At 41.2% G+C, this 138,420-nt stretch overlaps 4 protein-coding genes across 14 annotated transcripts; all 4 read right to left on the bottom strand.

Moving 5' to 3' along the window:
* Positions 1–20,741: 20,741 nt before the first annotated feature.
* On the bottom strand, positions 20,742–23,548 carry LOC109692475 (N-acetyllactosaminide alpha-1,3-galactosyltransferase-like 1). Its single transcript, XM_074052155.1, has 3 exons — positions 23,538–23,548; positions 22,077–22,214; positions 20,742–21,417 (listed from the first exon to the last, which is right to left on the bottom strand). Exons 1-3 carry the CDS (start codon positions 23,546–23,548, stop codon positions 20,742–20,744), a joined length of 825 nt encoding a protein of 274 aa, XP_073908256.1.
* Positions 23,549–45,355: 21,807 nt separating this feature from the next.
* Positions 45,356–68,382, bottom strand: LOC109692476 (N-acetyllactosaminide alpha-1,3-galactosyltransferase-like). Its single transcript, XM_020173096.2, has 5 exons — positions 66,774–68,382; positions 56,945–56,977; positions 56,481–56,528; positions 53,140–53,292; positions 45,356–46,187 (listed from the first exon to the last, which is right to left on the bottom strand). The coding sequence occupies exons 2-5, from the start codon at positions 56,956–56,958 to the stop codon at positions 45,494–45,496; spliced, it is 909 nt and encodes a 302-aa protein (XP_020028685.1). The 5' UTR covers positions 56,959–56,977; positions 66,774–68,382; the 3' UTR covers positions 45,356–45,493.
* A 143-nt stretch (positions 68,383–68,525) lies between these two features.
* Positions 68,526–137,274, bottom strand: Ggta1 (glycoprotein alpha-galactosyltransferase 1 (inactive)). 11 transcript variants are annotated; one of them, XM_074051099.1, is made up of 9 exons: positions 136,485–136,674; positions 111,734–111,884; positions 95,814–95,929; positions 86,772–86,860; positions 82,722–82,757; positions 80,857–80,922; positions 80,200–80,313; positions 75,111–75,248; positions 68,526–71,120 (listed from the first exon to the last, which is right to left on the bottom strand). In XM_074051099.1, the coding sequence occupies exons 4-9, from the start codon at positions 86,849–86,851 to the stop codon at positions 70,427–70,429; spliced, it is 1,128 nt and encodes a 375-aa protein (XP_073907200.1). In that variant the 5' UTR covers positions 86,852–86,860; positions 95,814–95,929; positions 111,734–111,884; positions 136,485–136,674; the 3' UTR covers positions 68,526–70,426. The 11 variants fall into 11 exon arrangements, with proteins under 11 accessions (XP_073907200.1, XP_073907199.1, XP_020028695.1 ...); XM_074051098.1 differs by lacking the exons at positions 111,734–111,884; positions 136,485–136,674 and adding exons at positions 99,895–100,030; positions 110,737–110,919; XM_020173106.2 differs by lacking the exons at positions 111,734–111,884; positions 136,485–136,674 and adding an exon at positions 137,141–137,274.
* Positions 71,154–75,104, bottom strand: LOC109692480 (histone H3-like). The gene has a single exon (XM_074051105.1). It carries the CDS (start codon positions 72,128–72,130, stop codon positions 71,669–71,671), a length of 462 nt encoding a protein of 153 aa, XP_073907206.1. The 5' UTR covers positions 72,131–75,104; the 3' UTR covers positions 71,154–71,668.
* Positions 137,275–138,420: the final 1,146 nt, after the last annotated feature.

Here is a 138,420-nt window from a genome sequence, read left to right as displayed (position 1 = left end):
TCTGTTTCTCCATGCTTTTCAGCTCACCTCCAACTCTTTCATTATTCCTGATGCTTGTCCTCTCTTTCTCTCTTCAGAATACACTTTGTTCTTTATAACCTGACTCTTCTTGTTCATGAAGTCAAAATGGAGGATTCTTGTAAGCCACCATTATACCTGTAAACCTAAAACCTTATTGTGAAATAATTTTAGATTCACAAGAGTCTCAAAAATGGAGCAGAGTTTCTGTATTCTCTTCAGCAAGCCTCTCCTCATGTTAATATCTCACACCATCATGGTACATTTATTAAGAAAGTAATATAAGTACTATACTATTAACTGAACCACAGACTTCATTTGGATCTCACCAAATTTTCCACTGATGTCCTTTTTCTGTTTTAGAAAGTCTTATTTCATTTGGTCATCACATTTCCTTAGTCTGTAATCTTTCCTTGTTTTTATTGACCTCATAATTTTAAGGAGTATTGGTCAGGCATTTTGAATTATCTTTTATTTGAATTTGTTATCATTAAATTGGGAATATGGGTTTGGAAAAAATACCACACAGGAACTGCCCTTTCCATAGCAGGGGAATAACGCCTACATTGTTATGATTGGTGCTGTTAACCTTGGTACTTGATTAAGGTAGTGTCTCTAAGGTTTTCCTAGCTATGAGTTGTTTTTTTTTTAATAATCTATTCTTTAAAAGCAAGTTGCTAAGTTCAGCCCACACCCAAAGAGTGGGGAATATGTTTGAAATCTGTGTTCCATCAATTGTTATTTAGTACCTCTCTTCACCCCTTCTACTTCTAAAAGTCTAGTTGGTTCCTGATATACCAAGATTCTGTGGTATATGCCAGTTTAGTTCTTGGCTTTCTCCACTGATCCCAATTCATTTTTCTGTAGTCCATATTCCAAAATTTTGTGGTTATTATTTCCTCTTCCCTCTGTATTTATAGGTTTATGGGTTTTAAGAAATCCCTTTATTACAGTTTTAGTGGGCTTTCAGAGGGAGTGAAATTATATTATCATGTTCAATCTGCCATCTTTATCTGGAAGCTTAGGGGAAAACATTTTTTAATCACCAAAATTGATTTTTTAATCTGTTTGGATTTGTCATAATTCTGCCATGGACATAATCCACAAATGCTGAATGTTTTTTGTCTTGTACCATTGTTATATTCTATAAAACATTGTGATCAATCAGAAACCCGGTTTGCAGCTAAGAGACTACATCCTGGAGTGTTGTTCAGTGGGATGGCCCCTGATTTTCAAAGGTGAATTATAGTTACTGTTAGGAAGCAGGGCTAGTGAGGAGTCTGGGGTGCTCATATATTACCACAATCAGTTATTAAGGGTAACAAAATGAAGGCAGGCTTGGACACCTCAAGAATCAAAGGCAAGGAACCTTAACCAGCTTACACTGGCCAAAGCCACCAAAAGCCACTGGCAAAAGCCACCTATTAGAGGGAGTAAAATATCCATTATAGCTTCTTAACTAGTTGCGTCAATGAGGATTGTAACCCTCTGTATATTTGCTCTCTCTTTCTACTCCTTTCTCTTTCATCTTTGATTTTCCTATAATTTTACAGAGTGTTTTGATTTTTGCTATTTCATTTAGTGACTAGGTTGCTAGGTTTTTGTTCTTTTTAATCTATTTATATATTTTTTCAATAGCTAATATGCCTGTGTGGCTCTAAAACCAAAATAATATAAGAGCAAATATTAAGAATTTTCACTTCTGTCCCTGTTTGCCTCCTTTCCTTTTGCTCTGACCCCTATTAGTAACAACGTTTATTGGTTTCTTATGTGTCTTTTTGGTATTTCTTTATGCAGATATAAGCCTATATTCTTATTTCCCCCTTTCTTACACAACTTAACATACTATTTCTGCTTTCCTCATTAAATAATATGTATTAGTACATATTTTCCTTGTTCTTTTTTTTTTACAGTCCTATGATGTATCAATATTTATTTAGTCCCCTACAGAAAATAGCTTGGGTTTGTTTCTCATTGTTTTGCTGCAGTGAATACCCTTGTAAAAACCTCATTTTATAGATATGTAGATATATGTAAATATATCTACATATCTATATATCCGGAAGTGGGAGAGTTGTGGAATATTAGCTTAGTATTATATTATTTCTAGAGCGAAATCAGCTAGCATCTGTTTTAACAATCAGGGACAACCAGGAAAGCAGTAACATTTCTAGTACTTACAATGAGAAAAAAAAATCTTGTGCCAGTACCATTCTGATTTTATTGCTATGATTCTAGTACAGTTTGAAGTTGAATATTGTGATACCTCTAGCAGTGCTCTTTTTGCTCAGATTGCCTTGGCTATTCATGGTGGTTTTTGACTTTTTAAAAAAAAATTTTGTTTATTTCTTTAATTTTTAATTTTCTTACTTTTTATTTTTTCATTTTTTTGAAGAAATGTACAATTGCACTTTATTATGTATCCTCACTTTACAAATTGAATATACTTAGATAACCTCAAGAGATTTCATGATAGTAAAAAGTTACATAAAGAAAGATAGAAAAAGAAAGAAAGTGATGTGTTGGGAGAATTTATTAACTTTGTTCTTAACATCATTTATTTAATTGTAGACTTATGAGATTAAAATTTAATGATAACTATATTTCTCAACAAGTCTACAACATTTCTGAAAATTTAGCTGTCTGCTCTCATGACCTATATTGCTATACAGCCGGATGTTGTCTGGATCCAACATCTTTTTGAGGTTTATTGGATGAGATATGTGCATAGCTTTCTTCCTGAGTTGAGGCTAGCAGTACAAAGTAAGAAAGATAACCTGGAAAAAGCTACAAAAGAGAGACATCTGAAAAATGTGTTGCTTCACACAACCACGAGAAGGTATAAACATATCAAGCTTAAGATTTATCAATAGAACTTCTTTGAAGAAAGTTATAGCTGAGGGATTTCTCTTTAATGGTAGAATTTAGAATTTCTTCCTCTGTTACCCCAGGTAGATAAGAGGGATAGACAAAAGATTCATGGAGAATGTAACATTAGTGTTGTGAAACACATAAAAACTCATCAGACAAAAAGAATCAAACAAAAACAGGAGAGAGAGAGAGTTTATTTTTATTTTTTAACTTTTTTGTGCTTCTAGGGATAGAACCTAGGGCCTTGTGAATATTAGGCAAGCACTGTACTACTAAGCTATACCCTGAGTCCTTATTTTTATTTTTTAAAGACAGAAAATTTAGTGCGGGGCGTGGGGGGGTTAGTAGGTGATAAAGGAACTAACTACCTAACTGAGAAAATAAAGCAACCTAGAGATGAATAGCAACAGAAAAGCTACTTCTTGTAATATGAAAAGACAAAAATCATAAGACTGAGTCAATGAATCACAGAGCCAGGGCCACTGAGGTGATGCAGCCACTGCTAGAGAAGTGCCTAAGGTGAAAGAGTAAGTGGATGGGGGAGGGGGAATAACCTTCCCTATTCTTTCCTTCCTTTTCCCTCCAGTCTTTCAGACAAAAACTGATAAATGAGCCTGGGAATCGTGGTCAACAGTAGTCAGCAATACAGAGCAGAGCAAGGGAAGGGCAAGGAATGAATTTGAGAACAAATGGACTCAGAATCCAGATGGTGCTCCCCTTTGCTACTCAGCCTTCATCTTTCTACCCATGTTTAGTACCTTCATACTTCTGCCTGTCATGCAAATAAGAAGGGAAATCCAAAGTCTCATTAATCATTATAACCATCTCCAATTCAGATCTGAACTGATGGTTCTCATTTCTCTCCACTAGACCAGATGTGACTTTTTGGCTGGTGACCTGTGAAGTTAAGTAATCATTAGCACTCTTCATACAAAACTGTAGGGGAAGGGCTGGAGGCATGGTTCAAGTGGGGCCCTGAATTCAAGCCCCAATACTGGAAAAACATAAACAAAAAAAACAACCCTGCTGGGGAAGAGGAGAATGACAAAATAGAAATAATTGGTTAATATATACATAAAAAGATATGCATGTGTACTTGTTTCTGTAAAAAGTCACAAGGCCATGGATGAATATGGACTTAAAGGAGGCTCATATTTACTTTGTTCCTGTGGTCACTGGGGCCACAAGGCATTAGGTTTCTTTTCTTGGTAGAATGGCAATATCCTTTAGAAGATAATCAGAGTAATGGAAATCACCCTTGGTATTTCAACGAAGAGAATTTATGGAATTGACTAACTAGCTTAGGGGAATTAGAAAAGAAATAAAGGGAATATTGAACTAACACAAAGATAGTAACCATAGGAAGAACTACCACTCCTAGTTCTGGGCAGGCAAAAGAAAGCTTGTGGAAAAAGAGACTTGTAGAAGCATCTTAGACCTTTGAAGAGGGTCCATTGCAGACTGTTGCTGCATGTTTGTTTAGACATGATGAGGATGGTTTTAGAGTACCCCCAAAAGCTGGATATTATGACTGATAGCTACTTCTCAGGAAAGTTTCTCTTTCCTTCTCCCTTGAAGAATGGGGGCCAATTGACAAAGTAGAAATACAGTTCTCATAGCTCCAGCCCTGGTAAATAATAGTAATAACAGTGATAATAATTTCAAAGTGCATAATAAAAATGTGGGTTTGGATGTAAATACATGGGCATAATATTGGGACTGCTCATTACTTCACCTACTTGATATCCATATACAACTTTCTACATACGTCTTAACTTCCCATATAATAGTAATAGCAAATTTCTTCAACAAGATACCATTATTTATTAAAATAGACACTCCCATCCTTTCCTGCAAAAGATGAAATTGCAACCTAAAGATTAATTAACCATTAATTCTTAAAATTACAATGGGGAAGGAGGAGAAAATTTAGTTAATATATACAAAAACACACATTTACACATATATATTAAAAAGGATGAAAATGCTCAGCTGTTAGTTCTTTTTTCTGCCTGATCACAAGATAGTAGTTGATATTTGTAACTTCCTTCTTCCCTACTCATTTCATGTTCCCCTTGCTCTGAGACAGTAGTATCTGCCAGGTGAGATGATTCAACCCATCATTCCTGAAGGATATGATCATCAATTGTCCTGTCTTTTCTTGTTTATCGTAGTTTCTATTAACTTTTATTATCATCAGTGGGAATACTAAGAAGTGGTCCCTAGACATAGTCTTCCCTGACCTCACTGCATAACAGCAACCCAATTTTTCTTTAGCAATCAGGATCAAATCACCCCAGCTAGTACCAGGAACTCCCTTTTTTTGTCTATTGGTTCAGTTGGATAAGAAGTCCAAATTGGCCCCTTGGGCTCTTGGAAATTCATTGGAAGCATTTTTTCCTTGGGAGCTAAGACCTCCAAGCCAATAGAGTTTAAGTTATAGGAAGCAGAAATTCTGTAAGTATAATAATGAAAGAAGCTACTTTCTCTTTCACCCCTTGATAGTGGACCTGTGTATTCTGGTTAGGGAAGAAAGAGTGCCATATAACTGTGTCTTTAGTAGGTCATCTTATTGTTATATCAGGCCATTTGCCTTTGGATGATAGAGTACGTGGTAAGATTAGTAATATACATAGTTTGCAAATGTTAGTCACATTTCTCTTGTGAAATATGTTCCTTGGTCAGAAGCCATGTTGAGTAGAATACCATGATGGTAAACAAGGTGTGCTGGCAGAAACACAATTGACAGGAAAGGTATGTCCATATTCAGAATATATGTCTATTCCAGGACAAACAAATGGCTTTCCCTTCCAGTACAAAGAAAATTGGCTTTCCCTTCCATGATGGAAGTGGTACAAAATAGTCAACCTACCAACAGATGGCTGGCTGGTTCCCTTAGGGATTGTGAATTTAGATTCTGCTCTTGGTAATCCGGTCATTCAACAGTGCCAGTAGACAGGTTAGCTTAATGAGGGGAAGGCCAGATTGTTGGGTCTGTGCTTCTATCCCTGCCACTATGGTCACTTTGTACACAGGTCTAGTACAAATGAGGGTGAGGAAAGATGCTGACAGATAGCCACTGACAAGTTACCTTGTTCACTCCTATTGTTGAGGTCTCCTCTGTGTAACTGTCCTTTGCTAAGAATTAATACTAACTGCTTCCTACTTTGTGCTCGTTTCTGAAAGATCCATTCTTGTATCTCTTCTTCAGTCTTCCTTGTAATCAGTCTTTCAGGCTTGTTATTTTCAAGTTCTCGGCCAGCTGATAAAATTATATTTACTGTCCATGAATGAGTGTAGACCTGTATCACAGAGCACCTCTTCTTCTTGGCCAAGGGGAAAGCAAGATGTACTGCCAAAAGTTTCTCTCTCTCCCTTCCTTTTTCCCTCCCGTCTTCTGTCCATGCCTCCTTCCTCCCATGTTTCCCTCCTTTCTCCCAACTTATTCTCCTTTTCTTTCTTTCTTTCCTCCTTCCTTCCTTCCTTTCTTTCATCTACATGTCTGCTTGTGCTCTAAGGGGGAACTTTAATGACCATTTTAGTAGTTTTGATAAGTAGAAGCTACCATCCAGAGTGAAAGCAGAAGCAAAGGTCTATAGGCATGATGGGTTCTAGGAGAAGCAATTAATATGAGTAGAAAATAGCATTTTGGGTGAAGAGTACAGAGGGTGGAGGGGTGAAAGAAAAAATTGGAAAGATTAGGTAACACTATACTAGCGATTTACTAAGAATGCGCAGAGCATCTTATGGGCCTAGAGAAATGTAATGATGATTTTCTGAAGGTTATGCTATGATCCAGTTGGTGTGATAGATATTCTATAACAATGAGAGCAGAGAATTGGAGATGGGCAATACTGGGGTGCAATTATTATTTAAGATTACTTAGTAAAAACCTAAGGTAAAATGGTAAAGACTATGAGAATATAGAGGAGAAAATGAATTTAGGTGATACCCAAGAGATGGAATGAAGATTTGGTGGATGGCTACATGTGAAGTGAGAAGAGATGATAAGAATTTACATTTTTGTGACAAAATTTACACTTATGTGGCATAATCCAGGGTTGAGTTTGAATGGAGTTCTGATATATCTGGGCCTGATATAGAGCCACTGGCTATTTCAGTTTGCTGGGGGGTTTCCTGAAATTTGAAACTTCCAACACTAAATCTGGGACAAGCTGGTCACACTATCCTAATATGAATTGGTGGACAGATTAGTGACAAGAGCTTACTGCCATACATACTGAGACACCTGAAAGATAACTATGAACTAGCAAGAGAGTGTTTAGTGTGTACAGGAAATAGTAGTTCTTTTTCTTCCTCTCCTTCCTTCCTTCCTCTCTCTGCCCCACCCTGCCCCCAAAGAATTCACTTTGCTAAGCAAGCACTCTGCCATTGAGCCATGTTCCCATCCCTATTTGCTTCAGCCCAGCTGGCCTCAAACCTCAATCCTCCTCTCTCCTCTCTCCACCTCCTGAGTAGGAAATACTAGTTATTAATGATACATGGTAGCTATCATTCTGACTACCCCCACTGCCCCCTACCCCAGTAGATCCACTCTGAGGTTCTAGGGAAAGGAGATCAGTAGTAAAATACAAAAGAATTGTCCTGCTAACCAGTGGCACCCTCCACACACACACCAGAGTGTAATTGAAAGAGAATAGATTCTTTCTCAGTATTGTCTTTGGAAACTCAAAGGTTTTTGGTGCATTGGTGACATCAGTTGATGATAGGTTTGGGGAGTTGCAAGGGATAGAGAGAAAAGGGAATACAGAGGAGGAAGAAATTGGTAACTTATACTGGCACACAGGAGGGCTGAAATACTTAGAAGAACAGAATTACATCCATGCAGGCAGGAGCATTAGTCAATGAAATCTGAATTATCACCACAAAGATGACATCAATGGCTTTCCTTGAAGCATCTCCTCAGGAGGAAAGAATGTATTGATTAGGGTTGCTTTCTTTAATTATGTTGCGCCATCTAGTGTTAATTCTTAATGCACGTCTTGTGTCCTTGTTAGGATCAAAAGAAAACAGGTAAATTAAGAATCTGAGAACTTTTTCTAAAGTTGTCATTCGTTTGTTTATTCATTCTTTCATTTGCTTGTTTGACAAATTCTGGCTGAATATGAGTACCTTCTATATGCCAGTTACTTTCCTGGGTACTGGAATATAGCAGGGAACAAAATAAATAAAACCTCTGAAATCATGGAAGCTTATATTGATGAGAGAAAATACATTTTCATTTTTTCCATATAAATATTCTATCTTCCTAGAACCAGTTACTAGAGATTATCTTTTTTCTTTAGGAACCTACAATGCCATTGCTGTCATATATGAAGTGCCCATTTGTGTGTGGTCCCATTGCATATCTTGGTTATGTTCCATTTAGTTTCGTTCAATTTCTGTGATACCATATTATCTTAATTATTATTTTACTTTATAATAGGTCTTAATATTTGGTAGAATAAGATCATCTGCATTATTTTTAAGATTGTTTTGAAAATTCTTGGTCTTTAACATTTCCATAAAATTTAAAAACTATTTGTAAAAATCTATTAAACAACCTTTCAAAGAATTTAACTGGGATAAAACTGAATCTGTAAATCATTTTGGAGTGAATTGACATTTCTATCTTTTTAAATTTAAGTTAAACATTTACTTCAGTCTTCTTTAGTGTGTTTCAGTAGACAAAGAGGTTTTTTATATCTTTATGCTAGATTCATTGGCAAATACTTGATTTTTATAATGTTGTAAAAGTCATCTTTAAAATTTATTTGCCAACAATTTATGCCATTGTTTGGAAATGCAATTGATTTTCACATACTGAGTCTTCATTTAGCAATTTTGCTAAATGCTAAATTAATTCTAATGATTTATCTTTTTTCTATGATTATAATCTATCACCTATAGATAATTATATCTTTTATTAATTTTTCTTAACCTTCATAAATTGGTTACAATCTCTAATAAAGTATAGAAGTAGTTATATTAGGAACCCTATCATTGTTCCTGGCTTTACAGGAAAAGCTTTTGATATAAACCCTGGGTTTTCTATAGCTGCTCTTTATCAGATTAAGGAAATTCCATAGTATTCCTTTTTCCAAAGTGTATAACAAATCATGAATGCATGTTAAATTTTATTAAGTGCTTTTAAAAACTTTTCATTTATATAGAAATATCTTTTATTGTGGAAAATTTTACTATTTGGGCTTTTTTTTTTTTTTTTTTGCGGTACTGGGGCTTGAACTCAGGGCCGACACATTGAGCCATTCCACAAGCCCTTTTTTGTGAAGGGTTTTTTTGAGATAAGATCTCATGGAACTATTTGTCTGGGCTGGCTTTGAACCGCTATCCTCCTGATCTCTGCCTCCCGAGTAGCTAGGATTACAGGTGTGAGCCACCGGCGCTCAGTTTTTACTGTTTGATTTTCTGTTGTTGAACCGCGTTAGGTTTCTAGAATACATATATCTTGTCATAATGAGTTATCTTTGTAATATATTTCTTAATTTGGATTCTTACTATTTTCATAGTATATTTTATACTCATGTTTGTAAATGAGATTGTCTTGAAATGTTCCTTGTCTTTGTCAGCTTTTGGTACCAGAGTTTGCTAGCCTTCTGAAACAAGCTGACAATCATCTATCTTTTTTATTATCTTATAGTTTTATATAAATTTGGCATTCCTTATCCTTGAATTTAGAATTTGCTGGAGAAAAAATGGATGGAACTGGAGATCATCATATTAAGTGATATAAGCCAGACTCAGAAAGAGAGTTATCTTATGTTTTCTCTCATATGTACAATCTAGATTTTTTTTTAAAGAAAAGACATGAAAGTAGAAGGAAATTACGTGGGAAGAGGGAGGGGATCAGCAGGAGGAAAGGGGTACAAGAGAAGGTAATGGGGTGAATATAATCAAAGTACATTATATATATTATGAAACTGACATAATGAAACCCATTGTTTTGTATAATTAATATAGACTAATAAAAATGAATCTTCTAAAAAAAGAATTTGCTGGAGAACCCATCAAGGCTTGGGATTATTTTCTCCGGAGTGGGATTTTTAAAAATTAATTAATTTTAGATTTCATTCAGATATAATTCACATGTTTTTTAGTTTGCACATTTAAAATATACAACTCACAGGTTTTTTAGTGTAGTTGCAAAAGTATATAACCATCATCTCAGTAAAATTTCAATTCCACAAAGAGAAATCATGAACCCTTGAGCTATTTCTGTGATACACCCTTACCCCCCCAGCCTTAAGCTACCACCAATTTATTTCTTGTCTGTGTTCTAATACTGGGGATTGCATCTAGAGCTTTGTGCATGCTAGACATTTGAGCCACACTCCCAGCCCCTTTTTATTTGTTTGTTTGTTTTATTTGTTTTTTTAGTACTAGGGATTGAGCTCAGGGCCTAGCTCTTGCTAGGCAAGCTCTCTACCACTTGATCTATGCCTCCAGTTCTGGATTTGCCTATTCTGGACATATTGTATAAATGAAATCATATATTAGGCAGTTTTTTTGTGACTGGTTTCTCTCACCTGGCATCACGTTTTTTGTTGTTGTTGTTTGTTTTTGTTTCAAATGGAAAACAATTTTATTTCAGTTTTGTTATACATTAACATATAAAAAGTCCCATTTTATGAGATGTCTAAAAGAATCACTCAGGAGGGAGAGGTCAGGAGTATGGAGGTTCAAAGCCAGCCTGGGCAAATAATTTGTGAGAACCTATCTCAAAAAAAAATCACAAAAAAGCACTGGTGGAGTGGCTCAAGGTGTAGGTCCTGAGTTCAATTCCCCCTAGTACTGCAAAAAAAAAAAAAATCAAAAGCACCTTGACAGCTATATTTTAAACTACAAATCTGAAAACAACTTATTATATTTTGGACTTATAATATTCTATATTAAAACAAAGAAAAGCTGAAATATATACTTTTTATGAGAGTAATATTTTAGATAGTGTTTTCCCTAAAAAAAGGAAAACAAAAAGCAGGACAACCAAAACAAAACCCTTCTTCTCCATTTCACAACCCTTTGAAATGTATTGAAAATGTTTCTTATAAAATATTTTTACCTTACAAATTGTCCCAGAAATCTGGCTTAAACATTATCCAAATAAACAAAAATATGAAAATAATGGGTTATCAGTCTTAAATAAATCTTATAATAATAGCATTTTTTACCCTGTATTGATGGGAAAGGCACACTAAACCCACCTGCTGAAATTTAGCATTTTTAATAAACTTTCCTGATCCTTCATTTTCTTTCAACAGACAAACAACAAAGGTTTATTTTTTATAAATTATGATAAATTATTTAGTATTATAAACTGATCTGTAGAGCCATGTGACACTGCAAATTTATACTACATGTACTTACAGTCATATTTCTCATTGTATCCTAGTGCTTCCTTAAAACCAGGATAGCTCATACCTCATGTTGTTATCTTTTGAAGATTGAGATGGTCATAAATTAAATGCACAAAAAATAAACTAAATGCACTTGAGTGGCAATTTTTCAGATGGAACTTTCATATTGCCACAGTTATGCACCAAAAGACCATGTTTCTTCAAGTTCCCTACTGCAATTGTCTGAATGTGTTGGTCTGAATATATACACATTTAAAAAAATGGACATATGCTTCCATGAAATCCTATGTTCAGACATTTTCAGTTTAAAAATACTTGCTAATAAACTTAGTAGGTAAGATAAGCAATACTACTGCATCTGAATAAAAAAAGAAACATAAATATATGCTACTCAGCAGTACTGGCTTAAGAAGCAGTATGGTGTATTAAGATGCCTTATCTGGAGATTTACGCTATCCTTATTTTCTCAGAGTAAGGTATTTGGCATTGGAAGCATATATAAAGGAAAAGAATTTCTAAAACCAATGCCTCATGCAGCCGGGATGCTAAATCTCCTGCTTAGTCTCTATTGGTGGCATTGGTGGCAAAGTTATGTAAAGTTTCCCATTTGATTCAAGCCACTCTGAATGTGTGCAATATGGACTTCTTAATTCTGAAAATAACTGTTATTAGAAGCATCTGTTATACTCTTGATATCACATAATGAATCTGTAAGTGACTTAATTGAAAGGAACTCAGGTTTCCTCCCTTTGCTAGACATAATTTGTCATAAGAGAGCTGTAAACCCAGAGATTAAATCTGTCAGATTTTCATTTCCAACACAGCTGTCTTCTTGAGTAATTTGCATGCCGAACAGTTTCCTGTGCTTCTTCCTCACACTTCATCTCATATAGGTTGGCCTGGAATCCCTGGTCTGGTACAAACTCATAGCGGTGTTGTTGAACTTTATGCAAAAAGTTCAGCTGTTCAGGCTCTAGAACAATTGTTGCATATCTCTGCTAAAATTCGATGCCAATGAACATGGAATAGGATATTTTTTCAGTTTTTCTGATTCCGTGTTTGCTTCCCTTAATTTCTTGATCATGAGAATTTTTAATAATCTAGTCACTTGGATAAGGAATTCTACTTGAAAACCTCCCAATGTTTCAGTGTCAGAAACTTCACTTATCCAAGATGATTGTTTAATAAAGTACCATCATTCGTAATTGGTGATTGGATGAATATAATGTAATTCTGGTGGGGTCATAAAACAAACCAAGAAGGCTACTGTATTTGTCCAAAGGCAACAATTGGCATTGTCCCATGAGGCGGTTACCAGGAACTTTGCAGTTAGGTATGGCATGAGTCCTAAGCCCTGTCCTATCAAAAGTTACTCCACCTGGATTTCTGAGGCTCATGCCTATAATCCTAGTTACTCAGAAAGCAGATATTAGGAGGAGCACAGTCCAGGCCAGCCCGTACAAAAGTGAGACCCTATCTCTAAAATAACCAGAGCAAACAATAGAGTGCCTGACTAGCAAGCACAAAGCTCTGAGTTCAAATCCTAGTACTGCCAAAAAAAAAAAGTTACTCTGTAAGTAGCATTAATAGTCTCCACAGCATCGATCTGTTCAGTGAACAGACAGTCATGAATGCCACGTAACTGTGCTGTAACTTTGGTTCCAGTAACCGGGGCAAAGAAATTTCATCTGGGAGATCTTTGAATTGTGAAACTTCTGCAACTTTCCTTTTTTTTTTTTTTTTGTGGTGCTGAGGTTTGAACTCAGGGCCTACACCTTGAGCCACTCCACCAGCCCTGTTTTATAATGAGTTTTTTCAAAATAAGTTCTTGTGAGCTATTGGTCCAGGCTGGTTTTAACCACATTGCTCCTGATCTCTGCCTCCTGTGTAGCTAGGATTATAGGCGTGAGCAACTCGGCCCAGCTAGCTTCCTTTTTTTTTTTTTTTGGAAGAGCATTATTTTCTACTATTTCTGTTTTAATATCTTGGTAGTTTTCTCATTAACCACCTGATTTTTCCCCATTCCACTCTTGTTAATTTTCTTGTTTTTGAATTAGCAAATGATTCCTTTAGAAATACACCGAAGTCATTATCACCTTCAAAAAAGTGGTTTATCTGTGTTTAAGTAGAACTGCTCACATATGCTCCATTTTGTGTGCTTTGGAAAGCTTGAGTATGTCCCATAATTTAGACCAGTTTTCTGTGAAGCTTTCTTATCTGTTGTTGACAGTGTTGCTGTAAATTTCAGTGTTAGGTATACCCACCTTTTTTTTTTTTGACCAATACACAGTACTACAGAGTGGGTGAGTTATGAAGAAGTTTATTTTGGCTCACAGTTGTGGAGGTACAATGCTAAGTCAAGGGCCCACATCTGGCCATGGCACTCTTGTGGCATAGTCCTGAGGCAGTGCAGGGCATCATATAGCTTGGCTAGCATCTTGTTTGCAAGGTTTATCCATGTTATAGCATGTATCGATTCTTCATTCCTTTTTATGGCCAAATAATATTCCATTGATACGTATATGTGTGTACAGCACAATTTATTAATTCATCCACTGATGGACATTTTGATTGTTTCGTAGTTTATTGTGAATAGTGCTGCTACAAACATTAATGTTCCAGTTTTGCTTCAGAACTTATTTTTTCTTGTTTGGGGTATATTCCTTGAAGTGGAATTGCTGAGTCATTTGATATTTCTATGTTTAACTTTTTGAAGAAGTGCTAAAATGTTTTCCACAGACAGATGTACCATTTTACACTCTTCCCAGCAATGCACAAAGGTTTTCAGTTTCTCTCCAACTTCACCAACAATTACTATTTTGTTCTTTAAAAAAATTATTATTATGTCCATCCTAGTCAGTATCAAGTTGTATCTCATTTTGTTTTGATTTTCATTTCTCTAGTAACTAGTGATGTTGAATATCTTTCCATGAGCTATTGGCCAATTGTATGTGTTCTGTAGAAAAAATGTCTATTCACATTCTTTGCCCATTTAAAAAATGGATTCTATGTATATTCTTTTATTTACTTATTTATCTGCATCAACTGAACTTTGTAAGGCACATGCAGGGAATTAAAATTTTTTTTTGAAATTCCTTTTGATTTTTTGACCATATGATAAATCTGTGAATAAGTCAAGCTTGCTGTACTGCAGATAATCCACAGTCAGGATACAGAGCTATTTCATCATCAAAGACATGTCTTGTAGTACATAATAACACAAGGATATCTTTAAAATCATCTTACTCCTCTTACCTCTGTCACTCCTAACCTCTGGCAACCGTTAATTTGTTCTCTCTCTCTCTAATTTTGTCATCTCAGAGTGTTATATAGATGCAGTCATACAGTATGTAGTCTTTTGAAATTGTTTTTTCCCACTCAGAATAATGCTTTTATGGTCCACTAAGCTGTTGAATTTATCGATAATTTGTTCCTTTTTATTGGTGAGTGGTATTCCTTGTGTGGGTGTACCATTTTATTTAACCATTCACCCACTGAAGGACATTTCAGTTGTTGCCAATTTCTACCTATTACAAATAAGCCTTGAACATTGTTGTATAGTTTTTTCTGTGGAAAAAATTTCTCTAGGTTCAATACCTAGGAGTCCAAATGCTGGGCTGTATGATATTGTGTGTTTGGGGTTTTCTTCAGTACTGGGTTTTGAACTCAGGGCCTTTTACTTGCTCGGCGGGTGCTACTTGAGCCATATACCCCAGCCCTTTTTCTTCAGTTATGTTTTGAATAGGGGCTCACGTTTATGCCTTGGCCGACCTTTGCAACAATACTCCTATTTACATTTCTCATGTAACAGGGATACCAGCTCTTGTCACCATGCCTAGCTTTTACTAGTTGAGATGGAGTCTTGCAAACTTTTTGCCTCAAACCACAATTCTCCCAATCTCTACTTCCTAAGGAGCTAGGATTACAGATGGGAGTCAACACATGCAGTTATATATTTAGTTTTTTTTAAAGAGACTGCAAAATATTTTTCAGAGTGTTTGTATCATTGAAATATTAAAAATGTAGCTTATCTATATCATCCTAGCACATGATATTATTGCAAGGTTTTATTTTTTCTAATACAATTTTTCAGAAATGAAAGATTAAAATTTGAATTGAAAACCAATCAATATAATTCACCTCATTAACAACTAATGGAGAAAAATATTTGATCATCTCCATAGGCACAAAAAATTTGATGAAATTTACCAAATATCGATGATAAGAATTGTGCTTAGAATGCTTGAGACTGTTGATTCAATACCTAGAAATAAAAAAAGAAATACAAAAAAGAAATGTTCCTAGTATAATAAAGGGTACATATAATATAATATGTAGAATAAACCATCTTAAAACCTGTGCAAAGAGATGTACTCAAAAACACCAACTTTAAATCAAATCAGATTCTAAAAATATGTTCAAGTAATCCACAGGAAGACAAAAAAAAAAAAAAAAAAACAAAAGGAATGAAAGAAAAAAGCAGAGGGAACAAAGAGAAAGCAAGAACTAAAATATCAGAGCAACCCCTAACATATATATATATATATATTAATAATTAATGAGCTCAGGCCCCTATTCCTTGTCCCCTTAACTCTTGCTCAAGGTTTTCTCAAATACCACTCATACCCTTAGTAAACTTTTCTAGAATAGAAAATGTCCCAAAGGGAAAGTCACATCAAATGCCTGGCTCACCTTCCTGAGCCTCTGTCTTTTTGAACCCTCCTGATTAAGGAATTAATATATCTCTGATGTCATCAAACAAATCTTTTAAAAAATACTTTTTCCCAACTCTGTAGTTGTCCCCAGCCTTAGGTCATATTGCCTAGTGCAATATTTCTTTATTTTATTTTATTTTATTATTCATATTTGCACACAATGCTTGGGTCATTTCTCCCCCCTGCCCCCACCCCCTCCCTTACCACCCACTCTGCCCCCTCCCTGTCCCCACGACCCACTCAACACCCAGCAGAAACTATTTTGCTAGTGCAATATTTCAAACAATTTGGTGACCTCTTACATCTAATGTTTTCACTGTTCTTATGCTTTTCCTTTTTCCTTTTCATTTTAATGAGATTTTGAGAAGGACCACAGATAAGGATGTAAAGATGCTGCAGACTCATCTTTAAGCTTCCTTCCTCTTTGATCCTGGGTTGAAAATTAATTCTGCATTATTTTGTTCACTCTGTTATATCCCCAATTGGATAATAAGAGTTGGCTCTTATTTGCACCACCTAGAGATTGACAGATTGTCATTTTTTTTTTTTTGGCACGACCCCTGTCTAGATGTCATGTTACATTTAGTATCTTTAGGCTCCTCTTGGTTGCAACAGTTTCTTATAGTTTGCTCACTTATAATGACTTGGACAGTTTTGATTTTCTGCATATGTTCCCCAATTGGTATATCTCTAATGTGTTCATCATGATTAAACCAAGGTTATTCATGGGTTTTGGAAGGAACACAGAAACAAGTTGCCTGTATTGGATCCTAACAGTGTCATGACAAAGTACCACAAGTTGTGTGGCTTGAAACAAGAGAAGCATTTTTTCTCACAGTTCTGGAGGCCAGAAGTCTAAAATCAAGGTGAGATAGGGTTGGTGCCTTTGGAAGACTAAGAAGAAGAATCTTTTCCAGGCCTCTGTCTTAGCTTCTGGTAATCCTTGGCATTCTGGCGATCCTTGGCATTCCTTAGTTTGTCGACATATCACTCTGATCTCTGCCTCTATCTTCATATGACATCCTTTCTGTGTGTTGATGTCAGAGTATGCCTTTTCTTTGAGAAAAGAAAAGCTATTTTGGATTAAGGTTCACCCAAATGATCTCATCTTAATTAATAATATCTGCAAAGATCCTGTTTCGAGTTAAGGTCACATTCAGAGGACTGGGGTTTAGGATTTGAATAGTTTGCAGAGGACATAATTCAACTTATAACAGTGAGTTTTCATCACACCATATGAAGGATATATGTTACCAACATGGCATATCACTGTTGACATGAACCTTGATCATTTAACTAGGATAGTTTTTATTAAGTTTCTCTACTGTAAAGTTATTTCTTTTCTTCTCACTTCTATATTGTTATATTTGGAAGGAAGTCACTATGTGTAGCCTTCTGTTAACGAGTGGAGACTTATTTTCCACTACCTCAGAGATAGAACATATACAAAAAATATTTGGAATTCTTTTGTAGTTATTCAGTTTTTTGGATCTGTATAGATTCATGGATATTTATTTTATAACTGGGGCTTAAATTCATTTATGTTTATTTTGTTGTTCAAGTTGTTCCAAGCTCTTTTGGTTGGCTCTGTGTCCCTTGGGTGTATTCTCATCATTGTGGGGTTTCTTTTCTTTTTTTGGTACTGGGGATTGAACCCAGGGATTTGCACATGCTCAGCAAGTGCTTTAACACTCACAGCCCCTATCATTGTGTTCTTTTTGAGTATGTTCTTACCTTCTAGCAGTAGGAGACATTCCAGGATCATCTTGTGTATTCCATACCCATGTTCTGGAGTCAGTCATTTCTCCAAAGAGCTCTGGTTCTTTTCTATTAGAAACCATGATCTAGGTAGTAGGTCTGCCTGCTGCTATTGGGGTGTCATTGTTTCTAAGCTCATCTCAGCAGACAGAACAAGGAAATAATGTGTTTATTCTGACCTGTGTATGTGTACATATCTATAACTATTTCTAAGTGCATCATTCATATCTATATTAAGTTAAACATGTCCTCAATTCTCATCCATTACCATAGTGATCATTCTGGCCTCCTCTTCCTTGTCACATTCCAGCAGTAAGGAACCTGGCTCTCACCATTTACCACCCATGTTCCTTAATTGTTCATTTCTATCTTGGCCATGTATGGTTATTTCAGAATTGTTGGACTGTACCTCCATGGGAAACAATTTTACCAACTAGAGTCCAGTTTTTAAGTATAGTTACTTTTATCTTTAGACTTAACAATTTCCACTCATTTCTGGAGTTAGTTTTCAAAGTTCTAAAGTTAGGTTAGCATGATTTCTCCTCCACCTCTTCAGTAAATCATTTTATACATTTGTAATAGTTAGGGCTTTTTTATACTCTACCTTCTATACTGAGATTTCCCCAACCTCCTATGTGATTTTGAAAAAGTGCATTAATTAAGGAAGGTCCAAAGTGCTGTGAAGGTCTATGGATTTAACACATGCATAATGATATGTATCCACCATTGCAGTATCATATGGATAGTTTCCCTACTGTGAAAAGTCTGTGCTTCATTTATTTAAATACCCTTCCTCGAACCTCTGGCAACCAGTCATCTGCTTACTATCTCTATAGGTTCGTGTTTCCCACAATGTCATATAGATGGAAGCATATGAAATATAGTCTCTGATGGTTAATTCTTTGTGCCAACTTGAGTAAGCTAAAGGATTACTCAAGTAATCAAGTCCAGATTGCTGGTAAAACATTATTTCTAGGTGTGTGTGTAAGGTGTTTATGGAAGATGTAAGCATTTGAATCAGTAAAGGGGATCTTCCCTCACCAAGTGTGTGTGTGTGTGTTTGTGTCTATTCTTTTGACTTTGTTTAATTACAGAACACCAATTTAATATGGTACCTAGTTCTTGGCTTATTTTAGAGGGGGTTGGGGTTCCAATGACACTATATGTTTCCGAATCTATGCAGAACTATTTGTTCTGCTTTGTTCACTCGATACCACTGAGATACCTGCCTGATCTTGCTGATCCTAACTGCAGGGATGAGTGCACTTTCTTAGTCTGGTCCTTCTATATGGAGTGTGGAAGGTGCTGGACACACAGCAGTGAGTGTTTCCCTGAGCCTGCCCTCTGGGCTGGTCAGTGCCATTGGGCCTCCTGTTTGATCCCTGCTTGTGTGAATTGAGGTGATGAGAGGTACTTTCCTGGGCTCCCCAGAGCTGCTATGTGGTAAGAGAAGGAGAATGGGCCTATGAGACAGAAGGTGTTTCCTTGGGCCTGCTTACCAGATCACCTGGTGCTTCTTAATCAATACCAGTACTACTGAGGGACAGAAGCATCTACCTGGGCTGCCTTCTGCTGCTGATGGTAGAGGGGGAGAGTCAGGAAACATTGAGCATGGTTCACCATGTAATCTGGAATCTGGGCATGGCTTGGCTGGATTTCTGCTTTTGGGTCTTTCACAAAGCTGCATTCAGGATGTTGCCTGGCTCATTTTGAAGACTGATCAGGGAAAGATTTACTTTCAGGCTCACTCATATGGTTGTTAGTAGTACTCAGTTCCTTGATGGCTGTTAGACTAAGAGCTTCAGTTCTGCTCTGTCTATTGGTTTGAGTAGTTCTTTGCCAAGAAGGCCTCTCCAAAATGGCAACTTGTTATATCAAAGGCAGCAAGAGCAAAAGTCTACTAGTAAGACAGAAGTCACAGTCTTATATAAACTAGTATTGAAAATGACATCTCATATTCTATCAGTTGGAAGAAATTCAGCTCATATTCAAAGTGAGAGGGTAAGAGATCCATTTTATATAAGGACACGAATGGCAGGAGAAGTGCATCATAGTCACTTCATAGTGGGCATCACAGTCACCATTAATAATTAATAATTCTTACAATTTTAGTGTTTAATAGCCACTAATGTTTATCATTTAAAGAATATTTACTAAACTTCAGATTTTTCTCCAAACAAAGGGGATAAAAATAACTTATTGTGGCTTTAGAACCTTTGTATAATATAGTTGAAAGGGCTACACATTCTTACAGAGGTGGTTGCTCCCTTTTTTAAACCAATACAACATTTAAATCACGTCTTCCTTATGATTTTTAGTACTTTTAAAGTTGAAAAAGAAATATTTATGAATTGTCTTATCTCCCTTGCTAGATTGTAGGCTCCTGGAGGACAAACTATGTTTTAACACTTTATATCTGTGACTGTACCCAAAAAAATACCTTCAGCATAAAGTTCAGCAAATGTCTATTTGAAGAATAATACTCTTAGTAGTAAAAGTAAAATACATATTTGGTAGAATAACTTTAGTTCACCTAAGTTCAATCACATACTAGAGAGACTGAATATTGATTGCAGAGATTAATCACAAGCAACCCCAACACTGAAAAGCATAGTAAATATCTGGTGAATAATTTAATAGATATTAATTTTTCTCTTACATACATCCCTTTGACATTGCATGTATATATGTTATTTGTTTTATATATGTGTATATGATTTTCATGAACTATAGCTTATATTTTTTTCATAAAATCATTTTATATCTGCATTATTTATAATACATATATAGTAACATTACATTATAGAAGTAATAACATCACATCAACTTATCATCCAGTTACTCTTTATTTAACCTAGGTAGAATTAAATGGTTCAAAATTGCAAAAAAGAAAATTTATTTTAGAAGATGGTATATTTTTGTAAATTACTAAAAGCTGAAAATTTTCTCAAATTTTATATTTGAGGACTTATTGTGAGTCACTGTTTAATCCATAAATCTAATGCTACAACCATGAAGTAATTTCTGACTGCCATGCTATTTTAACATGTTTAATTTGTGGAGGAGTTTTAAAATTTAGATCCCAGTTGTATTCTGGTGATAATAGCTTGGTAGGTTTGTTGATAAAAAAATATTTGTTTAGGTGGCTTTCAAACATGCTGTCAAGTTTATTTTTGGTATCAGATGTAATTCCGTCTAGATAATGATCAATGAAGGCTAAAACTTCACGGGGTGTGCCACCAAAAATGGCACTATGGTAATAGAAATCTCCCTGTCCCAAGGGGATGAAAGCTGCTGATTTAGGTCTCCTCTCATAAGGGAAATATTTAATGTTTTTAAAATACCACCATGCATGGAGTTGAGCCACAGATGTACCCAGGGTTTCTACTCCAAAGTCATCCTTAAAGATCTGGTTTGCAGCCATAATGAAGAGAAAGTCAACTTCATGCAGGATGCACTCTTTGAGGAAATTACTGAATCTCTTTGTGTTCACAAAATTGAAGTCTTCATACATGTCTTCGTTGGCTAGATAAAATACTTTAAATGTTCGAAGAGGACCCAATTCTATGTAAGGAAGCTTGTTGATGTCATCAATCAAGATGTAAAAAATAACATTGTAGCCAACCATAAAGTGCTTATCAGCGGATTGTATAAATTGTTTCAGGTACTGATCTACAAATCTATGAAACATGAAAAAACAGAAAAAAATACTTTGATGAAATTCATCAGGAAAATACATGCCATTTAACATGCTAATTAACATGTGTCAATGATGGTAAAGAAGGTAAACGTAGCTGGGTTTCCATGGCTCATGCCTATAATTTTTAGCTACTCTGGAGGCTGAGATTCAGAGGATCCTGGTTTGAGGCCAGCTGGATAAATAAGTCTGAGAGACTCTATCTCTAAAATAACCAGACCAAAATGTACTGGAGGTGTGGCTCAAGCAGTAGAACATCTGGTTTGCAAGTATAAAGCCCTGAGTTCAAATGCAGTCTGAGGAGGAGGATGAGGAGGACGTAGATGAGGAGGCGAAGGAGGAGGAGGAGGAGTGTAAAGAGGTTGAATCTATAGTTCAATTGTTTTGGTTAGTGAAAGAGAATGTAGTAAGTTTAAGGACCTGAGAAGAAAGAGAAAGAGAGCTAAATGGATATTAATGAAAAGATTTCCAAGTAGTGTTAAGGACTCAGCTAAAGCTGGAGAAAATAATCATTATACACAATTACATGGGACAGCCAGAAATAATGCTTAGGTTCACTGTGAGTAGTTCTTTGGATGTGTTAAGTCCACAAATGCTCATTTTTAGTTTTCCAAATAAAACTGGACAGTTGGTAACACCTACTTTCCAGAAGCAAATGCAGCCAAGCCTATGGTAATATTCAGCCTCCTGTAATATTTTTCCAGGACCAGTCTATTGTAAGTTCCTTCCCATATGACTGGAGCAAGCCAGTCAGTTGTTGTCATAACATCAGGACGTTTTCTGTTGAACAAAGAAGAAACAAATCAAGCAGATAATAAAAATTATTATGGCAGTAGAAGTTGTCCAAGTGATAATAGCTAGTGATTATAGAGCACTTACTATATGCCAGACCCTTTGTTCAAGTACTTACATAACTATTTAATCCTCTGTTTCATATGAGGAAGCATGGGCACAGATTGGTTGAGTAAATTGCTTAGTATCACACAGCTAATAAATGGCAGTCAGGATTCAAGATCCAGCCAGTCTAGCTTCAGAGTCATTTGGGCATTATACCTTACTGCCTTTTGAGTCCAAGAGTTATTTTCTTTTGAGCTCCAACTACAACTTAAATTTAGGTAGCGCACTGTCAGAACAATTCTGTGATTGTTGCCTAAAGCTGACAGTAGCACTGTCTCCTTATGTATTCATGGTTTTTTTCCTTCTTCTTTCTTTCTTTTTTTTTTTTTTTTTGCAGTACTGGGGTTTAAATTTAGGGCCTTGCACTTGCTAGGCAGGTGCTCTACCACTTGAGCCTCGAGCCACTCCAGCCCCTTCCTCCTCCTGTTTATGTTTCCTTCTTCTTTTTTCCTGGGAGAGCTAGAATATTCCCTTTTCACCTCTTCCCTGATGCTTTAGGCCCATCGATGCAATTTGGAAGAAATGAAAAAGGGAAAAAAAATTAGATTTGCTTCCAATTAACTATAAAATGGCAACAGAAGTGGCGTATTATTAATAATTAATCTGGCTGGAGACAAGGCATTAAACTATAAAAGCAAATTAAGACACATTTTGAAAGGAATTGAAAACAAAAAAGTTATTTTGCTGTTGGTGATAGCAAGTTTTAATTACAAATCTAGAGCTAGACAAGGGTAAGATTTAGCAGTCTTTAATAGTATATTAATAATAACCTGGATGACCATGCCTCACGCCTGTAATCCTAGCTACTCAGGAGGCAGAGATCAGGAGGATCGTGGTTCAAAGGCAGCCCTGGAAGACAGTTTGTGAGACCATATCTTGAAAAACCCTTCCAAAAACAGGGCTGGTGGAGTGGTGCAAGGTGAACGCCCTGAGTTCAAGCCCCAGTACTGCAAAAAAAAGTATATTAATATACTTTTATATAATAATAACAATAATATAGTATAGTAATAGTATAATAATAATAACAATAATAATAAAAAATCCTTCAAAAGTGTTGCCTTTTCCATACTGAGGATTCTTTAACTTATACACTTATTTAAAAATCTCTCTAAGAATTTATAGGCATACCCTTCTTTTTAAATCACAAATCTCAAAATCTACCGTAAAATTATTCAGATATATTCTTGTTGCAGTGATGACACTTACAAATTAAGCATGCTGTGCATGTAAACAAAATCTGTTTGAGATGGTGAAAAGGTTTTAGGACCATCCTTCTTTTCTTATTAAATCAGATTCAAGGTTTACTCCCAGAATGAAAAAAATCTCTAAAAGCAGAAGATAATTAACCTATGTTAAGAAATTGTTTAACAAAAGCTAAAACAAGAGGAAGTAGAAGAATAGACTTATAGTCTTTATATTTATAAACCAATCTACAGGTTTAACACAGTTCCCATCAAAATCTCAATGTCATTCTTCACAGAAATAGAAAAATCAACCCTAAAACTCATATAGAAACATAAAAGACCCCCAAATGGCAAAGGCATTCCTGTGCAAAAAGAGCAATGCTGGAAGTATCACAATAACGGACATCAAACTATACCTCTGAACCACAGTAGCAAAACCAGCATGGTACTGGAGAAAAACAGACATGTGGACCGACCAACAGAGCAAAATAGACAACCCCAAAATAAACCAACACTGCTACAGCCATCTGACTTTTGAAAAAGGCACTAAAATAATATATTGGAGAAAAGACAACTTCCTCAATACTTGGTCTGAGAAAACTACATATCCACATGTAGAAGAGTGCTCTAGATCCTTTTCACCTTGTCCAAAAATATCAATTCAAAATGGATCAAATATTTTAACATAAGTCCTGAAACTTTGAAACTACTACTGTAAAACATAGGAAACAAACTTGAAAATATAGGCAATTTTTTTTGGAATAGTACTCCAGGAAATAAGAGCAAAAGTTTACAAATGGGACTATATCATATTAAAAAGCTTCTGCATAGCAAAGAAAACAATCAGAATGGGAGGATAAAGGATTAATATTCAGAACATATAATGAACTCAAAAACTTAAACAGTAAAAGGACAAATAATCTAATTAATAAATGAACAAACAAATTGAACAGTTCTCAAAAGAAGAAACACAAATGACCAATAAATGATGAAAAACTGTTTACCATTCTTAGCCATAAAGGAAATGCAATTCAAAGTGACACTGAGATTCCACCTCACCAGTCAAAATGGTTATCATCAAGAAAAACAACAAGAACAACAAAAAGAAAACAAACAACAAATGCTGGTGAGGATATGGGCTGCAAGGGCAAGGAACCCCTATATACTGTTGTTGGGAATGTAAATTAGTGCAACTACTATGGAAATCAGTATGAAAGTTCCTCAAAAAACTAAAAATAGAACTACCTTATGACATACTATACCATTCTTGGGCATATATCTGAAGGAATGTTAAGTCAACATGCAATAGAGATACTTGAATAACCATGTTTATTACAGCACTATTCACCATAGCCAAGCTGTGAAATCAGCTCAACCCAGGTTCCCAACACTGATGAATGAATAAAGAAAATGTGATATATAAATTGAGTATTATTCACCCATCTTTCAGAGGAACGAAGTTATGTCACTTGCAGGAAAATGGATTATCATGTTTAGTGAGATAAATCAAGCTCAAAAAGCCAATTACCATGTTTTTGTTCCTATGCAGAATCTGGTCAAAAAATGATTATGTTTATGATTATGATAACGGCACATAAGCATGAAAGGGAGACTGTAGGGCAAGGGAACCAGTGGGAGGGGGAAAGGAGAGGCTGCTAAGGGGTGAACATGATCAAAGTTAATTATACATATTATATTCAAATTATATATAATTATATACACACACATATGTATAAACACTCTGAAAATGGAGTAATGGAACTTGTCTTTGACAAAGGCACTAAAAATATACGAGGGCGAAAAGACAGCCTCTTCAACAAAAACTGCTGGGAAAACTGGTTAGCAGTCTGCAAAAAACTGAAGCTAGATCCATGTATATCACCCTATACCAATATTAACTCAAAATGGATCAAGGATCTTAATATCAGACCCCAAACTCTAAAGTTGATACAGGAAAGAGTAGGAAATACTCTGGAATTAATAGGTATAGGTAAGAACTTTCTCAATGGAACCCCAGCAGCACAGCAACTAAGAGATAGCATAGATAAATGGGACCTCATAAAACTAAAAAGCTTCTGTTCATCAAAAGAAATGGTCTCTAAACTGAAGAGAACACCTACAGAGTGGGAGAAAATATTTGCCAGCTATACATCAGACAAAGGACTGATAACCAGAATATATAGGGAACTTAAAAAACTAAATTCTCCCAAAATTAATGAACCTTATAGGCAAGTGAACTAAACAGAACTTTCTCAAAAGAAGAAATTCAAATGGCCAAAAAACACATGAAAAAATGCTCACCATCTCTAGCAATAAAGGAAATGCAAATTAAAACCACGCTAAGATTCCACCTCACCTCTGTTAGAATAGCCATCATTTAGCAACACCACTAACAACAGGTGTTGGCGAGGATGCGAGGAAAAAGGAACCCTCTTACACTGCTGGTGGGAATGTAAACTAGTACAACCACTCTGGAAAAAAATTTGGAGGCTACTTAAAAAGCTAAACATTGATCTACCATTTGATCCAGCAATACCACTCTTGGGGATATACCCAAAAGACTGCACACCCCTGTTTATTGCAGCACTATTCACAATAGCCAAGTTATGGAAACAGCCAAGATGCCCCACTACTGACGAATGGATTAAGAAAATGTGGTATCTATACACAATGGAATTTTATGCAGCCATGAAGAAGAATGAAATGTTATCATTCGCAGGTAAATGGATGGAATTGGAGAACATCATTCTGAATGAGGTTAGCCTGGCCCAAAAGACCAAAAATCGTTTGTTCTCCCTCATATCAGACATTAGATCAAGGGCAAACACAACAAGGGGATTGGAATTTGATCACGTGATAAAGTGAGAGCACACAAGGGAGGTATGAGGATAGGTAAGACACCTAAAACACTAGATAGCATTTGTTGCCCTCAACGCAGAAAAACTAAAGCAGATACCTTAAAGCAACTGAGGCCAATAGGAGAAGGGGACCAGGAACTAGAGAAAAGGTTAGACCAAGAAGAATTAACCTAGAAGGTAACACACATGCACAGGAAATTAATGTGAGTCAACTCCCTGTATAGCTATCCTTATCTCAACTAGCAAAAACCCTTGTTCCTTCCTATTATTGCTTATACTCTCTCTTCAACAAAATTACAGATAAGGGCAAAATAGTTTCTGCCGGATATCAAGGAAGTGGGGGGAGAAGGGGGCGGGGAAGGGAAGGGGTGGGGGAAGGGGAGAGAAATGACCCAAACATTGTATGCACATATGAATAAAAAAAAATTTTAAAAAAAGAAAATGGGTTAATGGGTTAGAGTATAAAAGAGGAGGTGAATTTGATCAAAGTACATTGTACACATCTATGGAAATATCACAATGAAACCCCTTTGTACAATTAATTTATACTAATAAAAATTACTAAAAATAATAGCTTAGATATGTAGCTCCTCACTTGGGCCTGCCAGAGGATATGTTATACAAAGGAGACTCTCAGTAATCCAGTGGACAAGATGAACTAGTCTCTGAATGTCATCTAGACTCCTTTCCTAGTCACCCTTGTTGCTGGCTTAGTGAGCCCATGTACAAAGGGTAGCCACATCTACAAAAATGGAGATTACATGTGGGCTTGGTAACGTGACCATTCTCTTGCTAAGGTTATAGCCAGCACCAAGTGCCCACCTTGTGTTTCTCTCAGCCTACTACCCCTCCCCTTTGCATTCCCTTTTGCCCACAAGGGCAGGTTAGGAATAAAGAGAGAGGATCCTAACATAGAACCTTTCAGGTCTTGAGTCAGGGACAGCAGATATAAGAAAGAAAGGAAAAGAAAAGAAAAAAGCTTAAGAAGGTATGATTTGCATAAGAATAAAAGCTCTGAGTCCATCTTATTACCCACTAGATAAAATTATAATTAACCTATGACTGAAAGAGGTCTATCTGAGAGTACTCTAAATTAATATAATTTATGTGCTATTTTTTTTTGCATTAGTCTATCCATTAGTTTTTGCATTGGTCAAAAACTTCATTTGCCCCTGGAATTTCAGAAAACAACTGACTAGTTATTGTGGCCAATTACCACAATTTTCATTTTTATGTGCACTTAAATTGACATTTTTAGCATTCTTTATTTAAAATCTATGTGTGTGTGCACACGTGTCTTAAGGATGGTTCTTAAACTGCTATTATAAAGTTAATATGTGAAAACTGTTGTCTTTTCTAATAGAAATCAGTTGTTATATCTTAACCAGGTCTAAGCAAAATGTAGGCATTCAGAAATTAACTCTCAGACTCTGGACTTAAAACTCAAGTAGCTGTGTGGCACATGTTTGTAATACCAGTGTCCTGAGCAAGCTATGTCAGAAACATGGACACACTTTGTCTTTTCTGTGTTAGAGTTTATTAAACAACAATAAATTCATAAGCTACATCAATTTCATAGGCTTTAATTTGCCAACTACTACTGATTTCACTTGATAACCAGGCCATTGGCAATCATAGGTTCTTTCATTCCAATCTTTTTTTTTTTTCATTTTTCTTTTATTATTCATATGTGCATACAAGGCTTGGTTCATTTCTCCCCCCTGCCCCCACCCCCTCCCTTACCACCCACTCCGCCCCCTCCCTCTCCCCCCCCTCAATACCCAGCAGAAACTATTTTGCCCTTATTTCTAATTTTGTTGTAGAGAGAGTATAAGCAATAATAGGAAGGAACAAGGGTTTTTGCTGGTTGAGATAAGAATAGCTATACAGGGCATTGACTCACATTGATTTCCTGTGCGTGGGTGTTACCTTCTAGGTTAATTCTTTTTGATCTAACCTTTTCTCTAGTACCTGTTCCCCTTTTCCTATTGGCCTCAGTTGCTTTAAGGTATCTGCTTTAGTTTCTCTGCGTTAAGGGCAACAAATGCTAGCTAGTTTTTTAGGTGTCTTACCTATCCTCACCCCTCCCTTGTGTGCTCTCGCTTTTATCATGTGCTCATAGTCCAATCCCCTTGTTGTGTTTGCCCTTGATCTAATGTCCGCATATGAGGGAGAACATACGATTTTTGGTGTTTTGGGCCAGGCTAACCTCACTCAGAATGATGTTCTCCAATTTCCAATCTTAATTACTAATATTAACTCTTGGAACACACAGTACAATTCACACAATGATATGTAGGTTACAGAATGGTTAAGAAAAGGTTAAAGCAGCTTTAGGGTTCAAAGAGGGCTTACTGAAGATACAAAGAGAGTCACTGTTAGGTGGCTAGATATTAACATAACAAACACAGTGTCAGAGTTTTTGTGCCATGAGGTTGTCTAAGTGCAGAGGTAGTTGAAGGCACAGAGCTGGGTCTTGGCTTACTGGGTCTGGAGAGCTGGCAGATCTACAATTTGAGTGGGTCACATCAAGTAGGGTGATTATGTTGAGCTGAAGCCCTGGGGACAGTGTTGGGAATTTGTCACCTGTCAATCCATGATGCATGCAGCAGATAGTATGATGATGAATTGATGGGTGCTAACATACCCCAGTGTCAGGCACCCTCCTTTTATATGATCCATATGTGGGGGTTGCATCATTTGTTGGTCTGGAGTGCTCAGTAAGCTCATGGGCCTGATTTTTTGGGCATGGTTTTGATATGCCCATATGTGCAAGTGTTCCTGAGTTAATTAAGTTGATAGGTGGTAATATCTTATTTGCATAAAAAAGCTATTTATTAGTCTGTGCCTTATGTTTTGTACTAGACAGATAGTAGTTGTTTGCTTGCACAAACAAGATGTAGAGTCATCTGCCTCAGCATTTGCACTCAAAATGAAGCAAACTGTTGTTTTATAAAATGGAATCACAAAGGGAAAGGAACAGGATGAAAGCTACCATTCTATACAAAATGGAGTATTTTAGAGCAGGGCACAGCCTGACCTCCACAGTCCACCCTTGATTCCTGAGAACAAGGGCTCAATGGCTCTGTAGTGAGAAGAATCGCACGTTGTTCTTTTCACAAGATGTATTACAAAGGCTAACGGTGCATTTTAAGCAAGTACAATAGAAAATAATTGCTAGGGGAAAAGAGCAATGTTTCTTTTATATGGAATCAAATCGTACTGGTCAGGTTGTACCAGTCAGTGTAATCAGACTATGAGCCTGTACATGGTGTGTGTGCGTATGTGTACATTTTGGCAGTAATGGGGATTGAACTCAGTGCCTCACACTTGCTAGGCAGGTGCTCCACCACTTGAGCTACATCCCTAATCCCAACATGTGTATTTTGAGGGATTTGCCAAACAGGCATAAGAATATGCATTTTGCATATATGCTTTTGATATCTTTTGCCAATGCAATGAAGTTTGCATTTTAGTAGTGTGACTGCATGCTTGGTGAGTTCAATTGAACTCTTTATATTTGCCAGTTGTGGAAGGAATCAGATGCTGTTTTCAGTTTCTCTTGGTTTGTTTCAATAATGGTGTCCATGTGCGTGGTGTCAGTCCATGAGATTTCTTGGATCCTACCATGCCAAGATTCAGGCAGTTCCCTATATGATATTTCCTGATTGCATGATACTAGGTAAGATTTTCCATTCACTTTAACATTGATAACATTTGTCAACTTTGCACATTCTGAGCTTATAACAGTCTGAGCACTGGATCTTGAGGGATGATTATAAAATTGCATCTCATTATTTAACTTATGTCATATTATCTATGCAAAATTTCCTATATTCCATATATTGATATAGTTGCTGTATTTATGGTGTAATAATATGTTGTTGATGTAATATCCTCAAATGTATGATGACCACTTATGTCCCATTTCCTTGTTTATATAGTATCCAGATAGATTTAAATAAACTCTGCATATTATGTATACTCCAATTGATTTTTAAAAGTTATGTGATCATATTTTGTTTGTCATAACCTGTCTGTTAGTCTGGTAAAACATTACATATCAGTAAGAGTTTCTATTACACAAAGAGTCCAGTTAGTGAGTTTTCTACTGTGATGTGTATCTATGCTGCAATTTCTTTATGTCCACATTTAACAGATATTGTTTTGTATATGCTATTACCATGGGATTGGGTAGGGTTTTAGGTGTTCTCTATACTTTGGCTAATCTGAATTTTATAGCTTTTATGTGTTTTATCAGCCATGAATTTTTATAGTACAGCTATCACATCCATGTCCAAAATGTGTTCTACCTCAAGAGCAGTATATGGTTCCTTCTTTTGGTTCATTATTATAGTGTAAAGTTATTGCTATGATTGGGCTGGCTTCAGTTTTCTTACCACCCAATCTTTTTATTTTTGTGGAGTCATTATTTTTATTAGTTTGTTTATTTAATATAGTTATCTGATAACCTGTGCCTACTAAAAATACTTTTCTATAATCTCCTGAATTTCTGTTGCTAATTGTATATATAGTCTATTATCCCTCGTGAAGATATTCCTGAGCTGGGGCCCTTTCAGTTTGTTTGTTTTTTTTAAAGAATCCTTGTGTGTTTCTAATTGTGTTATTTTGCATGTTTCGTTTTTGATTTCTGTGCGGGAAAGGATTTCTTCTCTGGAAATTACCTCTGTTTTGTGGGTTATGTTTCTGGAATGGTCTGGAAGTCCAGTTGTTCCAAGGTCTGTTTTATGTCTTTCTTGCTGTACTATATAATTTTGTCTTGGTAAGTACTTTGATCCAGATATGCTTGGTCTGTTGAATCTTCTAGTGTTAAATGTGAAAAAGTTTCTACCTTGTGTGGAGCCCTGATTTGGACGTAATTTTGTCATGAATGTTATCTTGTGTGATCCAGGCAGTTATGATAGTAACTTGATTTTATTAATTAAATAAGTGAAGTGTATTGTTTTTTAACTTCTTGTGGTGTTAGGCTCAAACTCCAGGCCCTTGTGCATGCTCTACTACAAGTACTCTTCCATTGAGCTTTACCATTTTAATAAAATTAAATGAATTGATTAAAATTATACACATGAAGAATTTATTTTTATATATGGTATAAAGATATAGAAGGATATATGGTCCGCTTTTTTGTTTTTTGTGGTGATGGGGATGGAACCCAGTCCTTGTACATGATAGGCAAGTGTTCTGCAACTAAGCTACAATCCCAGTCTTGGGGTCTACTTTTTTCCCACTTGATAGTCAGTAGTGCCAGTATAAGTTTTAAGTAATTCATTCTTTTCTCACTGACTTTTAAAATACCATCTTTGTTACATGTCAGCTTTCATGTAACAAATTACATGTGATGTAATTCTGGATTCACTGTTCTTCTGGTTTATTTCTTGTTGACTTGATTACAATGGGGTTATGTACACTCTGATTTTAAGTCAAAATCCTCTTAACTTTCTTCTTTTTCATACTTTCCTTGACTATTCTGAGACATTTATTCTTTCATATTTTCTATAAACTTACATTAAAACTAGAAACAGGACACTTATGATACTCACATCTGACAAAGGACTAGTATCAAGAATATATCTATAAATTGATAGACGAAACACAAATAATTAAAAAGAAATGGGAAACTGTATGAACACATTTTACTGAAGAAGAAGCACATGTGACCAACAAACACATGAAATAATGTGACTGAAGAAAAGAAATTCAGCAGACCACAAAGAAAAATAATGTTTATGCCCATTCTATTGGCAATACTGAGTATTAGATGGCACATATCTCATAGGTTGAACAGTCACATACTTTACCACTCAGGTTACATTTCTACCCAAAGAGCCTTGTATAGGAATATTTATAGCAGCACTGTTCATAACAGTAAAAACCTAGAAGTGGCTCAAATTCTCATTAACAAAGCAATGAATAAATAAGCTGTAGAGTATATTTGCACAGCCAATTGTTTTGCAGCCATCAAAATGAATTAAATTAACACATAATTTCTGAATGAATTTTAGTAATCTAAAATTAAGGAAAAAAAAATCCCTGAAGACTATGTGCAGCATGGTATCTTCTTTATGAAGTTATCAACAACTAAAATTTAAAAATGAACTTTTCCCCCAGCATACATAATTTTGAAAAGAAAGCAAGGGGATAATGAATCAAGACTCGGGATGATACCTACTTCTCATGGTCAGGAGAGGAAGGAGCAAAGATACTGGAAAGGACACAGAGCTAAAAGCTGAAGTTATTGAAGATTGTAATTTTGGCTTCCGTAATAATAAACCAGCAAATAGAAAAGTAATATATGAGTTCTGCATGAACCAATGGTGACAGATGTCATGAAGCTATGATTATTATTTATCTAATTCTGCGTCCCTCTAGTTCATTAAAAACATAAATAAGAAAAATTCACAGAAGATTAAATACAAATGACTAATAAATATAAAATGATATTCAAACTCAGTTTTAGAAATGCAAAGAGAATTGAAATATTTGAAGTAACAGTTTTGCAAATAATAAAATATTTGATATTATTAGACTGATATAAAATAAATTAAATAACAAAATAAAATATTGCTAACATTTATCCATTATAGGCTAGAAAATAAAATAGCATAATTATTAAAGGGCAATTTAGCAACCTTAATCAAAATTTAAATTTTTTTCTTTTTAACTGATGACTCCATCTTAGGAATGTATCCTACAGATCCATCTGCACACTGCTGTAAAAATTACACATATACAGGGATATTTGCTGGAATACTACTTATAATATCCCCCAAGCTATAAATGGCACAAAGCCAACAGGGGAATTAGCTAAATAAATTAATATGCAAACATCAAATGAAACATAGCATAGCTATTAAAAAGAATAAGATTCTCCCCCCAGTGTCAGTGTTAGTGGTGGTGGTAGGGAGAGTGGATACTGCCAAAACATGGTACATGCATGGATGGAAATGTCACAGTCAAACCCCTCAATTTGTATAATTAATGTGCAAATTATAGGAAAAATTTAAAAATCAGGAGGAGTTATTGATGGCATCTTCAGGCTGCTTCTTTTTCTTTTCATTATTATTATTCACTTATTCACATGTGTATACATTGTTTGGGTCATTTCTCCCTCCTGTCCTCCTCCCCCACTCTCTCCCCCCTCCCCTTTCAGACTTTTCTCCTAAATAATACCAGGAGTGTTAAACCAGACAGTGTGTGACAGATTTCTTATTATAACCCTTGATAAGCACACTTTAAGTTTATATGTAAAAAGCCTTATAAGTAAAACTATTAGTCCTAGAAACCTTTCAGTCCTAGGTACCGTCAGTACCAACAATTTGATGAGAGAAAAAAATCCCCTTCTTAAAGTTGAGTTATATTACTATTTGTGAGCAGAATTTTTTGTTCTTACTCAGAATTAAACCAGGTGGAGAGCTGAGGTTCCTCCAGTTGATCATTCCTAGGTACAAAGAGAAAACTCACATTAAGACTAACCCACTCAATAAATACTTGTTGTGCTCCTATTAAATGACAGGCACAGTTCAGTGCTGGTTCTACAACTATGAGCAAGAAGCTTATAGAATAGCAGAAAGATGATTTAAACAGACACTACTTGCAGCACAGGGATAATTGCTAATAGGGGAAATCAGAGTTCTGTGGGGGCATCTAACTGGGGCATCAAACATAAATTTGAGGTTAAAGGAAACCTCTTACAGAAGAAATATGTAAGCTGTATCTGGAAAGATAAAGGCTAGTCCAGAAAATATCTGTATGGTAAAGAGGTCATGACCAAAAGAGGTAGAAAGTAGAGAAATAGGGTTCCATGGTGATGAACATACTTTAAAAATTAAAAAGAGTGGACAGAAAGATGTACATTCAGATAAAATGAAGATTTAATTAATTTGTCAATCACTTGTGGCTTGCTGTGTGATAGGTACTCTATTGTATGTTGAAATAATGGGGTTGAAGAAAAAGGTCCTAATTTTTGTCTTTGACTTTCATTTAAAGGTAGGATCCACCTGAGGTTTTTCTTTTTCTTTTTCTTTTTCACTTCCTTCTCTCTCTCCCTCCCACCTGAGCCACATCCCCAGTCTTTAAAAAATATTGACTGAAAACCCTCTGAATTTGGCAAAAGATACAGATTTAAGAATGTGAGTGAACCAAACATGGTAAACTTCTGAAAACTAAAGATGAAAAAGTCTGAAGCACCTGGAGAGAAATGATTCATCATTTACAGTGAAAAACAGTTCCAATGTGAATGGATTTCTCATTGGGACCCTTGGAAGCCAAAAGGAAATGACACAATGTTTTCCAGGTACTTTAATGAAATATTGTTAAGCTAGGGGTGGTGGCACATGCTTATGATCCTGGCACCTGAGGGGCAGAGGCAGGAGGAGTGCAAGTTTGAGGCCAGCCTGGGGCTACATAGTGAGAATCACTCTCAGATAAAAAAGGAAAAGAAAACAACTTTCAATGAAAATGTCCCTGGTTAAACAAACTTTGATGTATCCATCAGTGGAATCCTACACAGCAATAAAAACAGAATGAACTATTCAAAAAAATTTATTGTACAAAATAATGGGTTTCATTATGACATTTTCACACATGTATATAATGTACCTTGATTCTGTTCATCTCCCATCTCCCTCCCTTGTAAGTCTTATACTATATGATCCCATTTATAAAACATTCTTTTGGGAGGCAGCACTGGGGGGTTGATCTCAGGGCCTCATATCTGCTAGGCAGGTTGCTTTTCCACTTGAGCTACTTGGTCAGCCCTGAAACATTAATAAAATGACAAAATTATAGAGGTGGATAAAAGATTGGTAGTGGTGCCAGGGATTAAGCAGGGTCTAGAAGAAGGAATTGCACATGAATTTAAATGGGACATTTTTGTGGTGGTGGAAAACTGTGTATCTTGATTGCAGTGGTAGTTATATCAATCTACACATGTGATAAAAGGATAAAACCATGTATGCACCTTGTCTCTGTATAAATTTCCTGATTTTTATTATTACTGCTACAGTCAGGTAAGATATAACATTGAGGGAAAGTAGATAAAAGTTGGGTGAAAGGTATACATGATTTCTTTGCAAATTCCTATGATCTATAATATTTTAAAATGAAATGGAAATACAAAGTGTATTCCTTTATGATATTTTCAGAAGTGTCTTTAGTTAAAGATATTTCATTATAGGATCCCATAGGAAGGTGCTCTTTCAAAATCCAAACTGTCCATGCCTAAATTCATTTTAAAAATACAGCGACAAATACAGAAGTTTTTAAAAGTTTATTCCTTTTTTTTTTTTTTTGGTAGTACTGGGGTTTGAACTCAGGGCCTTGTACTTGCTAGGAAGGTGCTTTACCACTTGAACAACACCCCAAGCCCCAAAAAGTTCATTCTTTTGTGTGTGTTTTCACTAATCCTGAGGTCCTACACAATGATTAATGGTAGAAATCAAGGACAACTAAAGGGAGCTACATAATCTAAAAAAATATTGCTTAAACTATAGCAAATGTCAAAAACAGTATTTTTCTGAACACTTTCACTATTGGAACCTATTTGGCTCCAGCCACTTTTCCTTAATAGTTTCTAGAATATTTATAGGACAAACTCTTACCAGCAAATGTACATCTCCTGCAGGTGATTCTTTATTCTTTAGATAAATGAAAAGAGTCATTTTTAGTTTTTAATTTGAACAAATGCCTATTGCATTAAAAATAACATAAAATCTAGACTCTAATTTGACCTCTCATTTGTTAGCCATAACAAACTAAAGACTTACTGTATGCCAGGTGCAATACTACAGTTATAGAATACACAACAAAATCCAGGCCTGTTATTAGATTATGACTTTACTTCTTCTTCTTCTCCTTCTTTCTTTTTTTTTTTTACAAAGATAGACCTTTGTTATATTAAAAAAGATGGCATTAATACTATTACAGAAAAAAAATACCATTACAGGTGGCCATGAATCTTTTTCACTCGTATACTATACCCCTAGAGGGCAAATAACACATAGAACATGATTCAGAAGCAATAGGGTTAATTTTAAAAGCCATTCGCTCCTACAACATAGCTGTTTTTCAAATGATATTCAGTAACATGGCATTCCTTATAAAGGAGACCATAAAAGCTGGGTATCTGTAATTCCAGCACTTGGGAGGCTGTGAGGCAGGAGGATCTCGAGTTTGAGGCCAGCCTGTCTCAAAAAAAAAAAAAAAAGAAAGAAAGAAAGAAAGAAAAGAAAGTAAAGGGAATACCATAAGAGCAAGGCATGATGACAGTAAGAATTTGAATTTTCTGTATGATGGAATTTTAGCAGTTAACAAAAAATTTTATCAACCATGTTTCCTATAGTAGGTTATTTTTAGTCTTATTCACATTGTATGGAACTTTTACATATTTTAAAATTTTATCTAAAATAGCAAGCCAAAACTATTCTCTTATCTTGCTTTATTTCTTTATATGCAGTATTACTATATAACATCCATGACATTAACTGATGTAATTCTTTGTATATTCCCTTCTTCTTCAACTAAAATGAAAAGCTCCATAAAAGAAGTTATTTGGGGGTCATTACGTTTTCCACCATCTAGAATAGAGCCTCACACCAAGAATGTGGTCAATAAATATTTTTGAATGTTGAAAAAAATGAAATGACATATATTTACCAAAGAAGTAGTGACTTCTGATTGATGTATGGAATGCTTTAATGTCTCTTGGATAAAGCTCAGCATGTTAGATCAACTGTGCCAATTATCAAAGATAATGATTCATCAATAATTTATATTTACCTGGAATGATGCTCAACCAATGTCAGTAATAAAATAAGTAAAATCAATAACAGCACTTTTCTTTTAGAATTCATCCCCTCCTAGAAAAGGAGGAGAAAAAGGTATTTTTTAAAAATTTGAAAACGTCTTCTTTATCACCTTCTAACCACAAATGAATTTATGGAAATTTAACCACCAACTCCAGTATAATTCTAGATTGTTCAGCCTTAGGATGGAGGCATATTTGAATCAGAGAAACCATCTGTTTTATTTGAAATGCCTGAAAATCTCCCTTAGGAAACTGATTGATCCTTTTTGGATTTGGTGTAAAGTGTCTATGCTGTTCTTTTTTCATTCAGTTATCAGTGTATTTTCTGATGGCATAAAGGACATTTAATAAAACTCTCCTATTGCACCAGTGCTTTTGAGAAAATAAAATGAGGTATTATGATGAAATCTTTATGTCCTGGTATCTATTCTGTCCTAATGTTGATTTTTATATATTTTTTCACAAAGACAATAAGACTAATAATTTATTCAAAGATTACAGGACTAGTAATGTCAAAATATATAAGCTCTCTCAAAGGTATATCCTTATAAACAGTGATTAAAAGTCTAAATTAAATGTAGGTAGCTCTAAAATGGAATCTTTGGCTTCATTCAATGCATTGGGCTTATGTAGGCAGTGTTCAATACCTATAAGCACAAAGTTGAAGAGCAGGTCTTGCCTTTGGGTTATGTATTGGAGCAAAACAAAGGTTTCTGATATTTAATTTTTGAAGACTTATTTAATGAGCAAGGTATTTAGATCTGTACCTTCTAATGTAATAGCCATTAGCAACATATGGCCAGAGAGCCTGTGAAACATTGCTGGTCCAAATAGTGGAGTCTGAACACTTAATATGAAAAAAGAAGACCTAAGATACGTCATAATTTTTCTATATTGACTACTTATTGATATGAAATTTTAGATATAGTAAGTTAAATATTTTATAAGAACAAATTTCATCTGTTTCTTTTGTCCCCTTTGTGACTCCTAGAATATTGTCAAACGTGGCTTATATTTCTATTGGTAAGTCCTTCTGTAGATGATACCATACTGGGCACGTTGTTAGTGTCCTAGTGATGTGAAATGACCACCTTTTAAATTCAAGATGATTTGAATACTGTATGAATGAGGTAAGACTGTGGTCCATTTCTGGCAGTGTGCCCTCGATGACATTATTCTTGAAAGTTACCAACATGTTAATATGTCACATAATATTAGGTACAATATATATTTTTAAGATTTTTTTCTTTATTGTTGGGCTGGATAGGGGTACATTGTGGCATTTACACATGTTCTTACAAAATCAAATATATCAAGTCCAAAGTTTGGGGATGATTCCTACCTATGATTTTTGCCAACATCATCCAAAATTTTATATAATCCCTGTAGAGTCACTGTACCTTTAGTTGTGGTGATGTAAAGAGGAGTGCTAGAACAGACACTTCCTTAGCATTATATTTGTAAATCTTTTCAGGAAAACAAGAAAAAACAGATATTATATACTACCCTTCTGTTGTTTGAGTTTTCCATTACTGGTGATGTCACCAGACTCTCTTGATGATGAAAGCATTAGAAAGTCACTGTCATAATGGCACATGTGATAGCAAGTTGTTCTCATTGCTGCCAAACAATATAACTTTTTCCCACTTGAAAAATTAAAGGGTTTAAAAATAGTTTCCTTTTTTATACTTCCTTACTTTTTAAAATAACTGATCTTTACTAATAGAAATACATTTTGAATGGTGTGTTGTGTGTATGTATGACAGAGGAAAATTACAACAAATTTTTTCAATCTCTTTAAACATTCTGTAGTTATCCTAGACAGAGCTAAGCCTTTCTTGGGATGTTTTTAAAGCATGCATTTTTATGATTATGTAAATACATGTTTTCATGTTATAAAATTTGTCAGATGCAAAAAAACACAAAGAAAGATGATAATCGAATGTAATCACACTATTCTGAGATAATCACTTGAGATTATAATATGTACCTTTGTTTTTCACTTCCCTTTAAAACTGTTTAGCTTTTTAATTGAAAAGATATGTACATGTATATGTGTATACATGATGAAAAATTCTGGCAGAAAAAAGGTGATTTGGTGCATACCAAGTCTAATCCAGCCCCTGACTTCTCATTACTCCATCCCCAGTAATTTTTCTGTATGCATATAGGCATACATATTTTTAAAGTACACAGTTTTCTGTTTTACACAAATGGCATCATATTAAAAATGCTCTTACTACTTTCATTTTCTCATTCACCAGTATATTTTGAAGATAATTCCGTAATACTTCATACAAATGTGACTCATTCTTTTTCTCCTGATTAATTGTATTTTATTACATACGTATGTCATGATTTATTTAACTGGTTTTCTATTGCTAGACATTTTGATTGTTAAATAAAGAAAATGTAGGAGAAAACCACTACCAAGATAGTGAAAAGGAAGCTGCAAATTGGGAAGAAACACAGTAAAAAGATGGGCAAAACATTTGAATAGTTACTTCAACAAACCCAAAGGAGCAACAACACACACAGAATTCAAGTAAGTACAGTCGTTCCATGGCATCCATGTGGAATTGTGTGCAGGACTCCGCACAGATGCCAGAGCAGATGTGTATGTCCAAGTTGCTTATATAAAATGGTGGTGTATTTGCATATAACCTATGTATATCCTCCAGTATACTTTCAGTCATTTCTAGATTACTTATAATGCCTAATGCAATATAAATACTATGTAAATAGTTATTATACTGTATTGTTTAGAGAACAATGACAAGAAAAAAATCTGTGCATAGTTTATACAGACACAATTTTTTAAATTTTGGGGGGGTGGGACTGGGGTTTGAACTTGGGGCTTCACATTTTCAAAACAGGTGCTCTGCTGCTTGAGCCACACCTCCAATCCATTTTGCTTTGGTTATTTTGGACCATGGGTCTTGAGAACTATTTGCCTCATTGGCCTTTAACAATGATCCTCTCAATTTTAACTTCCCAAATACCTAGGATTACAGGCATGAGCCACAGGCAGGTGGTGATTTTTTTGAAATGTTTTTGATCCACACAGTTGGTTGAATCTGAGGATGAGGAGAACCAACTGTATATGAAAAAATGCTCACCATCTTTTGGAAAAAAATAATACGCCACTATACTACTATAAGAATAGTATACTAAAATTAGGAAGACTATTCATAGCAACTGTTGGTGAGGATACAGAAACTTGCAAGAGTAACTGTAACGTCAGCCTCTCCAATTTTCATAGAGCCCTCAGGAGCTGTCAGTCTAGTAGCAGAATCTTCAGTGATTACTCGACCTGGCGTGATAAGAGCCACGGCTGATTCAAATACCTCATGATTGCCCAAGGAGATGCCACTGCAGCCACTGAAACCTGGAGGAGACTTCATTCCAGCCACAGAAACATGGAACCCATCACATTTGTCATGGTCACCACTCCAACAGAGGTTTTTGCTTTAGGAAGTTTTGCTTCCGTCATGTCTATTCCAGATGCCCTGTCATGGCTCCAAGAGACTTTGCTTTGGCCATGATTGTTTCAGATGAACCCACCTACAGCCCTTTCAAATGTTTTCACCCTTCTTGTAGTTGTCCTTACTTCCAGTGGAGATGAACACGTCCCAGCCCATGACAGCTGGGTCTGGCAAGCCTAGTCCACCTGCTCAGACTAGCTTGACTAAGCAGAAAGTTTCTGGTTAGCAGAAAGGAAGCTGTGTACAGCCATGACTGACTATATAAGCAGGCTTCCTCTCACTTTTTTAGGGTCAGTCTGGGAGACCTCCCTTCTATATATGATTCCACACACACACATACCAGCAAAGCCTCCTTTTGAGTGGTTTTATTCCTACTTATGGTCTTTGTCACTGGGAAAAGTGGGCTGAGCTTTTAACATGAAGAGCAGACAATTTTCTGGGCTGCCAGTTCCAAGCACACCCACCATCAGTTAGAAAGCAACTGAAGAGTTCCAAAGAGAAGTGAGAGCAGAGGTAGGACAGTGAAGGCAAAAGGATGCCAAGAGCTGAGACTGCAGAAAGTTAGAAAGTGAAAGGCTGTGGAGAACAGAGATTACAGAAGAGCTGCCAGCACTGATTACTGGAAGAGTTTGAGATAGCTGCTGAGAGTTACTAGCTCCAGCTGTGGAGGAGCCACCCAGAGTGGCTAAGAGCTGAGGCCCACTGGCACTCAAACCTCAGAGCTATAATGCTAGCTGCTGGGTGCTGGGCTGCTGGCTTTAACACTAAGAACAGACTTCCCAATGCCCTAAGCTCAGAGTTGTTGTCACTAATAGAACTGTACCTTGCCTATTCACGATTTGCACCCAAAGGGAGTAAAAGAGCCCTTGGCCAATTGGTAACATTGATATACCCTATGACATAAATTGGCATCCAATCAAATTATTCCTGTAGCAGGATCTCGGCTGTGCATTTTCTTCCTAAGTTCTTTTCTGTTTCTTTTTTGCGGCTATTTGCAAATAGTTGTGAGTTGCTTTCTACCCTTGTGTAGTATATATTACTAATACCACTGTCTAGTTCTTTTTCCTCCTAGCAAATAGAAGCTCTCTTTCTTCCTAGCCCTTTTGCACTTTCTCAGGATGGGACATGTGATAAGTTTAGTTGAACCACTCAAGAGCCCTTGCAGGATTCTCTAGTGTCTCAGCATTCTAAATGGTGGCTCCCCCATTGTTCTTAGTCCTGAGAGACAATATAGAGCAGGTTGCCTCACCCTGGCTATGTAGAATGAGAAATTTTTCTTGTGTGTGCTAGGCCATTAATACTTAATAATTAAATTCTCCTCTCCAATATGTCAGGCCACAAAATCTTCCTCTGTCTAGATAAATCAAAATCAGTTTCATTGCCCTGACAAATTTAGGTATTGGTACCAGAGAAGTAGTCATAAGCAACAGAATAGGGTAAAACTAGAATTGGTTATCAGGCCTTGTTTGCATCTAAAGGTAATTTAAGAATCGTAGTAGTATCCAGGGACAGGTATCTAGCTCCCCCTGTGAAATACAGTAGCAAATAACTAATTATTTGAGCCAATTATTCTTGGGTTCACAAGAATGAGGTTCTCATGGAAGTCAAAGTCTTTGGGAATAATTATGGCTCCTGCTATAAAAATGTATGATAATGATGACAACAATGATGATGATGGCTACCACACATGTAACAGTTTGCATGTGCAAAGGACTGTGTGTGTGTGTTTGTGTGTGTGTGTGTGTGTGTGTGTACGTATGTGTGGAAACTTATTTAATGAACTAAAGGACATAAAGCACGGATAAACAGACAAGTTACAAGGCTGTAGCGAATGGTCCTAGAGAAAGAAAAAGCACAAAGCTTAAGCCCAAGTCTCTTCTGTAATTGTAGCCTACATCAGAAAGCTTAGTCTTTATGGTTACAGTGGGCCTTTCTATACCCCCCTCTAGCCTTGTGGATGGCTTCTCTCAGTTTCTTTGCTATTCTATTTTACTCTTTAGCATCTGCATGAACTTCATAACCAATTCTGACATTAAAATCCCTCATTTAAAATAACCAGATGTCATGATTGGACCCTGATTGTAATAGTTCCTAGAATTAGGAGTAGTAGTCTGGTATTAGCTTTAGCAGCATAACAACCCACCCCAAAATTTAATGGTTTAAAATTAATGATTTATTTTTGCTCATGACTCTATGGATCATTTGTGTGTTTCTGTTGATCTCCAAGCTAATTTACTCTCAGCTAGAGAGCAAAAAATATATCTACAATTATCTGACAGGTTGCTCCAGGGCTTCTTGGTTCATATCCACATTCTTGGCTATTGGAAAGCTGTCTTCTGTGGACAATGCAGAAGGCTATGGATACAGAGAGGGGATAATCATAGGCATTCATTATTCCAAAATCTTTGAGAAATAGAACTTCATAATGAGACTTTTGGATTGGTTCACACGTTTGAGTTGGACACCATGAAACCTCCTTAATAGAGTTGCTAGAAACCTTTGGCATTTACTGGCATCACAGTCACTTGGACTATCTTGTCATCTGTGGTTTCTTGGGAGGAAGTGTCAATTGAGAAAAGACTTTGGGAAATTAAATTGCTGCTATACTCACTAATGTGGTTATTATGAGTAAAAGATTTGTGGTATGGGAGTGCAGCTTCTGATTATTCTATAGCGTTTACAGCTCAAGGCATGGACACAGAACCAGATGACTTCTTGGTGCCATTATGTTTGTGTGTGTATGTGTGTTTCCATAAGGATAGGCCCAAAATATAATTGTTTGATGTGCATAGTTAGCATGTAAGTTTAATATGTAACTTCTAAAAATCTCTGTGTGAAAACTGGGGCTTTATATATGGAAGGATGACATTTGGGTGACTTCAAATAAATCTGAAATCCTAAATCCCCTTAAACTTCTCTTTCTGAGAAGATAAGCTTTCTCTGCTTAAAGATGCTGTAACATTCCCACCCACGATAGTTGGCTTACAAGGTGATGCCTGTTCCTCCTATGTGTGTACCTAACAACTAGAGTCAGATATGAGATACAGTGTGTCGCAGTGAAATATTTCAAAGTCTTTTTCTGTAGGAGACAGATTCTACACTAAAAGAATTTCAAACTCTTGCTAACTTATATTAGTAGGGAAATGTGGGAATGGATTTAAAGGATCTTAGGCCAATGTGAGTGGTGTGTTAACAGGAGCCAACATATTGAAACAGATACACTTACCTAAGATTCTGAATATATAATACGTTAACACAGTTAGCTCTAAGTGGGTCTAAGAGTTTTACTGGTTGCTAAACTAAGATTTTAATTCAGTGATGACTACAATTAATAAGATTTACATGTTGTTATATCTTGCTTAGCATGATGTAGGAGAAATCCACAGGTTTAGGAAGACATGGATGTTGGAGTTAATTTATTATGTTCAATTCATTTCCTTACCTTTTTGTTGCCTGATCAGGTTTAGACGACATTTTCCTTCAGGTCATTGAGAAATGAATCAGTATGGGGAGACACTGAAATGAACTCACTGATTTCAATAAGAATGATGGATTCTACATAACTGGAAAAACTTGAGACCTCATGAGCCAAAATGTGACTTGAGTTGCCACAATATGAAGCTGTGGTCTTTTGCTTTGTTCTTACAATTAAGTCAATTTACAGATCATAAATCTATTGATTGAAGGGGAGACTATGTCATCTTGAAGAAGGACCTGTGATTGTTTATTGGGATGATTGTGTCCCTGGAGGAAAATACAGAGTGGATACTAGTTCTGAGTAGTTAATTTGTAGGAATTAGAAATGCTATTGTGATCTACTAAACAGAGTAAAGACTGAGGGAGAAGAGAAAATAAATTAAAATTTACTCTGAATGGGTGTTTTGTGGCAAAATGAGTGGACTTCAGTAGCCATTTGCTTGTTTCCTCTTGAATCTGCCTTTCCATTTTTTTCTCTTCAGTGTAGCCAGGGTCAGCATTGCACAGACTTTGAGTCTGAGTATATAAATGCACATAAAATTAATATGGAGAGAAAGGTTTCCCAAGAGTAAGTAATGAACAGCTTTCAATTTTCACTGTCTGTGTATTTTCATTAGTTTTTATAACAAACACCTTTGAAGGGTTTTTTGTTTTGAGCTTGAACTCAGGGCCTACACCTTAAGCCACTCCACCAGCCCTTTTTTGTGGTGGGTTTTTTCAAGATAGGATCTCGAAGAACTATTTGCCTGAGCTGGCTTTGAACCATGATCCTCTTGATCTCTGCCTCCTGAATAGCTAGGATTTCAGGTGTGAGCCACTGGTGCCTGGCTACCTTTGTAGTTTTAAAGCATATAGTTCTGTGTGAATGACTCAAAGTTTTCTAAATAACTGTCTACCTATCTGGTGGCAACTTTAATGTCTTCCAAGTTTTACCTACAGGCCATATTATTATAGTTGCAGGGATCTTCCTTTCCCCATACCCTTTCCTTAAGTAATATGAAAAATTTATATCTGATTGAGTCAATTAAAATATTTCATTTTATTTTCTTCTTCCAGAATCCATTTTGTACCAATGTGATCTGACAACATTCCTCAACATTCACATAAAATACGAAATTATTACATCTCCACCTTGTTTTAATAAACTCATTCTGCAATTACTTACATCCCACATTAAATGTCTCAAAATGAATGTGAAGAAAAGTCCACCACTGTGTTGGTGGCTCATCATTTTGAGAGTGATATTTTAGTGCTAAAGTATATCAGGTTCTAATTTTCTAAGGAATATGACAAAATGATGCTTTTAAATTGAGAAACATGAAGGACCATAAAATTATGTTGCTTCTCTAAGAAGTTTATAAAACTTAAAACTCCATGAGAGTTTGACAAGCTTAATATCAGAAGGCCTTTCAATATGGAAATCCCAGCAGTATTCTGGTGATAAGATTTTAGTGGGTTTATGGAGAAAGAAATACTTATTTAAGTGGCTTTCATCATGCCACACTGCTTCAATGTTATTTTTCTTGTCATTCATGATTCCTTTGGCACACTCCTTGACAATATCAAGAACTTGAATGGTTGTGCCACCAAAAACAGCAGCATGGTAATAAAAGTCTCCTTTACCCCTAGGTATATAAGCTTCTGATATCTGTCTTCTTTCATAAGGTAAATTTGTAATATTAGCTTTATACCAATAAGCATGTAACTGAGCTACTGACTCTCCCAGCGTTTCCAAACCATAATTTGTTCTGAAGACTTGATCCACATCCATACAGAAGAGGTAGTCAACCTCATACTGGATGTGGTCCGCAATGTGTTCACTGATAGTCTTCATGCGCATCATACTGACATCTTGCCATCTCTTCTCGCGCTTAATTTCAAAAACTTTGAACACGCAAAGGCGCCGCAAAGGCCTCCAAGACATTTTGGAGAAGTTATCTACCATGACATAAATGATGACTTTCTGGTCAACCATAAAAAATTTATCAGCAGATTTCAAAAAGTGGGGCAAGTAGAATGGAAGATACCTGTGAAATAAATGAAAGCGCCCTTAACGCAGAGAAACTAAAGCAGATACCTTAAAAGCAACTGAGGCCAATAGGAAAAGGGGAACAGGAACTAGAGAAAAGGTGAGATCAAAAAGAATTAACCTAGAAGGTAACACACACGCACAGGAAATCAATGTGAGTCAATGCCCTGTGTAGCTATCCTTATCTCAACTAGCAAAAACCCTTGTCCCTTCCTGTTATTGCTTATACTCTCTCTACAACAAAATTAGAAATAAGGGCAAAATAGTTTCTGCTGGGTATTGAGGGAGTGGGGGGGAGAGGGAGGGGGCGGAGTGGGTGGTAAGGGAGGGAGTGGGGGCAGGGGGGAGAAATGAACCAAGTCTTGTATGCATATATGAATAATGAAAGAAAAAAAATTAATGAACGTGATTTAAGTTTATTCTTCTTATATTTTAGTAGAACACATACTAATTCCGTGGACATAGCTTATCCAATACTACTACTAAGCAACCAAATATTAGATATTATCTTTTATTATCATTAATTGTACAAAGTGTGTGTCATGACATTCTCATATTTTCATACAATGTACTTTGACCATAACCTCTCTTCCCCTCAGCCTTTCTTTTCCCCTCCCTTCTTCCCTGTTCCCTTTCCCTGATTGACCAACTATCTCCTTTACCTCCTGTTTTTAAAATCTAGATTACGTATGTATCATTCTGGATCTGGGTTATTTTGCTTAACCTGATGATCTCTTGCTCCATCCATTTCCCTGCAAATAAAATAATTTTGGTCGTATTTATAGCTGAATAAAGCTCCTTTGTGTATATATACCACACTTTCATTATCCATTCTTTTTTTGTTGGACACCTAATCTGTTTCCATACTTTGGCTATTACTGCAACAAACGTAGGTGTTCAGGTATTTCTATTGTATTCTTAGATTACTTCAGGTATATACCCAGGAATGGTATAAGTTGGCTTGTCTGGTTGTTCTGTTTTTTAGTTTTTAGAGGAAACTCCATACTGTTTCCCATAGTGATTGAATTAATTTACCTTCCCATTAACAGTGCATAAGGGTTCACTTTCCCCCCTGCATCCTTGCCAGCACTTGATTGCTTCCTTGGTGATAGCCATTCTGACCGTGGTGAGATGGAATCTCAGTGTTATTTTTATTTGCATTTTCTTTGTAACTACGGATGTTGAACGTTTCCTCATTTAGAACTATGTTGGCTGTAGGCTTGAAATATATATCCTTTATTATGCTAAGGTACATTGGTTCTATCCCTGGTTTCTTCAGGGATTTTATCATGAAGGGAGTTTGAATTTTGTCAAAGGCTAAAACCTTCACCTGTTAAGATGATCATGTGACTTTTGTCCTTTTTCTGATTATGTGTTGTATTACTTTTACTGATTTGTATATAGGAAACAATTTTTGTCTCCCTGGAATGAAGCCAACTTTATCATGATGTTTGATCTTTTTGAGGTGGTGTTACATTTGGTTTGCAAATATTTTATTGAGAATTTTTGCATCTATGTTCAGTAAGGAAATTGGTCTGTAATTTTCTTTTTTCATTGGGTCCTTAATCTGATTTTGTTATCCAGGTAACACTGGCATCATAGAATGAGGTTTGTAGTATTCCTTTCTTTTCTATTTCATGGAATAGTTTGAGGAGCATTAGTGAATTAAGTAATGAGTCTGCCGGGTCCTGTACTTTTTTCTTGGGAGATTCTATTACTGCTTCAATCTCATTGCTGATTATAGACCTGTTTAAGTGGTGTATATCCTCTTGGTTCAGTTTTGGTGGGTCATATGCATCTAGAATGTATTCATCTAGATGTTCTAGTTTATTGGAATATAACTTTTTTAACTATTCCCTAATGATACTATGTATTTCATTGGTATTGATTGTGCTATTTCCTTTTTCATTTCTAATATTATTAATTTGGATCTTTCCTTTCTTTTGATTTATTTGGCTAAGGATTTGTCAATCTTGTTTATTTTTTGAAGAACTGTGTGTTTGTTTCACTTATTCTTTGTATCATTCTTTTAGTCTCCATTTCATTCATTTCTGCCCTGATCTTCATCATTTCTTTCCATCTACTGATTTGGGGTTGGGCTTGTTTTTGTTTTTCTAAGAGTTTGATTGCATCTGCAGGTTATTTATTGGAGAGATCTCTGGTTTTTCAATGTAGGCACTTAAAGCTATAAGTTTTTCTCTCAGCACTGCCTTTGTTGTATCTCAAAGGTTCTGATAAGTGTATTTTCATTTTCATTTGATTCTAGAAGTTGTTGTTTCTACCCTTATTTCTTTGATGACCCACTGATTATTCAAAAATGTATTATTTCATTTCTATGTGTTTGTATGTTTCGTGTGGTTTCTCTTGCTATTGATTTCTGCTTTCTCTTACTGTTGTAATCTGATGAAATACAAGATGTTATTTCCATTTTCTTATATTTGTTAAGACTTGCTTTATGTTTTAAGATATGGTTTATTTTGAGAAACTTCCATGGCTTGTTAAAAGCAATGTTTATTCTGAAGCTGTTAGGTAGAATATTTGGTACATGTCTGTTAAGTCCCTTTGATCTAATGTTCTTTGTTGATTTTTATCTGGATGACTTACCTATTGAGGCGAGTGTGGTATTGAAGTCACCCACTATTACTGTGATGAGGACTATCTGGATTTTATGTCCAGTAGTGTTTGTTTTATGAAATTGAGTGTATTGAAATTTGGTGCATATATGTTAACAATGTTATAACCTCCTGATCAACTGTTCCCTTTATCAATATGAAGCACTCTTTGTCTATTTTGACTAATTTTGGTTTTAAGTCCACTTTATCAGATAAAAGTATAGCTGCTCTTGCTTGCTTTCAGGCAATATGTTTTTTAATATGTATAAGAAAAGTATCTTTTTAATCTTTTCACTTTAAGCCAGTGTTTGTCTTTGCCAGTGAGGCATATCTATTGTAGGCCACAAGTAGTTGGGTCTTGTTTTTTAATACAATCTTCCAGTTTATGTCTTTTGATTAGAGAATTGAGACCATTAACATTCAGAGTTATTATTGAAAGTATGTATTAATTCTTTCATTTTGTTTTTATAGTGCTTGATTTTTTCCCTAATCCTTATTCATTTATCTACTCAGCTTGTAAGATTTCTTCCCATATTTTCATGATTGTCTTTATCTTCCTTGTAAAAGTAGGATTCCTTTAAGTATCTTCTACTGTGCTGGCTTAATAATCATGAATTCCTTTAGTTTTTGTTTATCATGGAAGGTTTTTATTACTTCTTTAATTATAAAGGATAGCTTTGCTGGGTATAGCAATCTAGTCTAGAAGTTATTTTTTTTTTCAGGAATCGGGATACATCATGCCATGCCTTCCTGACTTTTAAAATATATGTTGAGAAATCTGTTATTCTGATGAGTTTGCTGTTGTGTATGACTTGGCACTTCCGTGTTGCAGCTTTCAATAGTCTTATTTAACTATAATATGATATGACAAAGTTATTTTCCAGTCTTATCTGTTTGTTGTCCTAAAAGAATCCTGCAGCTGGGATGACCATTTCTTTCTCAAGATTTGGAGAAATTTCTGCTATTATTTTATTTAATATATTTTCTAGACCTTTAGTTTGCACTTTTTATTATATGACTATGATTCACAGGTTTGTTCTTTTAATGGTGTCCCAGAGGTCTTGCATGTTCCATCATCATATGGAATATGGAATAAGGGATATGATGACATCATCATATTTCTTATCAGTTTTGTCTTTATCTTTATCTGAAGGTTCTAACTCATCTACCTTACCTTCAAGCCCTGATCTTCTACTTTCAATTTGATCCAGTATATTAGCAAGACTTTCAACTTTGAGTTAGTTTCTCATTTCCAGAATTTTCATTTGACTTTTTTAGGATTTCTATGTCTTTATTGAATTCCTGTTTCTTATCCTGCCTTGTTTTCCTCATTTCATTCAGCTGTTTATTTGTATTATTTTATATTTTATTCAGGCATTTATTCTTGTCCTCTTTAACTTCACTGGTCATGCTTATTGCTCTTTTAAATTTTTTTTGAAATTTGTGTCTACTTCACTATCTTTCAAGTCCTTTATTATGGGATTATTGACTTTTGGAGGAGGAGTCAGGTTACCTTGTTTTTTCATATTCTTGTATTTCTGCATTGGGATTGTGCATCTGAGGTCAAGTCATTTAAATCACCTGTAGTCTCTCAGATAAAGTATTCTCAATGTTCAGGTGTGACTGAGTAGCAGCTGAGTTGATGTGCATTTTCTCACTACTGAACTGGAAGTATATCTCAGCAATAACAAAATCACCAGTTCAAAACCAAAACAGATATTTAAATGAATTAAAAACAATTGAGAACATCATCTACACCCCCCACTAAGGTTATATACAAAAGAACTAGGATTGTTATAAGGTATAATAGGGGTTTAAAAATCATTACTATACTGTGTACAGTAAAAAGAAGGAAGAGTAGGAAAGGAAAAAGAAGAAAGATGGGGAGAAGCAGGTGAAGTATATGGGATGATGGTATGTGAAATAATAGTGTGTAAGAATAAGCTTTAATTATTGTGGAGAAAGGCAATATAGTCAGGGAATGAAAAAATGATAGAAAAAAATTAAAAATAACAAAAAAGAAATAGAAAAATAGAAGTCAGTACCCCTTCCTTGTTAGGGAGGAGTGTGTATACTAGCTGGGTTCCATCAGTACAGCAAGTGTTCTCCTCTGATCTCTGGCCCTGAGTGTTGAGTGAGTTCAACTGTTGTATTCACTCCTGGTTCCCCTTTGGGCCTGAAATTGCCCATGATTCACCTCTGGATGCAACCTGGTACAGTGTTCAGTGGTTAGTTCAGGCTCTAAGCCTAGGTCAGCAGCTGAAGAGGAACAAGGTAGGGCCTGTGGAGTAGCAGCAATTCATAGGGCTGGGCTGCTCCACAAGTGCCACAACTATGGCCCACTGTAGCAGTTCTAATGAGAATTAGATGGTTCCAAGCATGTGTGGCAGCAGCTGGGAAGGTGGAGCTGTGTGCAGATAGTGGGCCAAGGTGCATTTTGCTAAGTTCACTCACTCCCATGGCCTATGCCTTGTCCTGTATGAGGAACCTAATGGCAGCTCCAGCTTGTCCTCAGTGAGGTTCGTCATCTTTCACCTAACCCTCTGGGTTGGATGTTTCATATGCAAAACGGCACATGGCTAGCCCTTTTCACACAAATACACTGGGATATGGGTCTAAGATGGATGAGGTTCATGCCACAGAGTTTGCCATTTTGGGTTCCACTGAGAAAACTTTTTCCTTTGTTCCTTTAATAGATCTAGAATTCAATATTTCTTGATTTCCTCTGGTCACTATTTTTTTTTAAAGTGGTGCCCTCTCCTGTTTTTCTAAATTGTTCATCTTTCCTTGTAGTCATGTACCTGAGTTTTTATTTTAGGTTTGTGGAAATGTATAAATGTGGTGGGTGTCTATAATCTGCCATCTTGGAGAGCCCATCTATTCTCTTTAAATGTAGGTATTTATAGTTTTTTGGACACTGCTTTTGCTACATCCCATAAATTTTAATATGTTGTGTTTTCTCATTCTTCTTAAGGTATTTTCTAATTTTCCTTGTGATTTCTTCTTTGATGTCTTAGCTATTTAAGAGTGCATTGTTGAATTTCCACATATTTGTGAAGTTTCCAGATTTTTTTCCTATAATTGATTTTTTATTTCATTCTAGTATGGTCACAGAAGAAGCTTGGTTTAATTTCAATTTTTATAATTTATTATAATGTTTGTGGTCTAAATATGCTCTATCCTGGAGACTGTTCAGTGTGCACTTGAGAAAAATCTATATTTCTTGACTGGACTGTTTTATGTGTTCTTTATTTCACTAAATGTATGTATTAGAAAAGAAACCATATAAAGAAAAAAACAGAGTTGTTGATAAATCTGTTGAAAAAGTCACTGACCTTGGTCAAAGATAGTGGCTATGAATAGATTTCTCTCTGCTAAGCAACACCACCAACATGAACTGATACATCTAAGTAAATGGATATCACCAGGGTCCATTTATCATCTCTAGATAAGAGATTGCAGGGTTTTTCTTTTCAGAACTGTTCACTCTATTTTGGACATTCTAGTTTACATTATGAGGTTTGTAAGTGTATACATCCAGTATGATGTCTTCCCTATATTTGGTACACATTTTATGTCTAGCAAATAATCTTCAAAGTTACATTTATTTGAAGTAATTCTTAGTGTCATTGAACTTAAAGCCTCTGTTTTCTTTTTATCACATTTGTTGTTTTCATAGGATTTCAAGTGATAGATCAGTGCAATAGCTCTGCTCTTCCATCTGTAAATAGAAATATTTCATTGCAATTATTTTTCTTTTTTTAGGAGTCAACCTTAGTGGTTTTGATTTTCTATTTGGTTAGCACTTTGGCAGAAACTGGATTTAAGTACTGGATTATTTTAGGGACTCTCTTTTTTACATTATGCTTATTGGTCAGAAATTGTAACATGTAAAAATTTTACTGCAGACAGTTGCAGTTACTTTGTTTTGTTATATATTGATCCTGTGAAAGATCAATAAACATAATTAAGTAGGTTTATCTGAAAGTAGCTTATGACTTGGGAAATGCACAGGAGGGAGGAAACTATTGGGTCAATCTAGTATAGAGACAATTACAGTTATAACAGAAGCATAAGCTTATATTAAAATGATTGGTCATAGGCCTAGAAAATCAAGTTAATATTGAGAGAGGATTGTAAAAATCAGATAATAGAAAAGAAACTGAGGGGTTGGTATGCTTTTTGTATGGACCAAGTGGTGATGATATGTAGAATTACATAGGAATTGGCCTGGATAGAATAATTATTGAATGAAATTATGAAGTACTTCAGTAGATTACCTACTGTTTTCTACAACAAAAAGCCTGAATGTAAAAGAAATTTGACATAATTTCTTACCTTCCCACAGCAAACACAATCAACCCCACAGTAATGTCATGATTTGCATAATACTTTTCCAAGACTAGCTCATTGTAAGTCCCATGCCACACAACTGGAGCTGACCATTCGGTAGTAGTTCTCAGGTTCATATATGTCAAGTTCTTTCTATGTCTGTAAAAAAGACAGAATTTTTAAAAATTAGCATATTTTGTACAAAGTAAGACACTTGTTATGTCCATAAATGCATATAATGTACTTTGATCATGTTCACCCTCTCTATTACTTGGAAAGACAGAATTTTTAATAAAATATGTTTTAATAAAATAGCAGGAAATCTTGCTAATGCTTAAAGCCTTGGATCTGAATGCAGCATCTTGATACATATAACCTTGATGTCAAATGACGTCTTGATGTTAGATCTACCTTGATGGTTATGATAAAACTGGAGAAGAAGCATATCACAAATTGACAGATTATTACAAAAGTATACTTGCAGATTAGTTATGTTGTGATTCTAAGAACTTTGAAGACACATAGTTGAAATGTCTCCCCACATCTATAGTAATAATTTCTATTATATCCAGCCCTAATCTCGGGGTCTTAGGTTTTTTGACACTGATAATTTTCAAAGCATATTTTTTAAATGAATTTCCTAGTTTTTGTAATCTGAAATGCTGCCAGTGCTAATATTGCTATATACTGTCAATAACAACTTTTTCAGAATTATGGTTTAGAGCAATCAAGTAAATGTTAAGTAGGAATAGGAAAGCTTTGTGGGGTTTTAAAATAAAATTATTCTTGCCCCCAATTCCCTCCCCAATATGGCAGTGGTACTGAAGTCACCTGTCCATATTTCCCGTATGGGTGACTGGTTCTGAAGGAAGAAGAGTGGACCTTATTCTTAAGGAATTATGTTTGTCTATCTTGGCCTGTCTGAGGGTTTTCTGAGTGAATGACATAAAGCACTTTGCTTTGTTGCATCTAGCTCAGATGACTCTCAAAGTAGAAATGTGGCTAAGGTAGATAAGGGAAAGGTGTTCCTTGAATACCTGGTAAAAAGAAATAAGTGCCTGCCACCCTGCAAAACGCTGTAGTTGAGGCAAACACTACCCATGCTGAAAGCCTAAGAGGAACATCTGGGAAGAGAGTTACTTTGGAAAATAAGGGCTTTGATAGCTGCTCAGTATATAACAGGGAATTTAGAAATTTATGCAGATGCCCAAGAGCAGGATACACACTCAGAAAAGACCTGAACTTCCACCTCTGATGTAAATCTCAGTCTTAGGCTCAGTGCAAGTAGGAAGTTAAGGCTAAGACACACTTGTAAACAGGTGGGCTTAATAAGCATTGAAGGTTGGCCGAAACAAAGCCAATGTGCAGACTAAAGGTCCTGTTAAAAATTTTTTTCTCTTCTCTTCTCTTCTCTTCTCTTGTCTTCTCCCCTTCCCCTCTCTCCCTCCTCCTCCTCCTCCTCGTCCTCCTCCTCCTCCTCCTCTCCACTTCATTCTTTTCTGGCCTTTCTTTATTCTCTTTTCATTTCATTTCTATCTTCCTCTCTATTTCTCACCCTCCCTCTTTTTATTCCATCCATCTTTCTTTAGTTTCCTTCCTTTTTTCTTTCTCATTTCTTTCCCTCTTACTCCATCTTCTTTTTTCTTCATTCTCCTTTTCTTCTACCTTTCCTTGAGTTTAGTGAATTCTGACAACCACTAGCTGACCACAAGTAAAAGGAACAGTCACAGAGCCCAACAATGGAAAAATAATCTTTTTAAATGGTTTTAAAAAGTGCTAATCAAACAAAACTATAAGTACAGAACTTGAGAGAGGGCAAAGAATGTAATTTGCAAAGAGACCACAATATGTTAATCAAAATATCCATTTTGACAAAAAATTATGAAGCATAAAAAGAAACAAGAAAGTATGACCCTTTCACAAGAAAAAATACTGTCTCCAAGAAAGGCATCTCTCAGACATTGTATTTACTAGACAAAGATTTTTAACCAACTCTTTTAAATATATATATATAGTCAAAGAACTAAAATTAATTATAGACAAATATTCACATGCAAAGTTTTTCAGCATTAATAGTAATCAAGAAAAGAAGTACAATGGGAATTGAATTTTATTTACATTCTTTTTAAATGATTATATAGTTTTTTCCCCATTGTGCAATTGTTCCATATATTACCACCTTGAATTATTAGGCTATGCCTTACTTGTTTTGTCAGTGATGCTGACACAGCATCCCAGGGATGCTGTGCCCGTTACTAAGCTGTTGTTTTTCGTAACTAAACCCACAACACTATATTCTGCTTTATTTTCCTGGGGCTGGAACTCTGCCAACCCTGTTTCTCCTTTGCCAACTGGTGCACTGTTATTAGGCTCTACAGTGGGCACTGAGGGAAAATTGCAAGGCTGGAGGAAGAAACTTGCCCTTTCCTGTGTTCTATGGGCTTTTTGTCTGCTTCCTGTTCCTGCAGGTCTCATCCCAGCAATGCTTCCTCACCCCAACAATAGCAGTTCCTTCCCAGAGCAGCATTTAAAATCAGTTTTCAAGTTTTTCAATATCTATAAAGTCAGCCTCTTTGTGGCTCTCCTTAGAAGTCTGGATCCCAGCCCCTACAGGCCTCCATGGTGCTCTTGGGGAGCAGTTAAAGCTCCCCAAGTTGCTACTTTGTCTAAAATCTAATCATTTCAGCCTCTTCCTTTTGTTTCTTCAGCCCTAGTGGAAACAGCTCCTCTAGTTGTTACCTCCATGATACCTCCGAGTTCCCTTTTCAGTCTTTTCATTACCCTGTTAAGAACTTCACATGAATTAATATTCATTATATTGAATTCTCTGCCTGGATAATTGGTATGCTTTCTGTGCCCTGATTAGCTCTGAACAATTGTTATGCTATAAGGATGAGCCATGGATCATGAGCCAGTTATGATCTTCACCTGGATGTCTCTTACCAAAGTTTTAATTAAGGAAATTCCTTTAAGCCTATAGCATTGGTGTGAAAGACAGGCAGGTAGAGTGAGAAAATGGAAATAGAAAGGCCAGAGCGAGGCTGTTGCGCTGAAGCATGGTGAATGCAGAGAGTCCCACTTGGGACTGCTTCTCTCATTGGTGAATGAGGAGATCAACCAAATGACCTCAGGTATCCTGCCTTACACTTCTGATCTGTCACTGTTCTAGGACCTTGAATTTGTGTAATTTAAACTCTTAAACATGAGGGATATATACCTTGGCCACTACTTATTTTTTTAGTCAGAGATCCACCTCCTCTTTAACATTCTGAATCCTGGTAGTAGTATCATTGTCATCTACTAGCATTTATGCATTAACCTCACATATACAAGAGCTACATTCTTACCTGGGAAGGAACCAGTCTGACAGCTGTAATTTGTGGGTTTTCTGAGACCTAAAAGAAAAAAATAATGCAGTCATATTATATATCTTAATAGAGTTTAAGATAATTATCATCAAATCATGGTCTGTATTATAATTTTTCGAAATACAATGTAAAAGCAATAAGGAGAAAAACAATGGTGAACTTTGATGGTAGTAGGCCAAGGTTATGGAAGACTGAATCCTGGCTCCTGGCTCCTGGTAATGCATTTCCCCTATCCAGTTCCCATCCTGCTATCACAGATGCACTCTGCCAGTCTGCTCGTAGGTTCCCAGAATTCTGACCTTAATTACATCCAACATGTGTTTGTAAAATTGCCCTGGCTTACCTTGCCTGAATAAACCAAGAACTCATGGGTACTTCATTGCCCTCCAACCCATTTTGTCCTCAAAGAAGAGGTCATAGCATATTTGTAAATAAAGACTTACCAGCACTGGTACATTCTCAGTAGTTTCTTTGAGCTTAAGACAAATGAAAAGCATTGTGTTACTTTTTTTTGTTCTAAATTTCTTTTTTTTTTCATTTTTCTTTTATTATTCATATGTGCATACAAGGCTTGGTTCATTTCTCCCCCCTGCCCCCACCCCCTCCCTTACCACCCACTCCGCCCCCTCCCTCTCCCTCCACCTCAATACCCAGCAGAAACTATTTTGCCCTTATTTCTAATTTTGTTGTAGAGAGAGTATAAGCAATAATAGGAAGGAACAAGGGGTTTTGCTGGTTGAGATAAGGATAGCTATACAGGGCATTGACTCACATTGATTTCCTGTGCATGGGTGTTACCTTCTAGGTTAATTCTTTTTGATCTAACCTTTTCTCTAGTACCTGTTCCCCTTTTCCTATTGGCCTCAGTTGCTTTAAGGTATCTGCTTTAGTTTCTCTGCGTTAAGAGCAACAAATGCTAGCTAGTTTTTTAGGTGTCTTACCTATCCTCATCCCTTCCTTGTGTGCTCTCGCTTTTATCATGTCCTCATAGTCCAATCCCCTTGTTGTGTTTGCCCTTGATCTAATGTCCACATATGAGGGAGAACATACGATTTTTGGTGTTTTGGGCCAGGCTAACCTCACTCAGAATGATGTTCTCCAATTCCATCCATTTACCAGCGAATGATAACATTTCGTTCTTCTTCATGGCTGCATAAAATTCCATTGTGTATAGATACCACATTTTCTTAATCCATTTGTCAGTGCTGGGGCATCTTGGCTGTTTCCATAACTTGGCTATTGTGAATAGTGCCTCAATAAACAAGGATGTGCAGGTGCCTCTGGAGTAACAGTCTTTTGGGTATATCCCCAAGAGTGGTATTGCTGGATCAAATGGTAGATCAATGTCCAGCTTTTTAAGTAGCCTCCAAATTTTTTTCCAGAGTGGTTGTACTAGTCTACATTCCCACCAACAGTGTAAGAGGGTTCCTTTTTCCCCGCATCCTCGCCAACACCTGTTGTTGGTGGTGTTGCTGATGATGGCTATTCTAACAGGGGTGAGGTGGAATCTTAGCGTGGTTTTAATTTGCATTTCCTTTATTGCTAGAGATGGTGAGCATTTTTTCATGTGTTTTCTTGCCATTTGAATTTCTTCTTTTGAGAAAGTTCTGTTTAGTTCACGTGCCCATTTCTTTATTGGTTCATTAGTTTTGGGAGAATTTAGTTTTTTTAAGTTCCCTGTATATTCTGGTTATCAGTCCTTTGTCTGATGTATAGTTGGCAAATATTTTCTCCCACTCTGTGGGTGTTCTCTTCAGTTTAGAGACCATTTCTTTTGATGAACAGAAGCTTTTTAGTTTTATGAGGTCCCATTTATCTATGCTATCTCTTAGTTGCTGTACTGCTGGGGTTTCATTGAGAAAGTTCTTACCTATACCTACTAACTCCAGAGTATTTCCTACTCTTTCTTGTATCAACTTAAGAGTTTGGGGTCTGATATTAAGATCCTTGATCCATTTTGAGTTATCTTGGTATAGGGTGATATACATGGATCTAGTTTCAGTTTTTTTCAGACTGCTAACCAGTTTTCCCAGCAGTTTTTGTTGAAGAGGCTGCTATTTCTCCATCGTATATTTTTAGCTCCTTTGTCAAAGATAAGTTGCTTATAGTTGTGTGGCTTCATATCTGGGTCCTCTGCATTGTGTTACTTTTAAATGCATATAAAGGGTTTCTACACATAAGATGACTAGAGTAGAGCTGGATATGGTACTCATGCCTATAATCCTAGCTACTCAGGATGCAGAGATCAAAAGGATCAGTTCAAAGCCAATCCAGACAGAAAGTTCACTGGAACTCATCTCATCCAATAAAAGTTACCCATGGTGACTTGTCATCCCAGCTGTGAAAGAAGTACAAATAGGCTGGCCCAGGCATAAACACAACTCTATTTAATAGAGAAATAACTAAAGCAAAAGGGGCTGGGGTGTGGCTAAGGTGGTAGAGCACCTGCCTAGCAAGCACAAAACTGAATTCAAACCCTGCCCCCCCATGACTAGAGCTAGAATCCTCAATCCAGCTATTATCTAATATCAAATATACTATGTGCCAACTTATAAAGATACACCAATAAACATGGTAAAACTCATTAAATTGGGCCTCAGATGCTATATATTAAGGGATTTGTTTTGTTTGCTTGCTTGTTTTCTTGCCATGCTGGTGATTGAACACAGGCCCTTGTACATGCTATGCAAGCGCTCTACCCCTGAGTTATATCTTCAGTTCTTTGTTGTATCTTAAAAAACATGTCTACAAGCTAATTCTTGGAGACATAAATAAATGAGAAGCTTACTTAATATCATTTAGAACTAATTTGTTAATTTCTGATAAAACTTTGTAGTTGTCTCAAATTTGTGGAAGGTAAATACAATATATAGTACCTGCAGTCACCAACAGTAGGGCTTTTTCTTAAAGATGTCACCTATATCCAAATGGCAGTTTCTCTGGGACTCATTGCCATCTCCTACTCCATTTCCTCATACATATGGCCTACAAAAATTATTTTTAGTATTGATCCCATTATTAAAAAAAAGGATTTGAATGCTGTGGCCATAGTTATGCTGATATATTTGAGTATCATTTATATATATTGGGGCATATTTTGATTGATATATTCAGATGCCAGTTGATCCAAGGGGTAAATATCTATTACCTTTTGACATACCAGATTCTTACCAAATATAAGAATAAAACATTCATTAAGTTTTTATAGTCACCTGAAATGATACTCCATATGAAAGGCCCACAGAAAAAATATAATCAATAATAATAGAATTTTTTTTCCTTTGTGTATCATTCTTCTCCTGGGAGGAAAAAGAAACCGATGAAAATAGATTAAATAGAATACAATGCATACAGAGCCAGCTGTGGGAAATCCAGCCTCTCTGTGATTTAAAGTAGATGATTTAATAGACATTGACTAGCAATTAAGGAACTGCTGATTTTTGAATGTCTACATGAAAACAGAGCCGAGTCAGTGGATACACTTGGGTTGTTTCTTAGAACACCTGCTTTTCTAAAAAAGTCTTAGAACATTAGCTGGTCTGAGCTGGACTTAATGCAAAAGAGCTTATAACCTTCATCTGTGTTTTCTAAATTACAAAGGGCTTTATCTACAGAAAAGAAATGTAAAAATTCCACTTCCCAGACAAACTTCATGGGGTGGAGTGTCAGTTAAAATGGATACTTAGGAAAATACTTACCTGGACTCTGAAGAGTTGCAAACTTATGAAGGGGGTTAGTTATTTTTCATCACACAGCATTATGTAGGTGATTACTCCAGGAAAGGTAAGAAGACTGATACAGTAGCATAGAACATACGACCCTTCTCAAAAGTAATTGAATATAAAATAGATTCAGAGCACTGGCTGGAGGCTCAACTATAATTTTTAGGTTATCTTGGCATTGAACTTGGATTTTTAGCCATCAAGGTTATGAAACTCCTTTAGGTTGTTTAATCCACCCAATACAAAATTATCTGTGCTCAGAGAAAGAACTTGTTGTTGCTCAGCTTGGTAGAAATTAAGAACAGTCTCTTACCTATTGTTTTTCTCAGATCATGTAGGAGTTTTATACAGATTCTTCATGGAAACTCTAAACATTTATAATAGTTTGAGAAGATATATGGAGAATTTAAGAGGGCAAACAGTTTTGAAATCTTTGGGAAATACTTCAGTGTATTGGTTCTATGGCCCTGTCAAGTAAAAGGTGTGTTTATTATTTCAGTCTTCTATGAATGATGTCATCAGATTCTTTTGATGATGAAATAATTAGATCATGGTGATCATAACAATTTGTATGTCAGTAGTTTCTTTTTCATTACCAGAGGATTAGATTATGTCCTGTTTTTTTAAAAATGAAAGATCTTTTAAGCTCTCTTGGGGGGTATTTTTAAGCTTTATAATAGAATAAATTTTTAATTGAGGTATAATTTACATGAAATCAAACATGTAATTTAAGTGTACATTTCATTGTGCTTGTTATACATGTAGACGTGTGTGTAACAACCACCTTAGTTTTGATATAAAGTACATCTGTAGGGCCGCAGTAAGTTTCCTTGTGCCCCGTTGAGTTAATACTCTCTTCTATCAGGGAAACCAATGAATAAGAATTCAAAAATGATAAACAAGGACTGACTTTAAAGCAGCTATTATGAAAATATTTAAGGATTTAATAGAAAATGTGGTCAAAATGAATGAACAAGTAGGAATTCTTAACCAAACAATGAAAGTTACAAAAATGATGACCATTCTTGAACAGTAAGAGTGTATATTTGAGAGCTGGATATGGTGTTACTTGGGAGGCTGAGGCAGGAGAGTTGTGAGTTTAAGGCCACCCTGGGTTTCATAGTGAGACCCTGTCTCAGCAACAAATACATATATATCTGAAATTAATATGCTACTAGATGGTCTTACCAATAAATTGGACTCTGAACAATAAAAGGTTGGTGAAATGAAATATAAGTCAATGTGAATCACCTTATATGAAAAGAGAAGAAAGTGGTTGGTAAAACAAACAGAACCTCAGTGACCTATGAGACAGTATCAACCAGCCTAACATGTATATGACTGAATTCTCAGAAATACAGAAAAGAGAAAATGGAGGAGAAAAATTTAAAGAAATTATAGCCAAAATTTTCCCAAATTTAATTTTAAAAAGAATTATACAATAACAGATTCAAGAAGCTTAACAAATCTATAGAAATAAGAGCAAAATAGTTCCTGCTGGGTATTGGGGGGGGGAAGAGGGAGGGGGCGGAGTGGGTGGTAAGGGAGGGGGTGGGGGCAGTGGGGAGAAATGAACCAATCCTTGTATGCACATATGAATAATAAAAGAAAAATGAAAAAAAAAATAAAGATCAGGTTATACTCTAGAAACAGGATAAAAAAAAAAAAGAAGCTTAACAAATCTAAGCAATAAAAATACAAGAAAACCACAGCTAAGGAATCAAGAGGAGATTGTTGTATTTCATGCCAGTCATTCTCAAACTTCACAGCATACTCAAATCATTGGGACTTAAAAATCCCAATATCCCGGTTTGGCCCTGTGCTAATTGAATAGGAATCTTTGGGGTGAGACCCATGTGCAAATATTAGCAGTCCAGGGAATTCCAGAGTACAGCCAAGTTTGAGAACTAGTGCTTTATGCATAACTCCATAAGCTTCTCTGGATTTTGGAGTCAGTGTGCCACCCATGTAAACATCCAGTTCCTCCCTTTTACCTGATAAATGTAAAAGCAGTGACTTCTAGTAGAACCCTGAACAACAGAAAATTCTTCAACTGGTCCAGGTCTTAGGCAAATTACCTTGCCAGTGGACACTTATGACTTGTCAGATTCTACATAGTTCTGCGGGTCTAAATTAGACTGCAATGGTGGATGAAAACCCTAGCTAGCCTTGACAGAAAACTTGCAGCAGAGGCCACTGAATTCCAGAGCAAGGGAACGTCCTTTAGTGTGTGTCGTGCTGTTACAACAAAATACCAGAGGCTGGATCCTTTTTTTTTTTTTTTAAAAAAGATTTATTTAGAGCCCAGTCCTGAAAGTTCAAGAGCATAGCACTAGTATCTGATGCTCAGCTTCTGGTGAGGGCCTCCTGGCAGTTCAACTCAGAACCGTAAGTCAGAAAGGGGACATGGGTTTGTGCACAAGACCATGTGTGTAAGAGAGACCAAGGGGAGAAGTCAGGTTATTTTGTGACAACCCACCCCTATAGCAACCAATCCAGTCCCACAAGCACAAGAACTCACTCCTCAAAGAAAAGAATTAATCCTTCTTAAAGTCCCTGCACCCCTTGACACTGTTACATTGAGGACCAAGCCTCAACCTGAGTTTTGGTGGTGATAAGCCACATTCAATCCATAGCACCCTTTGAGCAGATCATTATCATTTCCCTCTTAAATAGATGTCATTATAGTTTTTCCCTCTGTTTTCCTTTTCTCTCTCATTGACTATAGTATGTTTGGGTATGCACTAAGTTTACCATTTATTTCACAGATTGCTGAACAGTCAGATGAGCTGTCTGCAGGATCAAAATACATGGTTATTATCTGGGTGCTCTAGGAAACCTGGCCCTATGACTCTTTCTGTGGATTCATTGGCCTGCTGTTAGGAGAAGGCTGTGCTGAAGTGGCACAGTGCACTTTTGGATCCTGATGGGAGAGGGTATTTTAGATGTGTGGGAAGAGGTGGTTTATGGCCAGAAGTGAAAGATAAGTGGGAAGTGGTAGATCCTTTTAAATGTTGGATCCCCAATCACATAGACTTGCCTGAGAGCTACCCAGCTAGTGAACCCACTCTAGAGCACAGCTGTTGGGAGCAGGAAAGGATGCTGTGCTATGTGGGTTTTCTGTCCTAGGAATTTAGCTTGGAAGGATGGAGCCTGATAGTCGAGATAGGTTTGTAATTTCAGCTGTTGAAGGTCCTGAGCTTCCCTGATTCTTGTTCATGGTCTTAGTATAGAGATGCAATTGTAAATTTCCATCATCTGATAAAAAATAAAGAATAAAGGGAAGGGCCAGGTGCCAGTGGCTCAGGCCTATAATCCTAGCTATTCAGGAGGCAGAGATCAGGAGAATCATGGTTCAAAGCCAGCCCAGGCAAATAATTCGCGAGACCCTATATTGAAAAAACCCATCACGAAAAAGGGCTGCTGGAGTAACTCAGGGTGTAGGCCTGAGTTCAAATCCCAGTACCAGAAAAAAAAAAAAAGAATAAAGAAAAGAGAGAGGAAGGGAGGGACAGAGAGAACGGAAAGCCTGCCAGGGTTCTAATGGTTGCTGATTTTCATGTGTAATTTCTCTCAACATGCCTATTTCCAGCTACCACAATCATGTTACTGAACACAGTGGGGAAAAACTGTGTATAAGTAGCTCTCGCAAAGCAGAATGAGCCAGCTTCAGCAGACTTCTGCTTTTCAAATCTCCTTTGTCTTCATTGGAACTTTCCAGTATCCTTCCAATAAGCTCCTTTTGGGGTTTAAACAGATCAAACCTGTTTCGGTTCCTTGCAACCGAAATATCTTTAACCAAAACCCTAAGCTCCTATTATTTTGAAGTTATAGAAATTCACTAAAAATACATTCCAACTTTGGCTGATTTTTTAAAAGCATTTGTAGCCATTTTCATTTATATACAGGATTAATACTTATTTCTACAAAAGCGCAGTCTTCACCAGCCCCAGAATGTTCTTAATCACGGTAGCTGCTTAGCACAACTAAGTTATTGTTGTAAATTCCTGCCCTCTAGCGTCCAGTATGGGAATTTCTTTTGTCTTAGCTGTGAATTTTAATGGGGGTGCGCTGGAGTCTCCCAATGTCTCTGAAGGTCCTATTCCCAGGGTTCAGACAGAGGTACGGTGCATACTTGTCTCCCCAATGTTTCTTTCTTTCTTTCTTTTTTATATTTTTAGTCTTTATTTGTGTGCCTTATTCTCCATTCTCTGCCCAAAAAGATCTGACCAAGACTGTCATTGAGAAACAACTTACTAGCTTCCTTTTTAGAGGGGAAGAGTAGATCCTCAGGGATTGAATGATTGCTAGCACCTCAAGAGGACAGGTGAAATAAGATAGGGTCAAAGAACATAGTACATACCAGAACAACACTTAGAATAAAAATATGGGTTTAATGGGATTGAACTTTGAGCACATGATAAAAGCGAGAGCACACAAGGGAGGGGTGAGGATAGGTAAGACACCTAAAAAAATTAGCTAGCATTTGTTGTCCTTAACACAGAGAAACTAAAGCAGATACCTTAAAAGCAACTGAGGCCAATAGGAGAAGGGGAACAGGTACTAGAGAAAAGGTTAGATCAAAAAGAATTAACCTAGAAGGTAACACCCACGCACAGGAAATCAATGTGAATCAACTCCCTGTATAGCTATCCTTATCTCAACCAGCAAAAACCCTTTTTCCTTCCTATTATTGCTTATACTCTCTCTACAACAAAATTAGAGATAAGGGCAAAATAGTTTCTGCTGGGTATTGAGGGGGTGGGGGGGAGAAGAAGGGGGCGGAGTGGGTGGTAAGGGAGGGGGTGGGGGCAGGGGGGAGAAATGACCCAAGCCTTGTATGCACATATGAATAAAAAAAAAATCTGTCACCTCCCTGCTATGCCAATCATCTGTTATCTGTAAGGTGGGATAACAATATATTCTATTCCTTTCCTAGAGCCCAATGTTTCTTTCTTAATGAAGCACAAGAGAACTTAACACCAAAGTTTCTCAACCTTGGAACTAAGGACATTTTGAGTCAGGTATTTCTTTGTTGAGGGGCTGCCCTGTGCATTGTAAGTTGTTGAGTGACATCCCTTTGCCTCTACCCACTGGATGCCTGTAGTCCACATACACGCACGTTATGACAAACAAAAATGCCTCCAAACACTGGCATTGCTAAATGTCCCAAGGATGGGGCAAGCAGGAATGCAATTCCCAAGCTGAGAACCAATGTTCTATGCTGATGAAGCAAATGTATACCACAAATTACTGCCCCTGAAGAAGCACCAAACCCTATAGCTTATGGCACTTAGGTTGGAGCCTAAGCCTGAAACCAAGTTCCCATATTACATATCACAGGAGGAAAGGTTCCAGGTGCCAGACATAAACCTATTCGCTTTTTAAATAGGACAACAGTCAAAAATCAAAAATTAACCTTCTTAAAGAAAAACATTTCTTATGAGGCATGATGGGAGTGAATGCTAATGCATTCATTCACTTGTTTGGTAAATATTTGTTAAGTAGTGCCTCTGAGATAGGTGACATAATAGATGCTGGAGCCAATGCAAAAGCAGATGACAGTCCTGCCTTTGAGGAACTGACAGTCCTCAAAAATTTTTTCAGTTTCAAGTAAGAGAAAGCTTAATTCCAACTGGCTTAAACAATAATGAACTTGTCTGGCTCACACACTTGTAAAGCACACAGCAGGGCAGACCTTAGGTAGAGCTGGGTCCTCTTAAGGTTGTCACCACTAGGTTTCCTTCAGGGTCTCTGCTCTTCCTTCCCTATTGTCAGTTTCATGTTAAGGCTAACCTCCCTCATCTAGAGCTCCCAGAATGATAACCTTCCTTATTTCTAGTAAAACACCTGAAACTCACTTTGTATGGCCTAGTGTAGGTCACCTGCCCACCCCTGAATCAATCATTACCACCAGGAGGATGGAAGATGCCAATGAACTTCGCCTAAATCACTTGCTCCAATCATGGCACCAGTTTCCAGAAAACGCACAGATTTCCTAAAGGAGACCAGATTGCTGGAATAGGGGAGAGAGCCACATATCCTGGGCGAATGTGGGGCAGCCAACCAGAGCCTCAAGTGGTCTTTGCTTCTTTTCACACAGGTTCTTCCAGGTGATTTCATCCAGTCCAAAGCCACAGTACTATTTTTGTGGGTTTCTGTGAAGTCTTTTTTTTTGCAGTACTGGGGTTTGAATTCAGGGCCTACACCTTCAGCCACTCCACCAGACCTTTTTTTGGTGGGGAGAGATGGGTTTTTACAAGATAGGGTCTTGTGAACTATTTGCCCGGCTGGCTTCAAACCATGATTCTCCTGATCTCTGCCTCCGGAGTAGCTAGGATTACAGGCTTGAGCCACCGGCCCCTGGTTTGTGTAAAGTCTTATTGTAGCCTTCTGTGCTGCACACTTGCTGATGCTCCCTCTAAGCCCTCACTCCACCCAACTTCACAGTGATCCCTTCTCTTTTTTCAAAGCTCAGTTGAGAGGCAGGGCTATTTCCACTTCCCCAGACATCCTTTCTCCCTCCATACTCCCTTAGCCATGTACTTACCTATATTTTGTACCTGCTCAGGATCACGGTCCTGCTTCTCCAGCTGTAGGCCAATACCCTTACTCTGAAGCGTTTTCAGGCTGCTCAATTCTTTCTCTGTAACGCCTATCAAAGGAATTGAGAACTTTTGATGCTTACTCCTTCTGTGTCCCCAGATTTCAAAACTAAAATGGTCAAAGTGTGTGTGACAGAGAATGAAAGCAGCAGCCTAAACTCTAAAAGAGCACAGGATTTAGAGTTAGACAGTTGTGGGTTTAAATCCTAGCTCTATACCTTTTCAGATCTGAAGTGTGTTATACGTTCATTCGTTCTATGACTTTTCATGCTTGTGAATATGCTATTATGTCTATGTCATTCACTTATATGGAGCACATTTAATAAATAGCACTCTTAATAAATACTTGTATTGCCAAAGCTGAGGTTCCCATATGGTGGTGACTTTGGCTAGGAGAGATCAAATATGAGTCATTCCAAGAAGGACAAAAATCCAAGCAGGGTGATTTGTGCTTATAATCCCAGCTCTTGGGGAGTACAGGCAGGATGATCATGAATTCAAGGCCAGCCTGGGCTGCATATAGAGACCCTATCCCAAAATTGAAAAATTTAAAAAAGAACAACAAAGAGAAGTCCTTCAGACCTTGAACAAACATTTTCCCTTCCAGCTTCATGTGGTTCCCAGATTCAAAGTAAAGTGGAGGTAGATGTGACTGTCTATCCACCTACCCCCTTGCCTGGTCATGCTTTCCAAGATACTGCTTGTAAGGACTGAGCATGGTGGTACGTGCTTGTAATCTCAGCTATGCAAAAAGCCAAGGCCAGTCAGGCAAAAAGGACAAGACCCTCTCTGAAAAGTAACTAGAGCAAAAAGGGGCAGGGCTCAAGTGTACAGCACATAATCGTTTTTTAAAAAACAGCGAGTACATTGAAACCTATTTAATGCATTAGAAGTGGGAGGTGCGAAGATAATCTAGTTTTTACAATATTCATTCCTATGGCAAAAATTCTCTCTTATAAGGTTCTTCTACAGCTTACCTTTTCCCTGACATGAAACATGGCCCTGATATGTACTATGTCGGCATATTTATCCTTGTGGGGTGCTTGGTTTGAGTCTCAGGTCAGCTGTTTACCAACTGAGTTGCTTAGTTTTTCAGAACCTCACATTCTTTTATAAAAATGGGACTGACTTTCTAATACTCATGCCCTGCTGAATTTTAGCTCTACTCTTTCAGATCTGAGACTTTGACTAAGGGATCCCTACTTACCCCTGTTTAAATATATGTTAAGTGTGTCATACCTTCAGTGCATCTCACTACATTAGCTTGGTTACCTTTAATTTTTATATTATATACTTACCCAGACTTGCTGTAAAAAAGCCAAGCCATTCCCTTCAGCCAGATAAATTCTCCAGATGTTAGGACTAATAATTCCCAGGTATGGTCACAGCATTGCTTTCTTTCTCCCTCTGCCGTGCTGCCCCACCTTGGGCTTTGAGGGAAGCCTTTCCCTGTTGGTTCTTCCACTGGCTGTTAATTATCTCAGTACATTATTTTGGGAAAGTCAATATAAGAATTTATTGTTTTAAAAACTCGGGTATGAACCACAAGTCTGTCCTTTGTAGTACTGTCTTTGAAATAGGACACACATCTTTCAGAAAGGCATGAGGAATTTTCTGAGTCCAAGAAACTAAAATTCTGTAATTGACAATTCTGAACATCTTTGGGAAAAAATGCATAATCCATGACTAGACAGGAATATTCTGAGAAAATAATTTATTCAATTTTAAATGAGAAATTTTCAAAAAGTTTAAGTATGACCATTAATGAGGCCCTGAATTTGCTCATTGATTACTTAAATTTAAATGAATTTTTAAAAATCAAGAAATTCTCTCAAAATTCCTTCAGCCTGTTCTCTAAACTTCCAAGATAGGTCATTTGTTTTGTTCAGGACTTGAACTATGAAGTCTCTACTCTAGACTAGATCCAAAACAACCTGAATAACAGAAAAGCAGGATTCTAAACTGATGTGTGGTCTCCATTTTCTTTAAGCCCACTAATTCATGGTTGTTGTTTTTTGTTGGAGATGTGATTTTATTTATTTATTTATTTGGCAACAATTGAAGAGTAGGAGGCACAGTGAAATGGTACAGAAAATGCATGTTTCATTTTTATCAAGCCTTTTGCACTATATATCAAGCCAGTGCAATGGCTCATCAAATAAATTGCTTGAAAATGAAAACAAATGACCTAAACTGGAACACAAGCAAAATATAAATATATGCGCCTAGTGTAAATGCTGCCTACCAACTTACTTTACATTGATTTGCTTATCTTATAATATATAGGCTGTCACTGCTTCTCTTAGAGAAGGGAACTGAATGCTTAGTTGCTCAGTCATGATGACTGGATCTCTCATTGCTATCTTGTCATGTTTTTGTTATAAAATCAATTAACTGTTTTTCAAATACATCTGGTTGTTACATTCCTGTTAGTGTATATGGAGCAGGAGAAAACAGGTCACTTGATGAGAAGGCATTTTCTCCAGTCTACTCCTTGATGTCAGCCTTTCAATTGGGACATGATGGGCTGAAGGACCCTGAGGTTTAGTGCAGGTGGAGAGACCAGCTGGTGGCAGATTGTCCTCTGATGAAGCCCAGGTCCTTGCAGGTCTTTCCAGTCCACAGTGGGCCTTTCCCTTCTCTGACGCCATCTTCTTCCCCTCACAAAGGTGCTGAACACAAGTCTGGTGGACTGAATATGACTTGGGCAAAACAAGAAGTACCTTCCATTCAAATCCGTGCTCTATTAGACATGGGGTTTAGGAGGCTGGAAACCACCCACATTGCCTCCTATTCATTGCTTGTATCTGTGATGTAATTTAAGCACCAACTCCATGCCCTGTGTCCCTCCAGAGTGACACAGCCCCACAGTGGTCAGCCCTTCTTACTCTTTCTTTGCTATTTCATGGCAAACTCAATGTTGAGGATTTGTTTTCATTTCAAGCTGAGCACCCACTGGGTCCCAGATTCCCAGGGACTCTGAACATGCACCACCAAGATATCCATTGAGAATCTCCATCTTTTGCACAAAAGTCAGACAACACCCTGATAAGAAAAGGACACGGACTCTAAATGGCTTGAAATAATCAGCTTTGAAGCTTCTGGGGATTGGCAAGGTAGATGATGTCCTTACTACGAGTTCTCCTACCACAAAGCAACTCTATGTTGCTTTGAGTCCATCAAAACTGGGAAGTCATCAACATCAAGGGGACAACCCCCACCCACAGCCATATCTTGTTGCCAAGCACTTTTCTTACCACCCTATTCTCCAGTTCTGTCACCTGACACAAGTTAAGTGTTCTAGTTTTTTCTTTGCCTATGGCAAGTAGTTCTTTTTGGTTTGGCTGATATATTTCCTCCAAACCCAGAATAGATAAGAAATCACTGGGAATTTACATGTGATTATCATACATTCATTCCCATGTATTACAAGGCTCAAAGTTACAAGGAGAATAATATGTTTTTGCCATGTTGGTGTTTTGTTAGTAATTTTTAAAGTTAAAATTAGGGCTGGAGGCGTGATTCAAGTGGTAGAGCGCCTGCCTAGCAAGTGCAAAGCCCTGAGTTCAAACCCAGTACAAGAAAAAGTTAAAATAAGTCAGACATTATTCCTCACCAAATTATACTCTTTTGTTTGCCAAGCTATCTTGACAATTTTAATATCTGTAGGCATACCTATATGATAATCCCAGCAGTATTCTGGGGATAAGATTTTAGTAGGTTTGTTGAGAAAGAAATACTTGTTTAGGTGGCTTTCATCATGCCACTCAGCTTCTATGTCATTTTCCTTGTCCTGGAGGATTCCCTTAAAGCACTCCTGGGTGAGGTTGAGAACCTGAATGGGTGTTCCTCCAAAAATGGCTGCATGATAATAAAAATCCCCTTGTCCAAATGGAATGTATGCTGCAGACTCTTCCCGCCTCTCATAGGTAAACTCATAAGGATCTGCCTTATACCACCACGCCTGTAACTGAGCCACTGACTGGCCCAGAGTTTCCACGCCAAAATTGTCTTGAAAGATCTGGTCGACATCCATGCAGAAGAGGAAGTCAACTTCATGCTGGATGTGGGCCAAAATGTGCTCCCCGATGGTCTTCATGCGCATCATGCTGATGTCTTGCCACCTCTTCTCAGACTTGATCTCAAACACTTTGAAGGAACGCAGAGGATCCAGCTCTATCGAAGGCATCCTGGAGACATCATCCATCATGATGTAAAATATGACTTTGTGGCCAACCATAAAATATGTATTAGCAGATGTTAAGAACTCTTCCAAGTAATGCTCAATGTATCTGAAACAAAGAAAGAAATACATTTAACCTTTGGATTCTTGCAGGAAACCACACGCTACTATAATCAAATTGTCTATAGTACATGTTCAGGAGAGCGATTTCTCCCCACTCCAGATGTGTGTTTTCATGTGGATGGCCATCTGACCCGGATCCCTCCGCCAGTCAGTCAAGTCACCCAGTCCTTGGGAAGTGGAATGATTTAATCTAACTGCCAATTTTGGAAAAGCAACTGGACATGCATTGCCCTAACTTCTTGCTCTGGGAAGTCAGCCAGTCTGAGAAAGTATGTGTTCTCAACTGCTGTGCTTTGCAGTAAGTTTAGTGGTACAGCTCTATTACCATTTCTGGAGGCCTGAAGTTTCTAATATTGTAGGTGTCCTTCTACAGTTAGGAGGGCCCAGGGCCAACAGATTCAATGGCAGCTTTAATTGTAATGAAGGTGATATTTACTATCATCTGCTTTATTATTTATTTATTTATTTATTTATTTTTGGCTCTGAAAAGAGCCGTTGGATGCGATTGGAACGTCGAGGCGAGCACGAACGCAGTTAAGCCCTCTCCCCACGGATGCGGCGGGCCAGCTGGATGTCCTTGGGCATGATGGTCACGCGCTTGGCGTGGATGGCGCACAGGTTCGTGTCCTCGAACAGGCCCACCAGGTAGGCCTCGCTCGCCTCCTGCAGCGCCATTACGGCCGAGCTCTGGAAGCGCAGGTCCGTCCTGAAGTCCTGCGCGATCTCGCGCACCAGCCGCTGGAACGGCAGCTTGCGGATCAGCAGCTCGGTGGACTTCTGGTAGCGCCGGATCTCGCGCAGGGCCACGGTGCCCGGCCGGTGGCGGTGCGGCTTCTTCACGCCACCCGTGGCCGGCGCGCTCTTGCGAGCCGCCTTTGTGGCCAGCTGTTTGCGCGGGGCCTTGCCGCCAGTGGACTTGCGAGCGGTCTGCTTGGTGCGGGCCATAGCAAAACAAAACCACCTACTCAGCGGCGACGCTGTGCGAGCAGCTGTCATCTGCTTTATTTACACTTTTGTCTCATCTATCGATTGGTTTAGACTTTGGGGAGCTAAAGAGATTACTAGTTTTTGAACCTCAAAAGCCCCAACCTACACCCCAGTGTTGCTACTGTCAGACCAGATGTAAAGGTGATTTGACCCTTGAGAACATTGGGGATGCATAATCCCAATCTCATCCACCTCTGTGTTTGGTTAAGCCCAACCATCAGCACTGTCTCTTCCCCCTCTTTGACAACAGAGAATGGAGCATGGGACATGGAACTCCCTCCATGTTGCATGGTCATCCTGCAAGCTTCCTACTGGTCACCCCAAATGCCAATCCATTGTCCAGACACTGTCATTATAAGTCCATCCAAATGCCACCTCTGATTTCACCATATTTTAACTATTTTTGTCCTTGAAAAAAACAAAGATTTTTTTAAAGAACAATTTGAGGTTCACAGCACAATAGTACTTTCAAAAGTATTGAGAGTTCCCATATGCCTCCTGACTGCACATATGCACTTCCCCACTATTAATATCTCTGAGCCAGAGTGGCAGGTCTGTTATAATCAACAAACTTACACTGTTACACCATAGTCCCTAAAGTCCCTAGTTTACCTTAGGGTTTCTATTGTGTGTTGTACGTTCTATGGGTTATAGGAAATATCTATTTATATGTATCCACCATTATAGTATCATTCAGAATAGTTTCACTGCCCTAAAAATCCCGTGTGTTCTTTTTCCCTCTCTCTTTCCCACCCCTAGCTCCTCATACTCACTAATTTTTTTTATTGGCTCCATAATTTTGCCTTTTTCAGAATGCCATAGAGTTAGAAGTACATGGAATGTAGCCTTTTCAGATTGGCTTCTTTTTCACTTAGTAATCTATGTTTAAGATTCCTCCATGTCTTTTCATGGCTTGATAGCTCATTTCCTTTTAGTACTAAATAATATATTATTGTCTGAATATACCATATTTTACTTTTCCATTCGCCTGTCAAGGGATAACTGGATTGCTTCCAAGTTTTGACAATTATGAATAAAGCTTCTAAAATATCTGTATGCAGGTTTTTGTGTACATAAAAGTTTTCAATTCATTTTGGTAAGTACCAAGGGGTGTGATTGCTAGGTTATAAGAATGTGTTTAGTTTTGTAAGAAGCTGCCAAACTTCTTTCAAAGTAGCTGTACTATTTTTCATTCCTACCATCAATGCACAAGGGTTCCTATTTTTTCACTTCTTTGCCAACATTTGGCATTGTTAGGGGTTTTTTTTTTTTTTTTAATTTTGACCACTCTAACAGGTATCTAGTGGTGTTTTAACTATTTACTCATTCAAAGAACAATATATTGCTGTCTTCTATAAGCTCAGGTTACAGATTGTCTTGTGAAGCCATGCCATACTATTAAGATGGAGGATGAAGTCAGATAGCTTAATACAACTCATCCAAGCCTAAAACTCTTACACAGTGAATGTGAACTCGTTTAATCTGCTAAGCACACTACCAGGCAGACATGTTTTGGAAGGAAGAGTGACTATTACCTTTTTGTTTTTCTTGCTGCTTAGATTGATTTCCTCTCTTTTCTATAAAAATAAATTGTGCCTTGATTGTTGCCATCTACAAACTGAAGAGTTTATAGTATTGATTGTTTAGATGGAGAGAATATGTCTGAGCAATACAAAGAGAGACATCAGCATGGCTCTGTGGCTGGTGGCCAGGACATTTTTCTGTACTTTGGAACTTAAAGTGTGTCCTGAAGCTTGGGAAACAACACTGGGGTGGGGATGGGATATCACTGTAAGGTTTAACATTTTTCAGAGATTACAGCACTGTATTTGGCTCAGTGCATTATTTGAAAATAAACCAAATGTCACCCCCCTTAAAAGTCCAAGTCCACTGTGGGGATTTATTGCCTTAGAGCTGAGAGCATAGAGCTTTCATCAAGATGTACAATTTATAGTTTGATTCTGCAGAGTTGCAACTGGATGGCTGATGCCATTGTTAGCAAGTGGGCAATGTTCCATTCCTTTTGGAAAAACACCAGGATCAAATCTATCTTTGATGTGGCTGGCCTGTCCCCTTTTGTGCCAAAAGATTAGGTGAATTGAGCCTTGGCTCCCATCCCAAAACAGTATAGATTCTTCTAAGTAAAAATGTCAAAATTCCACACTCGTCTTTCTCTACTGGAGATACTAATAGGCCTTGGGGATCAGCATAGCAGCAACATTACAACTTGATCCACGCTGCCGATGTATAAGGCAGGGGAATTAACTTTCTGTGTGGCTCTTTCAGAAGAATTACAGATGGAAAGGCCCAGAGAGCAGAAAATTGACTTTCAGTTTTATTTTGAACAAAAAAATTAATTCTCTAAGAAAAAATAGGTTATACTGTAAAACTAAACCAAACTTTCAAGTAACAGTGCTCTGAACTAGAATGTGGAAGCTGGAACTGGAGAAACCTGTTTAACCAAAATCTCCTGGGCCAAATCCCCCATGACAGTCAGGTAGAAGTGACCTGAGGAATCCGTGGAAGAGTGGACAGCCATCTCCAACATGGAAAAATACCGTGCATAGGTTACTCTGCACCTATAGCTGCTGCAAACCCTTCTGTCCTTGGTCCTGGGCCTTGAGAGCATAGAAGAAAAATGATGCACATTTGGTTCATCTAGCAGCTGGCACTTTGGGAACACCCAAAGAAAGCCATGGAGGCCAGGGAGGAGGTGGTTGCAAGGGCACTGCTGACTCTGGGCTCCATGGGTGTTGCAGACATTTTTGTCCTAAACCCAAGATCCTCTCTCTGAGGTGAGAATGAGAGGACTGACTTCTTATTGCCTTTTTGGGACCTAAGCAGAAAGGAGACTGAAGCGGTCTATTTAATATTCTCCTATGATTCAGATGAATAAATAAATAGCCTCTGTGAAGCCAAGGGTCCCCTCACAGCTGTTGTGATGATGGAACGAGAAAAAATGAAGGATAACTTTGACAGCAACACCTACCTTCCAACAGCAAAAACTGTCAACCCCACGGTGATTTTCCGTTTGGCATAATACTTCTCCAGGATAGCTCTGTTATAAGTGCCTTCCCACACAACTGGAGCATTCCAACGGGTCACTGTCACAACCCCTGGGCGGTTCCTGGTGATAAAGCACACAGCCGCATGAGTCAGGACACTCTGCTAAGGTGGGGCAGACTGTTCAATAAAAAATAATAATAAAAAAAAAGGGCCAGCTAGATCCACATGACTGTTCTTGAATCCTAACTGTAGCTTAACCCCAGTACTTGAATGGGAGATGGGTCATCATTTGGGGCAGCATCTGACATCCTGGGAGGCTTTCCAGAGTCTTACTTTGCATTATCATGCATTCTTCTTTTCCTTCTTTTATCTCCTTTCTCCTGCTTTCTTTGTTCTCCTACTTCAAAATCCTTTTCCCTTTCTTCTCAGCCCATAAACTACCAATGGCATCTTTGGGTTGTTATTTATTCCTGTAGGAGTCATCTGAGCCTAAGAAGACCCTAATCCTTGATGCAGGGGGATGAGAGAATGACACAAGAGCTGAGGGAGAAAAAAATCTGTTTCAGTTTGCTTTTGGCCAGAAAGAGATTTCTGGGTAGGAACCTGTTTATTGGCCAAAAAGGTCCTCAGACTAAGGGGATTCTGGTGTTACCATTCATTTTACAAAGAAGGACACAGAAACACTCAGAAAGAAAGGGACTTGACAGAGAGTCAGCAAACCAAGATTGGAACACAGGGCTCTGGCAAAGACCCCCTCCTTAGACCACATTGCCTTTTTACTAGGAACACAAAGGGAGTAAGAAGCAGGTATGTTTTCTTCACTCAGAAAGCTTGAAAGGGACTTGGCAAAGCCAACACAAAGACAGGAAGCCACCCAAGAGCAATGACAAGGCATGAGACTGTAACAGGTAAATGGAGAAAGGACAGAGCAGCAGCAGGGCCTGGCAGGGATAGAGCTCCAGGCCAGAGGGGATGGTAGGGACTCAACTTGCACCCTAATTTGACTTTCAGGCCCTTGTTTAATCTCCATGTCCACCCTATGAAGTATTATCATCATTCATTTTACAAATAAAGTGAGGCCAGGAAAGAAGAAAGGGACTGAGCTGCTGGATGTTTCATTCCTATGAAGAATGAAGAATGAAGAATGAAGCTCCGTGCTGAGAAGAACGAGGCAGTGCTACCTCTTGAGAACCTGGGAGGTCAACCTGCACCACACTCCTCAGCTGCAGCCACTCAGGTCACATCTTCTAGAAAGATCAAGTAACAAAAAAACCAGTGTCCAGTTTGGTTACTTAGATGAGAAGGGGTCCTTTGAGCAGGAAGAAAAAAGTAGCAGTATTAAAAATTAATGTTGAATTAAAAATTAAAATGTTCTATTTCCCAGCAGTTAATTATTCAATTTCACAGACAATTCCAACATGTCACGAACCTTGCCTGGAAATGCAGGCTGTGGGGAGGAGGGGAAGGAGGAGGAGAGAATGAGGTTGAGATTTACTTCCTGGATGAACCTAGGCATCAGGAATCTTAGTCATCAAAACTCAAAAAAAGAAGTGACCGAGGGCAATCCACACATGTGCAAACGCTCATCTTAGACAATGTCAACTGCCAGAGATATTCGAGATCACCAGGATGGGGCTCTGAAAGGAGGAAAAAGTGCCAGGAAAGACTGTTGAAAGGCCTTCCCAACAGGGCACTCAACTGTGTGACCGCAGGGTACCAGTTCCAACAGTACAGGCCGAAGCTTCCTGAAAAATAATGGGGCTTCTGTAACCAAAGCACACATGCCCCTAGGTTATTGGTCACTTTTTAATTTTATGACTTTATTCATGGGTACATTGTGGTACCCAAGAGCTGGCTAGAGGAAGTATTAAAATTCTATGAATCACTCAGTAGGTTTAAACAAAAGCTGTGGAATGCACATCACTCATTAAGCTGCAGCATGCTAGACAGTGATTCAGCAAAAAGCATGAACAGGGATGATGGCAGGGGAGTGGAGAAAGGAAGGATGTGGGAAGGATTTGGGAGCAAGAATTGACAGAACGTGCTAATGGATCAGACTGTAGGCAGACAAAATAAAAGGTCTCCCAGACTCTGGCTTGAGCACTTTGCTGAAATGAGAAATGAGAAGACAAGGGAGGGGTGGAATTGATAAATCCATTTGGGTCATATGAGATGTGCAGAGGTGTCAAGCAGGCAAGTAGATTCAAGTAAGGGCTCAGAGGAAATATCTGGGGTAAAGATAAAAACGTGGGCGTCATCTCTAATCAGTGGCATCTCATGCCACAGGAATGGATGGGAACATACTGGAAAATGGTGCATAAAGTAGAGAGAAAAGGACATTATACGTGGCCCCCAGAAAATCTCCTGTCTGATAGCTGGGAAGAAGGAGGTGTCTCTACCAAGGAGAATGGAGAGGAAGAGAATGAGGATATAGGGTCATGGAAGCTAAAAGCTGTGGATATGGAAATAAATATGTGTATACTTTGCTGTCATGGTAGTTTATAGAAAAAGACACATGGTATCAAATATGGTATAAAATATGTTTGTTTGCTCATTCATTCATTGATTTATGTAAGAAATAGACTGTAGTACCCTGACAAGACTTTAATTTCATGCAGGCTCAAACCAGTATATATTTTTTTAACCTTTTTATGTTTTGGCAGTACTGGGGTTTGAACCTAGGGCCTTGTGCTCACTAGGCAGGTATTCTACCACTTGAACCATACTCCCAGCCCTTTTTGCCTTAATTGTTTTTCAAATAGAGTCTCATGTTTTTTTGCACAGGCTGGCCTAAACTGCATTTCTTCCCGCACAGCTGGGATGACCTACATGTGCCACCATACCCAACTTTCTATTGGTTGAGACTGGGTCTCACTAACTGTTTGCCCAGGCTGGCCTTGAACCATGATTCTCTGGATTTCTGCCTCCCAAGTAGCTAGGATTACAGGCCACCACACCTAGCTCAAGCCAATATTTTTAAAATATCTGCTTGCCATTCATTTGGAGGTAAAACTGAGCCATGTATGAAGGAGGATGGAGAGAGTGACTGCAGGTGACCACAGTCTCTCTCCTCTCTGCCCCTTATAATTCAGCTCTTGTCCCTTCTAGCAAAGCACAAGTGCCACAATAAAACTTGTTTCACCCTGCTAAGAAGGGTGCTCAGTGACCATGTCTGGCTCAGTTAATCTGTCTGTCCCTTGGGGCCCTCTGTTCAGTATCTCATAGACAACTAACCTGCTGCCTAGCTCATCAAAGAAGACATGGGAGCCCCAAATTCCCATCCTTCCATACTGGCACGTATCTCCTATCCCAAGAAAATAAGTGAACTTGCAAGAACACATTCAATGTTTCTAGAGCCATATTGGGCAAGACACTATTCCCTCTTAACCTTCCTCCTATCTCTACAGCTGTTCCTTCTCCTTTTGAGACTTCTCTTCCTTCACCAGCATCTTAAATGGTTCTATTCCTCTCCTGAGTGGCCTCATCCAGGACCACAGGCCCCCTTACCACTTCATCCTCCATCTCTAGCTCATACCTCTGTCAAGATTATGGAAACCCAGGACTTTCCATCCAGATGTTTCATGAAGCACCCAAATCAACATACAACCCTTATGGAGCCCATCACCTCCCTCAGCTCGTAGGCCTACATCTCTTTCTCAGGTCTCTTTCTTGGTCATTGATACCACCACCGACCAGTCTCTCAGGCCTCACAGTTACCCTGAACAGCTGTGACTTCCCCAATCCCCAAACCATGTCCTTCCAGTCAAGTTGACCATGCCTCCTAAACAATCTTGGCAAATACTAGTTTCATACCTACTGCTCCTATAAAACCATAAACAACTTATCCCCTTCCTTACTTTCTTCCTTCCTTTTCTTCTTTCCTCCCGCCCTTCCTTCTTTCTTTCATGCTGGGGACTGAACACATGCTAAGCACATGCTTTACCACTGAACCATACCTCCACCCCCAAGACCGTGAATTTCTTGAATAAAAGCATATTGTGCCTACCACAGTATTTTTTTTTTACCATTCCTCATAATGAGAAATACACTTTACATTATACCAAATACATGTACATACACATATACATAGAAACACAATTCCATTCAACAATAGCTATTCTTACTTTGTGCAATGTCCTTTGATACTCTTTTTTTTTTTTTCAGTACTGGGGCTTGAACTCAGGGCCTATGCTTGCTAGGCAGACAGTCTACCACTTGAGCCACACCCCAACCCTTTTCACTTCAGGTATTTTTCCAAGTATAGTCTTGCATTTTTTTGTATGACAGCTGGACTGTGACCCTCCTATCTATCCCTCTGGTGTAGCTGGGATAACAGACATGCACAATCATGCCCAGTTTATTGATTGAAATAGGGTCTTGCTAACTTTTTGCCTGGGCTGGCCTTGAACTGTGGTCCTCCTGGTCTCTGCCTCAGTAACGAAGATTACAGGCATGAACCAGAGTACCTGACCACCAAAGGTTCATATTAACTGTACTTTTCTCCCTGCATTTTTTCCCTGGTACTGGGGGTTGCCAGACAAGGCCAACACCCCAAGTCCTGATATTTTATTGTATTTCAATTTTTAAAAAAGTCAGTCTGGGCCCAATAAACTAGTTTTTGAACACATGAATGGTTAGTTACCAGCAGTTTGGAAAACACCAGCAAGTAACTTTTGATAAACTTTTGTTGTATGCTTGCTTAATGAATGAAATCTTTTATCATCATTCCTATTTCATGGATTAGTTAACTGAATCTGAGAGAAAATTTTCTTGTCCCAGCTCCAGATCCCATGGCATTCTGCAACACCCTGTAGCCTGTAAGGCCCCTTCCAGCCCTGATATTATGCGAATCATCTGCTAAGCTCACGGGCAGACAGGCCACTGGCCAGTTACTGTTAGAAGTATTGTATTGCTTGGCCTACTTGGCTCAAAGTAACCAGATCTCAGTTTCTTGTCCAAAGTCCATTGCTAAAGGTTTAACATATGCTAACACTCTCTCCCTGAGTCAGGAACTGCCCCCACCTCTGCAAGCTACAGATTCACTGCACATCAAGCAAGACTTCTTTTCTTACTTTGGATTAAACCAGTCCTGTAGTGAAAGCTCTTTGATGTTGTTGACCTTTGTTTGTTCCTTTTCTCTTCCTTTTTCTATGTCCTCTTCTTCCTCTTCTTGATAACTGTGGGTCCTAAGCACAAAGGGAAAACAAGCCGGGTCAGGAGGGTGACCAGTAGTGGCAGGACCAGGAGGAACAGCTCATGACACACTTGCCCACGCCGAGACTATGTCACCTAGTGTGCTGGCTGGAGAACTCAGGAGTCTAAGCACTTATTTGTAAGGATACATGTTGGATGAAAAGGTACAGCACTCACCTTTCTTATGACCCATCAGGTCAGAGGTTAACGACTTAATGACCCGTAACCCTGTTATTTCAGGGCTGTGGGAGACTTGCTAAAATAGCCTTCCTAACATTTCCATTTATGATTGTCTTTCCTGAGATTTGAACTTCAGCCCAAACCTCATCCTTAACTGGAAAGAGAGAAAAAAAAAAAACCCAAAACATAAAAATACCTTAAGTATCCTACATCTACCCACAGAGAGATTCCTTGCATGATTTCAGTAAACAAGAAAGATGAGGGACTGAGGTCACAAGTATAAAACCATTTTAACTGGGTTCTCTGCAGGTGTTGGGTGGTTTGACAGACACATTCCACATTCCCAGTTGCCTTACCCATTGTCAAACCAGTTTGGAAACCACCAGCCCTTCTGACTGCTGCTGTCACCAACTTCTGGGTTTCTAAGAAATGAAAGAGAACATAAACATTTTTAGAAAAGGAGACAGTCTCCAAACTGGAAGGGGGTTCCAAACATTTTTAATGGCAGAGATCACTACTAAAAATCTAACTTTAGCTGCCAATTCATAAAACAAACAGAAGTGAAACCCTGTTTCCCCGAGTGGAGAGGACAAACCTGAAGGTCCCTCAGCCTTCCCTTCCCTGGACAGCCCCCAGTACTTCGTTTATCCAGGGAGCCCCAGCAGTATGAGGAAGGGAAAGTGGGGAGTATGAATGGGCAGCATTAATACCTAAACCTAAGCCTTGGATTTGCTACTTGCTAGCTGTGTGACTGACAGGACATTTTCCCTCTCTAAATTTCTCCTCTCTCCTATGAAAAGTATAGTTAATAACAGTGAACTTACCATGAGGGTAACTTTGAAGACTGAATGAGATAACATACATAAAACAGCTTGATAAATTGAAAATTATTGTAACAAATTGTCACCTTAGTGAAAAACCAATGCATATTTCCAAGAGTTATCTCTTTAATAAAAGTAGGAGAACTCAGGCTGCTCCAAAGATCAGCCTAAGAAAAATTCCAGTTACCCCAAGTTCAGGACTAACAACCTCAGGAAATCTGAGGATTGCTGAACATGAAATTTAGGAAACCGTAGTTAGAAGCTACCTTAGCCACCCACATGAGAAAGTGTCCACTCTTTCATTGTGAAAGTCTTTTCAATGTGGGGGCAATCTGGAGGAGAAAGAAGGAAAAGTCAACAGATACGGTACTCTTCAGATGGACAGATAAGGTGTCAAACTAATTCTGGACAGGCCTAATAGTAAGAAACTTTTTTTCTTTTTTTGAGGCAGGGTCTTGCTATGTTGCCCAGGCTGATCTCAAACTCGTAAGCTCAAGCAGTGCTCCCTCTATAGCCTCTAGCTGAGACTATAGGCATAGTGATGGTACCACCATGTCTGGATAAGAAACCTTTTAAAAGTTTATCTACTTCCAGGAAGTGTTTGAAATGACTTATGATACAAAGCTACATTTATGATAAACAGGGGAACAACATAAGAATAAAAACCACAAAAGGAAACAAATATTGATTTGGTTATCCAGGTTATGTATTTTCACATGATCTTGGTCATCCTAAATAAAAGTTCCACCTTTATTTTTATTTTACAGCTAAGTACTGGCTGAGTAGGTTTGAACAAGTTGCCAAGGTCCTATGCTATGTAAGAATAAAGGCCAGGATATAAAACTAGCGGATAAATTATATCAGAAATGACAACTGGGGCAAATAAAAACAGTTAGGAACAATACTTTGCACTGAGCTTCCTGGGAACTAAGCCAAAGACATGAAAACAAAGACTGACATAGTTCTCATTTTCTTTAAAAAATAAATTGTTTTAAACAATGATATATGATAGTCCATAAGGAGACTGACTTTTTTTCCTGATTCTTTTTCTCAGAGCAATTTTTTTGTGACTCTTTAGGCAATATATACAGGGCAGAATAATGGACAATATCTTCCCAGATTCTTTTTATCAGCTAGACAGGAATGTTTCCCAAATGTGGAGTACTACATAAAGAGACCTTTGGTAGGACGGAGGACCAAATGTGAGTCATGGTTTTACAAAGATGAGTCTGGGGAGCTGGAGGAATACAGCCCAGATCCCCAGATCCCTGGGAACAAACACACACTGTCCTCACACACACACTGGCCTGAGTACCACCGCTGGCTGGCATATGAAAAATCATCTGTAAGGGTGGAAGAGCAGATGTGAGAGACAACCAAGATGAATTCAGAGCACTTACTTTGACTGATATATCCACAAGAAAGAGCCTTCTGAGCTAAAAGCAAACAAGAAATAAAAACAGATCATGTTACTTTTCATTCTGAGAAAGGCTATTCTGCAACCATTATCGCCGAGCCCTGGGTTGAGTGAGAACTTGAGTATTAGCTACTTCCAGGTTTCTGCCTTCCTTTTGAGACATACCAATGATAAAGGTGACTGGGAATTTCCAATCATGGTTGCTTCAGGCTTTCCAGAGGAAGGGAGTGTTTGGAGAGTCTCAAGTCATGGTTGTTTTTTTTTTTGAACAGTCAGCTGTGAGTTGACAGGTTCTCTCCTGCCACCTACTCAGGCGTGCCTGGTGATGGAGGAGGAAAACCCTATGGCCCAGGCATCCCTCACCAAGGATTTATCTTCCCCCAGAAAACAGCATCAACTGCAGAGCCTAATGCCACGTCCAGCTCAGCCTTCCTCTGAGCATTCCCCAAAGGCATTTCTTTGATTAAACAAAAGCAGTGAGACTGTCCTGAAGCTTGTATAGGACTGGGTCAGTGACTGACTCCTTTAGAGGATCACCTCTATTCGATCATTCTACAAATACTTGTTGGGCATGAGTTACACACCAACTGCTGGGATACACCGCTGGCCCGGACAGATACAGTCCTCATCCTTGTGGAATACATAATGTAGTATGGAAGGCAGACCCTATTCAGATAATAAGATAGATACATGACTTCATACTCCAAAAAATATGAGAGAAAAAACATGAGTGTATGCAAACATAAGCAATTATCAGGAGGACCCACAGGTTTCCTGGAGGAGAAGTGGATGTTTTAGCTGAGTTCTGAAGGATAAATAGGAGTTCACTAAGGTAAAGAGACAGAAGTATTCCAGACAGCAAACAATATGCAAAGGCCCTGAGGTAGGAAAGAAGGAGGAACCTGCAAGGAAATAAAGAGAAGCCAGAGGTCATGGTTTGCTGGGACCTGCTGGGGAATTTTCCCTTGAGTTTTAAGCAAGGGAGGGAGTCTCCTGTGTATCTGAAAAAGTCACTGGAGATCAGAATACAGGGAGCATAAGAGTAGATGTGGAGACCATCTAAGAGGTGACGGCAGTGGTCCAGGCAGCCATGGATTACAATAGCACTGACTGGAGAGACATTTTGGGGATAAAAGTCATAGCACTTGGTACCACACTGGATTATTCCATTGTTCTGTGCAGAGACACTGTCCCTAAGTTCTACGCCTTTCTTAGCTCATTTCTCCCTCCAGTGAGTAAAAAGACTATAATTCCTGAAACATGTAAAGGAGTAATAGTTGCTTTGGACTCTGCCAAGGCTCCTGAGGCCCTTATTCCTTCTCCCCGCTTCTCCCTCTGCTAGGGTTCATGTCTTCTCCTAGAAGAACACATCCCTTCCCACCATCTACAGTTTCTCCCCTGAGCCCAATACTCATGGACCAAGATCTAAAGTTCCTAGTTCCTAAATCAGTTTATTGATCCTGATGATATTCATAATAGCAAATACTCAGCCAGGCATTGCTCTAAGCAATTTACCTGTATCAGCTTAAGTCCTCTCATCAGGAAAGCAGTTTCTCTTCTGATCCTCAGTCTACCTACGTGGAAAGGGAAAGTGAGGCACAGGGGCGTTAAATGATTTTTCCCAAGGGAAGGACAGTGTCTCATGCTAGTGAGTAGTAGAATGTGCATTTGAACCTGGGAAATCTGACCGAATCCTGCAAAAGGTGTGTGTGCAGTGGGGGGGGATAGACAAAGATGAAGAGAAGGAAGAGGAGGACAAGGAGAAGAAGGAAAGATTCTTTGTTCAAGACTCTTTCTGGATCTCCTTGTCTGTGCAATGTGCTGTGAGGAATATGAATGAGCCAGGTTGAACTCTTCCCCTTAGGGGGGCTAGGATCTAGATGGGGCAATAAATAATTTATGATACAAAGTAGATGAAGGATGTCAAAGTAAAGCTGAGGACATAAATTTTCCTAAAATGTGACCTTGAACCTTAACATTTAACATCGGTAGTTCTGCAGTTTGAACTCAATACCTTGTGCTTGCTAGACAGGCACTTAAGCCACTCTGCCAGCTCCACATTTAACATTTTTGAAATTCAGTATCCTCATCTAGAAACCTGGAATAGTACCCACTTTGCAGGTCTAGTGTGAGAATAGGACGTATTGCATTGCATGGGTCCTGACAATGGTGGCTGCTAGCACCAGCACCAGCACCATCACACTACTTTCATTACAAATTTTTGTTTCCTCCAGCTCTAAAATTCTAAGATTTTTCTTCCAAACAGCCTTAAATCAAATGCTCTTTTTTATAACATTCTTCTAAGGTTCTTTACTGACAACGTTCTCTTTACTAATTGGTGGATGTGCTCAACATAGTTATTTTTAAATCCTTTTGAGCTCAGTGCTGCTTGCCCCTCTAAGGTCAATGTCCTCAGCCCACCTCAGGCTCTGGTGCCCAGATTGAGTAGTCCTTGATGTAGGACTACTCAAGTAAGAAATAAATTTCTGTTGTTAGAGCCACCCAATCTGTGGTACCTTATTGTGGTGGCTGGGCTGACTGAGACAATGATGATGATGATGGCAGCTAGCATTTTTCCAGTGCTTAGGAGAGGTCCCTGCCTTTACCCCATAAGCTTTGTACACCTTATTGAATCCTCTTAACAACCCTATGAGGCAGATACTGTCATTATCCCCACTTACTTATTTTATTTTATTTTTTAAGACAGGGTCTCACTATGTAGCCCAGGCTGTTTACATAGTGATACTCCCACTTCAGCGTTCTTAGTGCTAGGGTTACCTGCTTATATCACCACACATCACTCATTATCCTTATTTTTATAGGTAGGGGACCGGAAGAACAGTGGTTGGTTAACTTGCCTAAGGTCCTGTACAGAGGAGGTAAATGGCAGATCAGGACCAGTCAAGGACTGGCCCTTACTCTACAGCCAGGAGGCTTCCTTGGTCAAGTGCCTAAGGGAGCCCCAGGGTTCCCACGCCCTACTCTGACTCAGCTCTTCTTTGAACTAGTTTCCTCAATTTAAAGAACCTAGTTTCCAGACCTCTAAAACTTGGTCACTTTCTGGCTTGTCAAGTTTTTCTCAAAATTAGTTATTCAGAATGAAACAAGAGATGTGTGCCATATCTCCAGACTAACTGGTGCACCTAAACGTATAGGGTTTTTTGTAACCAAGACAGTCCTGATGGTTCATTAAACTTTAGGATTTAAGAATTAAAAAAGATATTCAACTGTAATCAGGGCCACTATTTTGAACTTGGGACTACTAAGACATTTCACTATGAAAATAGTAAGGGTGCCAGGACAGCTCTGCATAGTTCAACTATACAGCGGACTTCTTGAAGCTAAAGGCAGAGCTTTTCTGGGGTCTTTGCAGTCAAAGCCACCCTGCCTCTCTATAGCTCCCTTTGGAGACTTCTTTTGGTCAGAATCCTCTCCTGGTGGAATCCCCAAGGTATTGTCATTTCTTCTAAAAAGCACAGAGACAGCTGATATATTTGATAATTCGTAACATTTAACTCATTTTGTTTCCAGAATTGTGTGAGAGAGAAAAATTTTAGCTAGGCATAAATGAATTACCAGCAACTGTATATTTTTTCAGCAAAAGTCAACAACTTTTGAATTGCTCCTTCAAACTCTGCTAATGTCTTATGATTGCAAAATTCAGGGTGGATTTCTCATGGAATTCTCGTCTGAAATACCTTAAAGGTAATTTCCATATCTGATCATACAAATTACTTAAGATTACATTTTGGGCTTAATTTAACCTTACTTTCTCTGAATCTAGCCTACCATTACAAAAAAATCAAGATAATAGGAACGTGATAGGAAGGAAAATAATTAGTCAGAAATTACTAGGAAGATCTAGTGATTTCAAAGACATTCCAGGACTCAGGAATACAGGGAAGATGGAATCCCTTATTTTAGGTTTCAGTTAATCCTAAATTTAGTTCAAGGTGGTAACTTGGCTGATGCTGGAAAAATAGAGTCAAAGCAATTCTTCCATCAACATAATTTCATCCTGTTCCATAATTACCTGTTGATATATTCCCAAAACACAAAAACCACAGTTGAGACAACCAGCATCAACAGAATTACTTTTCCTTTGACATTCATTATTTTCTCCTGGGAAAAAAAGAAGAGACGGAAAATTAGATTAAATAAATGAAATCCATAGTGAGAAATGGCTTTCAAAAGTGCTTTACTCATATCCATGCTAAGAGGATAAATTTGTGAATATTTAACTACAGCTGAGGAGTGTGTTCTACCTTAAATTGCATAAGCCAGCCATGGCAAATAGGTCAACTCCGTTCATAGAGAAGGCTGCCTGTGTTGGGAAGGCTGCTAAGGCTCCAGTGGATCCCCATTGAGGTTCAGAGGGAAAGGATCCTGATTTGCCGTGGATATAGGAAAGTGGGGGAATAGCTGTAAGTGGTTCCCCAGAACTTGTTACCTTCCAATTCAGGTTACAGCCACTTTATGACATGTGACTTCAGGGAGCCACTTCATTCCCTAACTGTGCTGCCCTTGGGGTACTAACTCCATGTCCCCTGCCTGGGGAGAAAGTGACTCTGGTCCTTTATAATTTAGCCTCACCTACTTCCCAGCCCCACCCAGTTCACCCCCACCACACTCACAAGCAAACAATTGGCACGTAACCAGTACATAGTTATTTTTGGGTTACTGCATGAAATTGTGATTGAAAGGGAAGAGGAATGCTGGGTAGAGAGTAACAGGGCTGGGAAGTACTTCAATTTGGTGGTCAGGGAAGGCTTGCTGTGGAAGGGACATGAAAGTTGAGTTCCAAATGATGAAGATAAGTTTGAAAAGGATACAATTCACCATGAGAATATTCTGGGAACATCTATAACAGGCTGATAGGAGAAAAAGCTTCTCATGTTTAAAAAATGAAAACAGAAACACCCTCAAAAAAAGCTGAACAAGAAGCTGAATAAGTTCTCTGGCATCCCAGTGGTTAGAACAAGGGCCAGAGATGGTGGTGGGCAAAAAGATAGTAAGCAAGGCAGAAGAGTTTTGAAAGGTGCAGAAGGGTGGATGGGAAGCTGCCAGAGCCTTTGGAGATGGAGAATAACTGCATCCAACTTCACTGGAGGATCTGTCTGTGTGGGGTGTGCAGGGGAGATGGCAGGACCATAGTGGAAGCAGAAAGGCAAATCACACACTATTCTAACAGCCAAAAAGAGGGGGTAGCTATATTGTATCTTTAAATGTTATTGTCCATATATTATGAAGTTTTGACATTTTGTAAGACTTTTCTGATTGGAGAGATACTGCCTTTCCTGGGACTCAGTTCTTAGAGATAGCAGGGACCTAGTTGGGAATATGCCTTTGATACACGACTACCTAATCCAGAGCCGAACCTCCTCTGTCTGGTCTGTGAACCCTGGAAGACAATAGAACTTGACCTTAATTATCCCAAGACCCCTAGAAATTACCCATACATCTTAGAGCTTGCCAGAAGTATTCCAAGTAGCCAATTCTAAAATATCCACCCTGCCCTGCCTTACCTTTCCCATAGAAACCCCAATAAGGGCTCTGGCCTTATGCTTTTCCCTCACTCCTGTCTTCTGCTTCCTGACAACTCTGAGGTCTTTCCCACGTGGTCCTGCCTCCTGTAACCAAGTCCTGTAAGCATAATAAACTTTGCTTTTTCCTGAAGCTCTTCTGTGTCTTTTCTTTCATGACCACACTTAACTGACCATCACATAAAGAACACAGAACAGTGGCCTGTGCTAAAAATGAGGCAGACAGACAGGCAGCAGTAGATTCAATCTAAATATACTTTGGAGTCAGGCAGAGAAAGATGAGGCATGATATGACTCATAGGTAGAATCTAAAAAAGTTGATCTCACAGAAGTTGAGAGTGGAATGTGGTTATCAGAGCTGGGGAGAGAATGGGAGGGAGGATGGGAAAGGTGAGGCAATAGGTACCAGTTACAATTAAATAAGTTTGGAGATGTTATTGCACAGTTGGGTGACTACAAATAATAGTACCATAACAAATGCTGGAGGAGGTACACTTAACCTGATTTAAACAGTATACAATGTATATATTATATCAAAATGTTATATGGTACCCCATTAATATACACAATTTTTATGTTCTATTACCTATTGGTAAAAAACTAAATTAAATATATATGAAATAAATTACATAATATAAATAAATTTCATGTGTAAAAAATATATACAAACTTAGGAAAAAGAGTTGAAGGGATTTGGCTGGTAATTTAGCTATCAGGGATAAGGGAGAGGGGCAAAGCAGGATTCTGCCTGAGCATCTAGGAAGACAACTGCACCATTTCCTGCAATGATGGGACAGTTGGAGAAGGAAGTGGCATGGGGGATAAGAGTCATGAGTTCTCCCCTTGGATGTGTCCATTTTGAGGGCAGCATTCATACAGGGCTCTGTCTCCTATAGCGGGCAGTCTGTGAGCTTGCCAATTCACTCTTGAATTCCCCTGTGCCCTCCACACAGAGCATATGAGGACCTCAGTAAGTGTTTGGTCAGTGAATGAAATGAGATTGTCACTGAAATTTGTCCCTTCTGAGGACAGGTTGTTTTCCAACTTCTTTCAAAAAGAGTTCTTAGTTAATTCCAAGCTTGGGTCTTATCACCTCATCTTTCTCTCACATTACCTTTATTATTAAATCCATTTTTTAAAAAAACTGGAACAAATGATGTTTTCTATCATGATACTCTATTCCCTCTTGCTCAGAGAGTGGGCTGTTTAGAAATAGAAAAGCCAAAACTGAACTCAGTGTCATAAGTGTATGTAAACTCCTAAATGGAGATGACAAGTGGGCCAGTAGACATTCAGGTTTAGAGTTCAATAAAGATGTGAGCAGGGTGTAGTGGTACATGCTGTAATCCCACCGACTCAGGAAGCAGAAATAGTATGATCTTGGTCTGAGGCCTCCCCTGCCAAAAGCGCAAGACCCTATCTGTAAAAACAAACTAAAAGCAAAGGACTGGGAGCATGGCTAAGTGGTAGGGTGCTTGAGTTCAATCCCCAGTACCGCCAAAAAAAAAAAAAAAAAAGACATTCGGATTGATACCTCTTTGGAGGAGCTGCTCAGATAGGAAGCTACTCACTGCTGAAGAAACCTCCAACTTTCAATGTCATTATGGTGGGTGGCATTCCAGAGACCCTGAGAAGATGGGCCTGTTCGGCCACATGTAAACCTCAGTCTCAGGCTTCTTCCCCTGAGGTACCATGTGAGCTGGCATACATAGCCAGGGCCCATGGCAGAGTCAAAAAATGCAGAAGACTACATGCAACTCAGCCCCATGCTGACAAGAGCCAATTGAAGTATGAATCAATAGTACCAGAGTGGGTGCTGGAAGAGTCCTGGGTTTGGAGTATAAAGAGCTCCATTTGAGGTAGGATTTGAGTTCCAATTTTGACACAAGAAACCATACAGATTCTTAGGCCCTCATCCATGACACCAAAGAGCTCTGAAAACCAAACGCCTGTTTGTAATCCAATCTTCATTAAGGCCCCAACTAACATGAGGCCATTTGTAACCTTTAGCCCACTGAGAAGACTGTTCAAAAATTTCTGTGCATAAACACTGATGTACAATGCAGTGCTGCTGCACCAGGGGTGATACATAATACACGATTTGCAATTCTTGTCCAAAAAAGCCTGAATTCCAACAGATCCAGGCCCATGGTTTTAGATCAGGGATTGTGGACCTCTACTATACTGAGTTCAACTGATTTCTTCCTTTTTAAATAAAAATAGTGATGATTTATCCCAGCACCCAAGAGGCTGAGGTGGGTGGGAAGATGGCAAATTTGAGGCCAGCCTGGGCTACATATACAGCAAGACCTGTCTCAAAACACAAACAAGTAAGCAAACAAAAAATAGTGATAATTTCAAGAGATAGCATCCATAAAATACTTAGCATCATGCCTTGGCATAGGATAAATGCTTTTTTTTATGCCAGTTTTTATTACTGATGTTCATAAAATGGACTGTTGGGAGGATCCAATGAGACAACATAGTCCCTGGTACTTAGCAAAGTGCTCAAAACCTACTTGAAGGAAAAAGAGCGACAGTTCAGGAATAAGAACATGTTACACAATGAAGTGCAAATAGATGCAAATGAGGAGACTCTAAAGATTTACCCATCTGTTCTGAGCCTCAGCCTGATTAAGAACTGCTGGAAAGTGGGATTAACTGATTTTCTCTGATCAAGCCCCAGGCTCTGCCACAACACACTGTGCATATTGAGAGGCCAAAGGAAACCTGGCTGAGGGGCTCAACTCCACCTGCTGAGGATCAACTGCAAATTGCCTCCCAGTTAGAAGCATTAAACAGGGCAAAGCAAAAACACTCACCAGAGAACATTGACGCTCCCATCAGGGACTGTCCAAATCAGGTCTACCTCATCTAGTCTCCACCCTAAATATGCAAGTGTTTATGATTTTTCTCAATTTTAGGAATTAGCATCAGAGGCAACTCCAGAAGCCCATGTGTTTCTGGACTTTATAGATGGCTTGAATCTGTTTACTCTTCCTGTGGCCATTTGTCACTCTGGTGTGAGTCTTACAAATGAAAGATGTCTGAACCAATTTTGCATCCTCTAGCGAAGCACTAGAAGGGCTTCCTGGACTCTAGAACCCAAGTCTCCAGGGAAGGCTTGGCAGGGTGGCCAATGGATCTTGAAACACCCTGTTTCAAGTGGAGGAGTGGAACTTTATATCCCCTAGCCCCATCCCTAGGTGACCTCAGCCAGCCCCAGTTGCACAGCCTGTGATGGTGCAGAGCCCTCCTGTCATCTCTGAGAGCCTGACTTAACACTCCTGTCATTTATTTTTAATGTCATCCTATAGCTCCATTTGAGCTGCTTCCCGTGTCACTCCTAGACTTGGGACATGTGCAGACTGTGAAGGCATTTCACAAGGCAGAGTCACACTGCAAAGCCTTCACTTTCTTCGTTCCCTTTCCTCCTTCTTCCTTTTCCCCAGCTATTTCCCCAGAGGAACAGACAGATTTTCCTATGTGGCCCATAAATTAATTCTTCTTTACACAGAATGATGCTCACTGGCTCAGAGAATCTCACAGATCCACCCCAAACTGGCAAAATGAAAGTATTCCTTCCAAACAGAATTCCTCTCTAGAAGGAACACTATGGACCTTGTTTTCTCCATCTCACATCAGGGAAAAGGTGAACCTCTCAGTTCTGGAAAAGTCATTATCTCAGAGAACTTGGGCAAAGTAGTGGCTGAGGAAATAGAACTTCCCTGGCAGCCTAAAGAGGCCTCCCTGCCTGCGAACCCTCCACTGGACCTGGGAATCCATCCCCTCCTCCCCAGGTATCTGCTGCTGCTCTGCTTGAGCCTCATTCATGTTGGGATACTGTGATGGGTCCAGACTGACATAAGCCCTGGTACCCAGTAGGGTGGCATCCAGTGTGTTTGTGGAGTGAAGAAATGAGTAAAGAGAATCCCAAGACACTTTAGTCCTGCTCCACCATGGATCTGGTGCTTCTGTGCACCAGATGGTTCTTAGAGCCAGAGACACACCGTCCATTCCAGACAGGGCAAAGAGACTCGACAGGATACATAATGTCAGATAGTGACAAGTATTGCAAAGGAAAACAAAGCAGTAAGATAATAAATTGGCTGTTTATGACCTTGGACAAGACTCCTTTTTTTTTTTTCTTGCAGTGCTGGGGATGGAACCTAGGGGATCCCACATGCAGGCTAGCACTCTACCACTGAGCTACATCCCCAGCCTAAGACTCCATTCTTCGGTCCCCCACATTCTTAATTATAAACAAAAGTTAGATCAAGCATTCCTGGTAAAAATTAGGCTAGGGTGAAGACTCTCACATCAGGTGTTGATGTATGTTGATGTAAGAGTTACTTTAACCTTCACAGCCTCTGACTGATATACAACACAGAGATGCAAACACCTCTTATGGAGTTCTGGAAAGAACAGGAGTACACCATGTCTATGAAGCACATTATACCCAGCAGTTAGTAAATGCTTCACAAATGGCAGCGGCAATAGTGATGCCCTTCAGGCGGAGAGACTCAAGTCTTAAAAGCAGAACTGTGGGTTCCCCTGAGAGAATAATCTTGACCTTGTGTGACAGCACCTCACAGAGAAGTCGGGGAGCCCATTCCCACACCGTCCGTTGAGGTAGAACAAGCTCTGCTCTACCTCAGGAAAAGGGCACAGTCCAGCAGCCAGCTGCCCCTCACATATGCCAACATGGGCCAGGAGAGGGGCCTGAGGCCCACCGCAGGCAACCTGAGGATCCGCCCAGCCCAGCACACTGTTGGTCTTTTACACTGAAGGCATGGAGTGCCTCTGACCTAAATTTCTCCTGCAGGCTTTCTTGATTGACCTAGGACCTGGATGAGAAATCAACCACAGGGTTGGACACCTCATTTTTCTATAGAGCAGGTCATTTAGCCACATGGAGTTCATCTTGCTTTAGTGGTCCAAATGCTTTCCTTGATGCGATAATCAAATGACAGGTTTTCCAACTGACATGCGTGGAGCACAGAGGCTGGCTTACCAGGAGCTGGTGAAACTTGGGCCTTAGGGTTCCCCACTGCATGAGTCCCCTTGCAAGACTGGGCCTGTTTCCTGTTTCCATTTGGAGTGAGGATGGGAGAGCCTTAAATATTTCCTAGATCAGAGGGTGCTGCCTATGCTTGGGAGAATCCTTATCTAGCTCTGGTGGCTGTCCTGGGGCTTCAGGCAAAAGCAAGGGGCTGACCTCACTTTCATACCCACCTGGGTGCCAGGAACAACTTGCCCCAGAGTTTTTTCCAGCACCCAGAACCCTCCCCCTTGGACTCAGGGACAAGGAGCTGACCTACATACTTCTCTGTTCTCTGCTCAGGGGTCACAATGGTCCAGCTCTCAAAGCCACACCAGTGCCTCCTCCTTCTAGGACCCAGGCCCAGCTGCCCCCCGACACCTAGTAAGGAGCAAAGGACTTGCTCTTGGGACCTTACTGAAGCCACCTAAGCAGGAAACTGTCAAAAGTTTTATGGATGTGGCATTACCAACAACAAACTGTATTTTTACAGTTTTTACAGAAAAGAAACTTTTCTTAATTCTTAGCAACCATGCCAGAGGCAAAACGGACTTATCTGGTTTTATCTTCTATTGAAAAATGATAACCAGAACATCCTTTTTCAAGATAAAGAGGCAATCAAACAGTATGCAGCCATAATACAGCATGTGTAACAAGCAGCTACACACGATTCATCATTTTGTATTATTTATCCAACATTTTATTATTATGTTGTTTTCTGGGGTTTTGTCATATTTGGAGAACTTGTCCATTTTTGTTATTTGTTGTGATATCTCTTCTCATAGTCTTAAGTATTCACTTCTGTATCTGATAGGGTATTTGCAACTTTGCATTCTTTTACTTAAAGACACCCATGGCTCATGCCGGTAATACGAGCTACTCAGGAGACAGAGACTGGCTAGCCCCAGGCAAATAGTTGGGAGGTCCTCTTTCCAAAACAAAAAAAAGATCACAATTAAAGGTGCAGTGGTTTAAGTGGTAAGAGCTCCTGCCTAGAAAGTGTGAGGTCCTGAGTTCAAATCCCAGTGCCACCAAAAAAAAAAAGAACCCTCCCAACTGAATCAACTTCAAGCCCTGCAGTGCCTTGGATCCATCTTGATTAAGCCAGTCCAGGCAGCAGTCTCAGTTCCACCTCAGCAACCCTGTGAAGTTACTCTATTATCCAATCCCATTTTGCAGATAGGAAAACAGAGGCTCAGAAAGGCTGAGTAACCTGCTCACAGTCACTCAGCATAAAATGGTGTGGCTGGGATTCAGATCCGGGGAGTCAGCCTTCAGTGCCCTCTGATGCATGGCCAAACATGAATGCTCATCCACGGACTCTTCATGCATCTCCTGGTGTGTCCTCTCTTTCTACTCCTCATGATTACCACATAGTGACTGACCCAAAGCTAGCCAAACACCAGCTAGAGCCGCCCAGGGCCAGCTTTCCTTGGACTATCTGAGGAACGTGATTGGCTCAGCTCTTCTGCCATCTCCAGGTGCCTCCTGTGTGCTGGTGGGGGCATCCTCATGTCATCTTGTTTACTCCTCACAATAGTCAATGCAGTGGCCTTTGCTCAGCTTTTTGACTGAGACTGAACTTTAAAGAAAAGGGAGTAGCTGGCCTAAGGGAATAGCTAAGCACACCCAGAAGCAGCAGATTTTAAGAGCAGACCCTCTGCCTCCAGGCCCAGTTCTTGGCTTTGGAATGGTGCTGGAGGTAAGGAGGAAGAATGCCTTATTTTCCTAAAACCTCTTCCAAACTGCAGAACAGAGAATTGCTCCCCGTCGGAAGAAGCACAGCATGATTCACGTTGGGGGTAGGGTGGGGGAGTGCAGGGAAGCTGTTTCCGGTTATGTTTTTCATTATGAAGGTCAGAGTAAACACAGACGTAGGAAAATAAGAGCAGGTCTCAGGCTGAATACACGACTGTGACTCCAGCCATCACACACAGAACAACCTGCTCTTGGAATTACATCTCGTGGAACCTCTTCTTGACTCCGCTTTGGGAAATCTAAAGCCTGGATCCAGCTGTACCTTTTCCTTGCTTCCTGGCCCAGAAATCACTGTGCAAGGATTTTTCCAAAGAGAACCAGTGCAAAAGGCATGGCAGTTGCTGCCCAGTCCTGAGAGAGCTCTGTATCCTCCCACAATGCCCACCCCTGGAGCCCCATGACTCCCATCTGCCCTAGCCTTGTTAGCTTGATTCTTGCAGAGAAAAAGTCCAGGCCATGTCCACAGCACAGCTTTAGCCTCTGAGGTCCTAGGAGGGAAGCAAAATAAAGCAGAACTTACAGCGAAAGTCTCTGAGCCAGCATCCCGCCAGCTCCAGCTTCCAGATCCACTTCTGGGGAGAGGACTTTGTCCCCTTCCAAAACTTCTGAGCGGACCAGGAAGAGGTAAGAGCAGAGCAAGGATTCTCTGCCAGATGGGTACATGTGGCAGCCTGCTCACCGTTCACAGTGACCCTGGCCTAGGAGAAGCAAATCGCTTCAACATTTCACATACCTCATCGTCTGCTTCTTTCCCTCCAGAGCAAAAGGCAAAACAACAGGGTTCTATCGAGCTCCTTCCAGCAAAAGGAGGCCCGGCTCAGAGGAAGGGAAGGTGCTGCCTTCCAGCTCCTGTCAAAAGAATTAAACAGCTGTTTCAGGAAGAGGGGGTAGACAGCTCCCTCACTGCTGCCACGGCTTTGTTCCTGTAGCCTGGGGAAATGGGCTGTTTATCAGGTCTGTTGACTCAGAGTTACTTGCCAGGGCGGAATTGGTCCTCTCTGGGCTGATCCATGGCCGGCCTCCCTTGCCAAGTGAAACTACAGGACCAAATGGGGCCAGGCGTCACAAGAGAGAAAGCCACCACTCTCGAAAGGGATACACAAGCCACCCATCTCACTCACTTCTGAGGAAAACTGGGAACTATTTGGGACCCAAACAATCTCAAATGATAGCTCACAGGAACACTAAATACAGAAGTTTAAAAAAAAAAAAATCCCAAATCAGAGGCAGGTTGATAAAGCACTTTTGAAGTACTCAAGACTCTTGTTGAAACTCTTCCTGAACATCCCTCAGATAGAAGCCCTTGCTTTCCACCCTATAGGCTTTGGGCCTGTTTACTTTTGTATTTTTAAGAGAATGGTATGAGATCGCCACATATCAAACCATGCTATAAAAACTTTAAAAGGTCACAGAGGCCCACCCTGCTCCTGGCCTGAACAATGCTTAACCCTTCCCATACCCACCCTCTGATCCCAAAATAGAATTTCTCACTGACAGCAGTGGATTTTCAAGCTAGAACTAAAAAGCTAATACTTTTTCAAATTGCAAATGAAGTCATTCTCAGAAGCCCACTAAGTATAACAGACGGCACAGGGAGGGAGCGTTGGCTCAAGCAGAGACACTTCAAGCTCCCTGCCTCATCCTTCCCAAGGGGCTCAGACACTGCCAGGAAGTACAAACAGTCTGGGAACCCCAGGCTAAGAGGGCCTGACCAACGCCAAGAATCCAGCCTCTTCCTCCTGTTCTCAGAAGGAAGTTTCACAGCTTCCTTCTCTGAGGGCATGAACTAGTTGACCACGACCCTTAAGGTCTGGAAGTCCTTCCTAACAGCTTGCTTAAATCCTGCCCACTGGTATCTACTCAAGTCACACAAACACACACCTTGTGGTGCCATCATTCTGTTCCCAGCTCTACACTCAAGAGATGTGAACCAGAAAAACACCTCAAGCTGGATCCCCCAAGTCGTTTCATCAGAACAGATAAGTTGTCACCTAGTCCCACAATAGGATCCTGTCTGCAGCTATGAAAATGAACTTGCTACAGCCACTCATGCCAATGAGGATGGTTCTCACACTTAGTATTAAATGAAGCCTGGCATGAAAAGATGCAGGCTGGATGACCGCTTAAAGTTCAAAAATAAGAAAAAATAATTTATGGTTTTAGGATGGTGGTTTTCTTGGATGTGATAGTAACTGGGAAGGGGCATTTTCTGATATAGATGGTGACACAGATGTGTCCACTGTGTAAAATGCTTCATGAAGGGGCCTTTTCTATATGGATATTAAAAATGAGAAATCTTCCTGCTGGAAGCTATGTGTTGTTAGGCTTCCTGCCTCCTGACCACCTCTACCAAGACTGTGCCTGTTCCTTCGTTTGTATTCCTCACCCCAATTCTATGTACTGAATCTGTCAGTCTGTTATGTTAAATGATCTAAGAATCTAGACCTATGGTTAGTGGGGAAGGGAGAGAAAGCAGATTGGAACCTAAATGGCCAAAATAAGTGAGGACTTTTTTATGTTATTATTTGAGGTACTGGGTGTGGAACCTAGGTCCTTGGGCAGGCTAAGAAAACATTGTAACGCTGTCCGTTAGAGCCACACCCCAGCTCTCCATGGGGCCTTCTGATGAGTGCACTTATCCTGGCTCACATGCTCTCACTTTATCTTTACAAAGCAGCCTCTGTCTTAATCTCAGGGGACCCTCATTGTCACCCATGCAGAGGCAGGGACAGCCCTTCACCATTTTCACAGATGAACATAGAGAGGTTATGAAAGTCTCCGTGACTCATCCAAGGTCACCAATTGGGACATTTCCCTGGGAGGTCCAGTGCTTCCCTTCCCACCTAGGGGCCTCCAAGGGACATACTCTCTATCAGCAAAAGAATAAGGCTCCAGACAGGTTATGCTCTCTGGCAGGCAGAAAATGCCACTTGTAGAGGATTCAGACACTACCTTCCTTCTTCCCTGACAGACTTCTCCTGGAATTCTCAAAGCTAAGGAGCACCCATTAACTCACAGCGAGTGAGCCTCAGGCTGCAGAACTCCACTGATCAAAGTCCAGTGCTGCCCAGAGATGAAGGGAGTGATGGAGCCCATTGCTCAGCCCTCAGAGGCCGTGGATCCAATCCCACAGCAGCCCACATTTGGTGCCTGTCCATCTTCCATGTCTGAAGTAGGAGAGTTCCTGGGCCTCTGTGTCAGGGTGGAGGCAGCTGCAGCTCCAGCATGGGGAGCACTGGCTTTACCTCCCAGGTCACTGGGAGACAAAGGTCAAGAGTGCCACCCTGCTTACCTCAGTGGGAATGTGAGGATTAAGTGTTCTTGGCAACGAATGCCACTGACATAAAGCTTGCAAGTTATCATCATTTGCTTAATCCTAAATTTATGGAGGTCACAAAAGACAAGCTTGCTGGTACTTGCAAGTGATAAAGCAATTCTGTTAGTTGCCTGTCCTGAGCAATGGGGTGAGCATATCCCCACCAATCTCTGAGGGTGGTTGATGGCTATAAACGTGCTGGTGGTGAGCAGAGTCTCTGGGGCATGATTGAGTCCTGGCTCTGTCCCTTATGCTGTGCTACTCAGGTCAATGTACTTGACTTCTGCATGCCTCCACTCCTACATCCATGAAATAGGAATGATAGATAGCATTTAGATGGTGGCTGGCACGTGGTAAGTGGGCCATGTATGCAATACCCATTACTGTGAGAATTAAAGGAGTTAGGCTTGGAGAAGGACTTAGCCACCCCAAGGTACTCCAAAATTTTCTGGGACAAGTATGTTTTGACCATGGAGAAAGAGGTTTCTAACATGATGCTTCCAGGACCTTCAGGAATTGTTGCAGACTCCCGAGTCTGAGCTGAAATAATGGTGGCACTGATGAGCCTCTGCAGTCAGAAGAGTTTGTACATGTCAATCTAAATCCCAGCAAGGACAGTTGCCTGGGCTAGAAAAATGGAATCATATGACTCTTTCTAAGTCATGCAAGGCAAGTCATCTTGAGCGCTGCCTCTGTCCTGCCAGCTCCAGTGCACAATGGACCACAGCCATGCTGGAGGACTCCTGTAGACACAAGCTTCCCTCCAGAGCCTCGCACAAGGAAATCCCTCCCTGGGGCTAACTCCAGTTCTTGATGCTGTAGGTTAGACTCTGAATAAAGAAGAAGTTGGCTTCACTGACACTTTGAAAGGTATGAGGAGCTCCCAACCCAGGGAAAAATTCCAAGTCACAGATGGCAGCCTGGCTGGAGATATCCCCAACCAAGGAGCCTCGGGTCTCCTGCCTCTCTGGGTTCCTCTTACCATCAGGCAGATGACCCGATGGAAAAGGGAAAGAGGCTCCTGATTGCTCTAATCACAATGCCATCTGTAAAGCTGTCCTGCTCTTTTAGAAAGCCTTGCCCCTCTCCCAGAGGGACTCTTATTCTGGTTGTATTGTTGGCATTGACATGAAATTTTCTCACTTCAAACCAGTCCCATACACAGGCTCTCTGAATAGGGAAGACATGCTTCCCAGGCTCAGCTCAAGGGCCAGGAGGGAGGCCTCCAGGACAGGCAGAAGAGGGGGAAGTCTTGAGGAGCCAAGTAAACCAACTCCCAGCCCCAGAGCAGAATTGCATCTTTAACAGGCAAAAACAATCATCTTCCTTCAAGGTCACCTTCATGACCTGTTTAGAGCCTCTACAAAGCCCCATTTGACTTTCATACAACCCTAAATGTAAAGAAAGGAAACTGAAGATCAGCTAAGAACCCCACAGAGATGTGTGATTTGAGTCCCCAGCCCTGGAATGGAAGACAAGTGTGTTTCCGTGACTCAACCTTAACCTCTTCGACCCAGACCAAGCTGGAGTGCAACTGGATGTGGTGAAGGACGGGCTGTGAGGTCACTGGAATGCACACAGTATCAGTGTGGGGACTTGTCTGGCCATTTGTTCTCTGCTGGGTCTTCCAGTACCTAAAATAGTATGTAGTATCTGTTACAAGCTCAACAGATGTTTGTTGAACGAATGTTGAGTGAACATCTACAGGGGATAGACAGGTAGCAAAAGTATGTGAATTTGACTGTAAGGCAATAACGAGTAGTGGGATCTGTGGTTAAACTGGGGAACTACTGCAAAAGCCAGATCAGAAACAGATTTTGGGTTTTTTTTTGTTTCGTTTTATTGAGACTACGACTCACCATGTAGCCCAGGCTGGCCTCAAACTTAAGTTCTTCCTGCCACAGCCTTAGTGCTGGGATTACAGCTGTGCAGCATCATACCTGGCCCTGTTGGGGACTTTAACTGGCAGCCACCTACCCTAGAAATCAGCTATAACTGGCATGACCCTGGGTAACCTCGTGAAGAGGAAGACAGCCTTGAAACAGGGTTGTAAAACATGGTAAACTGTCAATTAAAAGCTGTAACCTCGGACAGAGCTGTGAGGAATTACCCATTAGAGCCATGCAAAAGTTCAGGACCGAGATGAAAGGCACCATGCAGAGATAAGCACCCATTCCTGCCTTTCTTTGTCTCCACTTGTAAATAAACTTTCCAAAACAGGACTCCCCTGCTGTTCTTATCTAAACCTTAGGTTTCTATTCCACTACTAGCCCCTACTTTTTGGGAGAACGCATTCCTTGTAACCTGATAAGTAAACCTCTGGTGTTTCCCCAGTTCCCAATAGATAGTATTACCCCACCAGCAGGATGTGGGCAAGATCAGGAAAATGTGACCCCAGGGGCATGAGGAATTCCTATGTGACGATGATTGATGCTTTAAAGAGTATAAGACCTGCTTAAACTTTTCTCTCAGGGTCCTTGTTGAAACCTGCTGCATCAGGCGGATGCTCGGACCCTAGCCGGCTAGAAAATAAACCTCGCCTTGTGACTTCCTTTGTCTTGAGTGTCCTTTGTCCTCTCAGAAGGTGGCCGGCCTCGTACCCTAACAGCTGAGAGGAACGAACGGCCTCCGATACCGAGGTTTAGTTGAGAAAGACCGCGGAAGGAGGATTGGCCGCCTCCATTTGGAGGGACCTGGGGTCCCCATCTGAATTTGGTTGGGAATTCTCGTTGAATGGAAGGAAGGGGTCACAGCCCTAGAGGCTCCACTATTGGAAGTTGTGGGAGACGTCCCTGACAGTCAGGAACTGCGCCAGCATCCTCAGTGGGTGCCGTTTGGGCGGTCTTTGGGTAAGAATCCTGAATCTGGTGTGAATGGAAGTGTGCCTGTGAGAGTGGTCTGGTTGACCGGCCGGTACTTGTGTATGTTGGAGAGTCCTGTGCGAATTTGTGTGTCTACTGGAATTGTCTCTTGTTCTTTGTTGTCTCCTTTGTCCATCTCTTCTGATCATCATGGGACAGGCCCAGGTAATTCCTAAGACCCTTCTTCTGAGTCATTTTTCAGAAATCCGTGCTAAGGGACACAATTATGGCATGGAAATTAAGAAAGGTAAGTTTGATGCCCTTCACTCAGTGGAATGGCCAACCTTTAATGTAGGCTGGCCTCCTCAGGGTACCTTCTCCTTGGACACAATTAAGAAGGTCCACGATGTCATTAATAAACCTGGTCTTCATGGCCACCCTGATCAATATCCCTACATCCTTATGTGGCAGACTTTAGTAGAGGACCCCCCTTCCTGGCTGCAGCTGTTTATCCATGAGGCACCTACAGACCGGCCCACGATACTGGCCGTGTTGGGGAACACCCCTACTCCTGTTAATTCCCCTAAGAAGCCTATTCTGCAGGAAGAACTGACTTCCCATCTGTCCTTGATAGACTTAGATTCTGAGGCAAGCTCCCCACCGTATGCCGCTGCCGCGCCACTCCAGCCAGAGGCAGCTGCCCCCCCCAAACCTCCCCATTCATCAGCCTCCCCGTCTGCACCCCCGCCCTGGTCTCCGGACCGGCGAGGGGACTCAGGCCCCGTAGGCAGCGAGAAGAAATTCCGGAGGAAGAGCCCTCCTCCACTTCCACCGCTCCCCCCATCCTCCCGGTGCAGGCTCTGGGCAGTGCTGGTCCCGATGGGGGACGCGTCTATCAGTATTGGCCCTTTTCAAGTAGTGACCTGTACAACTGGAAAGCCCAGAACACTCCTTTTTCTGAGGATCCTAGAGGCCTGACCGATCTGTTCGAGTCCATTTTACATACTCACAGTCCTACATGGGATGACTGTCAGCAGCTCCTTAAGACTCTATTCACCACTGAGGAACGGGAACAGATTCTCACTGAAGCCAGAAAGAATATCCCCGGCAACGACGGATGACCAACTACCCTGCCAAACCTGATTGATGACCATTTTCCCTTAAACAGACCCAATTGGGTCTGTTGGTAGGGAGCGTCTCCGGGTCTACTGCCAGATTCTTATGGCAGGCCTCCGGGCGGCAACTCGCCGCCCTACCAATCTGGCTAAGGTAAAAACAGTAGTGCAGGGGGAGAATGAAAGCCCGGCCACATTCCTTGAACACCTTTACGATGCATACAGACAGTATACCCCCCTAGATCCACTAGTGGAGGTGAATCAGTCAGCCGTGATAATGTCCTTCATAAATCAGGCTGCCCCCGATATTAGGAAGAAACTATATAAGCAGGAAGGACTTGGGGAAATGACTATCCGGGATCTGATGAAAGTAGCTGAAAAAGTTTTTAACACCCGAGAAACCCCGGAAGAGCGAGAGGATAGAATCAGGAAAGAAAATCAGGAACTACAAGAAAGGATTCGGAGGGAGGACAGGGAACACCAGAGTAAGGAAAACAAGAAACAGCAGAAGGAAATGGCTAAAATATTGCTAGCAGGGATCCAAGGTTTGGCTGGACCGGGCTCTGGATAGACTGGCTCCCCCCCATCCCCGAAGAGATCAGCCCCGGTTAGGCCAGGGACAGTGTGCCTATTGTAAGGAATATGGACACTGGAAGAGAGAATGTCCCAAGCTCCAGGGTCGCTTGAGGCCAAATAGCAGGCCCAACAATGACACCCAAGTCCTGTTAACTGAATTGGACAATGACTAGAGGGGACGGGATTCAGAACCCCTCCTTGAGTCTTGGGTAACCATATATGTGGAGGGGAAGCCCGTGAGATGCATGGTGGACACAGGGGCTCAATATTCAGTTCTAAATAAACCTACTGGGCCACTGTCTCAGAAAATTAGTCTCATGCAAGGAGCCACTGGATCCAAGGCATATCAATGGACTAGCAAATGTCAGGTGGATTTGGGCCGGCATCAGGTGACCCATTCCTTTTTGGTCATTCCTGAATGCCCTGCCCCTCTTCTGGGATGTGATCTGCTAACTAAGGTGAGGGCTCACATTCACTTTGAGCCGGATGGAATCAAAGTGATGGATGGATGAGGACAGCCCCTCCAAGTCTTGACTGTGTCTCTCGAGGATGAACATCGCTTGTTCTCCTTGCAAGACCCTCCCCTGAAACCTATTGAGTGGTCCCCTGAAATAACTTATTGGATTCAAACCTTCCCCCAGGCTTGGGCAGAAATAACAGGTGTGGGGCTGGTGAAACATCGAGCACCAGGAATGGTAGAAATCAAGGCTTCGGCTCAGCCCATCCAAGTCCGTCAGTATCCCATGTCTTCCGGGGCACGGAGGAGGATTGCCCCTCACATTAACCATCTCCTGGAGGCCGGAATATTACGGCCCTACCGTTCTGCTTGGAACACTCCACTCCTCCCCGTTAAGAAACCCAGGGGAAAAGACTATAGGCCAGTCCAAGATTTAAGGGAAGTAAATAAGAGGGTTGAGGACATCCACCCCACAGTCCCCAACCCCTATACCTTGCTGAGCCATTTGCCCCCTTCCCATGTTTGGTATACCACTTTGGACTTGAAAGATGCTTTTTTTAGCATAGCCCTGGCACCCAACAGTCAACACATTTTTGCCTTCGAATGGCATGATGAAAATACAGGAACCCCTGGACAGTTAACATGGACTAGACTCCCACAGGGTTTCAAAAACTCCCCTACTCTGTTCAATAAGGCTCTTAATCAGGATCTGGACTCATATCGCCGGAGACACAGTTCTGTCACACTTTTGCAGTATGTAGATGACTTGCTTCTGGCAGCTGCATCTGAAGCTGAATGCCGGCAAGCCACTGGAGACCTCCTCCAGGAGTTGGGGAAATTGGGCTATCAGGCCAGTGCAAAGAAGGCCCAAATTTGTAGACAAACAGTCACCTACCTGGGGTATGAACTAAAACAGGGAACCAGATGGTTAACGAATACTATGAAAGGAACTATTCTCAGACTCCCCATCTCCACCTCAGCTTGAGAAGTTCGTGAGTTCCTGGGGATGGCGGGCTACTGCCAGCTGTGGATATTGTGGTATGCTGAACTGGCAAAACCCTTATACGAGGCAACTAAAGACAAGGCCCCATGGGCCTGGGGGCCAGATCAACAGAAGGCCTTTGAGGAGCTCAAGACCGCCCTCCTAAGAGCTCCAGCCCTGGCGCTGCCAGACCCTCTAAAGCCCTTCACCCTCTTTGTAGACGAAAGGAGGGGAATAGCAAAAGGGGTACTAACGCAGTGCCTAGGGCCCTGGAAGTGTCCAGTTGCTCATCTACCCAAAAGGTTGGACCCAGTTGCAGCAGGCTGGCCCCCCATGCCTGTGGATCATAGCGGCAGTTGCCCTAATGGTAAAGGATGCAGATAAGTTCACTTTTGGGCAACATCTGAAGGTGGTAACCCCCCATGCAGTAGAGGGGGTCTTAAAGCACCCTACAGGTAGATGGATGACCAACACCCGACTGACTCATTACCAAGAGCTCTTGCTGGATGCCCCCCGAATCCTCTTCTCTGAACCAGTCTCTCTTAATCCAGCCACCTTGCTGCCAAATCCAGACCTGGAAGCCCCCCTACATGACTGTCAGGAGATCATAGCTGAAATCACCCAAGTGCACCCTGATCTTCAGGACCTAGCCCTACCCAACAGCAAGCTGGTATGGTATACAGATGGGAGTAGCTTCGTCTCGGATGGGGTGCATAAGGCAGGAGCAGCGGTGGTGGACCAAGGTGGGAACATAATTTGGAGTGCCCCAGAAGGCCAGAACTGATTTCAGTTCTGAAATCAGTTTTCTGAAATTTCAGCCCAGAAGGCCGAACTGATCGTGCTGGCAGAGGCACTCGAGCAGGCTGAGGGAAAACAAGTGACTGTTTATACCGACAGCCGCTATGCTTTCGGCACCATCCATGTACATGGCGCCATCTACCAGGAAAGGGGTTTCATTACAGCAGAAGGAAAGAAGCTACGTAACCTCCCGGAGATCCAGAGATTACTGATCGCGGTGCAGAAGCCTCAGGCTGTGGCAGTAGTACACGTTCCTGGTCACCAGTCTTCCCAGATTCCAGAAGCTATGGGGAACCGGCGAGCGGACAAAGTGGCCCGAAATGCTGCTTTGGCCTCCACGACCCTAGTGCTGACTTTACCTGTGCCCGAGCTTCCACGCTTGCCACCATGACCCGAGTACACCTCGGAAGACAGACAGTGGATCCAAGGTCACCGATGCCTGAAGTCTAACCAGCAAGGCTGACTGGTATCGTGATGATGAAGGGTGACTGATCCTTCCTGAAAAGTTAGGACTGTTTCTCCTCTCCAACCTACATCGAGCCAACCATTTAGGTAAGAAAAAACTACTCAGCCTCCTTGAGTCGGCCTGCCGCCGGTTCCCACACCAAACAGCCCAGATTCAAAGGATTGTGGACCAATGTGCCGGGTGCCAGGCTATGAAACCCAGCAAAAAGGGACTCCTACATACAGGTACACGGGTATGGGGGAGGGCGCCGGGATGGAGCTGGGAAGTGGATTTCACTGAGGTGAAGCCGGGAAGGTATGGGTATAGGTATTTGTTGGTTCTGATAGACACTTTCTCAGGCTGGGTGGAGGCTTTTCCTACAAAACGAGAGACTGCTCAGGTTGTAGCTAAGGTTTTGCTGGAGGAAATCATACCCAGATATGGCAGCCCCGAAACTCTAGGCTCTGATAACGGTCCAGCTTTCATCAGTAATGTCCTACAAGGGCTGGCCCGGGCAGTGGGGACTAATTGGAAACTGCATTGTGAATATAACCCCCAGAGCTCAGGGCAGGTAGAAAGAATGAATCGGACCCTGAAGGAGACCTTATCTAAATTAGCCATCAAGACTGGCGGAGACTGGGTAGCCCTCCTACCCTATGCCGTCTTCTGGGTTCGAAATTCACCATATGTACATGGATTGACACCTTTTGAAATTCTATATGGGGCTCCGCCCCCCATTGTTGTCTGAACTCTACTGGACCAAGACCCCAGTATGGCCCCAAATTACTTGGCTAGCTTAAAGGCCCTACAGGAGGTCCAACAAGAGATCTGGCCCTTAGTGCGCTCCTTGTATGAGACCAAAGATGCATCAAACCCGGAACATGGCATCGTCCCAGGGGATTGGGTATGGGTAAAGAGACACAGAGCCCACACTTTAGAAGAAAGATGGAAGGGCCCTTACATGGTCATTCTGGTTACCCCCACTGCTCTTAAGGTTGACGGCGTCGGGCTTTGGGTCCATCACTCCCATGTGTGTCAAGCCAGTCAGCAAGAACAGGAAGAGGCTAGAGAGTAGATCACACGGCGACACCCCAATAATCCATTAAAACTGAAGCTCATCCGGCCCAGGAGACGTACAGAGCAACTCTCCACGCGACTCTCAACGCCCCCCCTGCAGTGACCTCAGGACCAGGGCAGACCCCAAGGCCCATTAGCCAGCAAGATGATAAAATTCCTCCTGCACATTCTAAGCCTTCTGTGTCTATGCTGGGTGAGACCTGCCCAGAACACTAATCCCCACCAGCCCTACCACCTCACCTGGGTGGTCATAGATACATCCACAGGGGAGATTCTCACTCAGACCTCCAAGGTGACCCCTCCCAACGTCTGGTTCCCTGATTTAACTTTTGATCTGACAAAACTGGTGGCCCGTGCGGGGATTCTGAAGGATAACTTTTACGTCTGTCCAGGACACCTAAAAGGTAAAAGTAATAGTAAACAATGTGGGGGGGGCATCGAATTATTTTTGTGCTTCCTGGTCCTGTGTGTCCACTGGCAACATCTGGTGGCCACCCCCTGAAAAAACAGACCTAATTACCATGTCTAAGGGCTGTATAACAGAACAAAGAAGCTACTGGAGGCCCCGCTGTGACCTTGTAAAAATCAAATTTACAGAAAAAGGTAAAGCTGACACTCGATGGATATCAGGCCTCATCTGGGGGATTTGCCGCTATGACCCGATGAGGCTTGGGGCCTGAGACCAGGGAGCCCTATTTACCATCCTATTTACCTGAGACCAGGGAGCAACCCGCCCCTACTCGGGCGATAGGCCCCAATAAAGTACTTAAGCCGCCCTATGTGGAGCCGCCTCCCTGACCTCGCACAACCCCGGTCCCTTCCCGACCTCACTCAAATGCTAGTATTACAACTCCAGGACTGCTAGGAACTGGCACTTCCCTGGGAAGGCCCAGCCCCACGACCGGGTCCACAGACCCCCTTTGGAATTTGGTAAATGTCACATTCCTAACATTGAACCACACCAGCCCTAATATGACTACCTCCCGCTGGCTGTGCTATGATGTGAGGCCCCCATTCTATGAGGCAATAAGACTAAATGCCACCTACAATGTCTTGACTAGTGAAAACCCCACTCAATGTTCCTGGGGAAACCGTAAGAGAGGTCTGACCATACAACAAGTGAGCAGCCAAGGAACCTGCTTAGGGAAGGTGCCGGCGGGAAAACAGGACCTATGTGCTATTGTAGATAACAACCCCACCTGGGGCGATGGTATTAAGTGGGTAATTCCAAAAGACAATGGATGGTGGATATGCTCACAGTCTGGGCTCACCCCTTGCCTATCGACTAATGTCTTTAACGGCTCCAAGGAATTCTGTGTCCTAGTGACTGTGCTGCCCCACATCATCTATTATTCTGAGGAGAGCCTATATTCACACTGGAATACAGGAACAGGTGAAAGAGAAAAGAGAGAGCCTATTTCTGCATAAACCATCGCTACCCTACTTAGCCTAGGAGTGGCTGGAGCAGGAACCGGCATAGCCTCCCTGGTTACTCAACATAGCGGGATGTCCTCACACTGCGCGCAGCCATAGACGAGGACATAGAGAGGATAGAAGCCTCCATTAGTCACCTAGAAAAATCCCTTACCTCACTATCTGAGGTAGTACTTCAGAACAGACGGGGGCTAGACTTATTGTTCCTTCAGCAGGGGGGAATATATGCTGCCTCAGGGGAGGAATGTTGTTTCTATGTTGATCATTCGGGAGTAGTTAGGGAGTCTATGTCTAAAGTGAGGGAAGGACTGGCAAAAAGGAAGCGGGAAAGAGAAGCCCAAGAAGGTTGGTTTGAAGCTTGGTTCAATAGGTCCCCCTGGTTTACTACCTTGGTCTCCACCCTGGTGGGTCCCTTGGTTACACTGCTGCTTATCCTAACTTTCAGCCCATGCATTCTGAATAAGCTAGTGACCTTCGTAAAAGATCGAGTTAGTACAGTACAACTCATGGTCCTGAGACAGCAATATGAAGGGCTACCTAGCCCTGAAAATGTTTACGCATATCATCCAAATGAGCATGATTCCTCATTATGAACATCTAAAGGGGCAAATGTTGGGGTACTTTAACTTGCAGCCCACCTAGCCTAAAAATCAGCTATAACTGGCATGACCCTTGGGTAACCTCGTGAAGAGGAAGATAGCCTTGAAACAGGGTTGTAAAACATGGTAAACTGTCAATTAAAAGCTGTAACCTCGGACAGAGCTGTGAGGAATTGCCCATTAGAGCCATGCAAAAGTTCAGGACCGAGATGAAAGGCACCATGCAGAGATAAGCACCCATTCCTGCCTTTCTTTGTCTCCACTTGTAAATAAACTTTCCAAAACAGGACTCCCCTGCTGTTCTTATCTAAACCTTAGGTTTCTATTCCACTACTAGCCCCTACTTTTTGGGAGAACGCATTCCTTGTAACCTGATAAGTAAACCTCTGGTGTTTCCCCAGTTCCCAATAAATAGTATTACCCCACCAGCAGGATGTGGGCAAGATCAGGAAAATGTGACCCCAGGGGCATGAGGAATTCCTATGTGACGATGATTGATGCTTTAAAGAGTATAAGACCTGCTTAAACTTTTCTCTCAGGGTCCTTGTTGAAACCTGCTGCATCAGGCAGATGCTCGGACCCTAGCTGGCTAGAAAATAAACCTCGCCTTGTGACTTCCTTTGTCTTGAGTGTCCTTTGTCCTCTCAGAAGGTGGCCGGCCTCGTACCCTAACAGCCTAAAAGCAGATTTATTCTTTTACAGCTTTAAATTGTTTATTAAGATAAAGGCCTGAAAATTAATGAGTTAAGAAACCAGCTTTTTATATTAGATAAAGAACACTATAAACCTAAAGAAAAAGAGGACCATGTCATTCCCATTTTAGACAAATTCTCTCAGAAAGAACGGCTAACACCTGGCTCATTTTGGGAGACCACACTATCCAGATGAGCACAGCATTACAAAGGAAACACACAGGCCCTTCTCACTTATGAATATCCACAAAACCAGCTTTTAAGAGGAAAGACAAAACAACTCTGCCCAAAAACCCTGCTGATTCCAGAATATGGGACGTTAGCCATAGATAACCCCTCTTTTACGGGAAATGGTTTTGTGCTGGAAGCTGGTACAATGTAGGCAGTACCCTGTCCTCTGGAACTGCTTTCTCCATCTGTGAAATGTGGAGTCCTAGCTCCACTCTGCCTGCCTGGCCAGAGCTGTGAATCAGGTTTCCGCAGAAGTCTGTATAGCTATCCTTATCCCAACTAGCAAAAACACTATGCCTGTTTTATTATTATTTATGTCTTCTCTTCAACAAAATTGGAGAATAGGGAAGAACAGGTTCTGCCCGGAAGTGAGGGGGGTAGGGGGGTGGGAAAGGGAAGGGGGCGGGGGAACAAATGGCCCAAACAATGTATGCACATATGAAAAAAAACAAAAAAACAAAAAACAAATGGGCTTTCCTCCCAGAGACCTGGCAACTCAGCCTCCATAGGCCCTTATCCTTCTTTTTCTTCTCACATACTACCTGAAGACTGGTGGACACTAACCTGCTGGGGAAGGTGAGGCAGCCCCACCCAGGATTTATACATCCCCTTCTGCTCCGGGCAAGCTCTCATTGTCGTCCTTCGAGGTCAGCTTATGAACCAAGCAACTTTGGCTTTTCATGGGAAGCAGAATACCATAGAACAGTCAGCCCACTCAGGAACCCCATCCCTAGTCCTCCTAAGGGCAGCCTCAAGTCTACAAGGGAGAGAAAAGAGGAACCAGGGCTTCAGTTCTGACACCAGCTGCAACAAGGAGCCCCTTAAGGCTAACAGCCAAGCAAACAGTGATCTCAGCTTCCTGAGCTCAGGTCTCAAGACCTAGTAGGGCCTGTGGAGAACTCTTCTCCCACCCCAGATCAGAGCAAGGGCCAAGGTAAGGACCCAGCCACTGTGAAGGTGACAGAGGACAGGCGTTCCTGTGGGGGTCCCCCTTCTGCCCAGTGAGGCTGGATAGCATCCTTCCTGCCCACAGAGCCTGTGAATGGGGCTGGTCTGAAGTGGAAACATTTTAGAAAAGTTTAAAGCAATACTGATGATACCACTAGATCAGAAGAGGTCAACAGAGTACTTACCCATCCAGTGGCCTTGGTCCACAGGCCACATGGCTTGGGCAAGTCCTTTTCCCTGCTGGAGACTCGGCTCCTGCTCCAGCAGAAGGGCACTAGCAAAGTGGAATTAGAGCATTCCCAGAATCCCTCATGGCTCAGATTTTTTTTTTTTCTGGGTGGCAAGGGCTTGGCAGGGCCCTGCGCGGGCTTGGTGGCTGTGAAGAGCCTGTTCTCACTTGTTCTGCAACCTGCCTAAAGAATGCATAGCCTTCAAAACTCAAATGCCATCTCCTCAGAGATCTAGTTTCCGCCCGAATGAATTCTCCCCTGAATTCACACAGGCCCCGATGGTCACTTGTCTCCCAGCACCTGGAGCACAGCATACTGTGAGAGTTTCTATCTTGCCCTCCAAGGCTCTCAAGGACAGTAGTGACAACTGATCTGCCTGAGGGTCCCTGGTGGTCCTCGCACAGGACCAAGTACAGAGGAGGGGTGAGGAGTGGTGGACAGATGACCTATCACACATCAGTGTCCTCAACTAGGTGACTTAACCCGACATGTATCTATGCTCCCACATTATTAGAGGTCACGGGTCCCAAATCAAGGTGTCAGCACAGTTGATTCCTTTTGGGGCTCCGAGGGAGAATCTGGTCCATGCCTCTCTCCTGGGGTTCCTTGTGGCAACCAAAGTTCAAACTTCCTCTATTGTCACTTATTCTGACCCTGTTACATCTGGATCCCAATCCCCCTCCTCTCACAAGGACTAGTCATTGGACTAGAGCTCACCGCAATCCAGTATAACCTCATCTTAACTCGAGGACATCTGCTAAGGCCACATCCACAGGGGGTTAGCACTTGAGCAGATCATTTTGGGGAGACACAGTCCTCGCCACTAGAGACAGTTACCCAAATAGTTGTTGGCTGGGGGCCTGAAACCCTTAGTGGTGCCATAGGTGAGGCTGAACCCCTGGGTACAATGACAGTTCAAAGTAAAGGAGAGGAAAGTGGATGGAATACTTACACCATGTCTGTTTGGCCATGATTTTCCAGAAGAGGGATGAAGGGGGAGAGGGAGAAGAGAAGTGCCTCCCCAGGTCAGGCTGAGCACCTGACACCTGTTAAGTCTCAGCAGCCTGTATGAGGGCTCCTGGGTCAGCTGGCATCAGGGAACCCTAGAAGGATGCAGCCAAATGCTAGATTACAGTGGGTCCAAGAATAAACACCAGGCGAGGAGGTGATAACAGTTAGCAAAAGGACCTCTTTCGAGATGCTTGTCTGGGAAGGGTTAGAGGGAGGGTATAGGCTAGAGAGGACTGGAGGAAAGGGGAAATGTTCCTGAAAGCAAAGGGAAGGAGTCAAGGATGGGCGGTTGGTAAGTTCAGGGCACAGACAGGGTACCAGGGCACAGGCACACACTGCCCTGAGACCTGAGGGACAGGAGAACCAGGACTGAAGCATCACGAAAGCCAGGAGAAGACACCAGGTGATGCCACAATGCCTGCAAGTCAGAGGACTGTAAGTTAAAGGATGGTCAGCCATGTGCAGTACACACTGAACTCTCAGCTTGACTCCACCCCTGGCCCTACTTGCCTCTGGCAGAGAAGAGAACCACAGACCTGTGCCTGGACAGGGTGGCGCTCTCTAGCTGGGTCTGAGGGTGACAGGGTGACAGGCAACCAAAGGAATGGCATAAATCCTGCACCTCTCAGAGAAGGTCCAGGGGCAGGTCTGGGAACTGAACCTGAGTTCTGTCCCAGCAGTGCCTCCTGATTTAATTCCACCACACCTCTGGTGGATGAAAAGGCTGGGCTAGGGTTTCTCCATGTTCACTTGCATAGCACAGGGAGGTTCGCAGCACCCCATGCACAGCTCAATTCCAGGGGAAGACCCTGGCATTGGAGCCATTGTAGGATGTGCTGCAGCTCCAGAGCAGAGCAGGAGAGCGGCCTGCAGCCTTTGGGTGGGGGACAGGCCTTCCAAGCAGGAAGGCAGGAGCAGCAGGTGTGCTTAATCCCAGGCTTTATCTGGCTGCCTTCAAACTGCTGAGAGTCAAGTTCTAAAACAAGCCTTCTCCCTCCCTGGAAGCAGCAAGGGGCCCTTTCACTGTGGAGAGTGAAATTTTCCAGGTTGGCCTCTGCAAGTTTCTTAGTCTCCCTCCCAGAGGCTAATACCAGTCCTGGCCTTGTTGCCATTTCACTGGCTGTCACAGTCTTCTAGGTGTCCTAAGAAGAATAAAGAAGTCACTCTTGCCTGTCTAGCTTCAAGTCTCTCAGCCTTTATGCCAGTGGTAATCTGTCAACTCTCCCAGTGTCCCGCTGGCCCAGCCTCCCTCCCAAAGATAAATACCGAAGCTCCTGCTGACCACTGCCCAGGAAGGCTTGGCCCATGGAGGGGATTCCAAGGATTTCTGCTCACAGTCCCATCTCCTGCTATTTTCTTTTCTTTTGCTCCCATCCCAATGTGCTTGCCTTTTGTGCCTTGCCTTTTCTCAGCAACCCTTCCTGCTACAGGTAATTTCTTCTTCTACTTAATAGATGAGGAAGTGGGGCTCAGGAAAACCCCTATAAAATCAGGGTGACCATACAACTGCTTTCCCCAGGAAAGTTCTGGTTTATTCCTACTGAGGTTAAATTGATAGGCTATTTTAGTACAGCCTTTTATTCTCAAAAGGGTGCCAGTCTAGAGGATAAATACAGGGCCACCACATGCAAAAATGACTCCATAAACTGGAGTTCAATGACATCTCCTTCAGGCACCCTTCTAGGGTGGACCCTCGGGCGTTCAGGAGTTAAGACTCCCTGCCTCCCTCGGGCTCTCTTCTGTAGGCTCCCACTCACCTCTGAACGGCTAGCTCCGTGTGAGTTCCTTGCTTCTCTCACTTGTAACCTCTCTCAGTTGGTTCCTCGCCTGATTCATTGCTCAGAAAGGGAGATACAGTCAGAGGAAGTTGCTGCATGGCCCCAGGGTATTCAAAGTCTCATAATTTACTGGAAAATCCTGAGATTGTTCTTAGATTTTTTTTTTCCTTCCATTAGATTTTCCTCAGTCTCAGAATAAATTGACTCAAGCATAAAAGGCCTTTCAAGAATTCATCTCTAATAAGGAGGTTCCAGGAACCCTAGCTGGAAGCTTAAAAAAAGAAAAACCCCAAACAAAATAAATAAATCTTAATTGACTCGACCATGCAGATGGCTTTTTCTCCATCTGTTCTTAAATGAGATGGCCCTGGGTTCAAATCCTAGCACCCTCATTTCTTACTGTGTATCCCTGGGCTTTTACCCTCTCTGAGCCTCTGTTTACTCGTCTATAAAATAGGGATGATTCCTTACTCTCGCCTGGGGACTAACTCAGTGGTAGACCATGCCTAGCATGGGCTAGGTCAAGGGTCGAATCCCCAGCACTGCAAAAGAATGAGGAAGAGGGGAGGAGGAGGAGAAGTACCTTAAGCTAGGTGTAGTCCCTCCCAGCTACTCAGGGGACTTGAGGCAGGGGATTAAAAAGCCCAGGAGTTCAAGGCCAGCCTGAGCAACACAGCAAGATTACTAATTTTAAAAATTACTTATTCTTTGAGTTTTTGAAAGGATCAACAATAATATTCGTGGTGTTTCTGGTACCTAGAATGTACTTAGGAAAAGGCAGCTGTGTTACATCCATGGGGCCAAAGAGACAGCATTGTTTCTACCTCCTCCTAAGCCAGAATATAGAACCTCCCATTTGAGCAAGTAGAGCCCAGTGTTGACTAAATGGGTGACCTTGGGCAAGTCATTTATGCCTTCTGGGACTTGGTTTCTCTCATCTATAAAGTGAGAATAACAATGCCTCTCTCTTGGACCATGGCAAAAGAGATGGTGCCCATAAATGTGCTTGCCATAGGGCCTGGTGTTGGCAAGTGCCCAATAAGCAACAGCTGCTCAATTCCTGATGATTATTCCAGAATTCTCCTCCTCACAGGCTCGGGCACTACCTGCTCTGTGTATTCAGAGTCCACTATGTGTCCGTGTCCTGAAAACAACTCGGAATGAGATCTGGCAGTTCCCAGAACATTTCTGAATCACCTCTCCTGATGGAGCCTTGACCACAACCTGCAAGACAGGGCCACGCCGCCTCTGCTCTGGGCAGAGAGGAGGTTGGCTGACATCAGACAGTCTGGTGGCTTGCCTGAGATGACTGGAAGCTGGGTTTAGGCAGAGCCAGGTTTAAGCAGAGCCACGGACTCCCTTTGACCTCCTCATGCCCCATAAGAAGTCTTTGTGCCACTGATTCAAAGTCAGAAGGAGCTGAGTGTTCATCTGATTATGTATTCTTCAGATAAATATTTGTTTGGCACCGATATTAGCACCTGTGTGTGCCAGGCACTATTTGGGCTACTGAGTCTACAATGACATGGCGTCTGTCTCATAGAGCTCAGTGTCTAGTGGAAGCTGAACCAATTTGGAACCATCTTGCTACCAAATGTATTCTTCAACTGAGGCCAGTGCCTTGTGACAGGGATGATAAAGTCCCTCTCACCACCAGATTCAGTCACCCCTGTACTCTGAGCTCCATGGACTTCTGGAGGACTCCGAGACAATCTCACAGGCCTTCCCTGGGTTACTCCCCTCTCAATCATGTCCCCAATTTTCTGAACTGCACCATTTTCCAAGTGAGCAAACTGAAGTACCGAGAAACGGAAGTGACTTATCTAGGGCAACTCAACAGCAAAGTAAGGAAGCTGACTGGAATTGACACCCAGGTGTCACATCCCTCTGAGACAAGGTGCCTCTTACCCACAGTACAAAGAGCTGTTGAGATTAGGGAATGAGCTAGGGACTGTCATCAGCCATCTTTTTCCTGAGCTTCCTTGTCTGTGCCTGAGAAAGCCCCAGAAACCTCTGCCAAAGATGGCCACATGGCTGTCCTTCCCTCTCCCACTGGTCAGAAACAGTTCTGGGATGCTATCCTGGGCTTTCTGATAAAGGCATAGAAGGCCACTGGGAAAAGGTGTCACCTTCAGTGAGATGTAGACACAGAGTAGGTGAGGCCTTACATTCAGAAAGAAACCCTTGCTCAAGCAGAACACAAAATATCTCAGAAACACAGTAAGACACCTACAAGGAGCTCCATTCATGAAAGATGGCAGGCCCCATTGTGCAGGACACAGTTTGGAAACCCAACTCTGCCTTATTTGTACTGCCTTCCAATGGGATTGCAGCCCCTCAAGGGGCCTCCAGCTCTTAGAAGTTACCATCTTCCTCTTCATGGTGGCCTCCTTCTTCCCTAAGCTTCAGTCTTCTGTTCCTGCAGAGATGTCAGCAGGAAGCCCTATGCACCTTTTGATTCTTCTGCTTCGTGCTCGAGGTTAAGAAGTGGTTTGAGGGGTTTTTTCTTCTCTGGGTGTGGTTTCCTAGCACTCACAGTGGAAAACCCACAAGCTACTCTGCCAATGGGACCCAGGCAGGTACCTCAGCTGTCTGAGTTGACGTCAGTAAGCTAAGCACGAAAGGAAACACCCAGTCTGGGGTAATTTTTAGTACTGCTCAACAAGGTATTTCCAGCTCTCCACCTTTGTGGTGGGATTTCATTTCCTGACCCCTTGTGATTGCTTGGGTAGGGCCATGTGTCTAGTCTAATAACATGCAAGTGGGTCTAAGCATTTAATTGTTCATGCAAGACCTTCTAGGGCTGGATCATGGTCAAGAAACTGACCACTCCATCATCGTGGTTCCTTGAATGAGGAGCACAAAACTTTGTGGCATGGGGCCCAAAGATTTCAGGCTTGTTTGTTGCCAGAGCCTAACATACCCTAGCCTGATTGTGACCTGGCTCACCTCAGAGGGTAGTCTAGGTATTGGTTACTGTCTTCCCTAGAAAAATTGTCCCCTCCTCTTTGGTGAGAGACTTCTATAACTACGGAAAGTAAAGTGGAGGCAAGGACATTTCTCGAATGTATTGAGGGAATCTCCTTTGCAAGTCCCCAGGATGGGGAACTGTTGGGTGAAACTGGAAATGAATGTTAAGGACGTACAGCATGTTCTTCCTCTTTCCATAAAGTAGGAAGACCTGTCATTTGATCAGAGCAGGTGGGTGTGTTAGCTTTGTGTCACTATGACAGAATCCTCAGGGATGAAGGATTATTTTGGCTCACAGTGTCAGAGATTTCAGTCCATGTTTGTGTGGTGTTACTTTTGGGCCTCTGATGAAGCAGTCCATCATAGTGGAAATGTGACAAAGGAAAGATGCTCACCTCATGGAGGCCAGGAAGCAGAGAACAAGATCTCGTGTGTGTGTGTGTGTGTGTGTGTGTGTGTGTGCGCGCGCGTGCGCGTGTGCGTGTGCGTGTGTCGCCAGGGATCCAACTGATGGCCTCATGCATGCTAAGCATGCATTCTACCACTGGGCTACATCCCCCAGCCCTGAGAGCTCATGTTTATAACAAAGCCCCTTCCCTCAAACCCATTATGGTGTAAATCCAAAATGAACCAATCACCTCCCAAAGGTCCTACCTCTGAACACTGCTGCACTGAAGACCTTCAACACATGAGCTTGGTGGGGGAGGGGGACATTTAAGATCCAAGCCATACTGTGGGGTAGCAGCTTGAGGGACACACAGGTTGGAAGCAGAAGCCATACACACTGGAATAGGACAATGACAAGGATGAGGACACAGGTGCCACCAGCACTGCAACTCTACTGGGTTTGCAAGAGAACTAGTCACATGGCCCCATTCACCAGCCCAGGGGTCAGTAGCAGAGATGGTAACTCACTCACTGGATTCACCCACAGTTATGGATGACCGCTCAGGTGGGAGGGCCAGAAAGACAAAGAGAGGGCAGTGCTTGAGAGCAGTGATGGGTATGTGATTTAACCTGCTGGTCATGGGAAGGCCAGGGCCCACAGCATCTCCAGAGGGCAGATTCTATTATCCCTATTTTACAGAGAAAGAAATAGAGGCCCAGAAAGGTGACATTCCTTGCCCACGTGCACACAGCTAAGGGTCAAAGCCGGAAGTAACCCAAGTCTGGCTGGCACAAAAGCTTAACGTCTGCCTGCACTGTTCTCTTCCAGCCAGAGCAGCTTCATTCTTTCTGAATTTCCCACAGCCCTTTGTAGGGTTTCTCTTCTGTATCCTTTACTTCTTCCATTACTATCATTTACATGTCTTCTCTCCCACTCCAGATTGTAACTCTGTATCTTATACAACCATGATAATAGTAGTAATTAGATAGCCGTAATAGCAGCAAATGCTAGTTTGTTGAGGGCTCACAACACTCCAGATGGGGTTCTAAGCACACTATGTTCATCATCCTGTAAGGCCACTACCGTGGCTCCTCCAGCTCCCAGGGCCAAAGCAAGGGCAAAGGCCATAAGCACTCCCTCCCCAGGAGTAAGCCAACCCTGACCCTAACCTGAGGCCAGCCTCAAACAGTCCTCCCGCCTCAGCCTCTCAAGTGCTAGGATTACAGGTATGTGTCACCACACCCATCTGGACCTGCATTTTTAACAAACTCTTTTAAGTGATTCTGACATGCAGGCAGTGGGTATTATGTGTTCAAAAAAAAAATGAAGGAAGGAAGGAACTTGACCTCAGACAAGCCTTCACCTCTTTGAAGATTTCCACTCCTTCTTTAAGATCAAAAGTGCTGGACCAGCCTGGATTTTTTTTTTAAGCTATGTTTCAAATACCCCCCCAAATCTTGGGTACCTCAGAGGCCATGGAGAGGAGGTGGGAGACCCAGGAGGCAAAATTCTAAGTCCCCATCGACCCTTCTTCATACCTTCTCTATTTATCTCTTTGATATCATATCATGTTTCCATTGCTATTTTATTCGAAATAAGGGTTTCTTGATAAAACCATTGAGTTGGATGATACCCAAGAATTCTCAAGGAGAATTAGAAAGAACTCCTTGAGGACAGTGACCCATACTTGTTATGTATTTCTCAAACAAGTATGTCCAGAGCACAAGGTCATTTATCAGAAGTAACTTATTTTATCACAATAATTTAAATTTTTTCCCTCTGGTTCAAAATCAATGGTCTAGCAATGCAGTAAAGTACTGTGCAACCTTTAATAAGCACATTATTCTTGAAGAATAATTAATCTAGTGAAAAATTAAGTGAGAATGTCAGATATTAAATTGTACATCGCTCTCAACTGTGGAACTGATATGTCAAAAATACTGAACAAGTATGATTCCTCAGAAAATTAAACTTTAAGTGAGAGGCTCTGAGTTCAATCCATAATACCACCAAAAAAAATTAAAAATAGAATTGTCATGTGATCCTAATTCTAGTTACATACCCAAAAGAATCAAAGACAGGGACAGGAAGAGATATTTGTTTAAGCAGCATTAGTCACAATAGCCCAAAAGGTGAAACCATCGCACCTGTCCACGGATGGATGAATGTATAGACACAATGTGGTGAGTGCATAGGAGGAATGTTATTCAGCCTTGTAAAGAAGTGAAATTCTTTGTGGATGAAAATTCAGTGTGGATGAACCTTGAAGTCGTTATGCTAAGTGAAGCAAGCCAGATGCAAAAACACATGGACTGGTTGATTCCACTTACATGAGGTGCCTGGGATAATCAACTCCATACTCAGAAAGTAGAGTGGTGGTTTCCAGGTGGCAGGGGGAGGGGAAAAGGGAAAGTTATTGTTTAATTGCTACAGAGTTTCTGTTTTGGCTGCTAGAAAAATTCTGGAGATGGGTAGTGGTGACAGTTGTAAAACACTGTGTATATACTTTATGCTACTGAATTGTACACATAAATGTTTATGCATATGTATTTTACTGTAATTTAAAAACTCCTCGCCGGAACTAGATTCATATGATGATGGTGGGAACTCCATGCAAGGAGTCTGTGGAAGAACAATTGCTTCATCCTTTCTACCTTTTTGCATTTACAGAGGTTTTCAATGGGAATCTACTGCTTTGTAGCCAGACAAAAATTATTTAATTAAATAAATCTGGCGGTTCTCTGACATGTTCTGAATGTATCACTGTTCTTATGTAAAGGTAACCAATATTTTCTGTACTTAATTAATAAAAAGCCAAGCTCAAGGATGCCAACTAAAGTGCACTCCAAGCTGCTTGGTCAAAATAAATAAGTAAAGGCAGACTGGTCTTCTTTTCTAAGACTAGTCATTCTCATCTGCATTTAAATAAGTTTCAAATAAAAATGGAACCAAAATAAATCCTCTAATGAGCCTCCCCAGAAGCTGTCTGGCTTGTAAAAATTCAACCACAAACCAAAGAGAAAAGAGTACAGAGAAGTGGGCAATGGCCGGAGGGTTATTTTGGGGTTTTTGGTTTTTTTTGACATTAACTCACTGCAGTGGGAAAGTGACTTTGTTAGTGAATTTCTGTCCCTTCTGCTTCTGCAAAACCTTTGGTGGGGTAGAATTCAGAATCCAGAAGGTGCCCTCCATTGCAAACCCATTTCCTCCAACACCCTTCACTCCAGATCAACGTTGGACAAATATTTAAAGAATATTGGTTTGAAGGGCAGCCAGCATGTCTGCCTGCCAAGGTGCCCTGGGTTCCGGGCCACCGGAGTCCACCTTTCCTGGTTTCTGGGCCATCTGCTTTGGGCTGGCTCAACAGCAGACAACAGAATTAACCTTCAAGAAGGGTTTGGGGAGCTAGAACAAATCTCCTAAGTGTCTGTGTCCTCTATGTGTCCTGAGGCACTGCCTTTCAAGCTCCAGTGTCCCTATCTAACTAGTGGGAAGAAGAATGCCACTTTGCAAGGCTGCTGTGAGAGGGGTAAGTGTTGTCACATTTATAAAGTATCATATTCCTTTGAAATACATGTCTTCATGAGGTGACTAGGGCCAAGGGAGCTTGCCAAATGCAGTCAGTGCTGAGTGTCAGGTTATAGAACGGCAGTAAAAGGGGTGGAGCAAGACAATCCCCCAGACCTAGCTTAAGGAGGGTAGCCTGCAGTCATTCCACCCTGCTCCAGGTCTAACTCCTGCGTGAGTAGCCACACAGTGACCTCCATGGAGGTCTGTCCAAGATCAGCAGGGTAAGACGTGGGCTCCAATTCCCATTTGAAAACAGGAGCTCAAGAACCTTACTAAAACTCTCATTCAAGGTCACAGGTAGGTGATAGCCAGTTTTAGGGTTTTCTGAATCTCCTTTAGTGTAAGGGAGGAGCAGGATTCTAGTATTCCAGCCCTGCCACCCACTTCATTTAGCTAGTTGATTGCCTCCTGCCTCTTTCCTAAAAATTAATTAATTAGTTAATTAATTAATGAATTAAGAAGGGAGAAACAGAGTTTGGAGGCACTGCAATAGATCCTCAGTGGTTTCCCCAGCAAAACGGACTGGCAGATGTCCTTCTTCTAATGACTGATTATCTGATTGATTATCTGATCGATACATGCCCCACAGGCATAAACTCTTTAGTCAGCAGCTGGCAGAGAGGGGCCTTCAGTGGCATCTGTTGTACATTGAGTAGAAAATGAGTTGTTCTCAGGGCTCAGCCAGCAGCCAGTACCATGATCTTAAGAAAGATCCCCCTCTTCACCCACCTTGACCTCATCCCTCAGTTCCTTGTCTGTGATTAGCCTTTTGGCTAAGGTTAAGTGCAGATTCTCGTCTGTAGAACATGGAGAGGTGAACTGGGGTACATCTTAGCTTTTTACCAGCTCCCACATACTACAACTTTAAAATCTCAAAATAAAAAGAAGAAAGAAAGGAAGAAAGGTAAATAGCATTTGTGATTTTGGCAAGCTATGCAAACTAGGACAGGTCTCATGCATTCTCTGGGTCTTAGAATGTCTTCCATCTACAAATGAAAAGCTGAGGCCCATCTTCTAGGCTCTTTCTGCCTCTAATCACTGCAATTCCAGTGACTAAGAGAGGTTCTTCCCTCCCCCTCCCCCTTCACTCAAAGCTCCACTTGGGTCCCGGCACACAAACAGGAAGTATAACCTGACCTGAACAGCAGAGGAGCAGCTTGGGACTCCCTGGCATGGGCAGGCTGCAAAGGGAACAAAGAGTTCTTAACTTTCTAGCCAAAGTCCCAACCCAAGACCCCAAGGTTGTTGTCCATCTCCACTAGGTCTCCCAGCCCACCCCATCTATTCATAGGCCCACAACATAGAATGAGCAAATCAGCAGGCTCAATGACAGAGGCAGATGGTGGGGTGCAGGGGGTCAGGGCTCCTGGGCTCCATCCTTGCCCAATATGACCTTAGGGAAGCCCCTGCCCTCTCTGGACCTGAGTTTCCCCTTCTCCTTGCTGGCTTGGAGGTTTTCTTTCTGTAGGTACTGTAAGAGGCACTCAGATTGTTTTTGCTGAAAAGCACCGACACCCTACTTGGGCACATGGATTAACTAAAAACAGAAGAAGCTTGGCATCCCTGCCTCCATTTTGTATCTGTCTTTGCTCTAAGCCATTCTCTTTGGAGTCACTTTGATTCCAGAAAAGACAGAACTGAAAACATCTTTATGACCAGGGACTGAAACTTCTCAGAAGGAACAGTGGAGACTTGCAGGACAGACCACCCCTCCAGATGAGGACAATTATCTACAATGATGAGGCCGCACCCTGGACCAGGAGCAGTCATCTCATGGGAACCACAATGTCCCCCTCAAAGTAATAGTGTCTTCTCTGGAACCCTTCTTGTAACCCTCAGACTGAGATAATGGTCAACCAGAGCACACCAGTCACTGGAACCATTTAACGATTGCATATCTTTGTCCCCTAACCCCAGTTCTTTTGTCTACTTAAACCTATAGCTCATGTCTGTACCCTGAAGATGAGGTGAGTGCTTACCCTGCCTCTTCCCACGGCATGTCCCAAGCCATGTAATAAATCTCCTTTCTCTGCTTTTGCCATGACTCTTTATTTGGTATTTAGGGATGGGTGACCAGACCTGGCATATGGAATCTCAGGAGTTTGGACCTTGGGTCCAAAACTCCGTTTTCAGTATTATGGTACTATGATAAAGAGAACCATCTCATTGTATGTATCTCAGCCCCACATCTCTCTCTGTGTGGCCCTAGAGCATTTCTTAATCTCCTTGGGCCTCAGTTTCCCCATTCGGGAAATGAGCGATAACAATCCCTACCACCTGGCTTTCTGGATGATGAGGGGACAGGGCTCCCAAAAGTGCCCAGTACAGTGTCCACAAAGAGCAAAAAGTACCCAGTAAGCACAAGCTATTGTTGATTTATTATTTACTTAATCTGACTCCTGGATCACTTCCCTTTCCCCCTTCCCAGTTTGCCCATCTGTGAAGGCAGCGAGTAGAGCCCAGACAGCCCTGCCGGCCCTGCAGACCATGTCCTTCCTAACCCCACCCCTCGGAGAAAGCAAATCTGGACATCAGCCTGAGCCAAGCACAGCAGGAAAAGGAAACCGGAGGGAAAGACAGGAAATCCTATGATGCTGCCCCAAAGTGCACGGGTTGGAGGATTGGCTGTTGCCCCAAATTTCTGGGCACCTAAGAAGGCTAACAACTGCTCCCAAACTTAGCAGAGGAGAGTCAGTCCTCAGTCCACTTGCAGGTTTCCCTAGAGAACACAGCAATCAGAGGCCACAGAAGACTCAGTTTGTCTCTGTTCCTGCCTCTAACCAGCACTTCATGGGGACAAACGGAGGCTGAACTCAGTCATCTCAGCTCCCAGAAGAATGGAGAACGGATGGATGCCTCTGTCTGGAGGGTGGCTGTCTCATTCCCAAATCTCTGGGGTATGGGACCAGTGTGTGGGGCCACTTCCCTCTGCAGACTCCTCAAAGGGAGTGCCGGAACCCTGATGAGTTTTGTGTTCTCATCCAGAGTGCAGACGCTCAGGTACCAATGCTCCCTGACTTACGATGGCTGGACTTAGGATTGTTCAACTTCATAATGGTGAGAAATTGATATGCAGGCTATCAAAACCAGACTTCAAATTTTGAATTTCGAGCATTTTCCAGGCTGATGATAAGCTGGGCACCAACAGTGCTGCAGTCCCAAGAGGAAATACACAATACTACAGTGTGCCACGCCGCTGGACCACAATGTTCTGCAGCCTTGAGATCTTTGATGCAGTTTTGATTTATGATATTTTCAATTTACAATGGGTTTAATCTGAGTTCAGCCCCATCATAAGTCGGGGACCACCTGTGTCTGCTTCTCCAGTAGCTGGGAGAATGGAAGCTAAAGGTAGTAGCTAATGTCTCCCAGGGTGGTGGCTTTTACCATGTGGCCTGCAGACAGATGCTGTTGGTTTCTCCATGAGGAGTCACAGAATTTGAGAGTCATTTGTTTTTACTGTATTTGACAAAATACCAGTTCCCTGAGTATTAGAAATAAAGGAAGAACTGTGCTAAGATGTAAAGCAGGATGCAAATGAGAGGTAGGTCTCTGTTCTGCCTCCTGGGACCACCCAGGAGGCTCTGTGTTCAAGATGGAATTGAGGCTCCCTACCTTGCTGGAGCCAGGCTGAATGTCCTCCTTGCCTTCATGTATAGCTCACACAGTGGCAAAGGTGACGGGTCACACAACATCTACTGGCTCTGAGAAATGGGATCTTCGCAATCTTTAGAGGACTGGCTCCCTCTGAGCACAGCCCAAGAGGCTGGGCAGGACCAACCACAGGTACCCAAAGAAAGTCATTTTGAACTCAATGTAAGATAAGTGAAAAGAAGAAAACCGACAGGCTTAAGAACCAGTGTTCCAGTTCCCACCCTTAAAGAGCCCTCAGCCACGGATCTGTGTTCCGGAAGCGAGGTCTTCATTGGGTATAGAGACTTTTTACAGCTGAAGGGCATGGTAGACGTCTCTGTTCAAACCCTTGTCTTTTCAGATGAAGAAACCGAGGCAGAGGCAGGGTGAGAACCCTCAGAGGCTCCTAGCTCTGCCCTCATTCATTCGATCAACCCATATTTATTGAGGACCTATTAATGCAGGATAGTACTGTGTGAGACTCTGGAGATTCAGTACACAAATGAATAAATGAAGGGCTGTAAAACAAATAAAAGATGTGGACATGTCAGAGAGTGACACAGGGTGGTGGAGGCAATGTGCAGGAAGGACTCTGTGCTACCTTGTTTTAGAATCCCCAAGTCAATATTGTGCTGGAACTGATTCATCCTGGCTTACATGAGTTAACTGTTCATTTAAAAAAATTTTTTAATTGTCATGGATAATTGTATGCATTCATGGTACAGTGTGATGTTTTGACCTATGTATACGATGTACAATGATCCAATTGTAAAATTTTCGGGAATTTGACAAACCTGTTGTTAAACACAGCTATTATTTAAAAAATCCAATTAGTTAAATTTACGATTCAATGAGTTATACTAAGAACTAATAAAATCTCATCGCTTCCTAATCATTGTTACGTTTTATCCTGTGGTTGCTGTCATCTGTTGCGCTGAGCTGCTGTGCACCTTTCCCCAGCTGCAGTGGAGATATTTACACCATGGAAATTGGCAAATATCACTGACCAAGGCTTTAGTGAAGAGCTGGTCACCAACCATCAGCAGTGGGAATACTGCAGTGGGGAGGAAGGAAGGTGGTTGAATCCTCCTGGAGTAGAGAGGGCAGTCACGTGGCTGTGGGTTTCCCTTCCCTGTTAAACTTGTGCAATGAGGAAGCAAGTCTGGGATGGCTAAGTAGATCTGAATGTCCCCGTAAAACAAGGGTCTCTTCAACAGTATGCATCAAGGTGGGCTCTCCCTGTGTATTTGTTTTTGGCAAATTGACTCCTGTTTTTGAGTCTCATAGGGAGGAAAAAATTTAATAAGCCTTACAGAGACTCTCTTTGTATGAACACATATGGCCACTTCTGGATTTCCCTAGATTGTTATATGTTGGGGGACACAATTAGGGAGTGATGTCAGTTGAATGTGGTGACTCTTACTTCTACTATCAATAACAGTAGTACCTGCCACTCTACATCTCATCAACCCATTTCACGCAGGAGGATGCCAAGGTTCAGATGTTGGGTGACTTGCCCAAGGTCCGACTGCCCCTCTGAAGCTTCCCAGGAAGATTTGTTCCCTCCCTCAGGAGCTACCCTGTGGCTCTCTCCATGGACATGCAGAATTCTGTGGCACTACAAGGTCCCCATCTTTGGTGGTATTGATGGACTGGACAAATGCTCCCCTGGCCATCCATCCACACCTGGATGCAGAGAGGAACAAATCTTAGCCAGTTAGCAGCTTTGCATCCTAAGCTTGAATGCAGACACTGGTAAAGGGTTATTCACAGAAGCTCTGGTAGCAGCAAAAGCTAGAATTAGCTCCTATGCAACACCCTGACTATGTATTGCCCAGCCTGTACTGGTTCTGGCTGGTTTTCAACAAAAGATCCTTCCAAGGCATGCCTTTTGTGCCTCCAGGGCCTAGAGTCTTCCTCAGCTGACCTCTGACCACTACTTGTCTCCTAAGCTACTCAATGTTTCAACCCAAACTCACTGAGCACCTCCATAGTGAATTTTTTTGCAGCCCACAGACATATTCTTAAACATTCAATTCAATTTGTACTTAGGAACATTAATTCTTGGCTGGGCATGGTACATGCTTATAATCCCAGCACTCAGAGGCAGAGGTGGGAGGATTTCAAGTTCAAGGCCAGCCTGAACTGTAAAAAAAGACTCTGCCTCAAAAAAAAACCACAACAAAAAGGTGAAGAAAACGAAGACAAAGATGAAGGCAACAATGGAGGAGGAGGAGGAAGAAATAGTAATTCTCCCTTTTCATGGCTCTGGCTAACATACCCACAAGACACCAATCTATGGACAACCTAGCAAGACTTTGTAAATCCCCCTCAGAAGAACCCCTGCCCCTGATTTTGGAAGTGGCTTGGTTTTTCCCACAGGCAAGTTCCTCCCAGAGACAGCTGGCCCAGCTACTGGAGGACTTGTGGTCTCCTTGAGCCGGGGAAAAAGGCAGGCAGCTGCTGCTCTGACGTTTTGCCAACCCCAGCGTCACCTCTCTGGGCAGCTGACCCCTTGCCCCGGGCTTGCTCCCTCCCTTGTGTTCCTCTGGGCTCTGCAGCATAGGAGGACGGTTGGTTCTCACAGCCTCTTCCTTTGCCTAAAATGCTGCTATCTCTTTACACTCAGCATAAGGTCAGGTCTTCAAGGCAGCCTTTCCTGGCCACCTCCCCTGACAGGATCAAGCCCCTGTCTCACACACTTGGTAGCTTTCATAGTGTGATTAGTGTTTACTCACTGTCTCCCAAGCTAAATTCTAGCTTCCACACAGGCAGGAGTTGTGTCTGTCTTGTTCACTGCTACAGTTCAGGTATTTAGCCCTGCACTTAGTAGTTGCTCAGTCAATTCTGGATGGATTAATAAATTTAGGAATGGATTGATGGCAGCTCAGCAAAGGTTCATGACTATTTGGTTCACAGCACAAGTCTCCAGAACAGGTGCATGTTCTAGAACCTCAGTTCATGGTGCCCAGACTGTCAACAGAGAGCTGAAAATTTGGGTAGGATCCCTCCAGGGACAGCAGCTGCTTCTTCCATGCATGTTGGGTTTGGACTTCCTGTGGGTTTGGACATCTCCCCTGGTTTTTGTTTAATTGCAGGTGTTCTTCAGAGAGATGTTTGTTCCATTGTGCCCTATGATATTTGACTGACAGGGAAACTGAGGCTCCCACAGCACCACAGCTGTCAGCACCAGAACTGTGTGCAACATGGCCCCTCACTTCCATAGTTCCTTCCAGTGTCCTGAAGGACAGCCAGTCCAGGACATTTAAAGCAAGGCTCCAGGAGAGGAGTGGGGCACACTCAGTCTGAGATGTAATGAAAACCCATTAAGAACTAGTCCAAAGACCTTATCTCTCTCCCCCAGCCTTTTCCAGTGACAACAGCTTCTCTCTCTCTCTCTCTTTCTCTCTCTCTCTCTCAATCTCTCTCTCTCTCCTCTCCCTCCCACCCCAGGACTTGCTCCAAGTGGCACTTCCATGTTTTTTCCTGACACTCATATCTACCAACCACACATGGCTTTGGGAAGCAACCACAGGAACCATGTGCCTGCCACTCCAGTCCCTTGTGAATGTGTGTGGGGTTTCCCCCAGAGCACAGAAATGCCAGCACCAAGCGTAGAGTCCTCACACCCTGATACTCATGCTACCCTCTGCTTAATGCGGCGCTTTTTGGCAATGAAAATGAGCATAACAATCACTGGCATCCCAAATCTAGGAAGCTCCTGCAGCCTGTGGGGATTGCATGTCACTAAACTCTATGGCTTCCACACTGAGTGTGGACAGTTCATTGGCTGGAGACTTACATAATCTATTTTTACTTCCTCTTTTTAGAACTGGGAGGCCTTTCAGAAATAATTCTAGGTTAAATATAATAAATGATGACCACCTTGCCTATAATCAGTGAACTAAAGCATATCACTTTTTTACTTCCTAAATGACCCCAACCAGCCTCCCTCTTGGGAGCGAAGGTAATGCTCTCAATGGCCAACCTTTGGCACAGGCAGAGCCACAAGGTGCCTACCCCAGGTCTGACAACCATCAAAGACTCAAGCAGTGGCCTCCGGAAGCACAAGGATCACCAATGTGTCTCAAGTGAAGAGCTCCGTGGTCACATGAATGGTATACTCTGGCAGCTCACAGCCAAACAGGAAAGAAATGGTATATGGCAGAAATGTAGCAGGGCCTGTCCTATAAGAGGTCCAGAGTGTTGATGGGGAAGGAGGGAATATCTTCCCATGGGTTTCACAGAGAGGACAAAGCTAAGGTGGGTCTTGAAGGATCAGTAAAAGCCCGCAGGAAGATTTGGGAAGGAGGTGGAGAAACCTCCCAAGCAGAAGGAGCACCATGTGATAAAAGAGTTCCAGGAATTGCAGTCATTCACTGAGGCTGAAGCAAGGTGGTAAGAGTGAGGGGAAACTCAGAGTGCAGCTCATGCAAGACCTGGAATGTCACTTAAGGGAACATGTGCTGTATCCCAAGGGTAGTGGAGAGGCTCGACAAGATCAAAACACCCATTTGGCCTGTTATTTAGCAAGAAGACTTGGGCGGCAGTGACAGAATATACTGAAGCAGAGACTGGGAAGGAGATAATAGCTGGGGTCCATGGGGGGGGGTGTTGAGTTCAGTTCTACCAACTGAACAAGTTGGTAGAAACATAGATGTGACTACACTACACCAGGCCACAGATTCAATAGTGGGAGAGAAGAGGGTGCTGAAGTTTGGATAAGAGTCCCCCAAATGCTCACATGTTAAAAACTTGGTCTCCAACCTTTTCCTCCCCGCTTTCCACTATTAGGGGTGGGGTAGTGGAAGGAAGTTAGGTCGCTGGGGGTGTGTTCTTAAAGAGATATTGTGATCCAAGTCCCTTCCTGTTTCTTGCTTTGCTTCCTGGGTGCCATGAGGTGAGCAGGCATCCTCTGCCATGTTTTCCTACCATGATGTACTATGCCATCAGACTCAAACCAATAGGCCAAGCAACCATGGACTGAAACCATGAGCCAAAATAAACCTCTTCTCTTTTTAAGTTGGTTATCTTAGTTATTTTGGCACAGTAATGGAAAGCTGACTAACTCAAAGGGAAGAATGGGGGATGACTCCCAGACAGACCAAGATACCAAGATATAGAGGCCTGAAAGGACATGGCCACATTTGAGCAATTGTTTCAGGGAGTAGGCTCAGAGAAGGGTGGAAACTTGTATTGTAGAGTTACAGTAGTGCCATCTTATCTGTGGTTTTGCTTTTTGAGATTTTAGTTACCCATGATAAGTCACAGCCTGAAAATATTAAGCAGAGAATTCCAGAAATAAACAAGTCATAAGTTTTCAATTGTTCACCATTCTGAGTAGTGATGAAATCTCATGCCATCCCACTTTGTGCAATCCAGGGCATGAATCATCTCTTTGTTCAGTGCATTCCCACTGCAAGTGCTATCTGTCCTTAGTCACCAAGTAGTCATAGAGAAAAAACATAGTGTATATACTATCTGAGGTTTCAGGCATCCATGGGGGGTCCTGGAATGTATCCCCCTTAGAGAACAGGGGGATGACTTCTGTATTAACACACTTACATAGTCAATTGGGTTATGACTTCTAGGTATTCATTCCCTAAAAATAAGCAAAGTATTTATCTCAACCTAGTTGACTTTCGACTTGGCCATGTAACTGGTTGTGAACAATGGAAAGTGGTAAAGGAGCCAATGTGCCAGCACAGATTGGAGGCTTTCAAAGGCATCATGACATCCCATCTTGCTCCAGCTCTCACCAAACAAACAACATATATCAGAGAGAAGTAGCTCCCTCTGCCTGGGCTCTGGAATGAGAAGACACTTGAAGACAAGCTTCTGCCCAGCAGATATCTAGGGCAGAGCTACAAAATCATGTACCACACTTCCCGTCAGCGAAGAGCTTATGTAAATAAATAAGCAGCTCAAAAACTAAGCTTGGAAGCAAGATGTGGGAATACACGCCTATAATCCCAGCTACTTGGGAGGCAGGAAGATTTGGTTGAGGCCAACCCAAGCAACATTAGCAAGACCCTAGCTCAAAGACAAAAATGATAAACAAAAGGGCTAGGGGCATGGCTCAAGTGGTAGAGCTTGCCTGTCATGTGTGAGACCCTAGGTTCAATCCATTGTAACACAAAAAGGGGAAGGAGGGATTAAGCTTGAAGGGTTTTTGTTATGCAGCAAGACTGCAGCAAAAGCTAACTGATACATACTGTATACACAAGATAAGAAGTAGAGATTGTGAACACACACACATGTGATGGTAAGGAGTTGTGAACAATGGAGAATCCACAAAGAATGGTTTTATTGATGTATCGTCTCATCTTCATTCACTCACATCCAATCTCAGAGGTAGAGCTACACACCCTGTTGCCTCCTGGTCCACCTAGCACCTTGTTTAGTCCACCTTTCCTTCCCTCTCTTGGACTGAATCCTTCCCTGAACCCCTGCTTCACTTGTCTTTTCTATCCTAAAAATCCCTTCCTCCACCCTACAAGCTCTCTATAGTTCAATCTCTCTCCTAACTTTCTCAAGTAAACTTCTTAAAAGTGGACCATGCTCACTGATCTGCTTGTTTCCCTCTCATCTATCAGAAGCAACCTGGCTTGTTTGCCCTCTGCTCCATATAAACTGCTCGGTGTGTTTCGGTAACCTCCTAATGCTACTTACAGGTCTTATTTTCATGGACTGTTCCACACCATTCAGCATGGAACTCAATTCATTTTTTCCTCCACTCTGAACAATTCCCCTTCCTTGTTCTTTCAGCTAGTGGCGCCATAATGATGGATGCACTGACCTGTGACAGAGAGTCATTATAAGACAATGCATTCAGTTCTGGACTAGTTGAGTTTGCAGTGCCTTGAGACAGCAAGAAGAAATGCTCAACCATCATGCCTGTAATCCTAGCTACTCAAGACGATCACTGTTTTAGGCCAGTCCAGGCAAAAAAAAGTTAGCAAGACTCCCCCATCTCAACCAATGACTGTGCATGGGTGGTGACATGCATCTGTCATCTCAGCTATGCAGGAAGCATAAATAGGATCACAATTCAGGCTGGTCAGGGCAAAAGGTGACACCCTTTCCCCAAAATAACTAATGCAAGAAAGGCTTTGGGAGTGGCTCAAGTGGTAGAGCACCTGCCTAGCAAGTTAAGTACAAGGCCCTGAGTTCAAACCTCAGTACCACCAAAAACAAAAAAGAAAGAAATGCCCAAAGGACAGTTAAACATGCAGATTAGGAACATAAAGCTGTAGATAAGACGAAAGATTTAGGAATCTGATTTAAAGCCATTAACATTCTTGAACTTGCCCAGTTTACAGACTACAAGTTCCAAGTCTGCAAATCTATTGATAACATAAAGCCTTCTCCTGAGCCCAGAAACCCCTACTCATAAATTTACTCACTCAGCTACCATTTGGTTCCTTCCCTCCTAAATCCTGACCCATAGTAGTCTGAATGTTACCATCTTATATCACATTTTGACCCTCTCATGTTATCTTCTCCAAAAACTGAAATTCAATCGTAAGAAACAGAAGGTAAAAATCACAATGAGATGCCACTCACCAGTCACTACAATGGCTGAAATCAAAAGGACAGTCCATACCAAACACTGTCAAGGGTGTAGAATAGTCCTAATTCTTACATATTGCTTTGGGAACACAAGGTGGCACACTGAATGACCCAGTAATTTCACTTCTGGCTGAAAGCAAATGTTCACAAAAGACTTGGACAAAAATGTTCACATAATAGCTCCAAACAGGAAATAAACCAAAACATTTATTAACAAGAGAACAGATAAACAAGTAATGATATAGCTGTATAGTGGAATACAACTCAGCCATAACCATGAACAAATTACTAATATGCACACATAACACAGATGGATCTTAAAACATTGTGCTAATTGGAAGTGGTGGTGCATGCATGTAGTCCCAACATTCAGGAAGCTGAGGCAGTAAGATTATGAGTTCAAGGCCAGCCTGGCCTGGCCTACATAATGAGACCTGTCTCAAACCACCACCCCCAAAATAATAATGCTAATTGCAGTGAATGAAATGAACCAAACATGAAAGATACATACAATACGAGTCCATCTACATGAAGTTCAACAACAGGCAAAATATCGATGGGTGATAAAATCAGAAAATCATTGCCTGAGAGGGCAAAAGGAAAATTAATCAGAAATGAAAATTTTCTAGGGTGGTATAAATATTTTATGTCTCATTTTGGATGATGGTATGAACGACTGTCAAAATGCATTGAGCCAAGCACTTAAGATTTGTAGATTTTCTCCCCACTCCTATTCAACATAGTTTTGGGATTCCTAGTCAGAACAATAAGATAGGAGAAAGAAATAAAAGGGATTCAAATAAGGAAGGAAAAAGTAAAATTATTCCTATTTGCAGATGATGTGATCATAAGAGCCTTCCCTGCAAGACCCTAAAAACTCCACCAAAAACTCATAAATATCATAGACATGTTCAGCAAAGTAGCAGGATACAAAATCAATATGGAAAAATCAGTAGATTCTCTACATACCAACAATGAACAGATTGAGAAAGAAATCAGGAAACCAATCCCATTCACAATAGCCTCAAAAAAAATACCTAGGAAAAAATGTAATTAAGGAAGTGAAAAGCTATAAATCACTGAAGAAATCAAAGAAGTCATCAGAAGATGGAAAGATCTCCCATGTCATAGAGTATCAGAATAAATATTGTGAAATGGCCCTACTACCAACAGGAATCTATGTTTGATGAAATCCCTATCAAAATTCCAATGACATTTTTCACAGAGATAGAAAAATCAATTCTAAAGTTTATATGGAATCACAAAAGACCTGGAATAGCCAAAGCAATCCTGAGCAAAAAGAGGTATCACAATACTTGACTTCAAACTGTACTACAAAACCGTAGCAATAAAAACAGCATGATGCCAGCAGAAAAACAGATGTGAAGGCCAATGAACAGAATAGAAGAGCCACAGATAAATCCTCACGGCCACACCCACTTAATTTTCCACAAAGGCATCCAAAGCTCACATTAGAGAAAGGAGCCTCTTCAACATATGGTGCTGGAAGAGTGACTATTCACCTGTAGAAGATTGAAACTAGGACCCTGTCTCACCCTGCATCGACATCAACTCAATGTGGCTCAAAGGTCTCAGTGCAAGACCTCAAACTGTGAAACTACTGCAGAAAAGAATAGGGAAAGCACTGGAATTTGTATGCATAGGCAATAACTTCTGAATAGATCTCCAATAGCTCAGCAAATAAGAGAAAGGATTGACAAATGGGACTGCTTGAAACTAAAAGGCTTCTGTAGGAAGCAAAGGAAACAGTCACTAGACTGCAGACAGCCTATAGAAGTAGAGAAAATCTTTGCTGGCTGTACTTCTGACAAGGGGTCAATAACCAGAATTTAGAGGGAGCGCAAAAAACTGAACTTCCAAAGAACCAACAACCCAATGGAGAAATGGGCAAATAAACTGAACAGACATTTTTCAAAGGAAGAATTAGAAATCACCAACAAATACATGAAGAAATGCTCAACATCCCTCGCCACAAAAGAAATGTAAATAAAAATGACATTGAGACTTCACCTTACTCCAGTCAGAATGTCTGTAACGAAGAATAGAAAGAACAGCAAATGTTGGCAAGGAGTCAGGGGAAAAGGGGCCCTCATACACTGTTGATGGAAATGTAAATTAGTACAACCAATAAAAGCTGTGTGGAGGTGCCTCAAAAAAATTAAAAAGTAGAATGACCATGCAATCTGGCAAGACCACTCCTGGGCATATATCCAAAGGAATGTAAGTCAGGATATATTAGAGCCATTTGCACACCCATATTTATTGCAGCACCATTCACAATAGCCAAGCTATGAAAGCAGCAGATGCCCCACGACTGATAAATGGATTAAGAAAATGAGGTATTATTCAGCCATAAAGAAGAATGAGATTATGTTGTTTCAGGTAAATGGATGGAACTGGAGATCATCATGTTAAGTCAAGTAAGCCAGGTTCAGAAAGACAAAGGTCACATACTTTCTCTCACATGTGAAAGACGGACCCAAAAGATAAACGTATGCACAAACACAAACATGATACATATGTTTATATAGAACATGTTTGTCACAGTGGGACCATTTGAGGGGACTATGGGAAGGAGGGAGAGGAAGAGAGAATGACAAAGCATGAACAATACTGAAATATACTGTGTCTGTGTAGGAAGATGACATAACAAAACACACTAAAATCTATTGAATAAGAAGGGGCGGGGAAAGGGAGCGTAATAGAGGGGTTAATTTGATTAAAGTATGATATTTTCATGGGTGAAATACTATGGTGAAACCCTTTGAACAATGAATGTACACTAAAAAATGAAGGACGGAAGTGTAAAACAGGTCCCGTCGGGGAAAGAGTGCTAGTGGGAGGGGCAAGGCGAATGGAGAAGGTAAAGGAGGATGAGTATGGTTGATGTGCTTATACACTTGTGTAAAAATGAAACAATGAAACCTGTTGAAATTGTTTTAAGTAGGGAGGGAAGGGATGAAGGAGAATGATGGTGAGGGTAAATTTAACCAAGGTGTGTTGTAAGCATATATGGAAATGACACAACAAAACCCCTGCACAACTGATATATGCTAATTAGAATGGTTTTTTAAAAAAAGATTTGTTTAAAAAATATTTTTCATGTATGCAAAATTATACTTTAATTAAACATTTGAAGGGCCAGCGTGGTGGCTGGCTCACACCTGCAATCCCAAGGCAGGTGTAAGAGGACTGAAATCCAAGACCATATTTGAAAAACAAACAAAAGCAAAAAGGGCTGAGGGAGTAGCTTGAGTGATAGACCACTTGCCTGGCAAGCTTGAGACCCTGAGTTCAAATTCTGGTACCACCAAAAGCACTTAAAGATAAACAGAAATCATAGGGCAGAAAATATACTCATTTCAAACAAAACAGTATTTACACTATGGATGCACCTGTATAAATGCTTGTTCCCCAATGTAATGCATCCCCTTTGCAGCCATTCTTCTTCAGCCCTGCCCTCATCTCTATCACATCTGTCCATTGGCCATTTTCCTAGTCATCAGGAGAGATGCAGACTGGGGAAGGACACAGCCTTAGTCAGTCAGAAATGCATTCAGATCTCACTGTGGTTTAACCGCCAAGGGCCAGTGAGCAAGACACTTGGTCTCACTAAACCTTCATTTCCTCAACTAGAAGATGAGTTATCCTGTTAGGCTGGGGAACCTGTTAGACCAACGCACATTTAAAATTCCCACTAACAGCCTAGATGTGCCTTTTTTCCCAAAAAGTAAGAAGGCAGCCCTGGAGCGCTGGCCTTGGCGTCTAAGTGAGCTAGTGCTAAGTGCTGGAGAAATGGGCTGCTCAGAGCCACCCTGGCCAGGGAAAGGCCACTCCTGGCTATGACCAAGGAGACAGGGTTCCTGGCAAGGGTCAGCCCCTGGAGAACCTGACTCCAGTCACTTTGCCTGCCTCTTGACCTGGGCTTTCACTCCACTGAAAATGATCAGATCCAGCTAGATATGAGAAATATCCAAAACTTCCTCTGCAGAGAAGAGATAAAGATAAATATAGAAATGCCAGAGCCTACCCTCTAGGTGCCCTTCCCCAGCCATGTAGCACTTGGGCCACGATACTAGGCCCCTACACTAGGTAATCCTTAGGGATGCTTTCAGCCCTCCCATAGTCATTGAGCACCTGTTTCTTGTAATAGCGATAACTTGGACCTGAATCCATTCCCCATCTGGGAGGCAAGGCTAGGTACTCCTAGAAACGACTCAGAAGAAGAGAGACTGCTTGATGTAGTCAGAAAGCCCAGACTTTAACCATATCCTTGACACCCCTACCCCCTGACGCCAGAGCAGTCAGCATTTGCTTACTCAGAGCCTGTGAACGAGGTCTCCAGCGCTCTCCTTATTTCCCAGTTCAGGAACCTGACAGCCGGCCTGGGAAGGTGTCTCCTAGCTGGGAAGCAGCAAAGCCAGGACTCCACCCTGCATCTCCTGTCTCCTGAGACAAATCTATTTCTAGGTAAACGAAAGAGGTAGCCAGGGCTGCTCAGGCCCGGACTGTAAAAGGCAAGCAAAGCCACAAACACAGCAGCGTGGGTCTGTAGGTCTCGGTTCCTTCCTGAGGGGGTCGGGGGTGGAGCCTAGCTGACAATCTCCGCGTGTCCCGCATCCCCCGCCCATTCAAGGGAGGGAAGAGTGGGGAATTAAGACCTCTGCTCTCCCCCCACCCCCGCCCCTCGCCCTGAAATATTTCCTTCCTTACTGTTTCTTGGATGTTTGAGCCGTCGTTTTATTTAACTGGCTTCCTACCGTTTTCAAACGCGCGGTGGTGTCCTTTGGAGTGGAAACGAGGTGGCTTGAAAAGTTGAAGGGACCGGTTTGCCTTCCATCACCCCACGCAGCGATAGCTTTGGCTGCCAGATTTCCAGTGTCTGAAACTTTCTCTGGGCTGGGTTTTGGCTCGGTTCTCTCCTCTCTCTCCTCTCTCTCCTTTCAAGGGTTCAGCCTCCTCCCACTCCCCCTGCCCTCCCTCCCAGTCCTCAGCGGCACCCCCTTCCCATCTTCTGCCAGCCATTCCTCTGTCCTGTGCCAGAGTAGGGGCGGACCCCCTCCTGCCTTTCAAGGCTTACTCCTTCTTACCATGTGGCCCCTGGAGAACCCCGCCCTCCCCATTTCTACCCTGCGTCCTCAGGGGATAGGGAGTGACTGGGCCCTGCAATTCCGCAGGCCCTAGTCTGGGAGGCTGGACGGGGCAGCGACAGGCATGAGATGGGGACCGACTGGGTCAGATCTGGACATAGTGGAAGTGACCAAAACAAAAGCAATGACCAAGGCAGGGCAGGGCTCGAACAGTGGCCCATCCAGCTCCCATCCCGCCACCCACTCGAAGAGCATGGTGCCGGGCCACCTCCCCACGCGCGCGGCTCGTCGCCTCGGGGGCTCGGCCGGCTCCCGGCGGGACCCACCTGATCCGCAGAACCTGGAGCCAGGGACGGCGCGGTCAGCGGCGCGGAGGCTGGACCACGCCTCGGCTGGCGGCCCCGGCGGCGCGCTCCGCAGCCCGAGCAATCTGCGCGCTGGCTCCGCGGGAGCCGGGCCGGGCGCGCCGGGCGGGGTGCGCGCCTCCCTCCCGCCGAGGGCCCGCGGCCGGCCGGCGCCTCCTCCGGGCAGCGCACAGAGGGCAGGAGCGCGAGCGGGCGGCGTGCGCTGGACAGCGGGCTGCGAGCTCCCCGCCCCGCCGGCCGCCGCTGTCGCTGCCAAGCCCGTCCCCGCCCCGGACACCGACCGCTGGGAGGCCCGCCGCGCGAGTGCGTGAGTGCGAGTGCATGTGTGCATGGCTGCTGTTTGTTTCATTTTCACTCAGGCAGAAAAAAGACTGAAACCAGCAAAAAAGAAAAAAAAAGAAAAAGCCTGGTGAGGGCTGCTGGGCCTCTGCCTTCCTAGGTCTGCACGTGGCAGCCAAAAAGGGACTGTCACCCTGTACTGCAAGAAGATTCCTGGGGCCCTGGCGCACAACCAAAAGCTGGGGAGCCCAGAGCCTGAGAGGTCTGCCCCTCCGTTTGTTCCCTGGGAAGGAAGAGTGCAGATAAAGACCAAGACAGGCTGGAGCTCTGCACTGACTCTTGCCGGGGAGTGGGAAGGGGGATCCCTCAAATCCTGAGCTCTCAAGCACCCAGCACGGGACCTGCTGTGTTTGTTAATAGACTTAGTGGTCTTTGAACCCAGTGTTTCTCAGGCAGGGCTCCATACACACACAATTCTATTGCAGAGTTGGTGCTTCTGTGCCCAGCGTCAGGGAGATTCGCCTGGTGAGCTGATGTAGGCATATCGGGCTACCCTCGTTTGGTTTATACTAGGTTAGTAAGGACAATGGCCACCTTTGGACTTGGGTGGATCTGTTTTACCAGGGGAAAGCTCAAAACTTTCTTTTGCCAGCGTCATTTGGCGTTGAACATCATTTCCATACATTAACTTAAACAGTTGAGCACTTGGGAGTTGGAATTCGACCTCATGAAAATGGCACAGAGCACAGGTGTGATGTATATTGTTAATTGTCACATACTAATGAAGAAGAAAGGGAGGACTGGTTGAATGTTTGAAGGACACACAAGCCCACCAGGTGACGTCATAGATTTTAGGAGAATGGAGTTTCCTGTGGGTGGGGTGGAGGAAAGCAGCTCAGGAATGAGGAGCTGGAGGCAGCCAGCACAATGGGCCCTTTGCTAGAGGGTAAATGGTGGATTCT

This window comes from Castor canadensis, chromosome 13 (genome assembly GCF_047511655.1).
Source record: "Castor canadensis chromosome 13, mCasCan1.hap1v2, whole genome shotgun sequence".
In the NCBI taxonomy this organism is placed as follows: domain Eukaryota; kingdom Metazoa; phylum Chordata; class Mammalia; order Rodentia; family Castoridae; genus Castor; species Castor canadensis.
This window is presented reverse-complemented; position numbering and strand designations above follow the sequence as displayed.

Excerpts from the sequence above, each read along its gene's own strand:
- LOC109692475 (XM_074052155.1), bottom strand. Across the intron at positions 21,418-22,076 it reads GCTGCATTTGCTTCTGGAAA|ATTTGTAGATCAGTACCTGA; the intron begins GTAGGTGTTACC and ends CATGTTTCATAG.
- LOC109692476 (XM_020173096.2), bottom strand. Across the intron at positions 53,293-56,480 it reads TCAGACTGGTTCCTTCCCAG|ACATAGAAAGAACTTGACAT; the intron begins GTAAGAATGTAG and ends TCTTTTTTACAG. Across the intron at positions 46,188-53,139 it reads ATTGTGTTTGCTGTGGGAAG|GTATCTTCCATTCTACTTGC; the intron begins GTAAGAAATTAT and ends TTTATTTCACAG.
- LOC109692480 (XM_074051105.1), bottom strand. The coding sequence starts at position 72,130 with ATGACAGCTGCTCGCACAGCGTCGCCGCTGAGTAGGTGGTTTTGTTTT.
- Ggta1 (XM_020173106.2), bottom strand. The coding sequence starts at position 86,851 with ATGAATGTCAAAGGAAAAGTAATTCTGTTGATGCTGGTTGTCTCAACT. Across the intron at positions 80,923-82,721 it reads TTGTGGATATATCAGTCAAA|AAACCCAGAAGTTGGTGACA; the intron begins GTAAGTGCTCTG and ends TTCATTTCTTAG. Across the intron at positions 71,121-75,110 it reads ACAGTTTTTGCTGTTGGAAG|ATACATTGAGCATTACTTGG; the intron begins GTAGGTGTTGCT and ends TCTTTGTTTCAG.